General features: G+C 43.4%; 8 protein-coding genes and 1 non-coding gene across 13 annotated transcripts; 4 read left to right on the top strand and 5 right to left on the bottom strand.

Annotated features, from left to right (window-relative positions):
- Window positions 1-16,638: 16,638 nt before the first annotated feature.
- Window positions 16,639-26,931, top strand: st3gal2 (ST3 beta-galactoside alpha-2,3-sialyltransferase 2). The gene is made up of 6 exons (XM_052465704.1): window positions 16,639-17,096; window positions 19,760-19,953; window positions 21,296-21,475; window positions 21,920-21,965; window positions 23,491-23,610; window positions 23,844-26,931. The coding sequence occupies exons 1-6, from the start codon at window positions 16,752-16,754 to the stop codon at window positions 24,015-24,017; spliced, it is 1,059 nt and encodes a 352-aa protein (XP_052321664.1). The 5' UTR covers window positions 16,639-16,751; the 3' UTR covers window positions 24,018-26,931.
- Window positions 26,932-27,399: 468 nt separating this feature from the next.
- Window positions 27,400-41,927, bottom strand: aars1 (alanyl-tRNA synthetase 1). Its single transcript, XM_035790960.2, has 21 exons — window positions 41,775-41,927; window positions 39,366-39,519; window positions 38,684-38,872; window positions 38,378-38,523; window positions 37,667-37,858; window positions 32,897-33,041; window positions 32,661-32,806; window positions 32,452-32,560; window positions 32,023-32,173; window positions 31,793-31,917; window positions 31,185-31,329; window positions 30,876-31,054; window positions 30,505-30,618; window positions 30,183-30,389; window positions 29,688-29,872; window positions 29,445-29,553; window positions 29,150-29,263; window positions 28,945-29,064; window positions 28,622-28,708; window positions 28,354-28,467; window positions 27,400-28,227 (listed from the first exon to the last, which is right to left on the bottom strand). Exons 2-21 carry the CDS (start codon window positions 39,507-39,509, stop codon window positions 28,045-28,047), a joined length of 2,904 nt encoding a protein of 967 aa, XP_035646853.1. The 5' UTR covers window positions 39,510-39,519; window positions 41,775-41,927; the 3' UTR covers window positions 27,400-28,044.
- A 224-nt stretch (window positions 41,928-42,151) lies between these two features.
- exosc6 (exosome component 6) lies at window positions 42,152-43,737 on the top strand. The gene has a single exon (XM_035790964.2). The coding sequence runs from the start codon at window positions 42,358-42,360 to the stop codon at window positions 43,189-43,191; it is 834 nt and encodes a 277-aa protein (XP_035646857.1). The 5' UTR covers window positions 42,152-42,357; the 3' UTR covers window positions 43,192-43,737.
- On the bottom strand, window positions 43,705-57,185 carry LOC118396652 (protein-glutamine gamma-glutamyltransferase 2-like). 2 transcript variants are annotated; one of them, XM_035790962.1, is made up of 13 exons: window positions 56,958-57,185; window positions 55,747-55,917; window positions 55,349-55,579; window positions 54,845-54,963; window positions 54,201-54,329; window positions 51,834-52,011; window positions 51,517-51,655; window positions 51,305-51,408; window positions 50,931-51,173; window positions 50,466-50,732; window positions 50,075-50,235; window positions 49,736-49,872; window positions 43,705-44,542 (listed from the first exon to the last, which is right to left on the bottom strand). In XM_035790962.1, the coding sequence occupies exons 1-13, from the start codon at window positions 56,971-56,973 to the stop codon at window positions 44,383-44,385; spliced, it is 2,055 nt and encodes a 684-aa protein (XP_035646855.1). In that variant the 5' UTR covers window positions 56,974-57,185; the 3' UTR covers window positions 43,705-44,382. The 2 variants fall into 2 exon arrangements, with proteins under 2 accessions (XP_035646855.1, XP_035646856.1); XM_035790963.1 differs by lacking the exons at window positions 43,705-44,542; window positions 49,736-49,872 and having other exon boundaries at window positions 50,081-50,235; window positions 50,368-50,732.
- An 11,029-nt stretch (window positions 57,186-68,214) lies between these two features.
- trnal-cag (transfer RNA leucine (anticodon CAG)) lies at window positions 68,215-68,297 on the top strand. The gene has a single exon. It is a non-coding gene; the product is annotated as a tRNA-Leu (tRNA).
- A 2,528-nt stretch (window positions 68,298-70,825) lies between these two features.
- LOC118396655 (ADP-ribosylation factor-like protein 2-binding protein) lies at window positions 70,826-73,171 on the bottom strand. 2 transcript variants are annotated; one of them, XM_035790968.2, is made up of 7 exons: window positions 72,937-73,171; window positions 72,635-72,704; window positions 72,476-72,537; window positions 72,299-72,399; window positions 72,091-72,176; window positions 71,856-71,952; window positions 70,826-71,341 (listed from the first exon to the last, which is right to left on the bottom strand). In XM_035790968.2, exons 1-7 carry the CDS (start codon window positions 72,953-72,955, stop codon window positions 71,237-71,239), a joined length of 540 nt encoding a protein of 179 aa, XP_035646861.1. In that variant the 5' UTR covers window positions 72,956-73,171; the 3' UTR covers window positions 70,826-71,236. The 2 variants fall into 2 exon arrangements, with proteins under 2 accessions (XP_035646861.1, XP_035646860.1); XM_035790967.2 differs by having other exon boundaries at window positions 72,617-72,704.
- A 152-nt stretch (window positions 73,172-73,323) lies between these two features.
- Window positions 73,324-94,279, bottom strand: rspry1 (ring finger and SPRY domain containing 1). Of its 2 annotated transcripts, none has more exons than XM_035790965.2 (15): window positions 93,696-94,279; window positions 92,650-93,090; window positions 91,903-91,955; window positions 84,990-85,102; window positions 77,434-77,560; window positions 76,522-76,580; window positions 76,319-76,385; window positions 76,088-76,219; window positions 75,891-76,006; window positions 75,570-75,713; window positions 75,372-75,483; window positions 75,111-75,213; window positions 74,808-74,960; window positions 74,575-74,679; window positions 73,324-74,464 (listed from the first exon to the last, which is right to left on the bottom strand). In XM_035790965.2, exons 2-15 carry the CDS (start codon window positions 93,006-93,008, stop codon window positions 74,368-74,370), a joined length of 1,740 nt encoding a protein of 579 aa, XP_035646858.1. In that variant the 5' UTR covers window positions 93,009-93,090; window positions 93,696-94,279; the 3' UTR covers window positions 73,324-74,367. The 2 variants fall into 2 exon arrangements, with proteins under 2 accessions (XP_035646858.1, XP_035646859.1); XM_035790966.2 differs by having other exon boundaries at window positions 92,650-92,970; window positions 93,696-94,278.
- Window positions 94,280-101,229: 6,950 nt separating this feature from the next.
- psme3ip1 (proteasome activator subunit 3 interacting protein 1) lies at window positions 101,230-109,134 on the top strand. Its single transcript, XM_035790971.1, has 9 exons — window positions 101,230-101,328; window positions 102,605-102,653; window positions 103,581-103,714; window positions 103,856-103,954; window positions 104,495-104,616; window positions 107,233-107,366; window positions 107,543-107,616; window positions 107,756-107,908; window positions 108,253-109,134. The coding sequence occupies exons 1-9, from the start codon at window positions 101,250-101,252 to the stop codon at window positions 108,255-108,257; spliced, it is 849 nt and encodes a 282-aa protein (XP_035646864.1). The 5' UTR covers window positions 101,230-101,249; the 3' UTR covers window positions 108,258-109,134.
- A 2,355-nt stretch (window positions 109,135-111,489) lies between these two features.
- LOC118396656 (copine-2-like) lies at window positions 111,490-140,789 on the bottom strand. Of its 2 annotated transcripts, XM_035790969.2 has the most exons (16): window positions 140,440-140,786; window positions 133,349-133,551; window positions 131,707-131,886; window positions 131,494-131,568; window positions 131,224-131,295; window positions 130,945-131,028; window positions 130,663-130,752; window positions 130,391-130,489; window positions 127,659-127,745; window positions 127,102-127,161; window positions 120,023-120,156; window positions 119,661-119,715; window positions 118,473-118,524; window positions 118,124-118,257; window positions 112,777-113,013; window positions 111,490-111,983 (listed from the first exon to the last, which is right to left on the bottom strand). In XM_035790969.2, the coding sequence occupies exons 2-16, from the start codon at window positions 133,520-133,522 to the stop codon at window positions 111,876-111,878; spliced, it is 1,641 nt and encodes a 546-aa protein (XP_035646862.1). In that variant the 5' UTR covers window positions 133,523-133,551; window positions 140,440-140,786; the 3' UTR covers window positions 111,490-111,875. The 2 variants fall into 2 exon arrangements, with proteins under 2 accessions (XP_035646862.1, XP_035646863.1); XM_035790970.2 differs by lacking the exons at window positions 127,102-127,161; window positions 127,659-127,745 and having other exon boundaries at window positions 140,440-140,789.
- Window positions 140,790-143,046: the final 2,257 nt, after the last annotated feature.

Genomic DNA, 143,046 nt, shown 5'->3' on the forward strand with positions numbered 1-143,046 from the left:
ATTTGCCCAATTATTATTTTCAAAATTCTTCAAGCTCAGTCAAATTTTTTGTTGGTCATTGCTAGACAACCATTTTCAGGTTTTTGCCATAGATTTCAGTCAAAACTGTAACTTGGCCACTCAGGATCATTCACTGTCTCTTCTTGGTATGCAACTCTAGCATATTTGCTTACCATATTTTCATACAGGCTTTCTTCCTTTCCCACAACTGAGTTAAGAAAGACATCTATATCGTTGTAGTGACTGGGTGTATTGATACACCATCCAAAGTTCAATTTAAAACTTCACCATTCTCAAAGGGATATTCAATGTCTGCTTTACCAATATGTGCCCTTTGTGAGGCATTGGAAAACCTCCCTGGTCTTTGTGGTTGAATCTGTGTTTGAAATTCACTGCTTGACTGAGGGACTTTACAGATAATTCTATGTGTGGGGTACAGATGAGGTAGTAATTTAAAAAATAATGTTTAACACTGTTATTGCACACAGAGGCAGTCCATGCAGCTAATTATGTTACTTGTTAATGTAACGGCGTTCTTCGTTTGTTGAAAGAGAGTCGGACCGAAATGCAGCGTGGTGGTTACTCATGTCTTCAATGAAACAATCGCGATACATGAAATAACTTCTACAAATACAAAACAACAAACGGAACGTAAAATCTAATTACAGCCTATCTGGTGAACACTACACAGAGACAGGAACAATCACCCACGAAATACAAAGTGAAACCCAGGCTACCTAAATACGGTTCCCCATCAGAGACAACAAGAATCACCTGACTCTGATTGAGAACCGCCTCAGGCAGCCAAGCCTATACTAGACACACCCCTAATCAACCACAATCCCAATGCCTACAAAAACCCCAATACGACAATACAATAACCCCATGTCACACCCTGGCATGAACAAATAATAAAGAAAACACAAAATACTAAGACCAAGGCGTGACAGTTAAGCACATATTTACTCCTGAACTGATTTAGGCTTGCCATAACAAAGGGGGTTGAATACTTATTGACATTGTAGCATTTAATTTTTAATTCATTAGTAAAAATAACATATTGAAAAACGTTATTCCACTTTGACATTATGGGGTGTATTATTGTGTGTAAACCAGTAACAAATACTCTCAATTTAAAAATTCAGACTGTAACATAACAAAATGTCGAAAAAGTCGAGGGGTGTGACATTTATCTCAGGTGGGCTTAAAGGGTACAGTAGCACAAAAAGCATCCTCTCTATACAGAATGTAAATGTAAATAAATAAATATTGTTCAATATTGTCAATACTAACTTTGCATAATATTGTAGTCTATAGTGTATATTTATACCCCAAACCATTCGTTTCCAAATAAACTTATCAAAAAAAGAAACGTAAATATTTAAATATCTTCCACCAAGGCACCTGCAAGTTCCCGGACATTTCTGGGGGGAATGGCCCCAGCCCTCACCCTCCGATCCAACAGGTCCCAGACTTGATTAATGGGATTGAGATCCGGGCTCTTCGCTGGCCATGGCAGAACACTGGCATTCCTGTCTTGCAGGAAATCACTCACAGAATGAGCAGTATGCCTGGTGGCATTGTCATGCTGGAGGGTCATGTCAAGATGAGCCTGCAGGAAGGGTACCACATGAGGGAGGAAGATGTCTTCCCTGTAACGCACAGCGTTGAGATTGCCTGCAATGACAACAAGCTCAGTCCGATGATGTTGTGACACACCGCCACAGACCATGACAGACCCTCCACCTGCAAATGGATCCCGCTTTAGGGCACAGGCCTCGGTGTAACGCATCATTCCTTCGACAATAAACGATAATCCGACCATCGTCCCTGGTGAGACAAAACCTTGACTCGTCAGTGAAGAACACTTTTTGCCAGTCCTGTCTGGTCCAGCGACGGTGGGTTTGTGCCCATAAGCGAAATTGTTGCCGGTGATGTCTAGTGAGGACCTGCCTTACAACAGGCCTACAAGCCCTCAGTCCAGCCTCTCTCAGCCGATTGCGGACAGTCTGAGCACTGATGGAGGGATTGTGCATTCCTGGTGTAACTCGGTCAGTTGTTGTTGCCATCCTGTACCTGTCCCGCAGGTGTGATACTCGGATGTACTGATCAAATCAAATCAAATCAAATTTATTTATATAGCCCTTCGTACATCAGCTGATATCTCAAAGTGCTGTACAGAAACCCAGCCTAAAACCCCAAACAGCAAACAATGCAGGTGTAAAAGCACGGTGGCTAGGAAAAACTCCCTAGAAAGGCCAAAACCTAGGAAGAAACCTAGAGAGGAACCGGGCTATGTGGGGTGGCCAGTCCTCTTCTGGCTGTGCCGGGTAGAGATTATAACAGAACATGACCAAGATGTTCAAATGTTCATAAATGACCAGCATGGTCGAATAATAATAAGGCAGAACAGTTGAAACTGGAGCAGCAGCACAGTCAGGTGGACTGGGGACAGCAAGGAGCCTTCATGTCAGGTAGTCCTGGGGCACGGTCCTAGGGCTCAGGTCAGTTGAAACTGGAGCAGGAGCATGGCCAGGTGGACTGGGGACAGCAAGGAGTCCTCATGTCAGGTAGTCCTGGGACATGGTCCTAGGGCTCAGGTCCTCCGAGAGAGAGAAAGAAAGAGAGAAGGAGAGAATTAGAGAACGCACACTTAGATTCACACAGGACACCGAATAGGACAGGAGAAGTACTCCAGATATAACAAACTGACCCTAGCCCCCCGACACATAAACTACTGCAGCATAAATACTGGAGGCTGAGGTGTTATTACACGTGGTCTGCCACTGCGAGGACGATCAGCTGTCCGTCCTGTCTCCCTGTAGTGCTGTCTTAGGCGTCTCACAGTACGGACATTGCAATTTATTGTCCTGGCCACATCTACAGTCCTCATGCCTCCTTGCAGCATGCCTAAGGCACGTTCACGCAGATGAGCAGGGACCCTGGGAATCTTTCTTTTTGTGTTTTTCAGAGTCCGTAAAAAGGCCTCTTTAGTGTCCTAAGTTTTCATAACTGTGACCTTAATTGCCTACCGTCTGAAAGCTGTTAGTGTCTTAACGACCGTTCCACAGGTGCATGTTCATTAATTGTTTATGGTTCATTGAACAAGCATGGGAAACAGTGTTTAAACCCTTTACAATGAAGATCTATGAAGTTATTTTAATTTTTACTAATTATCTTTGAAAGACAGGGTCCTGAAAAAGGGACGTTTCTTTTTTTTTGCTGAGTTTATTTTATGAGTAGACTTTCCTATTCTGTATTTTTCACCATAAATCACTGTTGTTACAATTAGGCCCAGTATACTCCTTTTAAGCCCAGTATGCTCCTATTAGGCCCAGTATGCTCCTATTAAGCCCAGTATGCTCCTATGAGGCCCAGTATGCTCCTATTAGGCCCAGTATGCTCCTTTTAGTTCCTTTATGCTCTTATTAGGCCCAGTATGCTCCTATTAGTTCCAGTATGCTCCTATTAAGCCCAGTATGCTCCTATGAGGCCCAGTATGCTCCTATTAGGCCCAGTATGCTCCTATTAGGCCCAGTATGCTCCTATGAGGCCCAGTATGCTCCTATTAGGCCCAGTATGCTCCTTTTAGTTCCAGTATGCTCCTATTAGGCCCAGTATGCTCCTATTAAGCCTAGTTTGTATTGAAACACATGGGGATAGGGTGTTGATATCCCTAATATTCAATAAACCTGAGCATAAATGTTTTTTCTTCAGATTTAAATAGAATAAAATACCATGCATCTATTCATGGTGCCTTTGCCAAGATAAATTAATTGTTGTCTTTATGTAGTGTTGTGGTGTCTCTCTTGTCGTGATGTGTGTTTTGTCCTATATATTGTATTTAATTTGTATTTTTAATCCCATCCCCCGTCCTTCAGGAGGCCTTTTGCCTTTTGGTAGGCTGTCATTGTAATTAAGAATTTGTTCTTAACTGACCTGCCTCGTTAAATTAAGGTTCAATAAAAATATAAAAATGAAGAACAATTAAAAGCCTCTGTACTCTCTCTAAGACGATTGATGCAGGGAGAGAAGAATAAGATCAGCATGAAGGATATCAGGGATAAAAGACCTACAAGTAGTGGAGCAAAATGGAAACAAGGGACAAGAAGATGACTATTGGATGCAGTTAAGGCCGTGGCATTGTCATATTGTTGTCCCTAATTCATCCAGGTGTTTCTATTTTTTGGTTCACCACATGTACCTTTGTCGTACAACAGTAGAGAGGGAGACTAGAAACTGTCTTCAGACAGGCTTTAGGAAGACCAGTTGAACTAATTCATAAGAATAGCAGTACAGCAAATGTGAATCAGCTTTCAGATAATTTATTGAAAGTTGGGTGTGTTATTGTTTTTGTTGCATGGCTTCTTATCCACAGAGGGCCATTGTGGGTTCAGGTTTGTGTTCTAACCAAGCAATAGCACACCTGATTCAACTAATGGAAGTCTATGATTAGTTGATTAGTTGAATCAGGTGTGTACTGATCGGCAAGAACAAAACCCTGAGCCCAAATTGATCTTGGAGGATACGATTAACACACCCCCTGTTACGAATGCTTCTTCCATGATGAATAGTAAGGATCAATTGATTTTAATATGTTTAGGGGAGATGATTATAATTTAAGCTTACATAAGACTGTTTGTACTTTTTTAACATTTGGAAATTAATTAAAATGGATTATTGAAGAGGTGGGCTTTAGGAACCCCCATGGGCTTAAAGGGAACATTCACTACCCATTTAGCCCAGACTGGACTTTTCACGTTTGATCAAATATTTTTATCTCACAGGAAAGAAATGGTGTAAGCAAAGTCATAAGACTTCACATGAGAGATGAATATGTTTTATGAAAATGAGGTCTGTATACGTTAGAAATGTCTAAATAGGTGCACTTATCCTACCGGCAGCCCTAATTGCACATAGCCTTAATAGCCATAGGTGTTGTGGCAGATGAAGTATAGCTTAGTGAATTGGATTTCCACTTAACACTCTAAGAATGTATGTATAGCCTAAACATTCCGTGAGGAGCTTTGAAATACAAATCCCTGTCGCAAAATTCTTCGAATGTCAGAGCGTAGGCTCACGGGCATCCGGCTCAATGGTCCAGATTGTGTCAATCATTGGCTATTTGCCATACCCTGTTTACTATATTTGGTATTGTCACTGTTTCATTTCAGTAGTTTTTTAACTCACTCAAATAATGTTTACATCAAATAACAGTTATGTTGTAATTAGCACACACACACATAATTAAAAAACATAGTAGCAGTAAGCTGTGTGTAGGAATGTGTTATTGAGATGTGAATAATTGTTGATTTTATCAAACATGCATTTTCTTCAGCCTAATTAATTATGGGACCGACAGAATTTAGGAGTCATTCAGCCCATGGTTTGTTGGAATAGATAAGAGACTAAATGAGTCAGTTCGAGCCTGTGCTCATTGACCCATATGGTGCTGAGGTCTCGACTCAAATTCAATATCCAGTTCTGGGACTACACTGTCAGTGATACTGCCCAGGACCTATAGAGCATTCAGCTAACTTACCATAAAGGACTACTAACTGTGCAGCCATGTATAAACCTTATTTGACAAGCACCAAAATGACAATCACACAATTTAATCATACTGTAACTATTTGTTGTTTAGCTTTATTTAACTAGGCAAGTCAGTTAAGAACAAATTCTTATTTTCAATGATGGCCTTGGAACAGTGGGTTAACTGCCTGTTCAGGGGCAGAAGGATAGATTTGTACCTTGTCAGCTCAGGGGTTTGAACTTGCAACCTTCAGGTTACTCGTCCAACACTCTAACCACTAGGCTACCCTGCCGCCCCTTGGGATTTATAAATTACACTGAACAAACATATAAACGTAACATGTAAACTGTTGGTCCCATGTTTCATAAGCTGAAATAAAAGATCCCAGAAATGTTCCATACGCACAAAAATATTATTTCTCTCAAATGTTATGCACAAATTTGTTTACCTCCCTGTTAGTGAACATTTCTCCTTTGGCGAGATAATCCATCCACCTGACAGGTGTGGCATATCAAGAAGCTGATTAAACAGCATGATCATTACACAGGTGCACCTTGTGCTGGGGACAAATAAAGGCCACTCTAAAATGTGCACTCTTGTAACACAACACAATGCCACAGATGCCTCAGGTTTTGAGGGAGTGTGCAATTGGCATGCAGACTGCAGGAATGTCCACCAGAGCTGTTGCCAGAGAATTTTATGTTAATTATCTACCATAAGCCGCATCCAACATTGCTTTAGAGAATTTGGCAGTATGTCCAATCGGCCTCACAACCGCAGACCACGTGTATGGCGTCGTGTGTGCAAGCGGTTTGCTGATATCAACATTGTGAACAGAGTGCCCCATGGTGGCGGTGGGGTTATGGTATGGGCAGGCATAAGCTATGGACAACAAATACAATTGCATTTTATCGATGGTAATTTGAATGCACAGGGATACTGTGACGAAATCCTGAGGCCCATTGTCGTGCCATTCATCCGCCTCCATCACCTCATGTTTCAGCATGATAATGCACAGCCCGTGTCGCAAGGATCTGTACATAATTCCTAGAAGCTGAAATATTTAGCATGTTTGGGATGCTCTGGATCAAAATGTATGACAGCTTGTTCCAGTTCTGGCTAATATCCGGCAACTTTCGACCAGCCATTGAAGAGGAGTGGGACAACATTTCACAGGCCGCAGTCAACAGCCATGATCAACTCTATGAGAAAGAGATGTGTCACACTGCATGAGGCAAATAGTGGTCACACCAGATACTGACTGGCTTTCTGATCCACACCCCTACCTTTATTTTAAGGCCAATCTGTATTCCCTGTCATGTGAAATCCATAGATTAAGGTCTAATGAATTTATTTCAATTGAATGATTTCCTTAAAATAACTGTAACTCAGTAAAATCTTTGAAATTGTTGCATGTTATGTTTTTATATTTTTGTGCAGTATATATATATTAACTAATATTTAGCTCACTATAATAAACCTCTTTACAATCCCCTTAAATTGTACCTTAATTAAAGTGTTACCTCACTGGGCAAAAACTGGTTGAATCAACATTTCCACGTCATGTGGAAACGTTGATTCATGTGATGACGTTGAATGAACATGGAAAACTGAATTGCATTTTTAAAAAGTCATCAAAGTAAGGGAATTTCATATTTTTTTCACCCAAATTTGAACCTAAATCAATATGACATGGTGAATGTTTGGGAGGATTTCACGTTAGTTGACAACTCGACCAAATGTAAATCAAAACTAGACGTTGAACTGACGCCTGGGCCCAGTGGGACAGGATTTTCTGTTGCACCGTTGAGGATTAAAAAAAAAACATTTTTGTACATGTAGACTTATATAGTCCACTCTGAAGTATTTTCCAATTGAGCTCAACAGCATTCATCAATTTGATCTTTTACTAGGTTAATAATATGCTACCCAGGGAATTGAAAGTGCCAGCAGAAGTCCTATAGACACAGCTGTAACTAGGTTACTCACTTCTGAGGCCATACAGAGTGCTGTTAAAATGTGTCCTGTGAGAGTTCTAAGTAGGTTACTGTACGGAGCATCCTCCATCACAACCTAAAATAGGTTATTCACACAATGATTCAATTGCGAAGTAACCTACTGTAACATCTTTGTGCACAAGGACCTCTGTAAGTGTGCTGTAAATAGGCAGGTTGTCATGCAGACTGATGTCCAATAGAGAGGTAGATATGTTGACGTCGGGCTCATTGAGACAACATGCAGTGCAAGGCAATCCGGGTTGCATAGCTATCTGTAACAACACGTAGTTGGACTAGGACATCCCTCCTTATTCCACTTTAGGAAACCCCTTTTTGAAGCAGAAAGTGGCAAACTGTATTTTTTTTATACCCATGCCCGTCTTTAAAAAACATAATGCTTCCAATGTGTGTGTGTGTGTGTGTGTGTGTGTGTGTGTGTGTGTGTGTTTTCACGCTCAGCTACTGCCGTAACTGGCTCTGGATTCCTAACAGATGGGATAGTCTCCTTGCAGAGACAGCCATCACATCAGCTTACAGAAAATGTGATGGCTTTGTGCAGTCAGGCTTTTGATCCTGTCAGTAACAAGTGTGTCCTCACCTGGGAAATTTGATGTGTGCTCAAGCCTGGCAGGAGTAGAGACGCTTCATGCATCTAATATCCCATTTCTCCCACACACACACCTTTTATTTACAGGGGAACTTCAGACCTTGATATCCTATCCACCCCATCTTGTAGCCTCCCACTGTTTTCCTTTTCATTGGGTAATTGTACATGTTTAGTCTCTTGGGTTTTACAATATTCATTGCATTTGCATATACCTCCCGTTTTAGGCTAATCCAGTATAACTGAGCTTTTTTCAGGTAGGCCATGCTCATAACATGCCCACTGTATCCTAAGTGGCAGTGAGTGAGCCAGCTAGGGGTTAACTGTGTCAGACCAGCCCAGACTAGCTGAGGCTGCGTTCCAGGACTCTGTCACCCCTGTTTTCCACTGGATGGATGGGCTCTGCGGCGGGCCCTGGCAACGGGCCCCAGACCTGGGAGTCTGTGAGAACCTTCAATGGTCACAAACTGGCAGGAAGAGAGGCAGAGGGAGAGAGCGATGAAGGAGCAATATTAGATTGCTGTATTGAGTAATGAAGATAGAAAGGAATTGAATATGGCAAAGGGACAGAATGTGACACAGTGAAATGATTGAGAAATGTGATATGGAGTGAGGATCGACAATGAGAAGGTTAAAGGGGCCACTCGGTTGAGAGAGAGAGAGAGAGAGAGTTAGGAGGGACGATGTGGGAGGAGGGACAGGACAGCAAGGGAGGGAGGGGTACTTGACCTTTAAGAGCCCTCTGTGTAAAGCCTCAATTTATTCTCTATTCATCCTCTATTCAGCTGTGCTTTATTGCCACGCATTTGTTTCTGCAATTTTGTCAAGGCCAGCTAAAAATATCACAACCCTAATTCAACAACAATGAAATACCAATGATCCTTAACAATGGAACGTCTGCCTTGCATTATTGCTCATCGAGCACCCGCAGTCACCATTGGTTGAATTTGATAAAATGATGATAATACGTGGAGAATATGGAAATGAAGTAGGTAATTTTACATTGTTGGTATTTAATAAAGTGAGTCAGTACACTGGCTATCTGGTGGTATCCATTGTCCTGCTAAGTTGCCTCTCCTCAGACAGTAGCCAGGCTGCATTACAGTGTTATGGCCTTGAACAGAGCAGGGAGCTGAGCTGACTCACACACTCAGCAGTAGCTGGTCAGTCCTCAGAGAACAGACCTCCAAGCTAGGACTTATTGAACAGTAAGCACTGTGGAGGGAAGAGGAGAGGACATCAGGGCTACAGGGAACATTTATAGAGTTTAAAAATCTGAAGTCTAAAGTCAGTTTTAAGTGGTATGAAATATAGCATATCCATGATAAAACAGCTAATTATGAAATATGCCTACTGTGCCATATTCCACAAATAAGAACTCATGTATACACAGACAAATTATATTTCTTCTCACTATCTCACATACTGTCTCATCTACTTTGTATTATCTGAGCACTGTTACTGCTTCATACAGTTGAGCTGGTGGTTTGTGATAGAGGACAGCAGTATTCTGACAGCAGAGGGTCTCTGAATCAGCACGGAGGCTCCGTAACAATGCCATAGCAAGGGTCATACAAAAACCTAAGAGACAGCACAATATTCCTCTGGAGCTCTCACTGTGGCTAGGTCTGTCACTGTGGCTAGGTCTGTCACCGTGGCTAGGTCTGTCACTGTGGCTAGGTCTGTCACCGTGGCTAGGTCTGTCACCGTGGCTAGGTCTGTCACTGTGGCTAGGTCTGTCACCGTGGCTAGGTCTGTCACTGTGGCTAGGTCTGTCACCGTGGCTAGGTCTGTCACCGTGACTAGGTCCGTCCCCGTGGCTAGGTCCGTCACTGTGGCTAGGTCCGTCACCGTGACTAGGTCCGTCACCGTGTCTAGGTCCGTCACCGTGGCTAGGTCCGTCACCGTGGCTAGATCCGTCACCGTGACTAGGTCTGTCACCGTGGCTAGGTCTGTCACCGTGACTAGGTCTGTCACCGTGGCTAGGTCTGTCACCGTGGCTAGGTCTGTCACCGTGGCTAGGTCTGTCACCGTGACTAGGTCTGTCACCGTGGCTAGGTCTGTCACCGTGGCTAGGTCTGTCACCGTGGCTAGGTCCGTCACCGTGACTAGGTCCGTCCCCGTGGCTAGGTCCGTCACTGTGGCTAGGTCCGTCACCGTGACTAGGTCTGTCACCGTGGCTAGGTCTGTCACCGTGGCTAGGTCTGTCACCGTGACTAGGTCTGTCACCGTGGCTAGGTCTGTCACCGTGACTAGGTCTGTCACCGTGGCTAGGTCTGTCACCGTGGCTAGGTCTGTCACCGTGGCTAGGTCCGTCACCGTGACAGGTCCGTCCCCGTGGCTAGGTCCGTCACCGTCTAGGTCCGTCACCGTGTGGTCCGTCACCGTGTCAGGTCCGTCACCGTGGCTGGTCCTAGGTCCGTCACCGTCAGGTCCGTCACCGTGGCTAGGTCTGTCACCGTGGCTAGGTCTGTCACCGTGGCTAGGTCTGTCACCGTGGCTAGGTCTGTCACCGTGGCTAGGTCTGTCACCGTGGCTAGGTCTGTCACCGTGACTAGGTCTGTCACCGTGGCTAGGTCTGTCACCGTGACTAGGTCTGTCACCGTGACTAGGTCCGTCACCGTGGCTAGGTCCGTCACCGTGTCTAGGTCCGTCACCGTGGCTAGGTCCGTCACCGTGGCTAGATCCGTCACCGTGACTAGGTCTGTCACCGTGGCTAGGTCTGTCACCGTGACTAGGTCTGTCACCGTGGCTAGGTCTGTCACCGTGGCTAGGTCTGTCACCGTGGCTAGGTCTGTCACCGTGGCTAGGTCTGTCACCGTGACTAGGTCTGTCACCGTGGCTAGGTCTGTCACCGTGGCTAGGTCTGTCACCGTGGCTAGGTCCGTCACCGTGACTAGGTCCGTCCCCGTGGCTAGGTCCGTCACTGTGGCTAGGTCCGTCACCGTGACTAGGTCTGTCACCGTGGCTAGGTCTGTCACCGTGGCTAGGTCTGTCACCGTGACTAGGTCTGTCACCGTGGCTAGGTCTGTCACCGTGACTAGGTCTGTCACCGTGGCTAGGTCTGTCACCGTGGCTAGGTCTGTCACCGTGGCTAGGTCCGTCCCCGTGGCTAGGTCCGTCACCGTGACTAGGTCTGTCACCGTGACTAGGTCCGTCACCGTGGCTAGGTCCGTCACCGTGACTAGGTCCGTCACCGTGGCTAGGTCCGTCACCGTGGCTAGGTCTGTCACCGTGGCTAGGTCCGTCCCCGTGGCTAGGTCCGTCACCGTGACTAGGTCTGTCACCGTGGCTAGGTCTGTCACCGTGACTAGGTCTGTCACCGTGGCTAGGTCTGTCACCGTGGCTAGGTCTGTCCCTGTGGCTAGGTCCGTCCCCGTGGCTAGGTCTGTCACCGTGGCTAGGTCCGTCACCGTGGCTAGGTCCGTCACCGTGACTAGGTCCGTCACCGTGGCTAGGTCCGTCACCGTGGCTAGGTCTGTCACTGTGGCTAGGTCGTCACCGTGGCTAGGTCCGTCACCGTGGCTAGGTCCGTCACCGTGGCTAGGTCTGTCACCGTGGCTAGGTCTGTCACCGTGACTAGGTCTGTCACCGTGGCTAGGTCTGTCACCGTGGCTAGGTCTGTCACCGTGGCTAGGTCTGTCACCGTGGCTAGGTCTGTCACCGTGGCTAGGTCTGTCACTGTGGCTAGGTCTGTCACCGTGGCTAGGTCTGTCACCGTGACTAGGTCTGTCACCGTGGCTAGGTCTGTCACCGTGGCTAGGTCTGTCACTGTGGCTAGGTCTGTCACCGTGACTAGATCTGTCACTGTGGCTAGGTCTGTCACTGTGGCTAGGTCTGTCACCGTGACTAGGTCTGTCACTGTGGCTAGGTCTGTCACTGTGGCTAGGTCTGTCACTGTGGCTAGGTCTGTCATTCTCTTGCCTATTCCTTTTGGATTAATAAACTTTGTAAGACTCCAACCATTTGCCTCCTTTGTCTGCATCTGGGCCTCGCCTTGTGTCATGATACAACGTCTACTGTTGAAGTATTTTTTTCATCACTTCTTTTTGCTACAATGCCATGGCAGCCAGCTGTGAGTCAATGTTTCCAGGGCAACAGAGGCACCTCACACCCCCAGATCCCCACAACCCCATGTACCAAATCAGGACAGAGATGGAACAAAGAGTCTTACTTTGTGTGTGTGCGCATGCACTATGTGGGTTAACGGAAGAGACGACTGAGGGTGCGGTCACTCGCGGACTTGACATGCACCATGACCACTGCATCATACAGGAGCAGTGAGTGAGACCAGAGCCAAGCCTGTGGTTGTTTCTTGTGCTGTATCTTCCTGTCACATGAAGATAGATATAGCGTATCTCACTACAGGTAGCAATCACTCAAGTCTCAATCCTCTCTCCTGAATCTCCCTCCAACTTCCACGCTCCTTTCAATCTCTCTCCCTCTCCTTCTCTCTTTCTTGCTCTTTTTGATGTCCCTGTTCTCAAGGATCCTTAAGTAGGCTCCACAGCTTTAAGGAACAAATGCAATGCTTGCTGGTGAATATGTAATCTAAGATATATATTTTTTCTAATTGCGAACAATGCAAGGCATGCATTATTGGAGCTTTTAGCACTACGCCCACATGGAATGACAGTGCCTATAATTGAATCTGAAGCTGAGGCAGCAGTACCCAGCAGCCTGCCATAGCCACCTGTTTAGTTCAGTGGAGCTAGGCTGTTCCACTGCCAGTGTGTACTTTACTGATCTCTTCTTCCTGAGTATTAGTGTGTGCTGTATTGTTTTGGGAAGCATTTTGGTAAGCCCAGGCTGGCCCACTTGTAAACTATGAAGTGTTTGTTGCTCATAAGTCCTTTCTGTCTCTTAGTCTTTCCTTGTCTTTCTGTAAATTTGATTCAGTGAGCGTTATACACATCTCTGCTGACCGCACAAAGAAGCTGTCCAGTCTATTATTCTGGTAGTCATGGAAACCTGGAGTCTCCTCTTTGGTGAAAGCCATAGTGCCATGTTAACAGAGAACAGAGTACAGACACTGATACACCTTTTACCAATAGCTCAAACATTGTAATTACAACAGGTGTTACTGCACAACCATATGTCTATGTAAGGGGGTAAATCCATTTGAAATCAATCACTATTTGACAGCATCCCGTTTGATTTAAACAAAACCTGCCATACATGTTTGCCCATGGAAGAAGTGGTCCGAAAGTTGACCCATTTGTCATACCCCGCCATACCATGAGACATGCATGTCTTCATCACTGGAAAATATAAAAGGTTGAGTTTGATGTCATTTAAACACTTACAAACAGGGTTGTCAAGCTGTTGTATAATTATTTTTTAAAACTTTAAACGTAAATGATCTAAAAACGCGTAGACTCTACTATACTGAGGTGTTGTGTTGTGCCGCCATCAGTTCAGACACAACGTACTCTGGAGTACAGGGTTGGTGTCAATTCAATCATAGAAATATAATTAATAGAATGGACCTATCCCTTCAGACCACTACAATTTAGTTGGTACACCATTCAAATTCAATTTACATTTTACTTATAATTACTACCAAAAAGATGGCTGCCGGTTCACCCACCTTTGAATGTCAACTTAAACGGTCATGTCTATTCTATTATCTATATTTCTATGATTTCAATAGGTCTCCTATGGTCCTGTGTAGCTCAGTTGGTAGATCATGGTGCTTGCAACTCCAGGGTTGTGGATTTGATTCCCACAGGGGACCAGTGTGAAAATGTATGCACTCACTACTGTAAGTCACTCTGGATAAAAGTGTCTGCTAAATGACTCAAATTTAAGCAAGTTGTGGGGGAAAATATGATTTTCACCAATTCATATAAATTTTTTTGTGTTGCTTGTATCTAAACCAAAGGAGGTCATTTAAAAATTATACCCTTCATTTGGGGTCTCTATAAGCTTGAATATGAGTTCCTAAACCTAGCAAGAAGGTGCATCCTTGTAGCTGTGTGGGCTGATATAGTCAAATGTTTGCCTTGGGGTAAGTTGAGCCAATGGCAAGTTGAGCAAATAGATGTGTTTTCCTCCCAGATGTAATGCATGGCATTATCACTGGGATATAAGCTAACAACAAGGTCAACAATAAATAATAATAGTAAAGTACTAAGTATTTGTTTGGTGTTAAGCTTGTGTTAAAGGACGCTTCAATTTTTTAAAGACAAAAAAGTGATTGTGATTGTGTTGAATTGTGTTTGGGAAATAAACTGTCATGTTTACATGAATTCTGATTATTTCCAAGGATACACAAAATCTTGAAATATATGTAGATATCTTTGATAGAAAGAATACTTTATTTCCCTTGACGGAGTGATGCTGAATGTAAAAAATGGCTCAATTGACCCTACTATGGAACATTTAGTTCAAATCAAAAAGGGATTGAATTCAAATGGATTTGCCCAAGAGCTTGTTGCTCTCTGTGAGCTCTGTATTGTATTGTGGTTGCATAATTGCCAGCATATTATGGTCGAGTCACTGTGGAACATTATTTGGTGATTGTCTCTTTCTTTCTACATGTCATCTCTGGTCTTTGGCAGCAGAGTGCCTCAGCCATACTGTAGAGACATTCTCTTTTCATCTATAAGCTCCTAGGAGAGGCCCAAAGATAGAAGCACATCCTCTGTTCTGTCCTCAGAGACAAGCCTGAGAATGAGAGGGAAATGAGGTGTTTGGGAGGAAAGAGGAAGTCAAAGAGCATAAGCAGTAGAGATGGAAAGCGGTTTTAGGCTGAAACAGGGGAATATGGGAGATGGAGAATCTGCTATACTGTGAGGACAAATTCTACTTCTGTTTTGTGTATTTGTGTATAAAGACCAAGGGAAAGAGTAAAGGCCGAGAGGGGCTCAGACGTGGCTTTCTTCACAGCAGACACAATACCTTGAACGACACAAAAGCTTTAAAATCAAATACTGTCATAAAGTCAAATACCAAGGTAAATGTCAGTATCTATATTCCTGGGAATCACCACAATGCCTGTGTGTTATAAATGCACTATTGATTCACACCCTCACTTATTTTATCTCCTCTCTCCAGGGGTCTACTGCTTCCTGAACAACAGGGTGTTGGTGTCTCAGGGGGACAGGGATCTGGAAACAAGTAGATAGGGAGCAGGAGATATAGGAGCTACAGGGGCCACGGTGTCTATCTGGTCCTCTGTTTCCCTGTGAGGCTGTCTTTGTGTCAGGGATCGAGAGGTGGACACACATACAGCCAAGGACTGGCTAACAGCAGGACTAAACCACTCTGAAGGGCACTGGAGGGCCACTGGGCAGAAGGTTGGCATCTGGCTGGAAGAGAGCGGGCACTGTGGTGGGCAGGCGACCGCAGCATCGAGATTACAGATTAGGCAGAACAGCAGGTCAGGGCACATTATCCTGACACAATCTGTACTTCCACCAACACCACACCGCAGAATTCAATTAAACCCTACTGCTCCTGCTACTGGCAGGCAGTGGCCCAGCCTCACACACATACACATATACACAAATAATCTCCACTGCTGGACAGCTACTGAGCCCCCTCACTTCCCTGCTGTCCTGTTTGACGATCAGTGCCAGATGGAGTGATGGGATTTTTTGATTTTGATTGGTTTATCTTTTTTTCAATCCAGTCACTCATTGCCTCACGGTTCCTTGGAGATCATTAATTGGTAAGCTGTTTTAAGGTCACCATATCTACTTTTCTTAAGATTCTGGGTCAGTCCCCTTTGTTATTATGGTCAGAATGCTTTGATTACTTTCGGGGTTTTACTGTATTACTGTATTCTGAAAACCACTGGAATTTAGACAGAGAACCTGGACCCAGGGCATTAGAAGGGCTGGTAGATGCTCAGTCTGCCAACACAGGGACACACACCACTCACAGCCTCAATGAGAACTAGACTACAGGGCTCCAGACCCTATGTTTCAGAGCTGAACCCAAGGTCCTGAGTAGCTCTGCTACTCTGAGATGACACTAATGACTCAGTACCTGACTTTTACCATGGATATCACTGTAGGTGGATACGACTGCTAACCAAGGTTAACGGAGCGTGATAGGCTCTGACAGGTTCTCAGACTAACAGTGTACAATTTGTGTTGAGTTCGTCAGTTTTTTATGTGCAGACACTCTGCTGGAGCTCCCATCCAGGACTTGAGCAGTGCTGTGTGTGGAAAGTCGGGGCTGGGTGGAAGGTGTGAAGAGCGGCAGCAACGTGTGGAGAGACAGAGAGTGAAGGGAGCAACACACAACTCTGGGAGAAACTGTTTAGTGTGAGACACTGGGAGACACACTGTGGTGCAGCGGCTCTCCCTCTCTCTGTTTGACGGACTGGAAGAGTGTTCTCTCTGAGCCAGCGTGAGCCAGCCTGCACGCTGAGTGGAGCTGAGGCCAGTAGGGTGGGGACAGTGGCAGGGAGCGGTGCATGGCAGTGGGGGGCCGGGTGCCGTCTGTCACCCAGCACCGGGAGGGGCGCTGGGGTTGGGGCTGGGTGTGGGGCGGCCCTGGGGGGGCGAGGGGCCAGAGGTCAGGGAAGCTGAGGCCCTGGTTGACAGGCGGGGCCAGCGTGGAGCGGGGGTGTCGGCCGGGGTCTAGCGACGGTGGAGCAGGGGGCATGCGGTGCTCACTGAGGGTGTGGGTGCTGCTGGGCTCCCTGGGCCTGGTCTTTCTCACCTCCCTGTTCTTCTCCATCTCCCTGAGGGGGGGCGTCGGCCTGCCCTACCTGGACCCACCCGGATGGGAGGAGTCTCGCCGAGTTAAACTAGTGCCCAACTACGCTGGTGCCCACCAGCTAAGCCCTCTTGAGGGCACCCAGCAGGAGAAGACATGTGCCTGCCCCCGCTGTGTGGGAGACCCTGGGGTGTCGGACTGGTTTGATGAGAACTACGACCCGGACATTTCCCCCGTGTGGACACGGGACAACATCCAGCTGCCTTCAGATGTCTACTATTGGTGGGTGGTAAGTGATCCAGTTGAACACCACCTATTTTTACTCCATTTTACCCATCCTCTTTCATTCTCCTGGTCTCCATGGAAAGAATGAGAGCAGCTCTGCCAATCATATTAAAAGAAGACAGAGTAAATGTAAATGTCCTTGGAAGTTCTGTTTGAATTACTGTCAGGAAATCAAGCCTATGTGATCACTTGGATAAAAGAGGTTGTTATTTCTAACACTAACGTCGAGGAGGTGGGAGTTCAGAGGTTTAGCCTATTTAGTGTCACGTCCTTGAGCTGCTGGCTTTATATATATCCCACTGGATAATTAGGTGAGATTGTAAACAGAAGTAGACCGGCCAGTGCCGAAACAGTGTAAAGTAAACGAGGTTAGAGAGAGGAGGAACTAATGAGGTAGGGAAAGGTGAAGGAGTGCATAGATTAGGATTAATGCATCTCCGGACAAATGAAAGTCTGCAATTTTGAGTTGGTTAGAATATATTGTTTTAGGAACATATCTCTTATGGAATTGGCTAGTCTTTGAGCAGAGTGCTGGCCCCTTACACTCTCAAAAAAAGGGTACAATTAGAGTACAGTATTGTTCTCGGGGGTACAAAAATATAAAAATACACATAATGTACCTTCAGACATACACATATAATCTCTATTCGGTGCCTTTTAGGGTACATGTGTTGATAATCTAGTATAATGGTCCACTTTTCTACCCAATATTTGGGATATAAAGGTACAGTACAATCAGCACAAACTCGCAAAAACCTTGACCATCTGTCATATTTCCCAACATGCTCTATTGTGGGTATTTAAAATAAATGGTTTGTTTCAATGTGTTCTTTGCATGCACATTGATTGATTGATCTTATTCTACACAAAGGTAAATAACATACACTACAGTTCAATAATTGGGGTCACTTAGAAATGTCCTTGTTTTTGAAAGAAAAGCAAATTTTTTGTCCATTTTTGTCCATCATCAAATTGATCAGAAATACAGTGTAGACGTTGTCAATGTTTGGGGCGGCAGCGTAGCCTAGTGGTTAGAGCGTTGGACTAGTAACCGGAAGGTTGCGAGTTCAAACCCCCGAGCTGACAAGGTACAAATCTGTCGTTCTGCCCCTGAACACTGTTCCTAGGCCGTCCATGAAAATAAGAATATGTTCTTAACTGACTTGCCTGGTTAAATGAAGGTAAAAAAATATGTTCTAAATGACTATTGTAGCTGGAAACAGCAGATTTTTTTAATGGAATATCTACATAGGCGTACAGAGGCCCATTATCAGCAACCATCGCTTAGCTAATCCAAGTTTATAATTTAAAAGGCTAATTGATCATTAGAAAACCATTTTGCAATTATGTTAGCACAGCTGAAAACTGTTGTTAAAGAAGCAATAAATCTGACCTTCTTTCGTCTAGTTTAGTATCTGGAGCATCAGCATTTGTGGGTTCGATTACAGGCTCAAAATGGCCAGAAACAAATAACTTTCTTTTGAAACTCGTCAGTCTATTCTTGTTCTGAGAAATTAAGGCTATTCCGTGCGAGAAATTGCCAAGAAACTGAATATCTCGTACAACGCTGTTTACTACTCCCTTCACAGAACAGCGCAAACTGGCACTAACCAGAATAGAAAGAGGAGTGGGAGGCCCCGGTGCACAACTGAGCAAGAGGACAAGTACATTAGATTGTCTAGTTTGAGAAACAGACACCTCACAATTCCTCAAATGGCAGCTTCATTAAATAGTATTCGCAAAACACCAGTCTCAATGTCAACCGTGAAGAGGCGATTCCAGGATGCTGGCCTTCTAGACAGTGATACAGCCTGTGATACAGCCTGGATTCAAACCAGGGACTGGCCTTAGACCGCTGCGCCACTCAGTGTATATACCTGGTATAAGGGAGAGGTGCATTGAAGAGTATAGTCATAGTTTCTCTACAATGAAGCCTGAGAGGAGCAGAGCAGGAGCAGAGCATGAAAGACACTGTCTGACAGCAGCAGTGCCCACTAAACATCTGCCAAGAATTAGTGACCCTGCAGAAATCCGCTGTGCAGTGCCAGGCGTTGGCATCGAGGAGAGGGAGAGAGATGAGAGAGGGAGCAAGAGAGATAGAGGAAAGGATAGAGGGGGAGCAATGGGGGTGAGGAAAAGAGAGAGACAGTGAGAGGGTCATGTATGGGAAACTGAGAATTGGGGAGGAGGTGGCAGGGGGGAGCAGCTGTGCGAGAGAGAGAAACAGGGTTGCTGGTGGGAGAGGGAGAGGTATTTGAAGGAGGTGCCAATAGTCTGATGGAACTATTCTGTTTCTTTGTTGGGAGGCGCTCAGATAGCCAGGTGTTGAACAACAGCCTCTCATTTTCACCTTCAGTGTTTACACATAGATGTCCTCTCTCATCCAATTCCCCCCAAAACATCTCACCTCTTTTCACGTTCATTTAAATATTCAGTTTCCTATTCTTTTTTTCATGAATCACTACTACACCCTCCCCATCTGCCCTATTTTGACATCCTGGTGGAGGAAAGAGTGTCCTTTTCTGCCCTCAGAACCACCTCTTCTTCTCCCATCCCATCCCCCTCTCCTCAGCCAGTCTCAGTGGCCTGTCCTCCCATATGAGTCTATGGTACTGCCCCTGCCTGCTCTCCTGACCGTGCTGCCTCTCTGTCGCCCCCTGCATGTAGATGCTGCAGCCTCAGTTCAAGCCCCACACTATCCAGCAGGTGTTGCTGCGGCTGTTCCAGGTGATCCCAGGCCGCTCCCCCTACGGCTCTTGGGACCCCGCCCGCTGCCTGCGCTGTGCAGTGGTGGGGAACTCAGGCAACATGCGTGGGGCTGGGTATGGGCCCACCATAGACGGCCACAACTACATCATGAGGTGAGGAAGGGAAGGAGAGGGAGTGGGAGAGAAAGAGGATGCTTGTTTTCTAAATCTGTTTATTAGCTGTTAATTAAGTTGTATTATACCGTGTATAATACTACGATTGTAAGCTTTCGTATCTCTACAGAACATTGTGTACCCTTATGGTGGGTGGGGAGGGGGCGTAGGGTGTCCTCAACAATGGGTTCTGCTGATGTCTTGAGTCTGATTATGTTTGATGAAATCTTCCCTCCTCATTGGCTGGATAATTGGTCATGTGACCAGCAGCTCTCCCTCGGCTGCAGCTTTGTGTCTTAAGAAGATAAAGGCAGCAAAACATATAGATTATAACGGTAATGCACTAAATCCTACTGAGCTAATCCCTCTCCCTGTCTGTCTGCAAACACACACAGACCGACAGACACATACATAGCATATACTCACACAAACATTACACATGCACAGCCATGCATACAGTCCACTATACAATTGCACACACACATAACATATATGCAATCCATGGACAGGGATGGAGACAATCAGTGACAATATCTAAGCATGGCAGTGGGTTTGCATATGAGAGAGGGGAAAGAGAGAGTGTTTTTAATGACAGTAGAATGTGTGTGGGTGGATAAATAACAGAAATGAAACTCAGCACAGCATCCAGGGATCAGCAGCCATTTGCTACCTTCTGAAGCCTGCCTGCGTGGGCCCAACCAGCTACTAGTCAGTCAGTCAGTCAGTCAGTCAGTCAGTCAGTCAGTCAGTCAGTCAGTCAGTCAGTCAGTCAGTCAGTCAGTCAGTCAGTCAGTCAGTCAGTCAGTCAGTCAGTCAGTCAGTCAGTCAGTCAGTCAGTCAGTCAGTCAGTCAGTCAGTCAGTCAGTCAGTCAGTCTGTCAGTCAGTCAGTCAGTCAGTCAGTCAGTCAGTCAGTCAGTCAGTCAGTCAGTCAGTCAGTCAGTCAGTCAGTCAGTCAGTCAGTCAGTCAGTCAGTCTGTCAGTCTGTCTGTCTGTCTGTCTGTCTGTCTGTCTGTCTGTCTGTCTGTCTGTCTGTCTGTCTGTCTGTCTGTCTGTCTGTCTGTCTGTCTGTCTGTCTGTCTGTCTGTCTGTCTGTCTGTCTGTCTGTCTGTCTGTCTGTCTGTCTGTCTGTCTGTCTGTCTGTCTGTCTGTCTGTCTGTCTGTCTGTCTGTCTGTCTGTCTGTCTGTCTGTCTGTCTGTCTGTCTGTCTGTCTGTCTGTCTGTCTGTCTGTCTGTCTGTCTGTCTGTCTGTCTGTCTGTCTGTCTGTCTGTCTGTCTGTCTGTCTGTCGAGTTACTTCCAGCATGGTCTAATTCCCTGTGTCTGTCCTGTCTGTGTCCTTCAGGATCAACCTGGCTCCCACGGTGGGCTATGAGGAGGATGCAGGCAGCCACACCACTCACCACTTCATGTACCCAGAGAGTGCCAAGAACCTGGCAGCCAATGTCAGCTTCGTCCTGGTGCCCTTCAAGACCCTGGACCTGCTGTGGATCACCAGCGCACTCTCCACTGGACAGATCCGCTTGTAAGAACAATGCTCACACACACACACACACACACACACACACACACACACTCACACTCACACACACACACACACACACACACACACACACACACACACACACACACACACACTCACACTCACACTCACACACACACAGTGCTACACATTCAAACTCAATCCAGCTCCATTTATATTGCTTTAACACACACATGTTTTCACACTAGCAGATTTTGTTCACATGTTCAAAGTGACCTGCTGCTTCACACCTTCACAAGCACAGTGCCACTCTCTCTCTCGCTCTCTCTTCGCTCTCTCCTCCCAGTCCAGGTCAGAGCACATCATCAACAGAGCACTCTCTCTGTGGAAACACGGGAACGTGCCATCTGTGAATGATCACTTAAAAGCAATTTAGAAAGTAAAGGATAAAAGAGTGTTTCATCTCACTCTCTCTCTCTCTCTCAGTACCTACGCCCCTGTGAAGCAGTTTCTACGGGTGGACAAAGACAAGGTACTACGTCTATCATCAGAATCTCTCCGATCTCTTATATGTATCAGTCAATGGTACTTTTCAACAGAACATAATTGTAGCTGAAGAACCCTTTTAGGTGCTAGATAGCACATTTTATTCTAAGAGTGTAGCTGTGCTGTTGAGGAACTAGAGCAAGCACACTTGTAGTTGTTTCGTTTGGAACACAGCCCTGCATCCCTGATATCTATCACACATGCAATCCAAAAGCGGTCGATTATAAATCGAAATCTGGGTCCGGTGGCCATAATTTAAAAGCTTATTCTATTAGCCAGAACGACTAGCTAAGTTATACAATACGATAGATAGGCTTTCACAATGCAATTCATGGAAACGGATCATAATTTGCATACAGGTGCGTGTGTCGCGCCAATTTTCTTCAACGTAGATAAGCAGGCTCATTCTGTTCAGAATAACCTAAGGGATGACGCTATGTCATCTTATAAGTTTACAAACATAATGATCATAAACGTTGACGCTGTATATGACATGACTCTTATGATATGGAAATGTGAAGTGCACGTTTGGACGGGTGTTTGGCTTGCTTGCATGACATCAAAGCAGTATTTACAATCCTCAACGTCTCATCTTTCACAATACATCGAGTCCTCATAATTTACAGCATTTCCCTCACTCAGTCAACCAAAAATGTGCAAAAGTCTTAATATCCTAATGTTTCTTTAGACCTGCCTAAACGAAGGAAGAAAATGGCTCTGTTAAAATGTAGCTGCCCCAAGGCTGAGTCATTGCCAGCTATTTTTATTAATCGAGGCCCGGCTATTTCAGTGTTAAACGGCCATATGGCACTGCACATATGCTTTTGGGTCAAGTGCAAGTTGCCGATGGTTGATGATCACTTGTGATTTATCAGGTCTTTGTTAATTGCTGCAGTTGTGAACCTTAGGAAATATATAACTGAAATTGTTCAAGGAAGAAATGAATGCGATTCTGTAGATGCTCTGTTTTTAATTTAAATAGATGTTCTACCTTGTATTGCATACTTTTTATTTGATATTTGACCATATCATGTTTTAGGTTATTTCTAGCCGTTGGTGGAGCTTTAGGTATTGTCTACTAATGTAGCCAGCTTTTGGGGAGTAACAAGAAATATATAAATGTTTATAAAGTATATATAGTTACTAAATGTTTCTTAAGGCTCTACATTAATCAACAACTGAAGAATTAAGTGTATGTAATGACATTTACAAATGCATTCATTTCACAATTTATAAATATCCCATTCATGATATATATAAATACCTTATAAATAATCTTATGAATTGACAATAACTACTTTATAACTGGTACATTATTAGAACATTATTAATAATTGTGGACATACTATGATCAAACACCTTATTCATTATCATATAAATCATGAATAAATAATTACAAATGTTTAAATGTGTAAATGGCTATTTAGTGATTTCTTATTGACATTTACAAATGTAGGAAGAATTATTAATAAATGGTAAGTCAACTCTTTACAAACTGTTTACCTCCACAGGTTCAGATTTTTAACCCAGCCTTCTTCAAGTACATCCATGACCGCTGGACCAGGCACCACGGACGCTATCCCTCCACAGGCATGCTGGTTCTGTTCTTCGCTCTGCACGTGTGTGACGAAGTGAGGCACTCACACACACACACACACACACACACACACACACACACACACACACACACACACACACACACACACACACACACACACACACACACACACACACACACACACACACACACACACACACACACACACACACACACACACACACGTCTCTCGGTCTGTTAGGTTTGACATGAACAGGATTTGTTGGTCTATCTGTAATGTTTGAAAACCTTGGTCTTGTTTTCCAGGTGAATGTTTTTGGCTTTGGCGCTGACAGTCGAGGCAACTGGCACCATTATTGGGAGCAGAACCGCTACTCTGGAGAGTTCCGGAAAACAGGGGTACATGATGCAGACTACGAGGCCCAGATCATTGATTCGCTGGCGAAGGCCGGAAAGATCACAGTTTTTCCAGGAAAGTGAAGGCTGGAGGTGTGGTGGGCTGGCTTACAGGAACACTAGAGTAACCATCACCACCATCTTTATGTGCTTAGTTATCTGTTTCTTTGGGATTTGCGTAGAGAGGGTTCCATAACACTAGATCATACATTGCCTGATGACCCTGTTCCCATTGTGCAGGAGGGTAAGATGCTGATGGTTGTGAGTGGAACTACATGTGACTACACACTCTGCCCCCAACAGGCCTACCTCCATAGCCCTCAGCCCTGAGGAGAAATGAACGGTCAGAACTATAGGAATAATGTAGTGGGGGTGGAGAAGTCTGGCCCTAGCCACTATATGGACCTGTGAACCGGTCCCATCCACAATCCCACCTCCTGCTCATCCACAAGGGGTTGAGTCATCACACGCCTTAGGGGTCTCACACCCAGAGACTCATCCCCCCTCCCACTCTGTAGCCACCACCCTAAATGTCATGGCAACAAGTGACGGACACTGATCTACCCCTGCCGTGTTCACACCCACCTGTATAGCTGCTGTTAAAGCCCCCTTGCCCCTCGGAGCTGGGAGTACTAGGTAGTTGAAGTTTACGTGGTTGGAAGCCCAGAGGCTTACTGTTGTAATTATATGACTATCATGTTGAAGGTATGTACGGCCCACAGGGATTTGACCACATATACAGTATTAACCGTTTGATTTGTTTTAACCATTTTAAGTGACTAATCATCCTGCTAATTAGGTGGATCGGGGAGAGGCTTACACATGGTCAACAACAACACAAGCAGACATATAAGACTAACACTACTCACTCATTAACATACACACACACTCTTCCACACATACACTGTTCACACAATGTTCTTGGTCATTTAGAGCTAATACCACTAAGTATAGGACTGAGTACAAAGAGCTCACACTAAAATGACCTGCTGCCTCCTGCTGCCTATTAAGGGATACTGCATCACTCTGAGGCCCATACATTATATGTACATAGGACAAACTGAAGGCTGCCTCCTCTGTGTCTAATGATGGCCACTTGATAATGGAAAGTAATATGGCACAACATAACTAACCCGACTGCTATTAAAAAATGCCACTATATTTTCAGATCAGAGTTTAGGAACTCTAAAAAGGTAGGTAGCTTAGCGGGTAGTCTAGGCAGGTAGTCTAGCAATTAAGAGTGTCGGCCAGTAACTGAAAGGTTGCTGGTTCAAATCCCTGAGCTGACTCGGTTAGAAATCTGTCTGTGCTCTTGAGCAACACACTTAACCCTATTGCTTTTGTAAGTAGCTCTGGATAAGGGCGTGTGCTAGTTTAGTTAAATGTAAAAACTGTTTTTAGTCCTGGCTGCAGTAGTTATTAGCCAGTTTGGCAATGTGACATTCAGTTAAGGATTTCTGCTGTTGTGTAATCCTATGATGATATCATAAATATGGTATATACCATTATGTACTGTATGATATACTTGTATTATATCTATCCTTTGCACATCATGGAGTTCTTATCTGACACTCTGACATTGAGTTGGGCAGATCACTGTAACTGATTCCTATACATACTCATTTCTGTGTGGAATTTTTGTTTTGTTTCAGGTATGTGTCTCTACCTGACACACATACTTTAAGGATATCTACGGAGTGCCAGTGAGTTTTTATCAGCCCTCACTCCTTACTAGTGTGTGTGAGAGAGAGTGCTGTAAACAAAATTGTGTGATTTACTTAGTGTTGTCAAAGTGAGATTTTCAGTTAGACCCCTCTCATAACAAAATAGACACATATCAGAAATGTACAGCAATGTGACAACACACACACACACACATCCAACACACACACACATCCATGCTTGCGTGCCTTGTCCCAGTGTTGGACATACCTTTCCTGCAGTGCACCATAAACCTCAGTACACGTGTGCTACCTTAAGCTTGATTTAGTCTGCACTGGACATTCACACAAACCCAAAGCCCCTTCTACTATGGGTACTGCTATTGTGATCATAACAGCGTGTCAGCCATGTCTCTTACACACATACACATATTCTGAGGGCTTCAAATGTCTTCTCTGACTTAGACGATACACCTTATATTATACCCACCCCCTCTGGTCTCGCCTGGCTGAGAGCTGTGCCTTCTGGACCCATATGATTCACTCTGCCTTTCTCTTGGAGCCACGTAGAGAGGCTTCCTTTATGCGGTTGCTTTTTAAACAACTCATTATCTAGAGATGAAAGAAAATCAACTCTTATCTGTGACTAGAAATGGGTAAAGTTGATGATTATGGTTGTATTCATTTGCTCTTCTCAAGCAGTGTTTTGCTATTGTGTCTGTGATTCGTATCTGCTGTCGTATCGTGTTCAAGATGACAGCCGATGGCATTGTGTCTAGTGGTTAAAACATGTCTCCACCTTATGTCTGTGTTTTACATGGAATGTTTCTTAGTAAGTATACCCAACACTTTCCTGGGTGAACCTACTGACTACGCCAGAAATAAAATGTGCAATACATACTCAAAGAGAATCAAACACAATGGACATTGTTCTAATGATTGGACATAACTTTAATTCCGTTACTCCGAATTACTTTTGTAATAACTGTTTATACAACAGGACAATACCCATATCTACTGTATCAATAAAGCTAGCACATTGAAGCTGAACGCCACATTTTAGCTCAAAGTGCATAAGGATACAGTATGTTCCCCAATATGTTGTTTGATTGCTGGGTACACTGTGGGAAACTGACTGTGTAAAAGGTGAGAAATCCCTTTCAACTCTGCTGTCCCTGATAGTATTATTCCGTAATGGATAGTTTTGAATGTATTTGAGTTCATCGGGTCTGGCTTGAGTGGCTTCTAGTGATAACTGAATGGTCTCTTATGAAGCATCTATGCTGTTGCAGTGTTTTTATGGTTTCATCTCCAGCTCTTCATTAGAGGTCTCTTGTGCACAACAACAATATATACTGACAGACTGATGGTACCATCAGTGTTACTATCATTATTACCAATAGTATCCTCATTAGTATTATGACTGTCATTGGTTGTAAGCACTCTCTCCTTACTACTTAAAACCTCAGTGTGTGTGATGGACTGTTTTTAATCACATGCTGTTGTGAAAATAAAAGCAACATGAAAAAATTGTGGTTTTCTGCATCTTTTCTACAGTGGGGCAGTAAGAGCACTTACAACACGTCAGCCCCTGTACTAGCGCTGGACATCGTTACCTAGCATCAGACTGACCAGATAAATAGGTCATCTGATCATCACCTATGAACTACAGGAGAATACAGATTTAAATACTAGTAGGAGGAGAAATTAAGAAATCAAGTGTTATCAGTATTTTTCTTCCACAACATGGAATTCATGAATGCATTGTGACGTTCATAAGTGGCAATAACATGCATTTCACAGAATTGACGATGTCATGTCACCCATTTATTTAAATTCATTATTAATTGACTACATTAATATTGAGATGACAGACAATAAAACTGTTACACAGCTGGTGGCGCTGACAGGTGCCACCGTTGCTGTTGTGAATGTACATTACAACTGGCAGGAAAGACAGTCTGCAGAGAACACATCTCCCCACAGTCCGGGAGGGGAAGTGGAGGCCAATGAAATAGAGAGAAACAAGCAATGAACTGAAGCAGTTTAACGTTAAGTATTTTCATCATTAGTTAAAGTGGGAGGAGGATGGAAGGAGGACTAATACTATCTACCTCAGGACAGATCAGGTAGGATACGTTGGGGGTAGCATCTTCGTACACCTATCAATCATTTGATCACCTAATCCTTTGACCACAGATCTTGCAGGGAGCCATCAAATTGTGCATGGATCAAAACCATGTTATCCTCCTTAAAATTGCAGATGCATCTTTCAGAGAAAGGTGGCTCTTGTATCCGCTTCCCTTTCTAACCTTTGGATGGGTGAATGTTTCTATACAATTTTCTGGAACGTCCAGTTCAGAGTCACAGAGAACAGAGCTGGAACATTCCAGTGGGTTTGGATCGAGGGATCTTTCCCCATAATCATTCACCACACCCCAGCCTCCTCTCTATTTGTTTTCACTCAGTTTAAGTTGGGCAAACTGGTTGGCCATCTGCAAAGCCTCCTCTATGCAGTGTGTGTTCCTGCCAGTTGCCTGGGCAGACATATCCTTGCCACCACCTTTGCCATCCATCAGAGGGCAGAGCTCCTGCACCCATTCACTGGCCTTCAGACCCCGGTTGGCCACATCCTGGTAGAGGAGAAAGTCAACAGATAAGATACTGTCCCAACAAAAATGTAAGGTCATTGCATTAAGCACACATAAGGAGCTAATCTGTGAATGGATGTAAACACACAGGTTGAGCACATGGCTTACCTGGGGCACCTGGCATAAACAGATGATCTTTCCAGCATCGTTGTCTACGGTGAATAGCATAGCAGCAGTCTGGGGGGACTGGGTCTTCAGCAGCTTCAGAGACTCATTCAGAGCCTGGGACACAAAAACACACAGCGAAAGGGTTAGAAAATAGAAGTGGAATTAGAAAAATGTCTGATTTGAATTTAGGGATAATCTGTGCCGTGGTGTGTTGTAATTCTCCAGAGTGGTAGGGTTGGCTGTAGAGGAGAGAAAATGATGCTGTTACCTTGGCAGAGGCTCCGCTTTCCATCTCCATGACTACCAGCAGCTGGTTAGGGCTGCTGTCAATCATCTCCTTGGTCTTTTCAAGAACCTGGGGGAGGAGAGGCAGAGAGAATATAGCAATTAAAGACCAGCTGAACCAGAGAACATGAGGAAATCACCATTCATATAGAATGACCTGCATACTCCCCAACTACACAGCCTACATAGTATATCAGTTTCTATGAAATGTAGTATACCTAAAAAAAAAAGAAATCTCCACCAACCCCCCTAAACCCCCATGCGCCCCCCCCCCCTAAACCCCCATGTCTGGACCCTCTCTCGTACCCTTTTCTGGACATCAGCCTTGCTGGCGCGGTCCAGGTCATCCATGGTCTTCTTCAAGCCCTTCAGGGCTTCCCTCATCTTATCCTTCTGCCACTGGGAAATCACTGCCATGCCCAGAAACTGCAACACAGAACAGAGACATAGTAAGTAAACACACAGACGGACACGGCTCATTAAGGGCTGGATGTTCTGCGACAGCCCTCACCTCTGTCATGTCAGCGATTTCCTTCTGCACGTCTTTATTGGGGGCGGTCTGAATCTTCACCTTGTCCCCCAGAGCAGACAGAGACTGTCTCAGAGCATCTGCTTTCCTGTGTGCCTGAACAGAGCAGGGTGGGGACGGGATTCAAGTTAGTCAGTTACCGTTGAGTAAATAGCGGTTATGAAAGAGTGATACCTATACCATCATCACCCAGTGATTTGACTAAGAACCTGTAGTATAATGTAGAACATGAATGTCAAGCATCCACTAATGGTTGGGAACCTTTCTGTCCTCTCACCTTCTGTGCTTCTGCTCCTGTCACTGCGACGATACGGCGGATTCCCTTGGCGATGGCCTCCTCTGACACGATGACAAAAGGTGCAGCATGGCCAGAGTTCCGCAAGTGCCTGAAGTTACAGATAGAATGTACAGAATACAACCGAGCAACAGTCTCACAGTAAATTCTCAAACAACATCTCTGTATTTCTGAATCCTGAGGTATAATTATGTAAAGCAACGGCAAGGGGAGCTGTGTACTCACGTTCCTCCGCAGAACTCGATGGAGGTGCAGGAGCCGGCAGTGCTGCTGGGGTCAGCCAGAAGGTCAGCCACGGGGGTGCCAATGGACACCACGCGCACCGGGTCAGGGTAGGTCTCATCAAACACAGCACGCAGACCCTGGATGGCTTTAGCTGCTGCCAGGGGGGTATCCATGGCATAGACAGGCTGTAGAGAGACAGAAGGAGCTGATGTCGTGACTTGGTAATACACGCTTGAAAACAGTGCATTCTGTGAGGAGGAGAAAAGGATGACAAGAGCCTTGGGGTGGCAGTGTATAAAAGAAAACAGGAGACGATACAGAATTTTATGGTGCAATAAGGCAAGGAAACAGTCAAGGAATACTCAAATAGAACAATAGACAACAGGCCCTAGATCAATAACACCAGCAACCAAAGAGCTGTGTAAAAACAACACTTGATCAAACAGAAATTAACATACCCCCTACTCATACTTTCAGTGACCTATGACCTCTCACCTTTGCATCGCGGATCATTGTGCAGGCAATCTCCTCTGTGCGTCGCACCTCTTCTGTGCTCAGAGCACCTTTGGCGGTGAAGTCAAAGCGCAGGCGGTCAGGAGCCACCAGGGAGCCACGCTGGTCAGCCTCTCCCAGGACCTCCCTCAGGGCAAAGTTCAGGATGTGGGTGGCAGTGTGGTTACTCATGATGGGCCTACGACGAGCCTGGGGAGGAGGGGGGTTTGGACAAGTAGAGATGTAATAACTTTTCAATATCAAGGCAGTTAAGAAAATATCATGAAATTGAGTCATTAAAATGTACTTTTGAGTGATGCATTACCTCATCCACATGCAGAATGACGTTATCTCCAACCTTCAGAGTGCCGTAAACCGTTCCTACATGCAGCACGTATCCACCCCGAACTTGAGTGTTCTTCACTGTGAACTCCATCCTCTGAGGAAGGGATGTGGTGTGAGAGGGAGACAGAGAATTACATTACAGTCATTGAGCAGAGGGACATAGAGGAGCAATTAGGATTAAGTGCCTTGCTCAAGGGCACGTTGACAGACATTCCACCGAGTGGGGATTTGAACCAGCGACCTTCCACCTACTGGCCTTAACGCTCTTAACCGCTAGGCTACCTGCTGCCAACATTCATGTCTAATATGGCTTTTACAACTGGCCGGTCTGTCCTCTCTGTAGGTCCTTACATCATCTACAGAGTCGTCCTCCCTCAGCATGTAGCCCTCGTCGAAGCTTTGTCCTCCCTGCTCCGCATAGAACGAAGTCTTGTCCAGCAGAACCCCACACTCCTGCCCTGTTGTCACCTCATCCACAAAGGCACGCTCCCTCCTCAGAGCCAGCACCGTGCTCACAGCCTGCTCAAACACTGGGACAACCACAGAGAAATATACAGGGATTAAAACAGACAAGCAAGAAAGCGATTTGAATAAATACCAAGCAAACCATCTTTCTGAGTTGGTTAATAAAACTGAGCTGATTTTATTTGCATGTCTCACCATATTTGCCACTGTCGTCAGCACTGTAGCTGTACTTGAGTACGTCGTCAGTAGCAGCGATGCCTTTGTTGCGAAGGTCCTCGATGGCATAGATGTCCAGCATGATGTGGTCCTCATCCCCAGAGCCCTTCCCCTGGGACTTAACCTGAATGGGAGGGACATGGATGAGACAGCCCAATCCCCGTTCTATTTACATTGAATAAACGTTCAACTAACTTTACACCAATGATGAATCAGTCATTCATTATGTGGAAACATCATACTCATTATTTAGATAGGGCTAAACATGCCATTTGGCTTTCTGATATCATATGACCTTATTGAATTGATTTGGCCCTTCACTCAACATGGAATGGAACTTTAACACTGCAAGTAATGGAGCTGTAATGTATTGTAAATATTTATTTATCTAATAAGCAGAACAAGGCACTTGTCACTTACAGTGCAATACTGACTGAGAAATGCTGACAGAGGAAAGCATTCATGTCTGTAGACATTCACAAAGCAGTACATTTCCCACCTCCACAGGCAAATTCAAAAATCCACATCAACTCCATGCCAATCCAAGGCTCCATCTTTTCTACTGGTCACCATTTCTCTACTCTCACCTGGGCAGCCTTCTTCTCCTCCTCAAAAGCAGCAACATCCACCATCATCCCCCTCTCTTCAGCAATTAGGGCAGTGAGATCCAGGGGGAAACCGTATGTGTCATACAGCAACCAGGCGGTGTCACCTTCACAAGGAGAGAAGAGAAAAAGGGTTTTAAAAGAGCATTTTGTTTTGACAACAAGGTAAATGTTTCTAATTAATCCAATTTGCTAATGTAGCCCTTCAGTACCAGGGATGGTCTTGCTGTCTCCCAGACTCTGGATCTTTCTGTCCAGGATCTTTCGCCCCCTGCTGAGTGTCTTGAGGAACTGCTCCTCTTCCTCGTTGATGATGTCCTTTACCATGTCTGGGTCTTTCTTCAACTCAGGGAAGGCATCGCCCTGGAGAGGGAAAGGGGATACCTAGTCAGATGCACAACTGAAATGCATCTTCCACATTTAACCCAACCCATTTAACCCAACCCAATTAGGTTGGTGCGGGTTGCTGCTCTAAATCACCGTCAACCGCCCTGGGAGCAGTTGTTGTTGGGAGTTAACTGCCTTGCTCAAGGCCAGAATGAAAGATTTTTCCACCTTCAAGGAGACAGCAGAGTAAAACAGGAAAGGACGAAGACAGAAGGAGAGATGGTGAATAACATGAAGTGGGATGATGTTCTTACCAGGGACTCTACCACCACGTCAACTAGGGTAGCAAAGAAGCCTTTTTGAGCACCCAGCTTCTCGTGAGAGTACCTCACAGCACGACGCAGGATCCTCCTCAACACATATCTGAACACACAGAGGGAGAAGGTTAAAATGTGCACATTAAGAGATTGATGTTCACACAAACATAGGCCAAAGAGTCAGCCAGACAGTTAAAAGGACTCACCCTCTTCCTGTGTTGTCTGGCCTGCCCCCGTCAGAGAGGGCGATGGTGATGGTGCGGGCATGGTCAGCCAGGACACGGTAGGCCATGTCAATGCCATCTACGTCCTCAACACCAACCTTTCCTGTGTAGTCCCTGGCTCCTGTACCCTGTTCAGAACAACCACAATGGTACTGTCAGACAGGTCATTCAGAGCACCCAGAGAGTAATGGTAAATAGTGTTTGGTAGTGGTGCTTGCCTTCTGGATGGCCTGGAAGTAGGGGATGAAAAGGTCTGTGTCGTAGTTGGACATCTTATTCTGCAGCACAGAGACCAGACGCTCCAGACCCATGCCTGTATCAATGCTCTTCTTAGGTAGGGGCTTCAGCTCTGTCTCAGACTCCCTGGTGGGGGAGGAACAGGTTCAGCCAGATCCTTCATCTACGCACATGTGCATTACACAGGACTTGAATTAAACACAATATTCTTATTTGTTTCAGAAAACTAGGCGTGTCACTACTTTACAGGACATACATTTGAACGTAAAAAGATTCATCAAAATGTATGGCAGAAATGCCTTCTGGAACATGGGAACTTTCATGTGCCTAAAAAAATGTGCCATCTTAAATACGAATACAATTGTAAAATTCGATGCCTAGTTGGTTTTGCCTTGGGGAAAAAAAACACCTGTCTCGGGATTACATCTTCAAACTAAGGGCAACCATGGAATCTGTGACAGAGAGGGAGACGCGTACATCCATGTATACAGGTAAGAGAGTCTAGCTACATTTTGATATATTATGCTTCTCATTTTGTCAAAAGTTGTTTTAATTTCAAGTTAAAGCGTACTGTTAGCTAGATAGCTAATGTTAGCTGGCTGCTCGCTAGCTAACATTACGTCTATGATCTATGTAGTAATATTATTCGTATTGCTAGTTATAGCCTAATTTTAAGCTACCTGTAGATTCATAAAGTTTGGATTATGGTTCATTGTTTAGCTAGCTACATGTCTCAACCATAAAGACTCCACTATGCAAGTAACCATTTCACTGTACGGTTTACAGCTTCTGTATCCTGTGCATGGGACAAAAAAAGAACGACCTGCACCAAAGTCAAATTAGGATATAACGTTAGGCCAACGAGTGTCAAAAGGTTTTTTTTTTATTCTCAGGGAGAATGACCTGCTTTTATTTTGTCACACTCTCAACCGTAAGCTATTTTGTGTAATTAGCTTACAAATGAACTTGTAAATAATGATCGTTGGGTGAGTAGAGGTCGACCGAGTTTTCATAAAAATCGGAAATCATTTTTTGGGGGAGCCGATTTAAAAAAAATAAAAATAAATCCACCTTTATTTAACTAGGCAAGTCAGTTAAGAACAAATTCTTATTTTCAATGACGGCCTAGGAACGGTGGGCTATCTGCCTTGTTCAGGGGCAGAACGACAGATTTTACGCGAATACAGTAAGCCAAGGTAAGTTGCTAGCTAGTATTAAACGTACCTTATAAAAAACAATCAAACGACTGTCGTTATTCCAATGTGTACTTAACCATAAACATCAATGCCTTTCTTAAAATCAATACACAAGTATATATTTTAAATCTGCATATTTAGCTAAAAGAAATCCAGGTTAGCAGGCAATATTAACCAGGGGAAATTGTGTCACCTCTTGCTTTCATTGCACGCAGAGTCAGGGTAAATGCAACACTTTGGGCAGCCTGGCTCATTGCGAACTAATTTGCCAGAATTTTACATAATTATGACATAACATTGAAGGTTGTGCAATGTAACTGGAATATTTAAACTCATGGATGCCATCCGTTAGATAAAATACGGAACGGAATAAACGTTTTGTTTTCGAGGTGATAGTTTCCGGATTTGACCCAAGGCTCGTATTTCTGTGTGTTTATTATAGTTAAGTCTATGATTTGATAGAGCAGTCTGGCTGAGGGGTGGTAGGCAGCAGCAGGCTCGTAATAGTCAAAGGTATATGGTTTAGAGATAAGTAGTCGACGCGTTATAAATCCTGTAATAACTTGCGGCTGAACTTGAAAGGGGTTCCTTCGTTATTTTACCTTTCATGTCTTCCATAGAGAATGTCTTGATCTACTTCAAATAAGGTCTGTGTATCGTGCATACTTAAACCGCCTCGGCGTTTTGATATCCGTGTAAATCTCACGAGGATAAGGTAACATTTGTCAACATATTTTCATAATTCCACTCCACAAAAACAATTGCTTATATTTAGTCAATATTGATCAGAGTTACCTTGTCCTATGGATATCTACACAGTTATAAAATTAGCAAGGTGGTGTAAGCCTACACGAAACAGACCTTATTTTAAGTGAATCTAAAAATATCCTGAATGAAGGAACCGCTTTTCAGATTTTGCTAGAAGGTAGTCAATTCTTACCATGCCCATTATTAAAATAGGATTTTCTGCATATAGAAATTACAGTTTTTGTTTTCAACATGCATCACAGGTAACTTTATCTATTTTTATTCAAACAGTTGAGAGTATGTCTCCTAAGCAGACTCTTCAGTATCATTGTCACTTCAGAGCTGTATGTGTGTGTGTTTTACAGATGGCAGAGAAAGGCAGAGCACCAGTGTGGGACTATTACATGGAATTGGCACCAGGGAAAGCAAGGTGACTTATTTGTGATAAAGATGAAAGAATGGGGACAGCAACAGCTAAATAAAAAAAATACCAACCTGGGGAATCACCTTAACACCTATAATATGCATTATACTAAGTTAAAATAAGTGTTCATTCAGTATTGTTGCAATTGTCATTATTACAAAAATGTGTGTGTGTGTGTGTGTGTACTGTATATATAGGCCAATTAATCGGTATCGGCTTTTTTTGTCCTCCACTAATCGTTATCGGCGTTGAAAAATCATAATCGGTCGACCTCTAGTTGGGAGTTCATTTTCCTGTAAAGTTAAGACGTTGTCAGCTATAGGATATGGTCATTATTAGAACTGGCTAGTCAACTAACTTAACGTTACTAGCTAGCTTACAAGCTAGAAACTACCAAATATATTGTTCAGAAAGTTGCCTGGTTTGCTAGATTGACATACAGTGCATTCGGAAAGTATTCAGACCCAGTAACTTCCACATTTTGTTACGTTACAGCCTTATTCTAAAATGTATTTTTTATTAAAAATAATTCCCTCAATCTCCACACAACTCCCCATAATGACGAAGTGAAAACAGGTTGTTATAATTTTTCAAGTGTATAAAAATCTAAAACATTACATTTACATAAGTATTCAGACCCTTCACTCAGTACTTTGTTGAAGAACCTTTGGCTGCGATTATAACCTTGAGTGTTCTTTGGCACAATCTTGGCACACCTGTATTTAGGGAGTTACTCCCATTCTTCTCAAGCTTTGACAGGTTGGATGGGGAGTGTCGCTGCACAGCTATTTTCAGGTCTCTCCAGAGATGTTCGATCGGGTTCAAGTCCGGGATCTGGCTGGGCCACTCAAGGACATTCAGAGTCCCGAAGCCACTCCTGCGTTGCCTTGGCTGTGTGCTTCGGGTCGTTGTCCTGTTGGAAGATGAACCTTCATCCCAGTCCGAAGTCCTGAGTGCTCTGGAGCAGGTTTTCATCCAGGATCTCTCTGTTCTTTGCTCCATTCATCTTTCCCTCGATCCTGACTAGTCTACCACTCCCTGCCGCTGAGGAGTGGCTTCTGTCTGTCCACTCTACCATAAAGGCCTGATTGGAGTGCTACGGAGATGGATATCCTTCTGGAAGGTTCTCCCATTTCCACAGAGGAACTCTGGAGCTCTGTCAGAGTGACCATCGGGCTCTAGGCCACCTCCCAGACCAAGGCCCTTCTCCCCTGATTGCTCAGTTTGGACGGGCGGCCAGCTCTAGGAAGGGTCTTGGTGGTTCCAAACTTATTCCATTTAAAAATAACGGAAGCCACTATGTTCTTGGGGACCTTCAATGCTGCAGATATTTTTTAGTACCCTTCCCCAGATATGTGCCTCTACACAATCCTGTCTCGAAGCTCTACGGACAATTCATCAAACCTCGTGGCTTGGTTTTTGCTCTGACATGCACGGTCAACAAAGGGACCTTTATATAGACAGGTGTGTGCCTTTTCAAATTAAGTCCAATCAATTGAATTTACCACAGGTTGACTCCAATCAAGTTGTAGAAACATCAAGGATAATCAATGGAAACAGGATGCACCAGAGCTCAATTTTGAGTCTCATAGCAGAGGGCCTGAACATGTTAGTAAAGAAGGTATGTTATTTTAACAAATTTGCAAAACAAATCTAAAAACCGGTTCACTTTTTTATTATGGTGTGTGTAGATTTGAGATGTTTTTATTTATTTAATCCATTTTAGAATAAGGCTGTAATTAAACAAAATGTGGAAAAAGTCAAGTGGTCTGAATACTTTCCCAAATTCACTGTACACTAAATTCCTTTTTAAACAGATGGGTTTATTGGCTTTAAAATACACCAGTTAAGCTATTTTGGACCACCAGGCTGCTGATGTCATGTAGACTGTCGTTTTGATGTTTATACTTTTTCATAACGACAAGTTTGTAGTTGGATGACAATAGAATGTTCATGATGTCACTGCGACAACTGTATACAGACAGATGTGTCGATAGATGTAGTATAAACCAGTGTTTAGTCTTGAAATCTTTGGTTGTACACTACAGTACTCACTGTTTAGCACATGGACTCACAAGTGAATCCTTAAAGAGATTGGTGAGGCTTAAGCTGGAATGTTGCTAAATAGGTGTAGACAAAGAGCTCTCCAGTAGGTGAACCAAAACATTCAAGGACAATTTTCTCAAAAGTAAAGTAACAAGTTTATCAACTTTCAAAACAGAATTACTTTCCCATTGTTCCTCAACTATAGTGTGTGATATACCATTTTCTAGCTCTGAGTCTACTTTTATCCAATGTAAAAAACACCATTCAAATTTTGCTACATGACCCAATCAAGTCAGTCGGTCGGTCACATATTTTACAGCTATTTATAAATTAATTACCTGTTGTACTGGATGAACACCAGGTTCCAAATCTCCAGCACATTGGGGTCGTCCATATTGACCAGGTGGGCTGCATCTCTCCCCCCGATGCGGTCAAAATGGATCTCACTGCAGGGCCCACAAGGACCTGTGTCCCCCATCTCCCAGAAGTTATCCTTCATGCTGCCGGGTATAATACGAGCCTCGTCCATTCTGTCACCCAGGGAGGAGACACAGGTAAAACAGGGGTGTATTCATTAGTCATATTCCCTTAAAAAATATTTTTCAACAAAAACGAAAGGTTCTATTGGATAAATTCATGTAAGGTCCCTCCCATTTTGGTACCGTTTGCTTCAATTTGGTTCCTAAAGTAAACGCTAAATGGTTTCCATTGCACATTACGAAACGTTTTGCAATGGAATCCAACTAATAAATCCTTCCCAGGTGAGACTCAGAAGAGAGAGGTTACAGTAGGAGCAGGTTGGGAGGGAACACGAGCACAGAGCGAGAACATGACTGTTCTCACAAGACTGTTTTTGTAACCAGCAAAGTGGCGTCTAGAGGTTCGAAAAGGGAACAGTACCCTGAGAGAATTATCACCCAACACAGTGTTACTGACCACAATAACAAGAATAGAAAGAGTGCAGCCTATTTCTATCATTCAGGTAGATTTGGATATATAATGGCCTTATTCGATCTGCCAAGAATTTCCTACTCCTGAAACTCACTTACCCGAGGTCCAGCCATATCTGTTTACACTCCAGATCTGGATCCAGCCCAGCTTCTTCATGACCACCGAAGTAGGTTACGTACAGACGCTCGATGGGAATCCCAAATTCCTTAGTCAGCAGCTCCAGGGCCATCGTACAAGCAAGGTGCTGCAGGGAGAGGAGTCAGCAGGAAAGGAAATAAGAGATATATAATCAATTAATCTTCCCAACACGCAAACACTATCTTGAGAGACTTGTTAAAATGTTGCAACGTCATTACAGATGAGATGACTACTACCGTATCTAACATCCGGTCTCCATGACTTACTTTAAAGTAGTCTCCGAAGGACCAGGAGCCCAGCATCTCAAAGAAGGTGTGGTGGTACACATCCTTGCCCACATCATCCAGGTCATTGTGCTTGCCCCCAGCGCGGATGCACTTCTGTGTGTTAGCTGCACGCTTGAGTCTGGCCATGGGGTGGGACGGATCAATGGTGTTCAGGAAGATAGGTTTGAACTGGAAGGGGAGGTTGGATAGGTGGACAAAGAGAGAGGATGGGTAAGAAAGATAGCGTTCAATTGGGATGAGTATACGTCAGTCTATTCTATTCTAAAAGCTTCAAATATGGACAGAATGTATGAGTTCAGGAGACATCTTTTTAAGAACAATACACTTCCAGAGGGTATTATTCCACTGTGCTAAGACACATCCACTGAGTTGAGGCTTTAATTAGCCAATAGAGCCACACTCTCTACATAACTGCAGGGGAGAAGTATGGGGAAAGGGATAGTATTGCTGCATACCTGGTTCATGCCAGGGGAGAAGTATGGGGAAGGGACAGTATTGCTGCATACCTGGTTCATGCCAGGGGAGAAGTATGGGGGAAGGGACAGTATTGCTGCGTACCTGGTTCATGCCAGGGGAGAAGTATGGGGAAGGCATAGTATTGCTGCGTACCTGGTTCATGCCAGGGGAGAAGTATGGGGGAAGGGACAGTATTGCTGCGTACCTGGTTCATGCCAGCATTAGCGAAGAGCAGTGTGGGGTCATCCAAAGGTATGGTGGCGGATGAATGGACATACTGGTGTTCATGGCAACGGAAGAAGTCGATGAACTTCTCACGGATCTGAGCAGCAGGCAGCAAAGAGTCCATTCTGAAAGGACTGACGATCACACAAACAGTTCAAAAACAGTTAGGAACAAACACATGAAATGCCGGTGAGGGAGAAGGTATGGGTAGGCAGGCCCGAATACTGTAGGTAACAAACTAAAGTTGCAATTAAATTATTATGTGTCCTTGCTTCCACTGGAATAGCAAGCAAATGGAAACATGGGTTTTGCTTCTTTTTTTGGGGGAAAACTGAATATCAGCTTCAACCAAATTCATGTGAAAACCATGTTTACTTTAGAGCACATCCCTGACTGGACCTATAAAACACTAATTGCAGCTGCCTTCCACATCCTTGGATAGGCATATGCAGCATGTTTATGACAAGTTTGGCCCCAGGGTCTGTCTAGGCCTTAGACCCATTATCTTCACCAATGTTGAAGCTTCATAGCAGGCCTGGCTGGAAGGCAGGAGAAGATCCCACATGAACACAACACTCTTTGTATGACTACCTTTAAAGCAACTTCCTGAACCTCCTCTGAGGTAGGATTTTCATTTTGCTGTATACAGTAATTCTAATTTACATTTGCCAGTCAATCTTAAACTTTCAAAGATTACTTGATTACTTAGCTAGCCCTTACTTTAAAGTAAAACCAAGTCATGTGTGGACATATAGCCTATGTCACAGCTTAATTAAAAGGTAACAGAGGTCCTATTTCCTGAGGTGGAATCCTTGATAATCCAGGAAACTCCACTGTGTAAATTACCTTCCATGTGTCTCCTCTGGGGGTTAACAGCCAATGGCATGTACTGGTCTAGCCCTTGATCATGACTCTCAGTTCCATTACATATAAGAGTAATTGGATGAAATACTCTTCTGTATGGGGGAGTTCTGTTCAGAGCCCCAAAGCATAAGGACCTTCTCTTTCATATCAGCCAGAAATAAAATTATAAAATAAAAAAAAAAGGTTAAATTGATTCCCATAATGCCATCCATGTTACAGTGCTTGTTTAGAGAAAACAGATGGAAGCCAAGAGGTGACCAACTGTGCTAATTAGCTATCTTACATGCTCCTAACACCTGTGTGTAAAGACTGGTGGACACTACATGACTTTCAAAATCCTAACATCGCTAAGCCTCTTACATTAAACGACCGTCTTTCCAGTAGTTTTTGTGTGTGTGGCCAACATAGCGGTGCGCACACTAAACGCTGTGGCACCGCTGGTGGTCACATACTACAAGATTTTTCACATGGTCGAAGCCACGCCCTCCCGCGAAATAATGACGTGATTCGATTGGACGCAGCTACAAACTGTCGCTCAAAGCAACCTTAAACGTTCAGTAAGACTTTAAAAATATATTACACAAATAAATAACATTAAACCTGTTTAAAATATAGGGACGTCTGACTGCTCAAAGACGAGAACCATAGCCCTCAGATTGCGTATTGGACTCGATTACATTAAAAGACTGTCAATGACGGCCGCCAACTACATCGGTATTTTGTCTTCGATCTCAAGTGTCTGGGACAGCTAAATCGTGGCCAAAATCTTGTAGTGTACACCGGCTTTAAGTCGAGAAGTGTATAGCGGAAGTTTCGTCAGATGGAGGCATCCATATTGACCTGTGCAAAACTGCTGCAGTATGTTTATCTTTTTTTAATTGAATGATTACTTATTGACGATGAAAGGGCCATATGCTTCGAAAGCTGTCTCATTGGCGATGATTGACAATACTAAACCTTAACGTAGCGTCGGGTTGTATAGTTCATACCAGCCAGTCGTGGGCAAAGCTAATGCTGAAAAATGTAGGGAGAAGACAAAACGCCGCCGAGTGTTTGAGCTTCGTACCGGTCCTGACAACCGAGTTAACGACAGCCCGCACGGTCTTGTTTATTTTTTTTTTTACAGCAAGCTCATCCTGCAATTGTAACCTGCCCTGACCGATGCTAAAATGAGGCGGTTACATTGAGTCATTCCACGTCTCCCTTTGCAAATTCGTTGACTAGCAATACATTCGTTCTTAATGGTTAGCTAGCTAGCCAGCCCATATAGGTAACTAGCTAAATAGAGTTAGCTAATGGGAATAACTTTAAACCCAGCTAGTTAATACCATAGTAAGGCATAATCCAACGGTGTATGAATAATTGCCATTCTCCTTTCTCAAGTCATTCATGAAAACGTCAGCTATACGCGACATTCGAACGAATTAAGTAGGTATATTAGACATAAATCCGCTGTTTTAACCATTTTAACAATGACAGGCACCATTAACTGTACTCCTATCAATTAAACATTTCCCATACTCACAAAGTGTATCTTTATTTTATTTCTGTCACCGCTCGCACTGACACCCCACGCTGGCACAATCAAAGTGAAATGCAGTGTTCCCGCATTTACACTGCCACTATTGGTTTGACAGGATAGTCACTGCATTGGTACTCAGTTTCTATTGGCTATAATTTACTGTCAATCATTGCCAAACCAGCGACCGCACTTGCGCGAACTGCTATCGATGGCTGATGCAATAGAAATGTCTATTTATTTTCTCTTATAGAGCAATATGTAGATTGGAAATAAATAATGTATATTTCCTGATATATTATTAGAATGCATGTACTGTATTCTATGCGCTGTGGAATTTATTTTTGTTTAATTTCTGTACTCCAGTCCAGCAAGTGACAGGTGAGTAGATGTGTGAGGAGGAACTACAAGCACAATGTGATGGCCGGGGAAGATATTTGGTGATGCACACACGGTACCATGTGATCTAATCGAGCATACAGTCATCGAGCAACCGGAACAGAAAAAGCAGTTAGCAATAACTAGTATTTGGACAAATACAGCACGCGGCCCAAGTAAGTAACATTTTTGGAAGAACTATTCCCCGACCATGCCGACTGATACAAAAAGGGTACGTGGTCCAGAAGTGTCTCAAAGTCCGTCTCTCTTTCTGTGTAAAAACGCGGTAAAGAAGTCCACCGCTTCCAACGACGCCAGGGTAGATGGCAGGCAGCGTGGTCAAGTGGATGTCCGTTCAGTTTTTGTCCGATGTGGGCTGATAAGTCAAGCCAAAGGTTCAGCTTACATTGAAGCTGGGAACACGAAGCTCATCTGCTGTGTGTATGGACCCAGAGAGACTGAGCGCAAGGATGAGACCGATATGAAATCCGGAAGACTTATTACTGACATGAGATTTGCCCCATTCTCTTGTCGAGAGAGAGGCTCGTGGATTCAAGGTAGTGATGAAAAGGATCTGTCACTGATGCTGTTGGAGAGCCTGAGGCCAGGAGTGTGCTTGCAGAAGTATCCTCGCTCTCAGATTGAAGTAAATGTAATGGTCCTTGAAAACGACGGCGCCGTCCTGGCACATGCAGTCACCTGTGCGTCAATGGCGCTGGTGGACGCAGGTATAGAGATGTACGATCTGGTTCTTGGATGCTCAATCCGTCAGGAAGGTGCCACATACCTTATCGACCCTACCTTTCTGGAGGAAAATGGATACAACTTGGCCTCAGGATCCAGGGAGAATTTGGGAAGCCTGACAGTTGCATTTCTGCCCAGTCTGAACCAGATTTCTGGACTACAATCGGATGGCGAGATGGGCGAGGACACCCTGACTGGGGATGTGCGCACATGCATTGAGGGGTGTTTCAAACTCTACCCTGTCATTCAGCAAGCACTGTCCAAGGCAGTACGAAGAAAAGCACCACCATCAGAGAGCTGAGGGACTGAAATGTGTTGCATGATGATCTCTAGTTCAGGCAGCTGATCGTCTAGGCTTGATGTGCATTCCTGGTAATACACCTGTGTCCCCTGTGGACTGTCTCGTACATAAAGCATCCTCCATTCAGGCTGTGAAGGCATATTTTTTCTCAACCAGCTTTAATGGCGACAAGGCCTTTTACCACAACCATTTTCTGATTATTGGACAAATTACAGTTTAGTTTCATAAAGAAAGAACGCATATATTTCCCCCATTTTTTTGATCCACTTCTCACCATTAAAGCTAGTTAAGGAGGAAAATGATGCCTTTGCAGCCTGGAGGATGCTTTATGTATGAGCAGGTCCATGGGGGACACGAGTGTATTACTGGGAATGCACATCAAGCCATGATAGTGTGCTAGAACTGCACTATCGACTGCCTAGGTTAGATGAAAAAATATGTTTTGTAAAAATAAGAAAAGTCAGTCATAACATTTGTCAATTTTTACTGTTTTGACATGTCAGACTCCATGCATAGATTTAAAAAATAAATCATTTATTAAGGTAAGACATGTTTCACAAGTATGAAATTATTAAGAACAGAATGCATATCTAAGCCAAAGTGGTGTACAATATCATCAAATCAAGCCTTATCTATATGGCACATTCCAGACATTGAATGCAACGCAATATGCTTTACAGGATAAAAAAATAAAAAATGTAACTATGAAAATAAACACTGAAATATTTACTACACAACAAACAAGTTTTAAAAAAACCAAAGGAATGACAAACTAAAAAGCACCCTAAGGCAAAGCAAAAAATATGTTTTATGATCTCTTTAAAATATATGTCCACAGTTTTGGCCCCCTCGGGTTCTCTGGCAGGCTATTCCAGAGGCTGGGGGCATAATAACTAAAGGCTGCCTCCATGCTCCTTGGTCCTAGGCAATATGTGCTTCTAAATAGTGTGCTATATCCTGTAAATACTGTAAGAGTACAGTTTTTTTCTCACAAATAGTCTTCGGACTCTAACAATAGTTTTGGATTTAGAGGCCCACCTTTCTTTGCTAATCTTAACTACTTTGGACAAGGTAAAAAAAAAAAAGAGAATAATATGAAAAACCATCCTGTTATTTTGCACCTCACTTTTATATTGCATTCACAGGGATATGTTTACATATAAAAAATATACCTATGAAATATATACGTTCTTAATTCACAGTTAATCTGTCTCGCACAATCAAAGTGGCAATCCCCTTAACATCCCTCAGTCTGTCTGCATCAAAGTCAACCATCAGTTTTCTCAGGCCAGCACGGGTGGGCTTGAAGGACAACTTAACCTTCACATCTTCACCTGGGCCAATGTTGCCTCTGTAGGAGAAAATAAAGCATGGTTCTCTTAACTCCACCTTGGTATGATCCTCAAATGTAAATTGTGGTTCAAATCAAACTATTTTCTACATGCACTGAATACAACGAGTACAGATTTTTCAGTGAAATGATTACTTACAAGCCCTTAACCAACAGTGCAGTTCAAGAATAAGAAAGTATTTACCAAGTAGACTAAAATAAAAAGTAATAAGTAACACAATAACGAGACTATATACAGGGGGCACCAGTACGGAGTCAGGGTACAGGCTAGTTGAGGTAATCTGTACATGTAGGTGGGGGCGAAGTGACTATGCATAGGTAACAAACAAACAAAGTATTTTTTATTTTATTTAACCAGGTAGGCCATTTACAACTGCGACCTGGCCAAGATAAAGCAAAGCAGTGCGACACAAACAACACAGTTACACATGGAATAAACAAACGTACAGTCAATAACAATAGAAAAAGTCTATATACAGTGTGCAAATGGCGAGAGGAGGTAAGGCAATAAATAGGCCATAGTGGCAAAGTAATAACAATTTAGCAAATGAACACTGGAGTGATAGATGTGCAGATGATGATGTGCAAGTAGAAATACTGGTGTGCAAAAAAGTAAATAAAAACAATATGGGGATGAGGTAGGTAGATTGGATGGGCTATTTACAGATGGGCTGTGTACAGCTGCAGCGATCGGTTAGCTTCTCAGATAGCTGATGTTTAATGTTAGTGAGGGAGATAAGTCTCCAACTGCAGTGATTTTTGCAAATAGTTCCAGTCATTGGCAGCAGAGAACTGGAAGGAACGGTGGCCAAAGGATTCGCAAGGGTCAATGATCTGTTTATTAACTTGGCTTTCAAAGACTTTAGAAAGGATGGCAGGGCAGGATGGATATTGGTCTGTAACAGTTTGGGTCTAGAGTGTCACCCAATTTGAAGAGAGGTATGACCGCGGCAGCTTTCCAATCTTTAGGGATCTCGAACGATATGAAAGAGAGGTTGAACAGACTGGTAATGGGGGTTGCAACAATGGCGGCGGATAATTTTAGAAAGAGAGGGTCCAGATTGTGAAGCCCAGCTGATTTGTCCAGGTTTTGCAGCTCTTTTAGGACATCTGCTATCTGGATTTGGGTGAAGGAGAAGCTGGAGAGGCTTGGGCAAGTAGCTGCGGGGGTGCAGAGCTGTTGGCCGGGGTTGGGGTAGCCAGGAGGAAAGCATGGCCAGCCGTAGAGAAATGCTTATTGAAATTCTCGATTATTGTGGATTTCTCGGTGGTGACAGTGTTTCCTAGGCTCAGTGCAGTGGGCATCTGTGAGGAGGTGCTATTGTTCTCCATGGACTTTACAGTGTCCCAAAACTTGGAGTTAGAGCTACAGGATGCAAATTTCTGTTTGAAAAAATTTAGCCTTTGCTTTCCTGACTGACTGCATGTATTGGTTCCTGACTTCCTTGAAAAGTTGCATATTGTGGGGACTATTCGATGCTAATGCAGACCACCACAGGATGTTTTTGTGCTGGTCGAGGGCAGTCAGGTCTGGAGTGAACCAAGGGCTATATCTGTTCCTAGTTCTACATTTTTTTAAAGGGACATGCTTATTTAAGATGGTGAGGAAATTACTTTTAGTAGCAGCAGTGGTGGGGGGGGGGGTCAATGTAAATCATCCGGTGGCGATTTTTATGAATTTGTTCAGCAGTCTAATGGCTTGGGGGTAGAAGCTGTTGACTTGGCACTCCGGTACCACTTGCCATGCGGTATCAGAGAAAACAAACTATAACTTGGGTGACTGGAGCCTTGGGTGACTGGAGTCTGACAAGTGTCTTCAGACTCTGTAATAGCAACGTTTTTGCAGTGTATTTCTGGGAAAGACCAAACACACAGTAAATAGTTCAATCTGGTTTGCTGCCAGAAATGACAAAGTTGTGACCATGTGCTGCTATGTGCTACTACAGTATGTACTGCTATGTGCTGCTACAGTATGTGTTACTACAGTATGTGCTGCTATTTGCTGCTATAGTATGTGCTACTATGTGCTGCTCTGTGATACTACAGTATGTGCTGCTATTTGCTGCTATAGTATGTGCTACTATGTGCTGCTCTGTGATACTACAGTATGTGCTGCTATGTGCTACTACAGTATGTGCTGCGTTGTGCTGCTACAGTATGTGTTACTATGTGCTACTACAGTATGTGCTGCAATGTGCTACTACACTGTGTGTTACTATGTGCTGCTATGTGCTACTACACTATGTGTTACTATGTGCTGCTACACTATGTGTTACTATGTGCTGCTACACTATGTGTTACTGTGCTGCTATGTGCTACTACACTATGTGCTACTACAGTATGTGTTACTATGTGCTGCTATACTATGTGCTACTATGTGCTACTACACTGTGTGTTACTACAATATGTGTTACTATGTGCTGCTATGTGCTACTACACTATGTGTTACTATGTGCTGCTACACTATGTGTTACTATGTGCTGCTACACTATGTGTTACTGTGCTGCTATGTGCTACTACAGTATGTGTTACTATGTGCTGCTACACTATGTGTTACTGTGCTGCTATGTGCTACTACACTATGTGCTACTACACTGTGTTACTATGTGCTGCTATACTATGTGCTACTATGTGCTACTGCACTGTGTGTTACTATGTGCTACTTTGTGCTCCTACACTATGTGTTACTACACTGTGCTGCTATTTGCTACTACAGTATGTGTTTCTATGTGCTGCTACACTATGTGCTGCTACACTATGTGCTGCTACACTATGCGCTGCTATGTGCTTCTACACTATGTGCTGCTACACTGTGCTGCTACACTGTGCTGCTACACTATGTGCTGCTACACCCTGTGCTGCTACACTATGTGCTGCTATGCGCTGCTACACTATGTGCTGCTACACTATGTGCTGCTACACTATGTGCTGCTACACCCTGTGCTGCTACACTATGTGCTGCTATGCGCTGCTACACTATGTGCTGCTACACTATGTGCTGCTACACCCTGTGCTGCTACACTATGTGCTGCTATGCGCTGCTACACTATGTGCTGCTACACTATGTGCTGCTACACTATGTGCTGCTATGCGCTGCTACACTATGTGCTGCTACACTATGTGCTGCCAAGTGCTGCTATGCGCTGCTACACTATGCGCTGCTACACTATGCGCTGCTACACTATGTGCTGCTATACTATGTGCTGCTACACTATGTGCTGCTACACTATGCGCTGCTACACTATGTGCTGCTATGCGCTGCTACACTATGTGCTGCTATGCGCTGCTACACTATGTGCTGCTGTGCGCTGCTACACTATGTGCTGCTACACTATGTGCTGCTATGCGCTGCTACACTATGTGCTGCTACACTATGTGCTGCTATGTGCTGCTATACTATGTGCTACTATGTGCTACTACACTGTGTGTTACTATGTGCTACTTTGTGCTCCTACACTATGTGCTATTATGTGTTACTATAGTATGTGCGACTACAGTATGTGTTATACTATGTGCTACTACAGTATGTACTGCTATGTGCTCCTACACTATGTGTTACTATGTGCTGCTACACTATGTTACTACACTATGTGTTACTATGTGCTGCTACACTATGTTACTACACTATGTGTTACTATGTGCTGCTACACTATGTTACTACACTATGTGTTACTATGTGCTGCTACACTATGTTACTACACTATGTGTTACTATGTGCTGCTACACTATGTTACTACACTATGTGTTACTATGTGCTGCTACACTATGTTACTACACTATGTGTTACTATGTGCTGCTACACTATGTTACTACACTATGTGTTACTATGTGCTGCTACACTATGTTACTACACTATGTGTTACTATGTGCTGCTACACTATGTTACTACACTATGTGTTACTATGTGCTGCTACACTATGTTACTACACTATGTGTTACTATGTGCTGCTACACTGTGTTACTACACTATTTGCTCCTACACTATGTGTTACTATGTGCTGCTACACTGTGTTACTACACTGTGCTGCTACAGTATGTGCTGCTATGTGCTGTTACACTATGTGCTACTACAGTATGTTCTACTACACTATGTGGTACAACACTGTGTTACTACACCATGTGCTGATATGTGCTACTACACTATGTGCTGCTATGTGCTGCTATGACAGTGTGCCATAGCATGTTTTTTAAAATCACACTTGAACAATATGAGATGACTGACCAAAAGATGAGGTAGGCTAGGTTCATCCAGCAAGAATTATGTTTTTTGTTAGGTTCTTTCTTAGCAAAACAGTCTGGATCATGATTTAATAATAAATCACAGTCTGAACATTCAAAGAATGTTCAATGTACCCCAGCCTCACGTCAATGACGGGCAGAGAAATAATCCTGTGTTTAGTCTGAGGGTTTATGTTTACATTGGCGTCTCCTGTTGGAGGTTATGTGTGGTAACATTTGGCTTGTGGTCCGGGAGAGCCATGTTGGGCTGGTAGGTTAGTTGTCTTTGGCCTGGCAAAAGGAGGGTATGTCTGGCTCTCTCTCTTTGTCTTTGGGGGCGGTGGAGTGAGAGAAAAGCACATCTTGTTCTTTATAGTCTGACCACATTGCAAGAGTATATCCTTGCTGAGGAATTTACCATGGCAGCAGCAGCTAAGAGCTCTCTGAGCTGCTGTCCTAAATCTGCTGCTGCACAGGGTGTGGGATCTTTAAAGAGCCCTTGGCTTTAAAGAGTTTCAGGTCTACATATAGTAAGTAGACCATTGTTCAAACTCATTCTGCCATGTCTCACTCATTGCTCATGGATAAACCCACAATCATAGCTATTTAAGCAAAACCTTAGATGAGTCAACTTCTATTTTTTATTTTTTTACTTTTATTTAACTAGGCAAGTCATTTTCAATGACGGCCTAGGAACAGCGGGTTAACTGCCTGTTCAGGGGCAGAACGACAGATTTGTACCTTGTCAGCTCGGGGATTCGATCTTGCAACCTTTCGGTTACTAGTCCAACGCTCTAACCACTAGGCTACCCTGCCGCCCCTCTATGCTTAAATAGCACTTTACACCTCTATACTTACAGTAATAACATGGCTGTAATACTGATGTAACATTCTCTCTGAACACACTTATTGGCAAACATGCTGACAGTCAATGAAGAATGTGTCCCCTCACATACAACACACAGAGATACTTACGGTGCTTGGAGCTCCCGTGGTGCAGTCAGACCTGCCCCCTCCACTGTGAACACTCCCCCTCTCAGGGTGATAGGCAGGGGATTGGTGAAGCTGATGTGTGCAATTAATTTCCGAGATACAACTGCATCTCCCACTACCTGAAGCAAGAAAATGGACACTGCAGGCATCATCAGAGGATTATTTCAGTATATCTAAAACAAGCCCCTACAGCATATTTCAACTGCTTTCCCTGCAGAAATGACCAAACTTGACAATTGTGCAAAGTGCAAACAGTAGCACGCAATTCATCAAGCAATTATTCACCAGCTATTTACAGTTATTTACAGTATAGCCTAGTACCTTGACATGGAGCTGTGGCATGCTTAGTGTGATGTTGACCTCTTGCAGAATGACATCGGGCTGGCTGCTGGCCTGGAGCAGTGCTGTGACCCTGATCAGGTTATGCTCAGACACACAGGCCCCATAGTGATCGTACCGTAGACGCATCACTTCCTTATGAGCTGTGAGCATAATAGGGATGAGAGGAAAAAGTATGTTATTGTATTCTTTTCACTTCGGTGTGGTATTTTTTGCTCTGTTTACTCGGTTCCTAAAAATACAAGAAACCCAGGGATGTTGTAGGTCAGACTCACCCAGTGCAAGTAAAAAAACAAATCTAACACAGGGACTGACACCAGTTCTGAGTCTTGATTCCTCTCGCCTATGGTGTATGTGACAAGCGGAGGCCCACCTTTCTGGGCTGGCACGGTCAGGCTGGCTGTCCTCCTCTGGCACTCCCCCCGGTGAAGGCTGTTGTAGGTGACTGCGTTGGAGGTCACAGTGAGCTGGGCCGGGGTGTCCTCACCACCCACGTTGTGCACTTCCACTATCACATCAAAGTCTGTCCCCAGGATGGCCTGGGCATGTTTGATCTTCAGCTCCAGCTGCCCTGGTGCCCCATTCAGCTGCGTTATCCGACGTCCTGCCTTCTCATACACCTCACGCTCCTTCACTGAACCTGGTAGAAAGAAAGGAGGATGTCATACTGTTATATAACATGTGTTTTTATGTTATGCGTGTGTATATAGTAACCCCGTTCCCTTGAGGTATTTGTTGTGTATAACGGTACTGTACTCTGAACTTTCTGTTCGGTTCCCATCAGTGCTAATATTTAAGCAGGTGTGAATATTTGTGCTTAATGAAAGGAAGTGAATACCTTCGGGGTATTTGTAATGTTTAGTGATGTCCTCTCTGTAGTCTCCATACACACTCTTGGTGCTGATGTTTCGGCCCACAGTTTTCTGGTTGAGGGAAACCTGTGAGCGTTGGCCATCTGGGTGGACGATCCAGGTGACCAGGTCTGCGTTCACCTCAGAGAACACGAAGGCTGCATCATACTTCATCCCCACATCACCGTCCCTCACCGCCTTGACTGGACAGGGCCCACAACAGTACACCCCTAAGAGACAAAGGAACGATAGTGGGGGGATTTGAAGAGAGTGAGGTTATGAAGAACCCAATAACAGAGTTTTTTAAAGGAGCTTTTCCTTAGTGAGACAGACGTATCATGAATATCAAGTGGGGCCGTACCATCACTCCTCTCCTGTGGGGTGGGATCCAGGGCCTGCCACCCATCATAGCCTTTAGGAAGATCCTCCCTGTCCATCCAGGACTCCACCCAGCAATGGAAGTTCCTACACACACAAAGCATTTACAGTATTGATGTGAGGGAGGCCACTATAAAAAAAAACGGATGAATGTGCTGACTTTGTCGAGACAGAAATGTAGCTTTTGAGCTTTACCAGATCATGTCCTTCCTGCCTTCAGACACACTCTCCAGCTGCTCATCGTACAGATAGTCCACATTCAGGTTGCCGTCAGTGTCATGGGCAGAGGAGTAGTTTGTAACAGGGCGAGTAGGTATGCCCAGACAGCGAAGAACTGTGGGATGGGTGAACGGAAGGAGCAAATAGCATATAGTCTGTCAAGAATTACAGAGCGGAATATTACTGGAGCCCTAATGAAACGTCAAAGAAAATATAGAGCCAGGGAGTGTTGGAAATTTGTAGTTGAAAAGAAGAGAGCCATCCTGTCTCAGGGCGCTGTATGTGTGCCTCACCTGTGCAGGCTACACCTGAGAACACCCAGCACTGTCCGTATCTCACCCTCTGTGCCCCGGCCTCGCGCCATCGCCTGAGGATGGCCACACTGCCGGTCCAGCGTGTGGGGGACACCCCATCGTCATACTTCCCGTCCCAGCGACCCAACACCACGCCACGGTCATCATTAGCGTTCACCTGCACAGATGTAGAGGAAGTAAATTAATTACTGTGAGATTATTAACTAAATCAAATCAAATGTTATTAGTCACATAAACTGAATACAACAGGTGTAGACATCACAGTGAAATGCTTACTTACGAGCCCCTAACCAACAATGTAGTACAAATAAGAATAAAAAAATAAAAGTAACAAGTAATTAAAGAGCAGCAGTAAAATAACGATAGCGAGACTATATACAGGGGATTACCGGTACAGAGTCAATATGCGGGGGCACTGGTTAGATTGATTGAGGTAATTGAGGTAATATGTACATGTAGGTAGAGTTATTACAGTGACTATGCATAGATGATAACAACAGAGAGCAGCAGTGGTGTAAAAAGGGGGTGGGGGGCAATGCAAGTAGACTGGGTAGCCATTTGATTAGATATTCAGTAGTCTTATGGGTTGGGAGTAGAAGCTGTTTAGAAGCCTCTTGGACCTAGACTTGGCCCTCCGGAACCGCTTGCCGTGCGGTAGCAGAGAGAGCAGTCTATGACTAGGGTGGCTGGAGTCATTGGCATTTTTTAGAGCCTTCCTCTGACACCGCCTGGTATAGAGGTCTTGGCTTTGCCCCAGTGATGTACTGGGCAGTACGCACTACCCTCTGTAAACAGTTGCCATATCAGGCAGTGATGCAACCAGTCAGGATGCTCTTGATGGTGCAGCTCTAGAACCTGGTGTGCTTTGACCATGTTAGTTTGTTGGTGATGTGGACACCAAGGAACTTGAAGCTTTCAAACTGCTCCACTACAGCCCCGTCGATGAGAATGGGGGTGTGCTTGGTCCTCTTTCTCCTACAGTCCACAATCATCTCCTTAGTCTTGATCACGTTGAGGGAGAGTTTGTTGTCCTGGCACCACACGGCCAGGTCTCTGACCACCTCCCTATATGCTGTCTCGTCGTTGTCGGTGATCAGGCCTACCACTGTTGTGTCATCGGCAAACTTAATGATGGTGTTGTAGTCATGCCTGGCCGTGCAGTCTTGAGTGAATAGGGAGTACAGGAGGGGACTGAGCACACACCCCCGATGAGCCCCTGTGTTGAGGACCACCTGGGGGAAGCCCGTCAGGAAGTCCAGGATCCAGTTGCAAAGGAAGGTGTTTAGCTTAGTGATGAACTTTGAGGGCACTATGGTGTTGAATGCTGAGCTGTAGTCACGTATGGTCACTGTGGGGATGACGTCATCGATGCACTTATTGATGAAGCCAATGACTGATGTGGTGTACTCCTCAATGCCATCGGAGGAATCCCGGAACATATTCCAGTCCGTGCTAGCAAAACAGTCCTGTAGCTTAGCATCTGCTTCATCTGACCATTTTTTTTACTGATCGAGTCACTGGTGCTTCCTGCTTTAATTTTTGCTTGTAAGCAGGAATCAGGAGGATAGAATTATGGTAAGATTTGCCAAATGGAGGGCGGGGGAGAGCTTTGTGTGCGTCTCTGTGTGTGGAGTAAAGGTGGTCCAGAGTTTCTTTCCTTCTGGTTGCACATTTAACATGCTGATAGAAATTTGGTGAGTCCTATTTAAGTTTCCTTGCATTAAAGTCCCCAGCTACTAGGAGCGCCGCCTCTGGGTGAGGGTTTTCCTGTTTGCTTATGGCGGAATACAGCTCATTGAGTGCGCTCTTACTACCAGCCTCAGTCTGTGGTGGTATGTAGATAGCTACGAAAAATACAGAAAACTCTCTTGGTAAATATTGTGGTCAACAGCTTATGTATCTTTAGTCCGACACCCCTTGTCTTACCAGACGCCACTGTTCTATCCTGCTGATACAGAGTATAACCAGCCAGCTGTATGTTGATAATGTCGTCGTTCAGCCACGACTACGTGAAGCATAGGATATTGACGTTTTGAATGTCCCGTTCGTAGTTTAATCTTCTGCGTAGGTCATACATTTTATTTTCCAAAGATTGCAGTATACCATTCACGTCGGACTTGTTAAAGGAAAAAATGATTATGCCAGTTCATGGTGAGAAATCACAGTTCTGATAAGAGACGGTAGCAGAAATATAATGTACAAAATAAGTTAAAAAAATAAGTTAAAAACGCAAAAAAACTAACAAAAAACACAACTGGATAGGAACACGTAAAATGTCAGCCTTCTTCTCCGGCACCATCTATTCCCCTAGATGTAGAAAGAATTACTTTATATGGTGAACCTTACCATTGCAGTAATTGTCCTGCTCACATACACTGGATCTGCTCGGTTGGCTGTGTCAATCTCTGGGTTTTTCAGTGCAGCAGGTGAATTGTTCAGGATTTCAAAACAGATATCCACCACATCTGGTTCAAACTATGAAAAATGATATGTTAAAATATTACGAGAACACATTGAGCTCATTATGAGGTATGCACATCTCAAACCAGTGACTGTGAATATGTACTTTCCTCCTCACTAGATGGAGACAATCAGCCATGCAGGCTGTCTGTCCGTCTCTCAATGTCTATGTGACTATGTCTCTCTCTGAAATGAGACAAACCCTGGATTTTCACATAGCCAGGGTAGAAATGCCTTACATCCACCAAAGACATGTCTTCAGCCAGCTGAGGTACTGTGACAATTCACACAGGCCACCATCAAGCCATCAGACTCGCCAGAAACTACTGGCTGCCAACACCCTCCCACATGCCCTGTTGTTTATCTTTCTGTTTGAAAACGCCTCAGCTAGAACAGTGATTTAGGCAACACAACACTGAGTTCTTGTTCTCAGTGGATCGATGGGTTTGATCAAAAGATTTGCACTCTATATATCAATTTTGTCTCAGGTGGGTTAGCTGTCCATCCTTCAGAAGTGTGCTGTTTGCTACCTGTCCAAAGTTCCAGGGCAGTGAGGAGATCTGGTCCCAAGAGCCCTGGTAAAGGAGGCCATTTTCATTCAGGATGTATTCCTCTAGCAGCTCCTCATCAGGGAGGTACACAGAGTCAGCTGGGGGGGAGAAAAACAAAGACCCAGCAGAGGAAAGACTGAGTGAGAACATGGGGCAACAGCAATCATATTGATTTGATATTGTATCACATAACTGACAGCTTTCATATCAGAAATCTCTTCACCAACTTTGACATTAATCTATCCCTTTGAATAATTACATGTTGAGCTCAAACTTATTTAAAAGTAAACACAGGGAGAGACAGACTGAGACAAACACACAGAGGTAGAAGTTGAGTCCCCTGACTGACCTCCAAAGAGTGCAAAAGTAATGAATACCGATGACACCTTCCTGAGCCCTTATTGGTTCCCCTCACCAAAAGAGCAAATAAAACAGGGCCGTTTCAACTGATTCTACTAATTTGTGTTTTGTGTCGGAGCTCACCTTTGCACCAGGGATTGAAGAGCAGGTAGAACGTCTCTGATGTGGTCTGCTCCAGGATGTGTCCGTCAGGGGAGAGGAGCAGCAATGTCACGCTGTAGATTCCCACAGGGGTGTCTGCTGGGCTGTGGACCGTCAGCAGCACCTCATTCTGAGCCCTCTGCTGGCGGAACCACCACTTGTCACGGCCAGCATGGGCATCCAAAACCTTCACCACCACCTCACTCTCCTTACCTAAACACGCAAACAAACAAAAACTCATATACAATCAGTCAAAGCTATTTTACCAGACCATTTTCGTTTTCTATCTGTCAATCATAACTGACTCCTCCTCCCACTGTGCAATAGTGTCCAATCTATAGCTGACTCAAGCTTATGGTCCTTGGCATTGAGTTGCTCACCCAGATACAGGATCATGGCTAGTTTGTGTTTAGGGGGCAGGGGTGTGGAGCACTGCAGAGCGAGGGAGAAGGGCTGCCCCCTACGAACCAGCAGCCTTTCCAGGTCCATTTCCCCTGTACGATGGGCATGGTTGTTCACCTGGCAACGCAGGTCCATTCCCATGAATACACCTGGAACACAATAAAAGAAAGAACATAGGGCACAGTCACTTCTACTGTGTAGTTAGGAATAATGAGTTCATGAGGGAATCTTGGCGGTAACCAGGCCATACAGTAATACTCTAGTAGATATTCATATTTCTAGACAGATCTCTATTTTAGTAATATCAATCACAATGGTCCCATGTTGTACAGGTCAAACAACAGAAAGGTCAGACAAGTCATCAATTGGAGCCTGACTATCGTTATGAGTCACCAAGTCAAGGACCCCACTTCATATTTATAGAAGCTACTGTATGTAGGCAACTGCATTTAAGCATGATGTACTGTGTGAAAACATTAGAGATTGAGATTTTGTCAATCAATACGTTTTTTAACTTATTTTTTTACAGTGTCAGATGTACTCGTGGATACCATTTTTATGTAGCATACCCTAAGGTATCTGTAGACTTCCAGTCATTGCGCTGATGATACCCACTGGGCACAGACGTCAGTTCAACATGTAGTTTTGATTTACATTTGGTTGAGTTGTCAACTAACGTGAATTCAACGTGAAATCCACGAAACATTTCATCATGTTATTGGATTTAGGTTAAAAGTTGTGGGGAAAAAAATATGAAATGCCCTTAAGTTGATTACTTTTTGCTAATCTATTTTGGCAGGAAATCTTGTGTACCATGTACTTATAACACACACAGAGACAGACCAACCTTTTTCCACTAGGAGAAACACTGATCTACTGTATATTCGGTATAAATTTAGAAATGTATACATTTCAGGATAAACTTTCAGATAGCACATCTGCCCATCCTCATATTTTTATGAATAGTGCATACACGCCTATATTGGTCTCGTACTCTCCTGGTATGCATTGCTTAAATTAGAATGAGGGATCTCGACACACTGCTGTGAATTCATACGGCAGCACATTTTATTTATATGGTAGCACATTTTTCACAGATATGGAAACTCCAAGTAATATTTGTCTCCTCTACTTCAGAGAGCACTATCAATGGGTTGAAAAAGCAGTGTGATAATGATAAATCACTCACCGTTTTGGTCAGCCATTTTCCAGTCTATGTTGTGAATATCACCTCCTTTTCTTCTCTGCCGTGTTACCTCCTTTTATGATAAGTTTGACTCCTCTTGTGCCTTTTCAAACAGCCCTGAAGGTGTATGCCTCACTTTTCTACCACTGTCCCCACCAGGACCCCCGTATTTATACTGGAGAGGAATGGCCCCATTCCTGTGCTCCAACACACGCTCACACACACCTCCCATTCACTATCCTTCCTGACCTCACACTCTGTGGAGATCCAGAACAAAGGTGTGCTCACAGTCAGTCTCTATGTGTGTGTGTTCGTCATGCGCGCCCATGTGTGTCTCTGCCTACTTCAATATTTTAATTCAATACTGAAAAAAGGATGAGAGCCCAGGTATGTACTATAGTTTGTGTCAGCCGTCTGCTCCTCTGATGCAAGTTCAGACACTGGGTTTTTTGTTCAGCAGATGGGTTCAGGGAATAGGGCACACTTTGACTAATCCAGCAGTATTGCAGTAAATGTTTTGCATCATATACAATTTCCTGTTTCACAGTCTCTATGGCACGTACATGGGCACTTTTTTTCTTTCTGGATTGGGCCAGTCACAACTTAGAGAACAAACAAGTTGGATATGTTTACAGCATGATATACTACTTAAGAGGGAAAATATGATTTTGTTCCAGGGTTTTAATTCATATGTATTGGTGTCCAGGACATTGACTGGAGCTCGGTCCATTTTTCCTTGCACATGGTATAGCAATTTAATCAACATAATATATGCTTCATCATTTGTTGAGTCATCTAGACTGGAGACGCATCCCAATGTTGAAGAATACTAGTGAAAGCAGAAGGGGTATTTCTACTGAAATGTATGGTATTGAAATACACTTTATTTAACCAGGTAGGCCAGTTGAGAACAAGTTCTCATTAACAACTGCAACCTGGCCAAGATAAAGCAAAACGGAAAAAAACAACACAGAGTTACAACATGGGATAAACAAACGTACAGTTAATAACACAATAGAAAATCTGTATGCAGTGTGTGCAAATTAAGTAAGGAGGTAAGGCAATAAATAGGCCATAGTGGAAAAGTAATTACAATTGAGTGGAGTGATAGATGTGTGGAGTGGAGTGATAGATGTGTGGAGTGGAGTGATAGATGTGCAGATGAGGATGTGCAAGTAGAAATACTGGTGTGCAAAAGAGCAGAAAAAACAAATATGGGGAAAAGATAGGTAGTAGAATGGATGGGCTATTTACAGATGGGCTGTGTACAGCTGCAGCGATCGGTAAGCTGCTCTGACAGCCGATGCTTGAAGTTAGTGAGGGAGATATAAGTCTCCAACTTCAGCGATTTTTGCAATTTGTTCCAGTCATTGGCAGTAGATAACTGGAAGGAAGGCGGACAAAGTTGTTGTTGGCTTTGGGGATGACCAGTAAAATCTACCTACGGAGCGCGTGCTACTGGTGGGTGTTGCTATGGTGACCAGTAAGCTGAGATAAGGCGGAGCTTTACCTAGCAAAGACTTATAGATGACCTGGAGCCAGTGGGTTTGGCAGCGAATATGTAGCGAGGACCAGCCAACAAGAGCATACAGTTCGCAGTGGTGGGTGGTATATGGGGCTTTGGTGACAAAACAGATGGCACTGTGATAGACTGCATCCAATTTGCTGAGTAGAGTGTTGGAGGCTATTTTGTAAATAACATCGCCAAAGTCGAGGATCGGCAGGATAGTCAGTTTTACGAGGGTATGTTTAGCAGCATGAGTGAAGGAGGCTTTGTTGAGAAATAGGAAGTCGGTTCTAGATTTAATTTTGGATTGGAGATGTTTAATATGAGTCTGGAAGGAGAGTTTACAGTCTAGCCAGACACCTAGGTATTTTTAGTTGTTCACATATTCTAAGTCAGAAGCGTCCAGAGTAGTGATGCTAGTGGGTGCGGGCAGCGATCGGTTGAAGGGCATGCATTTAGTTTTACTAGCGTTTAAGAGCAGTTGGAGGCCATGGAAGGAGTGTTGTATGGCATTGAAGCTCATTTGAAATTTGTGAACACCGTGTCCAAAGAAGGGCCAGATGTATACAGAATGGTGTCGTCTGAGTAGAGGTGGATCAGGGAATCACCCGCAGCAAGCGCGACATCGTTGATATATACAAAGAAAAGAGTCGACCTGAGAATTGAACCCTGTGGCACCCCCATAGAGACTGCCAGAGGTCCGGACAACAGACCCTCTGATTTGAGACACTGAACTCTGTCTGAGAAGTAGTTAGTGAACCAGGCGAGGCAGTCATTAGAGAAACCAAGGCTGTTGAGTCTGCCGATAAGAATACTGTGATTGACAGAGTCGAAAGCCTTGGCCAGGTCGATGAAGACTGCTGCACAATAGTGTTTTTTGATGGTGGTGATGGTATCGTTTAGTACCTTGAGCGTGGCTGAGGTACACCCGCGACCAGCTCTGAAACCAGATTGCATAGCGGAGAAGGTACTGTGGGATTCGAGATGGTCATGATCTGTTTATTAACTTGGCTTTCAAAGACTTTAGAAAGGCAGGGCAGGATGGATATAGGTCTGTAACAGTTTGGGTCTAGAGTGTGAATCCCCCTTTGAAGAGGGGGATGACCGCGGCAGCTTTCCAATCTTTAGGAATCTCAGACGATACAAAAGAGAGGTGGAACAGACTGGTAAATAGGGGTTGCGACAATGGCGGCGGATTATTTTAGGAAGAGAGGGTCCAGATTGTGAGGGGGGGGGCCTTTCCAAAAAAGCCTTTCCAGAAGAGTGCAGGCTGTTATAGCAGCAGACGGGACCAACTCCGTATTAAGGCCCATGATTTTGGAATGAGATGTTTGACGAGCAGGTGTTCACATACTTTTGGTAATGTAGTGTATCATATCATCTGTCGAGACTGACTACTTCAATGACATGTCATGAGGGTCAACTCTCAAAGTTCAAGTCAAGTATCATGCTATAATATTTACATTACATTTAAGTCATTTAGCAGACGCTCTTATCCAGAGCGACTTACAAATTGGTGCATTCACCTTATGACATCCAGTGGAACAGCCACTTTACAATAGTGCATCTAAATCTTTTAAGGGGGGTGAGAAGGATTACTTTATCCTATCCTAGGTATTCCTTAAAGAGGTGGGGTTTCAGGTGTCTCCGGAAGGTGGTGATTGACTCCGCTGTCCTGGCGTCGTGAGGAGTTTATTCCACCATTGGGGGGCCAGATCAGCGAACAGTTTTGACTGGGCTGAGCGGGAACTGTACTTCCTCAGTGGTAGGGAGGCGAGCAGGCCAGAGGTGGATGAACGCAGTGCCCTTGTTTGGGTGTAGGGCCTGATCAGAGCCTGGAGGTACTGAGGTGCCGTTCCCCTCACAGCTCCGTAGGCAAGCACCATGGTCTTGTAGCGGATGCGAGCTTCAACTGGAAGCCAGTGGAGAGAGCGGAGGAGCGGGGTGACGTGAGAGAACTTGGGAAGGTTGAACACCAGACGGGCTGCGGCGTTCTGGATGAGTTGTAGGGGTTTAATGGCACAGGCAGGGAGCCCAGCCAACAGCGAGTTGCAGTAATCCAGACGGGAGATGACAAGTGCCTGGATTAGGACCTGCGCTGCTTCCTGTGTGAGGCAGGGTCGTACTCTGCGGATGTTGTAGAGCATGAACCTACAGGAACGGGCCACCGCCTTGATGTTAGTTGAGAACGACAGGGTGTTGTCCAGGATCACGCCAAGGTTCTTAGCGCTCTGGGAGGAGGACACAATGGAGTTGTCAACCGTGATGGCGAGATCATGGAACGGGCAGTCCTTCCACGGGAGGAGGAGCAGCTCCGTCTTGCCGAGGTTCAGCTTGAGGTGGTGATCCATCATCCACACTGATATGTCTGCCAGACATGCTTAGATGCGATTCGCCACCTGGTCATCAGAAGGGGGAAAGGAGAAGATTAATTGTGTGTCGTCTGCATAGCAATGATAGGAGAGACCATGTGAGGTTATGACAGAGCCAAGTGACTTGGTGTATAGCGAGAATAGGAGAGGGCCTAGAACAGAGCCCTGGGGGACACCAGTGGTGAGAGCGCGTGGTGAGGAGACAGATTCTCGCCACGCCACCTGGTAGGAGCGACCTGTCAGGTAGGACGCAATCCAAGCGTGGGCCGCGCCGGAGATGCCCAACTCGGAGAGGGTGGAGAGGAGGATCTGATGGTTCACAGTATCGAAGGCAGCCGATAGGTCTAGAAGGATGAGAGCAGAGGAGAGAGAGTTAGCTTTAGCAGTGCGGAGCGCCTCTGTGATACAGAGAAGAGCAGTCTCAGTTGAATGACTGGTCTTGAAACCTGACTGATTTGGATCAAGGTCATTCTGAGAGAGATAGCGGGAGAGCTGGCCAAGGACGGCACGTTCAAGAGTTTTGGAGAGAAAAGAAAGAAGGGATACTGGTCTGTAGTTGTTGACATCGGAGGGATCGAGTGTAGGTTTTTTGTGAGACTCGATTCAAATCCAAGTCATCGGATTCAAGTCCACAATTCTATTACTAATATAGCTACAATACAGTAATAGATCATACATACAAGTACTTTCTGAGTGTGTACATGCTCAACTATCAGCAGATATTAGGCTATGTGAAGTTACAATTTGTGAGAATTGGAATGATGAATGTGTAAGAGGTATGTGTGTTTGCCAGCCGGACCGTGTATAAAGTCATAATCCCACAGGGGAGTAAGGAGACACACCAAAAAGGATACAATATGAGGGATCTTTCTTCATCACCATGACATCATCATACCCTCTTGCTACAGTGTGTGACATATTTAGTTAACTCTCAGTGACTATAAATAATAAATGAGGCCTCTGGTATTTCCTGAGTGGAAAGAGGAAGGAACAATAACCTCTCAAATAATTTTGATGGCAGCAGATTATCACCATGCTGTTACATTGCTTGGGTGGTGCTTGCTTTCGCTGACACACAGAAGCCCCTCTGTCCAGCTTACACAGGGGGCAAACAAGTGTGTCAAACACTAAACTGAGGAATGCTGTGACAGTCAGGTTTCGGGAAAATGGCCCACAGGACTTCTTCCTCATAGCACCTATGTGACAAGGTTCTTGACAGTTGACCAGTATGACATGTCACACTATGTCTCTCTCTTCTTGGGAGCTCAGGGAGGATATGAGAACAAGATGACAGGCTGTAAAGGTCAAGTCTGGGGTAGAGTGATGATTTACAAGAAAATCTTTTTTATACACTTTTTCGTAACAGGTTAGGCGAACTTACGCAGCAGGTTAGCAGAATTAACGTAGCAGGTTAGGAGACTGAGGTTAAGGTTCGGAAAAGGGTTAGAGTTAGCGAAATTGCTATCCTCACCTGCTACGAAAATCACAGCGTATCGAAAGGGGAGTGAAAGTGTGTGTCCTGATGATATACAGTCAGCCAGAAGGCTGAGGTATCAGCCAAGTTTGAATAAAATAACCACTGATCCGAATGTCCACACAGGGAGAGTTACTCTCCACAGACTGCCACTGAAATAATAAGCAACTTTCATCCTCTTCTTCACGCTTGTGCCAATGCTGAGACATAAATACTCTTCTCCTGACAGAGCGGGTGCATTTTTGGAGCATAGCCAGTCCTACCTGGGGACTGAGGCAGCATTGCTGCATGTGGGCTGGCTATGTACTGTAAATCAAGTACAATTTTATTGGTCACATATACATATTTAGCAGAGGTTATTGCAGGTGTATAGACACAGCAGGGCAGGGACAGCCCAGATCAGGGGTCTCCAATCCTGCTCCTGGAGAGTTACAGTCCTGTAGGTTTTGGCTCCAAACCCAGTTGTAATTAACCTGGTACAGTTTATCAACCAGCTAAATATTAGAATCAGGCGTGCTAGATCAGAGTTGGAGTGAAAACCTACAATATAGTAGCTCTCCAGGAAAAGGGTTGTAGAGGCCTGGCCCAGATTGAGTGACTGGCCCAGATTTAAATTACATGAATCCCCTCTTTCAACACACCAGACAACGTAGAAGGACAGTGAGTCAGACACCTCAGTCAACATGTACACAGACTCTGAACAAGAGATTTAGAACTGTCTGTGGTCTTCAGGAGGTCTTGTTCTTGATCCTTTCTTCTCCTGCTGAGGCAGCTGTAACACTTGGTGTGCAGACATCTCCATCAACACAGGCTGAGCGTGTGCTGCAGTGATGCCAGGAGGAAGTCACAGAATGGAGACAGAAACTTCTGCCAAGTGCTCACCCCCTCCACAGTTAAAACACTGTCCTGGGCTTCCTTCCAGCATTCAGAACAGCAGTGTGTGTGTGGAGCGAGACACCCTCCCGAAGGACCTGCACCGAGAGAACCCATGCCAAAAGGACCTACACCCATACCCCAACCAGCTGAGACCACCCCATACAAACCCTGGCCACATCCTATATAGGCCCCCCCTTGATCAGACCTATGCCCCTTCTGCCACCCCCATGGCCTCTTCAGCAAGGACCTCAACATGACAGCCGCACATATGCCAGGCCGTGAGAAGAGCAAGAGAAGAGCAAGACCAAACCCCACTAATGCACCCCCCAAAGCCCCATCTTGCGACTTATGAGGTATGTATCAGATGCTCAACATGCTCTGCTCACACCTACTGTAATGGGCTGGGCCTAAACCACACAAAAACAACACTAGACACTATGGAACACAAAGCTTTTACTATGTCATCCTGGAATATACAAGGATGGAGGTCATCTGCCTTTGGCCTAAAGAGCAGGAACCCAGACATCATCAAAGAAATTGGAAATACAGACATTGTCATTCTATAAAAAGCATGGTATAGAGGAGACGGAACCACTGATGACCATCCAACAAACTACCAGGTGTGAAACAGGGAAGAGACTCAGGGGTATGTTAATTTGGTAGACGACCTAACCCACTCTATTAAATTAGGCAAGCCAGGAACATTTTACATCTGGCTAGAAATGAATAAGGAAATTATCCCAACAGAGGGAAATGTCCTCATGTGTGCTACCTATATCCCCACAATAGAATCTCCATACTTTAACAATGACAGCTTCTCCATCCTAGAGGGGGAGATCAACCATTTCCAGGCCCAGGGAATGTCCCAGTCTATGATGACCTAAATGCCAGAACTGGACAAGAACCTGACACACTCAGCACACGGGAGACAAACACCTACATGGAGGTGACAATATTCCCTCCCAAATATGCCCCCCTAGACACAACTATGACAAAACAACCAACAAAAATGGTTCACAACTCCTGCAGCTCTGTCACAAGCTGGGTCTGTACATAGTCAATGGTAGTCTTAGAGGAAACTCATATGGTAGGTACAACTACAGCTCATCCGTTGGCAGTAGTACTGTAGATTACTTTATCACTGACCTCAACCCAGAGTCTCTCAGATGGTTCACGGTCAGTCCACTAACACTCCTATCAGATCACAGCAAAATCACAGTCTACCTGAACAGAACAATAATCAATCATGAGGCATCAAAGCCCAAGGAAATGCACAATATTAAGAAATGCTGTAGATCAAATCAAATTGTATTTGTCACATGTGCCGAATACAACAGCAGTAGACCTTACAATGAAATGCTTACTTACAAGCCAACAATGCAGTTAAGAAAAATACATAAAAAAATAACAAATAAAGTAACAAATAATTCAAGAGCAGCTGTTACGGCTCTCGTTGGGAGAAGGAGACCAAGGTAGGCGTACATCGTAATTTTATTGATGACACCAAACAAAATAACAAATACAAAAAACGAAACCGCAGTTCTGTCTGGCTAAGACACTAAACAGAAAACAAGATCCCACAAAACCCAAACGGAAAATGACAACTTATATAGGATCCCCAATCAGAGACAACGATAGACAGCTGCCTCTGATTGGGAACCACACTCGGCCAATACAAAGAAATAGAAAACAGACTTTCCCACCCGAGTCACAACCTGACCTAACCAAACAAATAATAAGGATCTCTAAGGTCAGGGCGTGACAGCAGCAGTAAAATAACAATAGCGAGACTATATACAGGGGGTACCGGTACAGAGTCAATGTTCGGGGGCACCGGTTAGTCGAGGTAATATATACATGTGGGTAGAGTTATTAAAGTGACTATGCACAGATAATAACAGAGAGTATCAGGAGCATAAAAGAGGGGGGCAAAGCAAGTAGTCTGGGTAGCCATTTGTATAGATGTTCAGTAGTCTTATGGCTTGAGGGTAGAAGCTGTTTAGAAGCCTCTTGGACCTAGACTTGGCCCTCTGGTACCGCTTGCTGTGCTGTAGCAGAGAGAACAGTCTATGACTAGGGTGGCTGGAGTATTCAACAATTTTTAGGGCCTTCCTCTGACACCGCCTGGTATAGAGATTCTGAATGGCAGGAAGTTTGGCCCCAGCGATGTACTGGGCGGTACGCACTACCCTCTGTAGTGCCTTGCGGTCGGAGGCCAAGCAGTTGCAATAGCAGGCAGTGATGCAACCATGCTCTCGATGGTGCAGCTGTATAACCTTTTGAGGATCTGTGGACCCATGCCAAATCTTTTCAGTCTCCTGAGGGGGAATAGGTTTGGTGTGCCCTCTTCACAACTGTCTTGGAATGCTTGGACCATGTTAGTTTGTTGGCGATGTGGACGCCAAGGAAATTGAAGCTCTCAGCCTGCTCCACTAAAGCCCTGTCAATTAGAATGGTGGCATACTCGGTCCTCCCTTTCCTGCAGTTCACAATCATCTCCTTAGTCTTGATCACGTTGAGGGAGAGGTTGTTGTCCTGGCACCACACAGCTAGGTCTCTGACCTCCTCCTTATATGCTGTCTCGTCGTTGTTGGTGATCATTGGCAAACTTAACGATGGTTTTGGAGTCATGCCTGGCCATGCAGTCATGAGTGAACAGGGAATACAGGAGGGGACTGAGCACACACCCCTAAGGGGCCCCCGTGTTAAGGATCAGCGTGGTGGATGTGTTGTTACCTACCTTTACTACCTGGGGGTGGCCCGTCAGGAAGTCCAGGATCCAGTTTCAGAGGGTGGTGTTTAGTCTCAGGGTCCTTAATTTAGTGATGAGATTTGAGGGCACTATGGTGTTGAATGCTGAGCTGTAGTCAATGAATAGCATTCTCAAATAGGTTTTTATTTTGTCCAGGTGTGAAAGGGCAGTGTGGGGTGCAATAGAGATTGCATCATTTTTTGATCTGTTGAGGCGGTATGCAAATTGGAGGGAGTCTAGGGTTTCTGGGATAATGGTGTTGATGTGAGCCATGACCAGCCTTTCAAAGCACTTCATGGCTACAGATGTGAGTGCTATGGGTCGGTAGTCATTTAGGCAGGTTACCTTGGTGTACTTGGGCACAGGGACTATGGTGGTCTGCTTGAAACATATTGGTATTACAGACTCAGACAGGGAGAGTTTGAAAATGGTTGGATCCTGTGTTTTACATTATAGCCATTACCATATATATGATTGAATATTATCTGCTGTTGGCTTGTGTGGATGTATGTATGTGTTATGCAACGTAGCTGACTTGAAACATTGTTAAAAGCTTCAGGGCCATGGGCCTTTCTCATGATGGAAAAAAGACAGGAACTGTGCAATGAGTTAGGGGTGGCACATTCAGAGCGTGGTGTTGCGAGAACAAGCAATCTTTTGTTAGATAACAGGAGCCAGGTGCGAGATAACGGTAAGGAGCATGAGAGCCTTTGTAACGGATGTGAAACTGCTAGCTTAGTTAGCGGTGCGCGCTAAATAGCGTTTCAATCGGTTACGTCACTTGCTCTGAGACCTTGAAGTAGTAGTTCCCCCTGCTCTGCAAGGGCCGCGGCTTTTGTGGAGCGATGGGTGATGATGCTTCTAGGGTGACTGTTGTCGATGTGTGCAGAGGGTCCCTGGTTCGCGCCCGGGTATGGGCGAGGGGACGGACGTAAAGTTATACTGTTACACCTGGATGTTCTTCACATCTATCAACAGAAGCACCAAGAGGCGGGGACCCGCCTGAGCGCCTGCAATAGGCTGAGCAAGTTTAAACCACGCCCAGTCTCTACTGTGATAGGCCAACAGACGTGTTGGAACTGTCTATCACAGTATAAAGAATACTGTTTTACATACGTCTTGTCAGTTCTCTGTTCTGCCCTGCGTGGTATTACAGTGAGCCCGTATATACGAAAGTTGCATTTGCCATTTATTACTTAGCTAATAAAAAATACATAGTATAAATCGGTGACTCATTGTTATATTTATCCTGATACCAGATTCGAATTTACGCAACCCTAACAAAATGTGAAGACACTTGCCATTTGAACAGCGCATACTCGGGGTACACATTCTAGTAATCCCTCTGGCCCTGCGGCAGTGTGAATGTTGACCTGTTTAAAGGTCTTACTCACATCCACTGCGGACAGCGTGATCATACAGTCGTCCGGAACAGCTGGTGCTCTCATGCATGTTTCAGTGCTACTTGCCTCTAAGCGAGCCTAGAAGTCATTTAGAGATGAGAGCTGCATTGCTTGCTGTTTGGGGTTTTAGGCTGGGTTTCTGTACAAATACTTTGTGACATGTGCTTATGTGAAAAAGGCTTTCGAAATTGGATTGATTCATTAATGTCTAGCAGAGAGAGGGAGAAAGATCATAGAAAGTGAATCATAAACCCGGACGGGCCCAACACGAATAAACTCTTAAAATATTAGGCACGTTTTCAAATAACCTTTTTAGGGGGTAGGAGAATTACAGAGGCAATTTGAATTAACTCAATTTTTACGTGGCAAACAGTGAAAATAATGTTTCATGCCACGAGAGGTACCAAATCCTGGAAAATGGGTTAAGGAACGAAACAGTCCGAAACTGAGAGGTGCCTGATCCTGTTCCGGCAGAACCGGCTCAAATGAAGCAGTGCGACAAACGACTGACCAATGCTGATGGGAGAAATATTTCGCTTAACAAGTAGCCGTGCTACATTGTTATTTCCCAGTTCAACAAACAAATAAATGCTACGAGAATTGCACATAGCTTCCAAGGTGTCTCGCCTGACGGAGGACAAATTAAGAAGATCAAGCTTGCTAGTCACTTAATGTTATTCAAGAGTTTGAAACCACGTGCTAACGTTAGCTTGCTAGCTAATAATTATATGCTAGCTAGCTGCTAACGTTAATTTGCTTCATCTCTCGATGTTATCCTTGTTTCATTATTCGCCATACTATTGTTACAAAAGCAGCTCTATAATTTTCACTCGGGTGCATATGTTCATAACTGCTATCATAGTCAAGTAGAGTAACGTCAGGATGGCCGAGCGGTCTAAGGCGCTGCGTTCAGGTCGCAGTCTCCCCTGGAGGCGTGGGTTCGAATCCCACTTCTGACAATACTTTTTGGCTAGGTAATTTAATCGGTAGCCAGTAACTAACTAGGTAGGTAGCCACTCACTAACTATTTGTTATTTTTTCAATTAAACTAAATTATTGAATTGATCAATGAATGGTGTTCTAAAAGAAATAACGAAATAAATAAATAGCCTATGATGATTAAGCGGTGATAAAACAGGGAAACATTTTAAGCAATGTTATTGTGAATATTTGTATTTTGCAACTAAAAGCAAATTGATGTAGGCTAGGCCTCACTTGCATTATATAGGCTAGGGTTTGGACACGAGTTTGTAACAGGCACGAAACAAAAATCTATTGAGAGCCGATATAGACAACATCTTAATCCAGACAGTAGGCTAACAGTGCCTTTAGAAATGATTCATACCCCTTGATTTATGTCATAATTTGTGTTAACCTTAATTCAAAATAGTTTTAAATATATATATTTTTTGTCTCACCCATCTACACACAATACCGCATAACGACAATGTGAATTTATTGGAAATAAAATAGAGAAATATCTCATTTACATAAGTATTCCCTGAGTCAATACATGTTAGAATCATCATTGGCGGCGATTACAGCTGTACGTCTTTCTGAGTAAATCTCAAAAGAGCTTGCTTGCACACCTGGATTTCCACTTTCTCTTAAAAACTCTCCAAGCACTGTCAAATTGGTTGTTGATCATCCCGCTCCAGCTATTACCACGAGCCCGTCCTCCCCAATTAAGGTGCAACTAACCTGTGATTGTAATTCAATGGAAAATGGAACATTTAGGCTGTATGCTCATAGTTTTTTTTTCATCAACATCTGTTCTCTATATTGTAGGTGATGGTGTATAATACTGTGGCAACCGTTCTGTACCTCACAGCGTTTCTGGCCAATGCTGCATCAGTCACGCCTTACCAGTACGCATATACTACTACGGCGTTATGGCAGATGCTAAGGTAAGTCTAGAACAGAGCACCTGGTACAGACATACAAAGACACAAGCCGACATCGGATCGAAACATCGGCTGCATTTACACAGGCAGCCTAAATGTGATATTTAGGCTGCCTATTTGACCAATTAGATCAAGTCTGAAAAATATCTGACATGAAAAGATCTGATGTGATTGGTCAAAATACCAATTAGTGGAAAAAAGATCAAGTAGTAGGAGGGCCAGATACAAACTGTGTTTTCTATTCATTCTACCCATAACTGTATAGAATGTGGATATCCGCACTTCCGGTGAATGGTTTTCTGCTTGACAATGAAAAAAGAGTAAGTATTGATTGGAATGTATTCATACTCAGTCTAATTAGCCATCTGTAAGGGGAGTGCTTGTCTAAACAAGGGCTTCTCATCTGTTTCTGTCACTTATCAGTGGCTGCTTACCTATTGCAGATTCAGTCTTCCCAGCCTGGTGCAGGTCTAGAATTTTGTTTCTGGTGTCCTTTGACAGCTCTTTGGTCTTGGCCATAGTAGAGTTTGGAGTGTGACTGTTTGAAGTTGTGGACAGGTGTCTTTTATAATGATAACAAGTTCAAACAGGTGCCATTAATACAGGTAATGAGTGGAGGACAGAGGAGCCTCTTAAAGAAGTTACAGGTCTGTGAGAGCCAGAAATCTTGCTTGTTTGTAGGTGACCAAATACTTATTTTCCACCATAATTTGCAAATAAATTCATTAATCCTACAATGTGATTTTCTGGATTTTTTTTCTCTCATTTTGTCTGTCATAGTTGAAGTGTACCTATGATGGAAATTACAGGCCTCTCTCATCTTTTTAAGTGGGAGAACTTGCACAATTGGTGGCTGACTAAATACTTTTTTGTCTCACTGTATATGACAAGTACTGACAACCCACCTGCCTATACTTGACATTGCCAGTTAAGAAATCAGCTATATCAATTAACTGACAATCGAGAAATAATGAATGCAGGCATGTATTTTATGATAACATTCTGCTCTGTCTGATTTGGTCTTACTATGAGTTTCACTTGTTCTGTTTTTTTGGCATCGTACCAACATATACAGAGCCAGCGCCTTGTTTTACAACACGGCCTAGAAGTCGAATGGAGGTAATGCAGTCTGCAACTCTGGTCCTGCATAGGACTACTCTACTACTTATCCTGAGAAACCCTCTCCATACCACAGAGACTTGTACAGTGTGAACTGAACAGTGACAAGACAAGAAGCTAGACATCAATAGATTTGAGATGTCAAGATTATGACTGGAATGAACACCGGAAGCATTTTGCAGCCCCTTAGTATGTTGCTATGGTAACCCCACAACTATCAGCACACTCACTCATGATTCACATACTGTACGTGCTCCCATACATAACCACTATGATCATATACTCTAGGAAAGTGTCATGAATGATACACTATAATGTAATACTTGTAGATACACAGGCATCCCAATGGTCTGTGTGCAACACGCATTCAGAAATGTTTTTCATTCTGAAGACCAAGAGAATCATGTGATGTGTGCGTTGTGGTTTATCCACACCAGTACACTTTTTAAAAATAAAGTAGAATGTGATTTTACAGAATGTCTTTATTTGAAACCCTTATTTACAGACAATGGGACATAAGCAAATATGGACAAACCGGTGACATTCACTGAGTGCGTGACGTAATAAAAATACTGTTCGTTTTAGAACTTCAGACATGTGTACTGTTGTAAAAATCACACACACAACTCAAAATAATTGAGTTCACAATTTCAATTTTAAAAAACTTGTTCCATGAGGACAAAAGTATCCATCTTCATCAGAGAATGGCTAGATGTAAAATATACTTATAACATTCCCATTGCAAACCTGCAACAGTTCAAATACAAAAAGGTGAGCATGGGCAAGACATGAACACTTATGTTCGGTCACCAGCGGCACTACTCTATTTGACATGAATGTGCATGTTTGTAGGGTTGGGGATGATTGTTAATTAGTTATTTCAGTTCTGTTGTTCTGGAGGTGATGGGTTTAGAGGTTGCAGAGCTAAGAGATCTCACGACTAGGCCATCACCGAGGTCCAGCCCTCGGCCCTCCCTCTCCTGAAGACAGAAAGTATAGGTGCTGAGAATAGACATCACATCATGGTGTCTATGAGAGCACAAGCAGCACCATTGATGCCATCTCCATCTCCTCTCACTTTTATTTTTCTACTATTTCTATGAGTTGGCAAAGAAACTGAAAGGGTGCATAGTGCCACCTGTAATGTTCTGTTTGAACAGGTATAAAGCCAATGTTGATGATTTACTGCCACCTACAGTTATGAAATGTTTCATCACAAGTATAATTTATTGGCTGATTCTTCCTGGTGACCTGGATGGAATTATGAGATCCTTCCTTAACCCTTAGGAAGTCCCACACAGTTGACTACTTCAAAATGGTTAAAGTCCTCAATGGCACTGCCCATACTAAACTGGTTTTTGGGCACGAGAGTCCTCCACCTATCTCTATGTTTCTGACACACAACAACAGAGGAAACAATCCTCTCTAACAAATGATTAGTGCAGATCCTAAAATAAAAACATCCAATTGGAAACATTCTGGGTTGTTACTCACTGCTCTGTAGTCAATTAACATTTCCTTGAAGGCCATAAAATCTGTAAAGGTAAGCAACATGTCCAAGATGTCTCCTGACACCTCATCTTTGTGCTGCCTGAAACAAAACATTTTTTTTTGTGAAACAAGAACAAATACATGTTGCACTCTGCAGTGAGGTGTACTTGGTTTACAAGGGGCAATGTGCCACCTAGCGGCAGCATGTAAAGTTACTCCTGAGGGGAAATGTACTTACTTGAGTAAATGGTTAAATGTGCTCATGTTGAAACAGGGAATCCTCTCCATCAGCTGCTGCTCGAGGCGTTTCTCAAGCATCTGAATCTGAGGTTAAAGTAAACAACATGTATGATCGAGACATACTTTCAGTTGTTATTTTATGCACTCTACATTACATGACAGTTAGTTCAAATAAGGGAGGCAGATTAACATAAACACTGCTTTACATATTCGTTGAAGATGGGTGTGTAGGTGAGTTTGTTCTCCTCTGAGTCATTAAACTCCAGGTAGTGTTTCTCCATGAAGCTCTGTTGCAGGAAGCTATCCTCTAAGGTGGAAATTTAGTAATATTAGCAATTAATTTAACCTTTACACACTGAAACATGTCTAAGACCGCAATTTACCCATGATGATGTCTTCAATACTCCCAATGACAGCATCAAAGGCAGCATCAGCATCTGATGAGCTAGAGGTTAAAACATACCGTAGTCAGCAACCAAACAATATAAACCATCATTATCTTCTAACCTAGCTACCTCACTCACTTCCTCAGACACACATACTTTGAAACAGCAAAATTCTCTTCCTCTAAGTCCATCATTTCAACGATGTTCTCTGCACCACCCAGCAGATCTAAAAAAATAATAAGGCATTGCACAATAACATTAGATATGGCAAATAATTAGAAATGACAAAGGATCTCAATGAGGTAACATGTCAACACATTAGCTAGCTAGCCTAATGGAACATTAAATTAGCATGCAAACAAGTCACCACACTAAAGGCTAATAAGCTCAGCAGTAGATAAAAAATAAAGTCGGAAGGCAATGATTGCTATGATTTACAATTTGTCAAGTTTACTTACCTCGCTCTTTCACGTCCATTCTAAATCTAATTAGCTAGCTATCAAGCTAACGTGTCGGATTTTCGGTAATCGCTTCCAAGGCACCAAATTACCAAGGCAACGAAAAAAACGCTCCCTTCAGAAAATTAAATCCCTTGAGGAAACAGATCCCAGCGGATTAGTTCCGTAAATACAGTAGAGTACGGTACGGTCAGGTTCTCAACATCGGTTTAACTGAAATTAACCTTCAATGTTTAAGTGCGTTAATAGGTCCTTTATTGCAATCATGGACTACATTTATTTTCGTCCCATGATAATGCGGCGTGGCATACACATCATACATTTTGGCTGATGCGTTTAGTAGTGATGTAGCTAGCCTGCTAAATCTTGTCAATAAAATTGGCATCGTTGACAAGCAACACAATACATTTATTACAATTATCATAACCCAGAAAACAATGATTATTCAGTAAATCACATCTTTGTGACCCCTGGGGCTACTCCATTAAAAACAGATACAATTGAACGTTTAACTCTTCATTTCTTCCATGACTAACTCATTGTCAGGAATGGACTGGAGACAACTGGTCCTCCATATATACACACTGTGGCCAAATGTAGTCATTCGTATTGATTGAGATGTAGTACCTTCAGATTTTCCACAACCACTTCACATAACCCCATAATTAAAATGTGATTAGCTGTGATTTCAATAACCACAATTTCATTATATTTTGTTTGAATTGTAGATATATAATAATATTTTGAGTAACAGTTATTTCATAAAATGTTCAATCTCATTTATAACAGCATGGTTACTCAACCCAGAAATGCTTCAAGTAGAGGAGAGGGACAAATCTGTGCTAGTATTGTATGATCGAGCAGGGCCTTAACATCATTGGCACAGCCAACTGAGCCAACAAAGGCTGTCTCTTCGTTGTTGTGCCTTTACGTTTAGTCAGAATAAAACAAGAGAATCACAGATACATGTAAAACCTCTGAGCAGAGCTACACAGGACACATTGACCAGAGCCTAAGAGAGGGAACATTAGGCAGATCCATGTGCAGACACAGAGTTTATGACATTAAGATTGATGGGGTGATTCTGGAAATGCTGCTGCCTGGTAATGTCTCTATTTGTCTTCCTCCCACTGCCCCCTCACTCGCCAAGCACTTTTTTTTGCTCCCAGACGGGTTGTGGGGGCCCCATCTCCTCACAGAGAGAACACGCCATGGAGTGCAGAAGAAAGGGTTACCCCTCCTTGTCCTATCCCCCACACTGTATCTCTACTGGAGCTCTGTCAGGTCCCATTACTCCCTCCTCACATTAGGCCCAGGGTCCGATCAGGAACCCTGGCACAGCCTCACAGTCCTATTGGTCGGGTTGATTACTGGGATAAAGGTGATAGGAGGAGGGGAGGAGCGTTCATGTCCTGGTTTGAAGGTGATGTGTCAGGACACATGTGAGATGAGTCTGACACGGGTCAGGATGTCCTGGCGACACAACGGGCACGTCTCCAGCTGTAAGGCACACTCCATACACATCCCACTAAGGATACAAAACACACAGAGACCAGATAAGGATCCGTAACACACAGGCAAATGGCTAGATACTCAATACAGGTACAAGGTGTGAAACAGAGAGGGAAGTTGTTGTACCTGTGTCCGCAGGGTCTCAGCTCTGTATCGGCCATCTGGTCACAGCAGAGGGTGCAACAGTTGTCTCTGATGCTCACCTGCTTGAGCAGGGCCAGGCGCCGGTGTCTGAGGAACACACAAGCAGTCACTAAATGGTACATGGGAGTTCACATAATGTGCAGATGTCCTGTTCAACTAGAGTGATCATTTAAAGCCTAACCATTTTGCCCAAGGCTACATTAGCTCAGACTTACCTGGGAAGGATAATCTTCTCATCAGACGCCAGTGAGGCAAAGTCATTGAAGGTGCTGAACTTGACAGACGGGGGATGGCGGAAGGGCTTCGCCCCAAAGTTAAACTCACATTGTTGGTAGGACATGAAACTTGCTGCTGCAAAGAAGCCAGACCTGGAAAAAGAAAGGAAGTAGGAAGACTAATGAGGATATTGGACGTGGCAGTGAGTTACTGAAATGTACAGTATGTTAATACTTGTGTGGGGTGCACTTTGGATTATGGCCAGAAAATAGAGCAAGCAGGAGCAGGGTGTGTACACTCACGTTGCAGAGGAAAACACCTGCTTCTCTGAGGGGAGCTGATGTCCATTCAGGTAGAAAAGCATCTGCTTCTTACTGAGGTCCAGTAGGAAACCTATGGCATCTCCTACAGATCAAAGAAAGTGTAAGGCTTAAGCATATGCTTGTAAGGGACAGTAGTTTGGTAACAAATGTGTGTAAGCCGAGGTGTTGACAGACATCTCGCCATTACAGCCTGCCTCTGAGCTACAACATGAAACTGTATGGAGTTTGGGATGCACTTACCCTCTTTCCAGCAGGGGTGGGAGTGTGGTTTACTGCGAGCGTTGTACCAGATTAGCTGCCTGCAGCCATCATATGCACACGAGTATTCATCATCTCCTATCCCATAACCCTCCTGAAACACACACATTACGCCATTCAGTCTCTAGCAGAAATAAACACTGCTTGCAGTGTGTAGCAGTACAGCATGTAAGCACGTACATGGTTAAGGAACTTGCTGTCCTTGGTGGCCCAGCCAATCTGCATGACCCCGGAGGTGACCACTGTGACCTCATAGTACCACACGCCTGAGTCCACACAGAAGGTACAGCGGACACTCTCAAAGGAGGACGCGTCGCAGCGCGCCTTGGGAGAGTGGAGAAAAGGGCAGATCCATTATCTCTATGGAACAGGGTGATACTGATCAGTGTGATACTGGCATTTAGCATAACAAACCAAGTATAATAATTTATTGTGTGCGCAACAGGGATCATTCTAGTCACACTGCTCTGTCAGGCGTGTTACAGAGAGAGGCCCCCTCACCTCCAGTCCACTGGGAGAGATCTTGAGATACTCGCTGACGTCGTTGCTGTTCAGCATGGCGTTGATGTTGCTCAAGTTCACCTTCTCGTAGGTGAACTGACGGCCATCTTTCAGGACTGAGGAGAAAGGATGGAGAGAATATTAACAGTCAGTGGATGAGAACTGTCCTCCCTAACATGATGTACCCTACTACTCACAGAGGTTATCTAGGCTCCATTGGGAACAGAAGCCGACCTGGCGCTTCAGGTAGTCTGTGTGGTCAGCCCACGATTCCAGAACCCCCAGTCGTTCACTTATACACGACTCAGACACTGTTAGCTTGTTCTCACCTGCAACAGGGAAATATAACAGTTACTAGTCCGTTTTGTGGCCAATGGGATAGCATAGCAACCTTCAGAACGATGTGCAGGATAAGGGGACAAACTTACTGGTCTGTGAGAACTTCTCCAAGGCTATGAGGGCAAAGAGCATTACAGTAGGATGTGCCTCAGAACTCTGGGAACAGAGATGTTCAGATAAATTAGACAAGGTCTCAGCCTCATTCTACAGAAAAATGACATGTAACCCAAGTATATGACTATTGACAGAGCAACAGCATTTGTGTGGTTCTACATGTTTGTTGTGGTCTCACCAGGCTCTCCAGCAGGTACCCCAGTGTTCCAGGGCTCAGGAGTCCAATGCTGGCTGGACCTGAGACATGTGGAGTGGTCGTTAGGTGAATGAACAACACTAAGGGCCACAGTAAAGGGACAGGATTGGACTCCCAACAAAAATTATATATAATATGTTTCACATGCGCCGAATACAATGGGTGTAGACTTTACCGTGAAATGCTTGCTTACGAGCCCTTCCCAATGATAGAGTTAAAAAATAATAATACAAAGAAATAGTAACAACGCTTCCAGAGAAAAACTATGTGTAATTCAAAGTTTGGGGTGTAAACAGACAGGCATTGAATAGTAGAGGCAACCCCTGTTGGGTATGTCAGACAGACTGAGTTGTCTCACCCTGGCCACCCTCTCCCCAGCCCAGTGCTGAAGGCTCAGCAGAACTGTCAGAGCAAAGGCAGAGCATTTTGGCCGTGTCATGACAAGCATACAACTCAAACCTGCAGGATCAGCTGTTTCAGTTCACAATGACCATTTGGTATGCCAAATACTGGTTCGTCAACTAGGGTCAAATAACCTGTAGCACTTGAGAGCATTTTCATTTTTCACTGTTGATTATGTGAGTTCAAGAGTGTGTGTGTGTGTGTGTGTGTGTAAGATAAAGTGCTGTGTGGGGTTTACCATTCTTGTGGGGACCAGAATTCATCAAGTTTAGTAAAACAAGGAAAATTTGGACAAGTGGGGACATTTCGCCAGTCCTCACAAGGAATAATATTTTTTTAGGCTTAAGGGTTAGGTTTAGAGTAACAATTAGGGTAAAGTTAGGTTAAGAAAAATAGGATTTAGAATGGGAATCAATTGTCCCTACATGGATAGTAAAAAAAACGTGTGTGTGTGTAAGAGAATGAAGGAGATCAGGTTGCATCCACACTTACCAGCCAGTTTCTCAGCCAGGCAGCCCAGTACAGCAGTAGTGTTGCGGTGCTTAGAAGGGATCATGGCATCCTGGCGGGCCACAGTGGCACTCAAGCTCAGCATCTCAGACAACTTCTGTAGAGCATCCTGACAAAGGAGGGGAAACAAGCACTGTTTTGAAAGCCCAACGAAGGAAAACAATGTCTCTTGAAATCTATTGAAACGTCATATAGCCTTTTCTTTCATAATACAGTTTCTTCAGAAAGTATTCATACCCCTTGATTTATTCTACGTTTTGTTGTGTTACAGGCTGAATTCAAAGTGTATTATTTTTTCCCCACCCATCTACACACAATACAATTTTAGAAAGGTTTGCAAAATTTATTGAAAATGAAATAAAGAAAATCTATTTTACATAAGTAATCACCTTCGAGTCAACATTTTGTTGTGAGGCTTTCTGGGTAAGTCTAAGAGCTTTTTACACCTGTGCAGCATTTCCCCATTATTCTTTAAAATAATGATTCAAGCACTGTCAAATTAGTTTTTGGTCGTTGCTAGAGAACCATTTTCAGGCCTTGCCATAGTTGTAGATTTAAGTCAACTGTAACTCGGCCTCTCAGGAACTTTCACCGTCTTCTTGGAAAGTAACTTTAGTGTAGATTTGTTTGCAAATGTTGTCTTGCTGAAAGGTGAATTAATCTCCCAGTGTCTGGTGGAAAGCAGACAACCAAGCTTTTCTCTAGGATTTTGCCTGTGCTTAGCTCCATTACGTTTCTTTTTTTTTATCCATAAAAACTCTGTAGTCCTTAACAATTACAAGCATACCCATAACATGATGCAGCCACCACTGTTTGAAAATATGTAGAGTGGTACTCAGTTATGTTGTATTGGATTTGCCCCAAACATAACATTTTGTAGACAGGACAAAAAGTCAATTGCTTTGCCACATTTTTTTGCAGTATTACTTTAGTGTCTTGTTGGAAACAGGATGCATGTTTTGGAATATCTTTATTCTGTACAGGCTGTGTTCTTTTTACTCTGTCAATTAGGTTAGTATTGTGGATTAACTACAATGTTGTTGATCGAGCCGCAGTGTTCTCCGGTCACAGCTATCAACTCTAACTGTTTTAAAGTCACCATTGGCCTCGTGGTGAACTCCTTGAGCTTTTTCCTTCCTCTCTGGCAACTGAGTTAGTAAGGACAACTGTATCTTTGTAGTGACTGGAAGTATTGGTACACCATCCTAAATATAATTAATAACTGCACCATGATCAAAGGGATATTCAATGTCTGATTTTTGTATTTTTTTATCTACCATTAGGTGCCGGTCTTTGAAAGGCATTGGATATTCTCCCTGGCCTCTGTGGTTGAATCAGTGTTCACTGCTCAACTGAGGGACCTTACAATTATCTGTATGTGTGGGGGACAGAGACATGGTTGTCATTCAAAAATCATGTTAAACACTATTATTGCACACAGAGCGATTACGTGACTTGTTACGAAATATTCTACCCCTGAACTTATTCATGCTTGCGATAACAAAAGGGTTGAATATGTATTGTGTCAAGACATTTCAGCCTTTCAATTTTAATTTATTATTTTTATTACATAAATCCACATTGACATTAAGGGGTATTGTGTGTAGGCCAGTGACAAAAAATATATATTTAATCAACTTTAATATCAGGCTGTAACGCAACATGTGGGGAAAAATCTAAGGGTGTGAATAGGTTTTGAAGGCACAGTACACACAGTGTACAAAACATTAGGGACACCTTCCTAATATTGAGTTGCACCCCATTTTGCCCTCAGAACAGCCTCAATTAAATCGGGCCATGGATACTACAAAAGGTGTGGAAACATTCCACAGGGATGCTGGCCCATGTGGATTCCAATGTTTCCCACAGTTGTGTCAAGTTGGCTGGATGTCCTTTGAGTGGTGGACCATTCTTGATACACACAGGAATCGATCGGGCGTGAAAAGCCTAGCAGCATTGCAGTTCTTGACACACTCAAAGCAGTGTGCCTGGCACCTACCAACATACCCCATTCAAAAGTACTTAAAATATTTTTTCTTGCCCATTCACCCTCTGAATGGCACACATACACAATCCATGTCTCAATTGTATCAAGGCTTAAAAATCCTTTAAACCGAAAATCCTATGCATGGAAGTAACTGAATATTTTTCATTAGCTTTGAAAAAAAGTGACTATGGCAAGTCTATCCTCTCATATTAAACATGCAACTATTGTAATGAAGCAGAGAATGTAATAAATACATCATTTACAAACATTTCCTAAATTACAATGTGGGAAAACACGGTTCGAAAAGATGCACCTGATGAGAGCCGTTTCATGTGACAGAGTGATGAACGTCTCCGTTAGAAACTGAGAAAGAGGGAAAACGTAAATATGCAACATATAAGATGGGTTGTTAATATGAGTAGGATTGTGCCTTTGGCTTCTGGACAATTAAAAAAAGTAGATATGAACAGTAGAGAAATGTTGTGAAACTTTGGTTGCTGGCACAGCTCTTCTTAGCTGCTCGTGCTGCTCCTCCCTGCAGCCTGATTCGGAGTTGCATAGCAACGAGTCTCCGTTCTAGCTTGCTCGCGGATCACTGACGAGAGACAGCCATTAGAAAGTACCTTTCGTACGGCAACTACTTTAAAGTCACTGTACATTACTATTTTCAGCTAAATAATAATTCTGGTCAACCAAGACACTGCAAATTCACCTATAGACTGATAAGCATGACCGGTCAAATTAATTTTGGGCGGCTGAGCGATTAACATCCCTAATACCCTTTACTATTTAAGCAGCAGTTTCTCCCTCCAGTCTTAATTATTTTTGTTGGTGAATGTTTGGGGTGGCCAACTTTTCCATTCCATGTTGTGCGTGACTGAAAGTGAGTACTTTGCATTATTGTACAGTACCAGTCAAAAGTTTGGACCCCTATTCATTCAAGTTTTTTTTTTTTTTGTTGTTTTAAAAAAAAACTATTTTCTGTATTGTAGAATAATAGGGGAGACATCAACTATGAAATAACATATGGAATCATGTAGTAACCGATTTTTTAAAATCAAAATATATTTGAGATTCTTCAAAGTATTCACCCTTTGCCTTGATGACAGCTTTGCACACTCTTGGCATTCTCTCAACCAGCTTCACCTGGAATGCATTTCCAACAACCTTGAAGGAGTTCCCACATATGCTGAGCACTTGTTGGCTACTTTTCCTTCACTCTGTGGTCAACTCATTCCAAACCATCTCAAATAGGTTGAGGTCAGATGATTGTGGAGGCCAGGTCATCTGATGCAGCACTCCATCACTCTCCTTCTTGGTCAAATACCCCCGACACAGCTTGGAGGTGTGTTTTGGGTCATTGTCCTGTTGAAAAACAAATGATAGTCCCAAACCAGATGGGATGGTGTATCACTGCAGAATGCTATGGTAGCCATCCTGGTTAACTGTGCCTTGAATTCTAAATAAAATCAGTGTTTACCAGCAAAGCATCCCCACACCATAACACCACCTCCTCCATGCTTCGCAGTGGGAACCACACATGCGGCGATCATCTGTTCACCTACTCTGCGTCTCACGGTTGGAACCAAAAATCTCAAATTTGAACTCATCAGACCAAAGGACAGATTTCCACCGGTCTAATGTCCATTGCTCCGGTTTCTTGGCCCAAGCAAGTCTCTGCTTCTTACTGGTGTCCTTTGGTAGTGGTTTCTTTGTAGCAATTTGACCATGGAGGCCTGATTCATGAAGTCTCTTCTGAACAGTTGATGTTGAGATCAGAGGTCGACCGATTAGTTTTCATATCGGTAATCAGCATTTTTAGACACTGATTATGGCCAATTACATTGCACTCCAGGAGGAGACTGCGTGGCAGGCTGATTACCTGTTACGCGAGTGCAGCAAGGAGTCAAGGTAAGTTGCTAGCTAGTATTAAACTTACCTTGTAAAAGAAATCAATCAAAACATAATCACTAGTTAACTACACATGGTTAATGATATTACTAGTTGATCTAGCTTGTCCTGCATTGGATAATCAATGCGGTGCCTGTTAATTTATCATCGAATTACAACCTACTTCGCCAAATCTGAAGTTCAGTTAACTCTAATGACCTTACCCTCTATAGCAGAGGTAACACTGGGTCTTCCTTTCCTGTGGCGGGCCTCATGAGAGCCAGTTTCATCATAGCGCTTGAAGAAACGTTCAAAGTTCTTGAAATTTTCCAGATTGACTGCCCTTCATGTCTTAAAGTGATGATGGACTGTCATTTCTCTTTGCTTATTTGAGCTGTTCTTGCTAGAATATGGACTTGATCTTTTACCAAATAGAGCCATCTTCTGTATACCACACCTACCTTGTCGGCACAAATGCATTAAGGAAGGAAAGAAAGAAATTGCACAAAATAAGGTACACCGGTTAATTGAAATGCATTCCAGGTGACTACCTCATGAAGCTGGTTGAGATATTGCCAACAATGTGCAAAGCTGTCATCAAGGCAAGGGGTGACTACTTTGAAGAATCTCAAAAATAAAATATAATTAGATTTGTTTAACCCTTTTTTGGTCACTACATGATTCCATGTGTTATTTTATAGTTTCCTTTTGGAATTGAAATATATGTACAATTTGTTTATGATAATGAAATGAAACAAGGAAAATATATTTTATTATTTTATCTAAGAACATGTATAAATAAGAATTTTTAGTTGAAGTTTATATAATGCTGCCAAATTACTTGTCACTTCAGTAAAATTACGTGTCACTTCAGCATGTTAGAAACACTACATTACCAAAAGTATGTGGACACCTGCTCGCCGAACATCTCATTCCAAAATCATGGGCATTAATATGGAGTTGGTCCCCTTTGCTGCTGTAACAGCCTCCACTCTTCTGGGAAAGCTTTCCACTAGAGGTTAGAACATTGCTGCGTGAACTTCCTGCCATTAAGCCTCAAGAGCATTAGTGAGGTTGGGCGATTAGGCCTGGCTCGCAGTCAGCATTCCAATTTATCCCAAAAAGGTGAGGTCAGGGCTCTGTGCAGGCCAGTCAAGTTCTTCCACACCGATCTCAACAAACCATTTCTGTATGGACCTCGCTTTGCGCCCAGGGGCATTGTCTTGCTAAAACAGGAAAGGGCCTCTTCCCCAACCTGCTGCCAAACAGTTGGAAGCACAGAATCTAGAATGTCAATGTAGGCTGTAGCGTTAAGATTTCCCTTCACTGGGACTAAGGGGCCAAGCCCGAACCATGAAAGAACAGCCCCAGACCATTATTCCTCCTCCACCGAACTTCACAGTTGGCACTATGCATTGTGGCAGGTAGTGTTCTCCTGGCATCCGCCAAACCCAGATTCGTCCGTCGGTTTGCCACATGGGGGAGTGTGATTCATCACTCCAGTGAATGCATTTCCACTGCTCCAGAGCCCAATGGCGGCAAGCATTACACCATTAGGGGTGACGCTTGGCACTGCGCATGGTGATCTTAGGCTTGTGTGCGGCATCTCGGCCATTGAAACCCATTTCATGAAGCTCCCGATGAAGAGTCCTTGTGCTGACGTTGCTTCCAGAAGCAGTTTGGAAGTCAGTAGTGAGTGTTGCAACCGAGATACAATTTTAACGTGCTTCAGCACTCGGCGGTCTCGTTTTGTGAGCTTGTGTGGCCTACCACTTCAAAATAACAGCATTTACAGTTGACCGGGGCAGCTCTAGCAGGGAAGAAATTTGACAAACTGACTTGTTGGAAAAGTGCCATCCTATGACGGTGGCACGTTGAAAGTCACTGAACTCTTAAGGCCATTCTACCGCCAATGTTTGTCAATGAAGATTGCATGGCTGTGTGCTCGATTTTATACACCTGTCAGCAACGGGTATGGCTGAAATATCCAAATCCACTCATTGAAGGGGTGTCCACATACCTTCGTATATACAGGTCCTTCAGAAAGTATTCAGACCCTTGACTTTTTCCACATTGTAATGTAACAGTCTCAATCTAAAATGGATTAAATAAAAAAATATCAGCAATCTACACACAATACCCCATAATGACAATGCGAAAACAGGCCTATATCAAAAACCAAGCCATGAGTTCGGTGGAATTGTCTGTAGAACTCAGAGACAGAATCAGGGGAAAAGGGCCTTGGTCAGTGAGGTGACCAACAACCCGATGGTCACTCTGATAGAGCTCCAGAGGTCCTCTATGGAGATGGGAGAACCTTGTAGAAGGACAACCATCTCTGCAGCACTCTACCAATCAGGCCTTTATGGTAGAGTGGCCAGACTGAAGCCACTCCTCAGTAAAAGGCACGACAGCCCACTTGGAGTTTACCAAAAAGGCATCTAAAGGACTCTGACCATGAGAAACAAGATACTCTGGTCTGATGAAACAAAAAATAAACTCTTTGGCCTGAATGCCAAGCGTCACGTCTGGAGGAAACCTGGTACCATCCAACGGAGAAGCATGATGGTGGCAGCATCATGCTGTGGGGATGTTTTTCAGCTGCAGGGACTGTGAGACTTGTAAAGTACAGTAAAGTACAGAAAGATCCTTGATGAAAACCTGCTCCAGTCCCAACAACCCTAAGCACACAGCCAAGACAACGCAGGAGTGGCTTCGGGACAAGTCTCTGAATGTCCTTGAGTGGCTCAACCAGAGCCCGGACTTGATCCCGATCGAACATCTCAGGAGAGACCTGAAAATTGCTGTGCAGCAACGCTACCCATCCAACCTGACAGAGCTTGAGAGGATTTGCAGAGAAGCAGGTGTGCCAAGCTTGTAGCATTATACCAAAGAAGACTCAAGGATGTTATAAAATAGAGATACTAACTGCCAAAAGATGCTTCACCAAAGCACAGAGTAAAGGGTAAGAATACTTTTTATTTCATTTTTCTAATTTAGCAAAAATGTATTTAAAAACTGTTTGCTTTGTCGTTATGGGATATTGTGTGTAGATTGATGAGGGGGGACTATTTAATCCATTTTAGAATAAGGCTGTAACCTTACAAAATGTGGAAAAGGTAAAGGGGTCTGAATACTTTCCAAAGGCACTGTACATCCTCAGTTTGTTTGCTACTTTCAATTTCTTATCCTTTTGAACTTGTCAGTCATGATTGTATGTTAACATCTCAATTTTATAACCCCCAGAACTACAACCTCATATCATAACTTGTATCACAAACTTACCTACTGGCCTTACAAGCCATCAAATCTACATCCTAACCCCATGTGCTCCAATGTCCCTGTACTGTACTTTTTAGTTAGTTAATAAGTACCCTGAACTGGAAACCTTGTCTCCAACCATCTTACAGATGCACTGTAGTGGCAACATCACTCCTCAACCCTAGTTATTTTTTTAGTAACTATCAATCCCACACCCCCATCCCTACTGGAACATGAGCTTGGTGTGTTGTAATCAGCTGCTATCAATGAGTGTCTAAGAGTGGATGGCCATGCTTTGGGAAGTTGAGCTTTGAATTTGAGTTTTGTGTAGGCATTAGGCAAGGAAGATGGATCTTGGAGGCATTACACAGACGAGACCCAGGTGGTAACTAATACTCACTTTGGTGGGCAGTGGGCACTCGTCAAGCAGCAGGGTAATCACAGCTGGTCCCAGTGGGTCGTCCAGCGGTATGACTCGGATCAGAGACTGGACCACCTCCAACCAGCCGTCATCTTAGGGTGGCACAGGGGGTAGGGTAGGGGGAAAAGGTGGAGGTTAGCAGGGGATAGCAAAACTGGTTAATTAACAGCCTATTTGTAGTTGTCACACTAGATGCAGATATGTGCGGTCTGAGGTTTAATGTCTAAGCACGTCTGCTTTGAGGCGTATTGTGCATCACTCAACTGGCCAGAAACTGAAACTCAATTACTGTTGAATTTGGTGGAAAGTGAGGTATTATTTTGGCTTCTCTTCCCCCTAGCCACCCTTAATTCAATATAATTGAATAATTTCTAACCTTTCCCTGCGTTAAACTATGTAACTCAATTTTAACTTCTGTGGCAACAGCAGCACAAGGCAGATGGATGTCTTTTGGACATTTCCATGTAAAAGGACCCATGAAGAGCAACAGCTCATAGGAGTATATGAAATTGAGTGTCAAATGAAAGCTAAGCATCAATATTGAGAAATGAACCCATATACATATCCATTTTACATCCTAAAAACGAGGAAGAAGCAAAGGCGTTGATTTCTGGTCAAAAAGATAGAAAAGGGCTCTTAGAAAATGTCGACCAGATTAAGTCTTGATTAAGACAATATTGAAGTGAAGACCCCTGCAAACTACACTGAACAAAAACAAATTCAACATGCATCAATTTCTAAGATTTCACTGAGTTAGTTCATATAAGGAAATCAGACAATTGAAATACATTCATTCGGCCTTAATCTATGCATTTCACATGACTGGGAATACAGATATGCATCCGTTGGTCACAGATATTGTACCTTAAAAAAAGTAGGGGCGTGGATCAGAAAACCAGTCAGTATCTGGTGTGACCACCATTTGCCTCATGCAGCACAACACATCTCCTACGCATAGAGTTGATCAGGCTCCACTTCAATGGCTGTGCGAAGTTGCTGGATATTGTCGGGAACTGGAGCACGCTGTCGTACACGTTGATCCAGAGCATCCCAAAGAGAGTCAATGGGTTACATGTCTGGTGAGTATGCAGACACATTTTTAGCTTCCAGGAATTGTGTACAGATCCTTGCATCATGGGTCTGTGCCTCATCATGCTGAAACATGAGGCGATTGCGGCGGATGAATGGCACGACAATGGGCCTCAGAATCTCGTCACGGTAACTCTGTGCATCCAAATTGCCATCGATAAAATGCAATTGTGTTCGTTGTCTGCATCTTATGCCTGCCCATGCCATAACGCCACAGCCACCATGGAGAACTCTGTTGACATCTGCAAACCGCTCGCCCACATGACACCATACACGCCTTCTGCCCGGTACAGTTAAAACCGCACACATTTGTTTTTTAGTCCTTTTTCTCCCCGATTCCAAATTGGTATTTAGTCTTGTTCCATCGCTGCAACTCCCCTACGGACTTGGGAGGCGAAGGTCGAGAGCCATGCTACCGCTGAAACACATTTTTTATATAAATATGCTTTATTGTTTTGCCGTGGTATAATTCTGGCATTGAGTATCATGATGCTAAACCTGGTATCGAAGTAAATTCTGGTATCGTGACAACACTACACAGTACAGTGTACTGTATGAGTACAGTATAATGTACTGTATTGTACTATACTGAGCTCTACTGTGCTGTACTTTGATGTCCAAACTTGTGAAACAGACCTCTATAATTGGTTCAGGTTTGGTCCTAACCAACCAAATGAGGTGTTTTTTGGAGGGCAGAGCTCATTAAAATAATAGCCAGTGTGAGGAATAGAAGTATGCAATATCCTTCTTACTTTTGTGTACCTATTCTAGAGCCCTATAAAAAGGGATGGACAACTTTGATAGGGTGGGGGACCGCAGTTGCTCGTCAGGGGGCCGCGGTTGCTCGTCGGTCTGTGTACCCACATTCATACCCATGCATGCAGTCAGAGCTGGCTCTAGCCTTTTGGGGTCCCCAAGCGAAATTATGTTGGATCCCACCATGTCAAACAAACAAATTATCTGTTGGCATTTATCAAATTGTACCGAAACTGTGTTTCCATCACAGCTGTCGTGATTTTTTTATACAGTATGACTTCACTTGCATAAACGCTGTGGATGTAAATATGGTTAGTGACTGACAGAGAGAGAAATTGATGATGCACAACATTTCGAAATTGCACATTGTGCATTCTACTATTCTAACGCTCAACAGTAAGTTGAGACTGACTGAGTTCATAAAATACAAAAATGTAGACGCGGTCCACAAAAAGGGAGGCCATCAGGCCATCAGTTGCCTATCCCTGTACTACTACATCAGTTTATTTTTAATCCTAATTATGCTTTCTCCTGGGCTTCTTCCCAGGTTTCGTTTCTTCTCCATTTTTTTGCTCTCAAAATCATACTGTAATAGAAAAACAAAAACTGTGATGTTGTAAGTCCGCAACAATGCTTACACCCCATCAGGACACCACAGGGTCTGAAATTTTGTTGTTGTTGTGTTGATACCCTAATTCAACTGCCCACCAGCAAGATACTTATTGATGCAAATAATCATAATATCAGGCTACTTTGCAGTTAACATTTAATTGAGAGGGTTTTCGAGAATGCCTTTCCATCTACCAGATGACATATCGCGGCAGGGTAGCCTAGTGGTTAGAGTGTTGGACTAGTAATCGGAAGGTTGCAAGTTCAAACCCCCGAGCTGACAAGGTACAAATCTGTCGTTCTGCCCCTGAACAGGCAGTTAACCCACTGTTCCTAGGCCGTCATTGAAAATAAGAATTTGTTCTTAACTGACTTGCCTAGATAAATAAAGGTAAAATAAAAAAAATCACTAACAACTACACAAAGTAGTAGAAATGTACCCACAAAGACAGGGGCATTACTGCATTTCCTCTTCAGAAAGTTTAAGGAAAATAGGAATCACTGATGCATTTTGTTCATGGCTTATGATCATTTTAGGCATATTAATAAATGTTTTAATAAATTCAATACATTTAATTGATTTCCTACTAAAAATATTGTTGAATTCCATTTAAAAAATGTCTGGATTACATGATTCTGTCCACATTCACAGCGACGCAGATTTTATAGGGCCCTACAATTCAGACTATATCGTCATGAAGAGAATGACATTCATATCCATTATTATGCATTTCTGGAAAGTAGAGATCAGGGACCGGTGATGTAATTATGGTAACGGCTGTAAATCCACTTTACTTACTGTAGTTGAATAAGTCAAGGTGTCATTTCATAGCTGACACCCCATTCCTTCTGCAGACATCTTTGAATCTTAATTCGGAGCAAATATTTAAAGTTTTTGGTAAACGTGGTACATAAAAAAGCGGAGGGAGATTTTACAGAAATTCTGTTAACAAATGTGTTTTTGTAAAATGTTCAGTGTAATTTGTTAAATGTATGTGGACACCTGCTCATCAAACATCTCATTCCAAAATCATGGGCATTAACATGGAGTTGGTCCCCCCTTTGCTGCAAAACAGCCTCCACTCTTCTGGGAAGGCTTTCCACTAGATGTTGGAACATTGCTGCGGGGACATGCTTCCATTCAGCCACAAGAGCATTATTGGCACTGATGGCTTGTAGTCGGCATTCCAATTCATCCCAAAGGTGTTCGATGGGGTTGAGGTCAAGGCTCTGTGCAGGCCAGTTAAGTTCTTCTACACTGACCTTGACAAACCATTTCTGTTTTGCCCTCACTTTATACACAGGGGCATTGTCATGCTGAAAAATGGCTTACCCCAAACTGTTGGCACAAAGTTGGATACACAGAATGATCTAGAATGTTATTGTATGCTGTAGCGTTAAGATTTCCCTCCACTGGAACTAAGGGGCCTAGCCCAAACCATGAAAAACAGCCCCAGATCATTATTCCTCCTCCAACAAACTTTACAGTTGGCACTATGCATTGGGGCAGGTAGAGTTCTCCTGGCATCAGCCAAACCCAGATTCGTCCTTTGGACTGACAGATGGTGAAGTGTGATTCATCACTCCAGAGAACGTGTTTTCACTGCTCCAGAGTCCAAAGCCGGCAAGCTTTACACCACTCCAGCTGACGCTTGGCATTGCGCATGTCGATCTTAGGCTTGTGTGCCGCTGCTCTGCTATGGAAACCCATTTCATGAAGTTGCTGACTAACAGTTCTTGTGCTGACGTTGCTTCCAAAAGCAGTTTGGAACTCAGTAGTGAGTGTTGCAACAGAGGACAGATTATTTTTTACACATTACACGCTTCAGCACTCAGCGGTCCAGTTCTGTGAGCTTGTCTACCACTTTGCGGCTGAGCCATTGTTGCTCCTAGACGTTTCCACTTCACAATAACAGCACTTACTGTTGACCGGAGCAGCTCTAGCAGGGCAGAAATGTGACGAATTGACATGTTAGAAAGGTGGCATCCTATGACGGTGCCACTTTGAAAGTCACTGAGTCCTCAATGTATACACCTGTCAGCAACAGGTGTGGCTGAAATATCCAAATCCACTAATGTAAAGTGTCCACATACTTTTGGCCATGTAGTGTAGATGGATGGTTTGTTCAACTTTGTTTGGCATACATTTTAAAGTGAAAAATCAGTGTGTCTCAGCGCAATTCCGTTCACGGGGAATTACCCTTTTACAGATATCCAAAACATCAGTGTGTAACATTAGAAAAATCCCACTCCTATTTCCGATAACAGGCCCAAAAATAACTCCATTCTACCCTTCCCAGTCGCAGTGACTCAACACCTGACTGCCCAACTCCAAAGCTACCAGTCTCTCTCAACCATTAAAACAACAGATGCACTTATAAATAAAGTAAACCGTACACAGCTGTGGCAACAAGTCCCCCCAGGATTCTGCAATTGCAAAATTCAATGCAAAATCAAAACAATCAATATTATGCGAAAGCTCACAATTTTGACCAATCCCCGCCCTTTTAGTGCATTAAAGCGGGTTCCTAGTTTTGACCAATTACCGTGGAAAATGGTCCAATCCAACCACACGTCAGCAAAGTTTTCCCCCCACGGCCTGTCAGTGTTTTCACGTGCGAAGATGGCTGATTGTTGATGGCTGACAGCCACAGTACAATGAACAGAAATCAATCATTTGCCATCAAAAAATAACAGCTAAAGTGCGAAACAATTTCCAAATGTTTTACATGAAAGTGGTGGGAAATTGTTTTGCACACCTTGTAACGTTGTGCTGGAACACAAGAGAAAGTCGACAATCAACAGTCACTTCGAATCAGCAAAGCATATGAGAATGTGAGAACAGTTCCCACAGCAGCGGCAGATCACCATGACTGAAGTGGTAGCAGGAAAGACTGTGGCAAGCGCTGAAAGAATCAAGGTGAGTGGCATTTTACTCAAACTTTTACTCCGCTAACCTTGGCTTTAGTAGGGTGGTTGGCATTCTGCTCTCCCCACGATGTCTATGAGTGCAATTTGTCAGATTTTCCGTTTTAAACTCTGTAAAACTTAATACGGATCACGAAAGTACAATCTTCCTGGAATTTTTTATAAACGGTAATACTGTTTTAAAAGTACATATCAACCACAATACTCTATTTTTACATTTTCTGTTGTTTATCTCCCTTACGACCTTTTCAGGAAAAATAAATAAATAATCACAATCAAGTATTTTGAAGACAACTTATGCGAAATAAATATTGATCCTCAAATTGAAAGCGATTGATCAGCTTTGAATCCATTTGTTTTTTTGAGAGAGTGTGGGTGGGAATGGGAGGTTCATCTCGTGTTTATAGCATGCCCCAAGCCTGATGGAGACGAGAGGTGTGTGTGAGTGGATTATGAATGACACACGGATATATATTTTATCTAATTAATTGGTGCAATTGTTATTTTTCACCTCTCATTATGTTCAGAAAAAGAGCTGCGTTTCTTCAAAAAAAGAAACAGCACTTTGTCTCAAGTTGACCTTGAGATATAATAGGTCTTAAATGCAGCTTGGACCCCAAGTGTTTCTTTTATCCTAGTTTAATCTTTTTTAGTACCTACAGATTATGGGGGAATGCATTTTTTAAATGTTGAAAATAAACCAAATTGAGCACTTTAAATGCTTCAATTTTTGGGGGTATTATGTATTCTGCTTAAAAATCGTCCTAAAACAGAGCACATTACTTTTTATTGCTTTATTTGAAATTAACATGAAAAAAAAACATTGCAAAATGTAGCTCAGAATTTCTGAAAAGATGCCACTAAATCAAGCATTTTTGGCCGCTGAAATCACAAAAAAGTCACAAAATCCTAGTGGGACTGGGCAACGAGAGGAGAGACAAGCTGGCGGGCTGGATACATATGTTAAGACTGTTAGGCCCCACTAGATCCACCTCTGAAACCAGCTAAAGAGAGGCTCAGACCTGCCACTGACTGTCCACAAGAACTAGCACCATGCTCTGGCACTATGGGTCTGGTTCTCAAAAACAATCTGCATTAATAGGGAATAGTAAAAGTCTCAATGTAAAATGAACACAATCTTGCTGTGGGATCAGGTGAGATTGTCATGACTAATAGGCAGGCACAAAGGCATTTCATTATTGCCTTAGAGACTGAATGGGAAGCCTGCATTAGTATCATTGTGTAGGCTAGAAGAGCCTTTAACAGAGGGTAATGACTGGCAAAGCCTGGGAAACCTTATGATCCACTCTATCGATATCCAGAGGTTACAGCTACGAAGAGGACACACTAATTACTTAATTTGACACAGGAGACAGCCACAGAGGACAGAGCTCCTCTTACTGTTCTATCTGATACTGAAGAAAATGAATAATCTTTCTTGAGAAACTTATGAAATCCATGTATTACATCAATGCTCATGTACAGTACCATATAAGGACATTTGTCTTACCCGTTTCAGCCATCTCATGCAGCGTGATCATGGAGTAGGGGGGCTCTTGGTCGCTAAAAACAAAAGTGATTGTGAACAGAGAATCTTGTGACAGTGACGCTCAATAATCATCACATGTAATGTGTGGGTGCATTGTTAAGTCTCTTGCTCTAAGTAGTTATGAAATTCAGATGACAAGCTAGAGGCAGAGCAGAACAGTGCGATGGATGGCTGTAACTGTTGAGGATGTTGTTTTGTCTGATAGAGGCTGGCACATTGGCCTCCCTCATCCTGTCTGTAAATCTGACCAATGACAGCAGACCTAATGCTCCCTTGAGAACTCCTCCTGGAGGATAATCCCAGAGAAGAATCTGTCTCTGCTCACAGGTTCAAGTCCTTCATCATTAGAGCGTAAAATCATACCCCGACCTCTATAGCTCTGAGGAAGCATTCAGTCAGCCTAAACACTATTGACAGGGTTCTGAGGGAGCAGAGGAGGCTGTCTGGAGGATAACACCTCAATGGCCAACAAGCTTGTACCAAGATGTAAGCCTATCCCGAGTGAGAGTTTACACACCCCTCAAACATCTTAAGACCCCAGAGGTGTGTGCTGTGAATGTCTGAAGTGCCAACAAAGAGCCTGCACAATCTGAACAAACTGTACTACAGTCCAGACACATAACACGACCTGTGAAGGGAAGCAAAGTTTATTATGCATGCCATGTCCACTAGCTTGGTTGGGAATTAGACTACATTTCAAACACTTACTTGTCAACTAGAGTCCTGATCACAGCTAGTGTGTCCAGCACCAACCCATCCACGTTTTGTTTCTTCCGGCGGGGTTCATGGGGTCCCCGGCCACGCCGTGGGGGTCTGACAGGGTCCCGGGGCCGACTGCTTCGTGCCTCAGGGGGATCGGCAGCGGGATGATCAACTCGCCTGAGTTGCCTGCGAGTTGCGGATCCATCCTCCACATCACTTTCTTCTCTACAAACGCAGCTGTTTCCCATAGTCCCGGATGTCTCAAGGCTTTCCCAAAACCGTAGCGATAACTGCTCCAATGAGAGCAGCAGAACCTGCACAAGACTCCTGCTGGCACAGAATGCAATCCAGCTAGCTACTATCATATCATTTGGAGCCCTGGTGGAGGCGTCTCATGATGATTCGGATGGGGACGTCAGTCATCCTGCTGCTGCGGATGGCAGATAGCTAGGAGGGAGTAGCACAGATCAGCAGTGCTACCTACAGTGAGCAAAAACCATTCTAGCGGGTGGAAGTCCACGTGCACTTCCCAAACTCTAACCTGTGTAAAATAACATGTATAGAAAGAATAGCTAGCTACATGTTGAAGAAAAACAAAATACTCTTCGAAATTAACTTATGTAGCTAACGTTAGCTAGTAATGTTAATCAGCAACTCCGGCTAACATTATAGACGGTTGTTTGGCAGTTATATTTCAGGGAAATGTAGCTGACTAGCAAGCTAACTAACGTTAGTTTGCTATGACCAATTTACACCAAGGATCAATTGACTGGCTGTAACAGCCATGTTAAAATTGCTAATGAGTTACCTGTACTGTAGTTAACTATATCTGACTGAGAACTTTTATTAAACTAGCTAGCTATAATTAGATTTCCAAATTATAACCTTAACGTTAGCTTACTATCTGGCATCAACAGGTTAACATAAATAGTTCAAAGCCATTTCCCACACGATACCTAGAAATAGGTATAGGCTACGCTGCCAATGTTGGCTCTCGTGAGATGCTTGTTGGTCCTAGTACAGCAACGAAAAATGGCTCGCAAGTTACTTACCTCGCAAATGAGCTGGTTGTGTCCTCGGTTAACGAACTATAAAATAAAGTGTCAGGATGAACAGGCCTCAAAAGCTTTAGGGGAAAAGCGTTTACGTTTGGCTGGCTAGCTAACGTGTAGCCTACCTTCCTAGATAACACGGTAGCTATAAAAAAAAATAAGCTAACAAGCTAGTTAACATTCATATTTAATCCACTCTTTCTTGATTCAATCGTGTAAAACATTTACTTCCTCACACCCCTTTGTCTGATTTCGTTGACGGCTGTACGGATAGCTAGTTCCGTAGTGTCGGCTATCCCCCATCTGATCAGCTGTCACCAGGACCAGAGTAGCTTGATGCGGTAGCACGAGTTTCTAAACAGCTTTAGTTCATTTTTTTGTTTCTTAACGAGTGTCTTTGGTACTATGGACGAGGGAGTTCAGAGACCTAACCTCAAGTGATTTTAGATGTATATGTAATTTGGAGTGGAAGCTATTGAACATTTGATCTGTACGTAAATGAATAACCACAGCTGTAATATAATACATATTTGTAGAAAATCAACAGGGAGGAATTTTGAAAAAATAAAAGATGTCCATTTGATAAGAGAGATCACGAAACCACCGCAATTGGCTGTAGATCTGCAGCTCATATGGAGAGTGAGCTATTGAAAATTAGACCCATCACAGAAAATATTCATATAAAATCTGTTAAATAAAAAAATTGCAATTATAATGGGTGTACAATGGAGGGAGGTCAAGTGGTTTTAGATGTATTTGTCATTTGGACTGGAAGCTATTGATTATTATAAGATATGTAGGACTACGTGAATGAATAACCAGGATAAATATTTGTAAAAATCAAATGGAGGGCATTTTGAAAAAGTTACTTGCTTTGATAATAGAGGTCAAGGAACACACCACACTTGTCTGTAAAAAACAAACACCAGATAGGTGCAGTGAGATGTGTTGTTTTAGGGTCTGCCATAGTAGTACTACACCCCTGGAGCAAGGAGCAAATGTAGATCTCTGGCACATTCAAGTTCAAGTTGTTACTGATAACCTACATTGCAGGCGAAGACACTGAAATACATGGATATTACAATACATACACAATTACAACACATTCAAGTTTAAATCACAAGTGAAATTCATGATAATATGTACACTACCGGTCAAAGGTTTTATAGCGAAGACATCAAAACTAAACTCAGCAAAAAAAGAAAAGTCCTTTTTTCAGGACCTTGTCTTTAATAGATAATTTTTTTAAAATCCAAATAACTTCACAGGTCTTCATTGTAAAGGGTTTAAACACGGTTTCCCATGCTTGTTCAATGAACCATAAACAATTAATGACCATGCACCTGTGGAACGGTCGTTAAGACACTAACAGCTTACAGATGGTAGGCAATTAAGGTCACAGTTATGAACACTTAAGACACTAAGAGGCCTTTCTACTGACTCTGAAATACATGAAAAGAAAGATGCCCAGGGTCCCTGCTCATTTGTGTGAATGTGCCTTAGGCATGCTGCAAGGAGGCAGCAGATGTGGCCAGGGCAATAAATTGCAATGCCCGTACTGTGAGACGAATAAGACAGCGCTGCAGGGAGACGGGACGGACAGCTGAACGTCCTCGCAGTGGTAGACCACATTTAACAACACCTGCACAGGATTGGTACATCCGAACATCACACCTGTGGGACAGGTACAGGATGGCAACAACAACTGCCCGAGTTACACCAGGAATGCACAATCCCTCCATCAGTGCTCAGACTGTCCGCAATAGGCTGAGAGAGGCTGGACTGAGGGCTTGTAGGCTTGTTGTAAGGCAGGTCCTGAACAGACATCACCGGCAACAACGTTGCCTATGGGCACAAACACACCATCGCTGGAACAGACAGGACTGGCAGAAAGTGCTCTTCACTGAAGAGTCGCAGTTTTGTTTCATCAGGGGTGATGGTCGGATTCGCGTTTATCGTCTAAGGAATGAGTGTTACACCGAGGCCTGTACTCGGAAGCGGGATCGATTTGGAGGTGGAGTGTCCGTCATGCTCTGGGGTGGTGTGTCACAGCATCATCGGACTGAGTTTTTTGTCATTGCAGGCAGTCTCAATGCTGTGCGTTACAGGGAAGACATGCTCCCCCCTCATGTGGTACCCTTCCTGCAGGCTCATCCTGACATGACCCTCCAGCATGACAATGCCACCAGCCGTACTGCTCGTTCTGTGCGTGATTTCCTGTAAGACAGGAATGCCAGTGTTCTGCCATGGCCAGCGAAGAGCACGGATCTCAATCCCACGTCTGGGACCTGTTGGATCGGAGGGTGAGGGCTAGGGCCATTCCCCCAGAAATGTCCGGAAACTTGCAGGTGCCTTGATGGAAGAGTGGGGTAACATCTCACAGCAAGAACTGGTCAATCTGGTGCAGTCCATGAGGAGGAGATGCACTGCAATACTTAATGCAGCTGGAATGTATTTCAATTAACAGGTGTGCCTTCTTAAAAGTTAATTTGTGGAATTTTATTCCTTCTAAATGCGTTTGAGCCAATCAGTTGTGTTGTGACAAGGTAGGAGTGGTATACAGAAGATATCCCTATTTGGTAAAAGACCAAGTCCATATTATGGCAAAAACAGCTCAAATAAGCAAAGATAAACGAAAGTCCATCATTACTTTAAGACATGAAGGTCAGTAAATACGCAACATTTCAAGAACTTTGAAAGTTTCAAATGAAGTCGCAAAAACAATCAAACGCCATGATGACACTGGCTTTCATGAGGACCACCACAGGGATGAAAGACTCAGTTACCTCTGCTGCAGAGGATACGTTCATTAGAGTTACCAGCCTCAGAAATTGGAGCCCAAATAAATGCTTCACAGAGTTCAAGTAACAGACACATCTCAACATCAACTGTTCAGAGGAGACTGTGTCAGGCAGTCATGGTCAAATTGCTGCAAAGAAACCACTACTAAAGGACACCAATAAGAAGAAGAGACTTGCTTGGGCCAAGAAACTCAAACAATGGACATTAGACCGGTGAAAATTTGTCCTTTGGTCTGAAGTCCAAATTGGAGATTTTTGGTTCCAACCGCTGTGTCTTTGTGAGACGCGGTGTGGGTGAACAGATGATCTCTGCATGTGTGGCTCCCACAATAAAGCATGGAGGAGGAGGTGTTATGGTGTGGGGGTGCTTTGCTGGTGACACTGTCTGTGATTTATTTAGAATTCAAAGCACACTTAACCAGCATGGCTACCACAGCATTCTGCAGCGACACAGCATCCCATCTGGTTTGGGCTTAGTGGGACTATCATTTGTTTTTCAACAGGACAATGACCCAACACACCTCCAGGCTGCATAAAGGCTATTTTACCAAGAAGGAGAGTGGTGGAGTGCTGCATCAGATGACCTGGCCTCCACAATACCCTGACCTTAACCAAATTGAGATGGTTTGGGATGAGTCGGACTGCAGAGTGAAGGAAAAGCAGCCAACAAGGGCTCAGCATATGTGGGAACTCCTTCAAGACTGTTGGAAAAGCATTCCAGGTGAAGCTGGTTGAGAGAATGCCAAGCGTGTGCAAAGCTGCCATCAAGACAAAGGGTGGCTACTTTGAAGAAACTCAAATCTCAAATATATTTTGATTTGTTTAACACTTTTTTTGGTTACTACATGATTCCATATGTGTTATTTCATAGTTTTGATGTCTTCACTACTGTTCTACAATGTAAAAAATTGTCAAATAAAGAAAAACCCTTGAATGAGTAGGTGTTCTAAAACTTTGGACTGGTAAATCAAATAAAATTTTATTTGTCACATACACATGGTTAGCAGATGTTAATGCGAGTGTAGCGAAATGCTTGTGCTTCTAGTTCCGACAATGCAGTGATAACCAACAAGTAATCTAACTAACAATTCCAAAACTACTGTCTTATACACAGTGTAAGGGGATAAAGAATATGTACATAAGGATATATGAATGAGTGATGGTACAGAGCAGCATACAGTAGATGGTATCGAGTACAGTATATACATATGAGATGAGTATGTAGACAAAGTAAACAAAGTGGCATAGTTAAAGTGGCTAGTGATACATGTATTACATAAGGATGCAGTCGATGATGTCGAGTACAGTATATACGTATGCATATGAGATGAATAATGTAGGGTAAGTAACATTATATAAGGTAGCATTGTTTAAAGTGGCTAGTGATATATTTACATCATTTCCCATCAATTCCCATTATTAAAGTGGCTGGAGTTGGGTCAGTGTCAATGACAGTGTGTTGGCAGCAGCCACTCAATGTTAGTGGTGGCTGTTTAACAGTCTGTTGGCCTTGAGATAGAAGCTGTTTTTCAGTCTCTCGGTCCCAGCTTTGATGCACCTGTACTGACCTCGCCTTCTGGATGATAGCGGGGTGAACAGGCAGTGGTTCGGGTGGTTGATGTCCTTGATGATCTTTATGGCCTTCCTGTAACATCGGGTGGTGTAGGTGTCCTGGAGGGCAGGTAGTTTGCCCCCGGTGATGCGTTGTGCAGACCTCACTACCCTCTGGAGAGCCTTACGGTTGAGGGCGGAGCAGTTGCCGTACCAGGCGGTGATACAGCCCGCCAGGATGCTCTCGATTGTGCATCTGTAGAAGTTTGTGAGTGCTTTTGGTGACAAGCCAAATTTCTTCAGCCTCCTGAGGTTGAAGAGGCACTGCTGCGCCTTCTTCACGACGCTGTCAGTGTGAGTGGACCAATTCAGTTTGTCTGTGATGTATGCCGAGGAACTTAAAACTTGCTACCCTCTCCACTACTGTTCCATCGATGTGGATAGGGGGTGTTCCCTCTGCTGTTTCCTGAAGTCCACAATCATCTCCTTAGTTTTGTTGACGTTGAGTGTGAGGTTATTTTCCTGACACCACACTCCGAGGGCCCTCACCTCCTCCCTGTAGGCCGTCTCGTCGTTGTTGGTAATCAAGCCTACCACTGTTGTGTCGTCCGCAAACTTGATGATTGAGTTGGAGGCGTGCGTGGCCACGCAGTCGTGGGTGATCAGGGAGTACAGGAGAGGGCTCAGAACGCACCCTTGTGGGGCTCCCGTGTTGAGGATCAGCGGGGAGGAGATGTTGTTGCCTACCCTCACCACCTGGGTCGGCCCGTCAGGAAGTCCAGTACCCAGTTGCACAGGGCGGGGTCGAGACCCAGGGTCTCGAGCTTGATGACGAGCTTGGAGGGTACTATGGTGTTGAATGCCGATGTACATTCAGGAGTGTTGTGTATTCATTTGTAGCAGGCAGATTTTTCTGTCTCACTGTTCAAGTGCCCCTTCAGAGACTGGTTACCTGCCTGCCGAGGCCAAGTGTCAAGCAGATCCTACGGCAGTACACACCTGCTCGTAATTCCACAGGCCAGGAGTCCTTGGCCTGTAAATAAGAATGTATTCTTAACTAACTTGCCTAGTTAAATAAAGGTTAAATAAATAAATCAAATAAAAATGTGCATAGGTAGGGAATAGGCAACTTTTGTTTATATCTCTCAGACATGAACTCCTGGGCTGCAGAATTGAGAGCAGATGTGTACTGTGGCAGAATCTGCTTGACACTTGTCCTCGGCAGGCAGGTAACCAGTCTCTGAAGGGGAACTTGATCAGTGAGACAGAAAAGTCTGCCTGCTACAAGCTCTCAAAGTTTCACATCAGAATTAGACGTTCATCCATGTTTCTCAAACGTCACATTTCGACATGGATGGAAGTCAAATACTGACTTGTATCACAGGTGACCTGCCTGGAAGTCAAGGCACAGTTTCCCTCTTCATTAAGTGAGGGCAATGATAGTGAAGTTAGAGCATTGTTGTATCCAGGACATTCCATGCCGAGGATGATTCAGCAAGCACGCTTCTGGATGCCCTCAAATTGGTCAGAAAGGGCTTGAGTTAAATGGGCCCAATAATGGACTTAAAGCCTAACCTTACTCCTTACATGATCTGTTTAGAGGCAAATTGGCTCTGGCAACCAAAACGGCCAAATACTCCATCTAAATGTGAATTGATTCTCAATTGCTGTACGGTTCTAGAAACATAAAGCCCTCTATTTTCATATCACATCAAAACAATCAAAAAAAGCTAAATATACTGTACACTGTTTTAACCGGTTTAAACAGTTGCAGCCAACAGTATTTTTCAGTGACAACACGTTTGTGGCGTCCGTCTTCCGTTTACACAGTTGTTCGGAGACGCAAATAGCTAATTAGCACAGGTACTCCTCTGTCCTTTGTCTGTTTTCTGTGAACAAGCGCTGTAACATGGAAGTGTGGCTGTGTGGGAACCCTATAAAGGTGTGTCGTAATTCAACTTTTTTTTTTACTATTTCTCTCTGATATAAAAGATACCTTCCTTATGTTTCCAAAACCGTACCACAAGCGATGCGGTTTAACGTTCGGAAAACAAGTGTCGGGGCTCTTAACAAAACTCCCCCGGTCCGAAGATACTATCGCCAATAGCCGCTAAAAGGTAGTTAGCGTCTATGAATGGGTTAGAGTTAAGTGGATCTGAAAATATAAAACATTTCAAATGGGAATTCTAATGGGTGTATCATGGATAAGGCATATCTGCGACTTTGCTACACGTGATTTTAGCTCTGTTATGTAAGTAGGCTACATATACTAGGTTGCATAAGACTGAGAATTTTTAAAAACATTTATTTTACTAGGCAAGTCAGTTAAGAACACATTCTTATTTTCAATGACAGCCTAGGAACAGTGGGCTAACTGCCTGTTTAGGGGCAGAATGACAGATTTGTAACTTGTCAGCTCAGGGATATGAACTTGCAACTTTTCAGTTACTAGTTCAACACTCTAACCACTAGGCTACCCTGTGGTATTTTAGGCCTATTCATGTTTTTTTATATACATAAAATCCATAAAAAATATATATAAATGTCCAAATGTAATTGTCGTGGGGAACAAACACATTTGGTTTAAGATCTCTAGATTTCTCATTTGAAATAAAAAAAAACGTAGGCTTTCTGAAAACACCAGTTTCTGCTGATTGCACTTTTAAGACGGTCCCTTAGCCGCAAACGCGTAATATTCACCCATTGAAAACAACATAAAGTCACTTTTTGAAACCGAGTTGATTAAATAAACGGTTTACCTTGTTCTCTATCGTCATTTTATTCTGGATCTATCACTCTAATCATCATAAAACTTTCCGTTGAAGAGACCGAATCCGAATATCTAAACTGAATTCAAAAATATGGCGGTAATTGGATGGAGTGATGTCTATGGAAGTTTTCTCAATCATCCAGAATCGTTCTGCAACCAGTAAATTATACATTTATAATTTAGGATTTCTAATCTGCAGTTGCAAATTAGATTGTTATACAGTTAGCCGATTTTTAAAAAATAAAGTATGTGCGAGAATTCAACCAGAGCCATTCAGATGTAGCTCAGTATACACGCAGAGTTATTGACTGATAATGTATAACATTATGGCTCGATTACTGGATTTACAAAAATAATCTTCCATACAATCTTGAAGACACAGTGGAAGTTTATACGTATTTATTTACATAGATTGCTACATTATTCAGGCCGATGCACAAGTGGGAACTATATTGTTTCTTCATAAACTATGCGGAACCTATTTACTGGGACACGTGGCTCCGTGGATTAGGTAAAAGTGTCCTAGCTTGCTGTGTTGTTGTTAAATATTACATTTGTAATCCAAAATGTACGATCATTGATTCATTTATGAATAATTGTAATCATTTTCTAACGCAGATATATATTTTACATTATAGACGCAGTATTGAACCATTATTTTGCAACGAGCTGCGTGCAGTATGTGTTGGCAATGAACTAGTTTCCTAGCGAGACGGCTCGCAGCTACACAATGTATTTAGCAAGATAGCTGTCTTAGCTAGCTAAGGTTATCCTCTACATTTCTATTCGAAATCCGTTCTTATTGGTTAGCTAATCAATTTTATGAGCCCGTAGCTAATAAACTGATCAGTTATGAGAGTATGGAGCCGATTTAAACTCAACGCCAAGATTTACGATGGAGTTATAAAAAAACCCAGACTGATTTCAGCACCCAAAAAAGGGTCCAGTTACACACGACATTGTTCTGTGTAATTGCGTGCTATTCGCTGGATGCTGAAATCAGTCGTTTTTGATAACTTAAAGTTGTGACGTAGGATCACTAGTCCGCCCACATCTTAAATCGTTGAGTTTTGTTGGATAAAAGAAACCTAGTCGGCAATAATATGTAGGCCTAACTAATAGTTTAGTAGGTTCCCCCATAGATAGCAGCTACCTATATTGAAACGGAAGTTACAAAAATAGAATATCAACCTTAAAGACAACCCTTACTTCACTTGGTCGACGCTAGCTCAAATATAATGACAGCTAGCGTGCAGTTGACCAGGGTTTCCCTAACTATGCACGTTTTGGTTTTTGCCCTAGTACTACACAGCTGGTTAAAATAATCAACTCTTTACGACGAGTTAGTTATTTGAATCAGCTGTGTAGTACTAGGGCAAAAACCAAAATGTCCACCCAGGGGGCCCTAGGACCGAGTTTGGGAAACCATACAGTAAATGGCTACACTACACATTTCTTGAGTCGACCACTAGAGGGAGGCGTAGCCTCATAAATTATAAATAGGTGATAACCAATGACTGTTACGAACTGTGGTAACAGACTTGATCCTAGGACCCCCTGGGTGGACATTTTGTTTTTTGCCCTAGTACTACACAGCTGATTCAAATAACTAACTCATCGTCAAGCTTTGATTATTTGAACCAGCTGTGTAGTGCTAGGGCAAAAACCAAAACATGCACTGAGTTTGAGAAACCCAGGTCTACTCTATGTACTCTAATTGTTCATCTTATGTCTAAATTTCTCCTTTAAGCACACTGTCCTGAATTATTTTATTATCTATCCAACAGATGATTTCTTGACTTGGTGTCTGGTCTACTTCGAGTTGAGGCAAGCAAAGTAAGTTCTCAATGTCTCTATTTTGATGGATCCAAAAAGCATCAGTTTGATGAACTTTAGAAGGGAAATCTGCAGTTGTTACATTTTTTTGACTCATCATTTAATGACATGTACCCATTAATTCTTGAAGAATATAACTTATAAATGCCTCGTGCTTCGTTCAACTGTCTTAACCCATCAGAATCCAGTGGTGGTACCACCCTGCATCCCACTGCTACCTTGCCTCTAAAGCTAAGCAGTGTTGGTCCTGGTCAGTCCATGGATGGAGACCAGATGCTGCTGGAAGTGGTGTTGGAAGGCCAGTAGGCACTCTTTCCTCTGGTCTAAAATCAAATATTCCCATGCCCCAGGGCAGTGACGGGGGACATTGCCCTGTGTAGGGTGCCGTCTTTTGGGTGCGACGTTAAACGGGTTTCCTGACTGCGGTCAGTGAAGATCCCATGGCACTTATTGTAAGAATAGGGGTGTTAACTGCAGTGTTCTGGCTAAATTCCCAATCTGATTATCATGGCCACCTAATCATTGCTAGCTTCCAATTGGGTCATTCATCTCCCCTGTAACTATTCCCCAGGTAGTTTCTGTAAATTAGAATGTGTTCTCAGTCAACTTACCTGGTAAAATAAAGAACCCGAAATATAACCAGGTTTGTAAATGCAAACAAACACCATATAGCCTCAAAACATGTTTAAAGCTATAATTTTGATATCATGGATGTCAGTGCAACCATAGCTCGGTCTATGAATTTGAGTGGTTGCATTTCTCCAGCCCTCAGCTTTTTGCTGAAACGGGCCTGGAATGCTTTTATCATTTAAACTGCTGATTTCCCCTCTAACAACTTTGCTCTTACAGGTATATAACGTGTTTTTCTGTTAGTCTATTGTGGATGCTACTGTTTGAGCTCAGGTTTGTGCATGTACCCTTTTCAAGGTGTGAGATGGCAGTGCCAGCGGCCGGGGGTGTCGACCTCAGTCGGAAATTTGTGTCAGAGACCGAGATCGAGGAGAAAAGGAAGCAAAGACAGGAAGAATGGGAAAAAGTTAGGCAGCCAGAGGACCCAGAGAGTAAGCCATCTGCCACTCCACTCTACCTCCCAGAATGTACACATACACAAGCAATATCTTTCATCATGCCTGTGCACTTGTCTCCTCTAAGCATCTGCATAGCTTTGGTTTCTGTGTGATTGTGCTGTCTCCCTAACACAGAGGCTCCCGAGGAAGAGTATGATGGGCGTTCACTGTTTGAGCGGCTACAGGAGCAGAAGGACAAGAAGCAAGAGGAATACGATGAGCAGTTTAAATTCAGTAAGGGTCCCGCTCTCATTTATTTTAGTCCCTCTCCACTTTCCCTGCAACAGACCCTATCACATTCTGGGACTTCACATTGGATAGCTCAGATTAAACTCTTGCATCAATGGAATGGATAGTCATACTCTGGACCTGTTGAGTACAAAGTATTTCTTACTCTGGAAGTGTGTACATTTTTATATTATGAACCTGTTTGTGTGAACAGATGGAACTATGTAATGTATCAGAAGAGGAGCAGGAGGAGATTATGACCTTGTCTTGGGAATGAGGGGAGCCTTCTGCCTGGCATAGCAGCTTTTCTGTTTCTCTGTTGACCAGCCTACAATTAGCAGTCACCCTGGTGGCCATATGTGTCTTGTAAAGCTATATGCTCTTTCAGCAAGGATATTTAAGGAAAATAGATAGCGTGTTGTTTTGTGTATGTAATAACCCTTCTCCAAATCCCATGGCCTTAAGTTGAAATGATCAGATAGTAATATTGTATTGGTACTACAGTTCTTAGACATGTTTTCCATGGAAATTGTCTTCTCACCACAGAGAACATGGTCAAAGGCCTGGATGAGGATGAGTCTCACTTCTTGGATGAGGTCTCCAGGCAACAGAGCCTGGTGGAAAAGCAACGCAGAGACGAGGAGCTGCATGAACTAAAAGAATACAGAATATCCTTTCAGTTTCGGCTGTATACTCCCTCCCCATAATTCTAAGCTTCTCTCTTTAACACACACACATACACACAGAGAGCAAAAACACGGTGTATCCATTTTCATTTCATTTTATTGCTGTTTTTTTTTCTGTCAGTACGGTAACATTCAGTAGACATGAGTCACACAAATAATGGATCTATGTGTCAGAGCCGAATGTGAGAGCTAACTACTCTCATACTCCCTGTGTTTCTCGCTCTTTTTCTCTGTCACAATATTTTGGTGGGGTTGAGTTTTTTGCTCTCTTGACAGTAGATTAGGCACGTCTTACCCCTTTACTACCACTCTCATCTGATGGACAGGAAGAGGCAGTCAGTCTACAGGCTTCAGGTCAGTACCAGAGCATGCAAGTGGAGTTGAGTGGTTGGAAATCCTGCTCACCGCTTCGGCACTCCACGTCCTTTCCAACCTCTCCGCTAAAAACTGCTCTGCGCTCACAGAAAATAAACTGCTGCTCCAAATTCACTCCATTCATTAAAATCACAATTTAACCAGCCATCTATTGTTGTGACTACCTGGACCGACCATTTGGTTTTGATGTTTTGAAACCAAACCATATGATATGAGTAAACATGAAAAGGTGAATGTAATGTAAAAATGGCTTCATGTCATATTAAACTGCATATAAACACTAAATAGTTCAGGAGCCAGACAGTGCCCAAGAAGTAACGAAAAGGAATGATTTAGTCTATATTATTTCAAGGCTGTAGCCTACAAAGAAATTCACATTTATAAATGTATTTAATCATTATATTCTATCAACGGTGCATATAGGCTGTGCCTTACTTAGAATTACATTTAAATTTAGTGCCCTTGAATACATTTTTAGAAACACAATTTTTCTGTAGGTAGGCCTAAAGGTTTTTAGGCAAAATAACCCAATCAAAATGGAAAGCTCCTTGAGCGTGGGAATATGCCCGGCCTATTCGGCCAAATCAATTATAGCCTATTGTATAGCTAATAGAACAAAAATGAACGAAACATTTTAAAAAATCAGGTTTTTAGTTTATAAATAATTTGCTACAATGACACTCTTATCTAAACACCACGTTCAATTATTTTCGTATGTGCACGTAGTAAGTACAACCATCATGCTTTAGGGATACGTGTCTTTTCAGATTCCACAATGATAGTTTAGTTGTGGACACTAGATCACCACACTCCCTCTCTTGCTCTTGGTCCTCATCTTTGTAAGTCACCTTGATTTTTCACCTGTGTGTTTTGTTTCTTTATTAAAATATTTAGCGACGGCATGCCCTGAGCTTGTGGAGTGAGTGCTACTGGAGCGAAATTGGAGCAGGCGAGAAGGCCGACGCTCCACGCTACAGTAAAATTGGGCTCGCTCCGCTCACGTACTCTGGTCACAACGAGTGCTCTTCCACCTTGTTAGTGCTCCTACTCTCAAACATGACATACTGTACAGCCTCAAACGCAGAGAACCACATTCTACATGCCGAGAAACCATTAGATCAAAAAATGTATGGGTAAGATTACAGTTTAAGGGTGCGTAGACGGTGACGGGCAGGTAATTAGTGATGACTTGATTTGGCATATAATCATGATAACCTCACAGTGAAGAGACGATTAGCCATTCCTGCTCTGACACTGTTCCTTGCCGACCTTTCCAACCCGAACGTTAATGGTTTGATCCTCAGCACGAACACTTTTACCACGCAATTTTATGAATGAAAAAAGCATGATCTCTTTTCTCTTAACATGTAGTGGTTTTAATTGATCTATTTTAAAGTGTGCTGTATGCTTTGTATGTCCACTTAACTGATATGAACGTATGTTAATGAATGCAATGCTGCTCTCACGCCACATATCTCTGCACTGCTCAGAGCCACGGTCCTGTGGTGATTCATTCTAAATTCAGCCATAGTTTATAAAGTGACTGACTTGATAGCCTGCATTTCTCTTAATCTTTCTCAATCAGGCTGTCATGTACAATCATGATGCATGGAGCAAATCAGACAAATATGCTATTGTGTAAGGGGGAAGATAAATGTTCCCTCTTTCTACTGACGACCAGGTTTGTCTGCAGATGGAAGAGGATGCATTGTCATGGCAACCAAATCCTACTGAGGGCTGGCTTTTACGCTGATGGGAGACAGTTTGAAGTTCTTACTGCAGAGAACCATCAACCAGATCCTATTGTAATATTTTGATTTAGCCTAGTTACGCTAGTTTTCGCACCTTGTCACAGGGTTGTTTTTAACTTCAGAGTGTGTCACTTTTTCAGGGCGTTGGTGGAGGCCCACAGACTAGTAAGTGGAAAGAACAGGCTGGATTTATGAGGACACACCTGGACTGTGGCTAGATCAACCCCGAATGCGATTCGAGTGTGTACCACTTATTTTCCTGTATTCACGCAGTCAAACATTGTTGGAAAATCTATTCTGACAGTCAGTGCTAGCCCAGTGGGCAATTCCCTGCTCAGAAGTGATTGTGAGATGTGAATTAATTGTGAGTCACCTGGTGGCCCCATCACTCCTATCAGCAGTTAATTATCACATCTAGGATCTGCACGTCTGAGTTATTTTCCATTTCCTCTCCTTAACTCCGGGATCTCACAGTGCTCTGAAAAAACTGGCATCTAGTGAGATTCGGAAGGAGCCCGAGAGGAGGGCGGGTCCTAAACCAGCAGAGGTCAAGACTAGTCACCTGTCCCAGGCACACCTGTTGGCTGGGGCGTTCAAGCGACGCAGGTGAGGCCAGTGGCCACAGTACTTTTAGACCTAGGTCACAGTTTTCAAATAATATGGATATAGTGTTGGAGGATTTAACACAATTATAGGGGAGTGGTGGAGTTGGTTGAGAGTGGGGGAAAAAGTGAATTAATCTGCATGTCTCTAGTCTTTCTGTTGACTCCTTTCTCCTGCAGCTCTTCACAGTCCTCAGACAATAGCAAGAAACAGAAGGTTGAGGAGTCTGCAGCAGGGAATGGGGGCCGGACAGGTGGGCTGAGACCTTCTTATAGTGTAGCAGCTGCTCGTCATTTCACAATTGAGTGCTCTTATAACACATACTCTTCTATCTCACACGTATGACTTCACCGACATCGGTAAGTGTGACTGGCAGTGTGTTGTGCTCTCAGAGCAGGAGGCGGGCAGAGGTGTGGTTGAGCAGGGCTCCACAGTAAAGACCGGTGTTCTCCACCTTCCATCGGCCGCCGTGTGTGTGGGCATTCTGCCGGGCATGGGAGCCTACTCCGGCAGCAGCGACTCGGAGTCCAGCAGCGACAGCGAAGGTAGCGTGGACAGGAGCATCTTTCCCATAAAGACATAGAGTCTGCAGATAGACACACACCAATATGCAGACACACTCATACGCTTACACACACACACACTCATTCACACAGACGGGCTGCCGACACCATTGCTTTCACAGCTGTATGAGTTACTGTTATTCTAAGTCATTAGCAGCGTTTCCATCAAGTTTTTTCCAGCCCAGAGTGGTATAGTTTAGGATTTCTTCATAATCACTAAATATTAATTAAAACCTGTTAAATGAACTTCAATGGCATTGTGATTTAGGTGTTGTGCATTCAAACATGACACCTCCCCCTTCCTCCCAATATGACATCTCACACAGTTTAAATCCCTGGCAGCCTAACCTGATGACATCCCCCTGTGGCTGCAGCTCTGCTATTGGCCAAGGAAACAGTGACTGACAGCTGTGGATCAAGGACAAGACTGCTAGACTGTCACGTCACATTCATACCTTAGACAACATCAAGAAAGCGAGCCAGAGCTTAGTCTCACACGCAATGTATATGGAAATGCTTTTCCTTTTAGTTTTTTTTGTTTGTGTCAGTGCGAATAATGCTGGATTTTAATGGATTTCTTTCTCTCCATGAAAATGTGGCTTTCATCATGGGATGATCAAGGCTTGGGTAGAAGAAAATAAAACGTTTTTCTGTTTTCTTTGTTTATTTGGTGTAAAGAGTCAGCCTGGTCTCCTAGACATAGTAACATAGTAAACTAAAATCTGCGACACTCAAATTAGTATATGTTACATTTGATGTGGTTAAATAAGACAAACTAAAGGAGGGTGGATGAGTGGGTGTATAATGTCAATGTCTAGCAACCCAAAGGTTGCCTGTTCGAATCTCATCACGGACAACTTGAGCATTTTAGGTAATTTACAACTACTTTTTTTCTAATTCCTAACCTTAACCCCTACCCTAGCTGATGTTAGCCACCTAGCTAACATTAACCACATCAAATTGGAATTTGTAACATTGTACAAATTGCAATTCGAAACCTATCACAGATTGTAATTCGGAACATATCATACGAGATGGATGATGGATATCCACAAATGAATACATACCTAACATACTAATTTGAGTGTCCCGGATGTTTGTTTACTATGTTACGTCTACCCCTGAGTACAGGTTGAAAGAGTTGGTGTATGTGAGTGCATGAATGAAGATAACTGGAACGAAATACAGTTTGAGTAAATTGGAATTGACTTCTGTGTCTGTTTGTACTCATTCACTTGTAACCGATTAGTTGTGAAAAATGAAAAATAAGTGGTGCTAAGAAATCTAAGTGTAGGGCTATATTTCTCAGGGCACTCTGAAAGAAGCCTTGTTTGTACAGCATACACATTCAATTTGATAAAGTTGAAATGAATTTAATCTGGCACATCCAGGGTTAAATGTATACTGATTGTTCCAAACTTTCTAACATTTTCGGCTCTGGGTTTTCTGGTGAAGCAGAGGTTGAGTTCCTGCCTGTCTACATTGCAGATGCATGCCAGATCTTACAATGCATGGATAGGTACAGTATGTTATATCTGCTAACCAGGCACGCAACCATTTGGCGCATTCAACGTTGCAGTTGACTTTAAAGTCGAGACAGGTCACGTTCCCCTGCTCAGACTTGCATGCATCAACCAAGCGCGCCACATCATTGACTGCTGTTGGGCACCAGAGTGCATAACATATAGGGCGTGTTTCTGTACTTAGACATTGCTGACGCCTGACAGATCTTACAACGCCTGGACAGGTATGATAAGTATTAGCTAATGGTGCTGGGAACTCTGAAAAAATCAAGATCAAATCATGAAGTCAGTAATCTTCAGTTTGGAAACTCGGAGTTTCCGAGTTGGATGACGTTCGATTTCTCCCAGTTGGAGCTTGTTTTTTTCCCCCCATTTCCAATTCTTGAACACATTGAAGTCGGAAGTCAGAGAGTTCCCAGTTATTTTGAATCTGCCATAACCACATATGTTATAGAACTTTGTCAGTCGATGACACAGTTGTTGACATGACAGGCAACCATTGGTTGTTGCGTCACCTTAGCTGTGGAGCCCCCCTATGATGTGGTTAGCTGATACAAAAATCCCTAACCCCTGGGCAGAGGGAACGTGCCCTGACTTCTACAAATCACCTGGCCAGGTTTTAGACTAGAGCATCAAAATTGTGATGAATCATGGGAAAATTGTGACTGACGGACTGATCTACAAATAACACTGAGTAGTTATAATGCAGGTGATTTGTAAATCAGTCAGTCTCGACTCGCATTTAAAGTTTGCTCTAATGTTGAATGTGCCTGGATCAATTTTGTCTAGTCCTTTCAAAGTGTGTTGCATTATGGGTAAAACATTGTCAGACTTGCGCTTACATGTCAACTGCATGAACTTTACAAAAAACATGATCAAAGGTCAACCAGTTTCTGATAAAAATCACCTTCAAGTTGCTGCAGTTGCTTCTCACCAACTGCACCATGCATTCATCGCCTGCATTGTGGGAGGCACTATTTGTCAACCAATCATTAGGGTGTTTTTGGTTAACCCACGCAAATATGACCAAAGACTTGACTGAACAGGAACCAACTTTGCAGCAATTCTAAAGCTACAAGGGAATACAATTGAAATTGATATTTGAGACCGCTCTCGAACCAATTAATTGTACACACGTTATGGTTTCACTTTGTGAGCGTGTGCTATGGGGGTACAGAAACATTTATTTTGACATTTATAAAGACAAAAAAGCAAGGCTCAGATCAACACTGATCTGTTGGAAAACCACTAAAGTGTCGAGACTTTCGACTGTCGCAGATGGACCTCGCTGAATTACGTCTACAGTCACCTTCATTAGCCTTACTGCTCGAACACACCCAATATTTGTAGATCAGTCAGTCACAATTTACCCATGATTCATCACGGTTTTGATGCTCTTGAATATGCCATTGGTTGATGCAACTCAACACCTGCGCATCTAATCGGGCAGGAACTAGACCAGAATGTATTCATTCGTAGACTTCGAAAGACATCGCATCATTGTGTGTGTCCCTTTATGGCGTCTATGAGAGCATGGGCAGCGTTATTGAGGCCATCTCTATTTTTGAAATAGTCAATTTTCTCTACTACTTCTATGAGTTGGCAAAGAAACTGAAAGAGTGCATAGTGCCACCTGTAATGTTCCGTTTGAACAGGTATAAAGCCAATGTTGATGATTTACTGCCACCTGCAGTTATGGAATGTTTCCTCACAAGTATAATTTATTATCTGATCCTTCCTGATGATGAGGATGGTATCATTTGATCCTTCTTTAACCCATAGTCCCATCCAGTTGACTACTTCAAAATGGTGAATGTCCTCAATGGTGCTGCCCATTCTAAAACTGGCTCTTTTTTTGGCCACTAAAGTCCTCTATCTTTAAAGATGAATCAAGGCTGAATAATCGACAAATAACCTTGCATCATAAATAACTACTACTATTATTTGTAGATTAGTCAGTCACATATTACAATTTCTCTGGAACATGGCCATTATGTTGGCTCGACATTATGTTCCAGTCAAACACAGTGCACTGCACAGTGACATTTATGTAAGTTTATTTACCTGAGTGGTAACATAAATACATGGTGAACTTTATAAAATCAATTACAACACCTTCAAGGTACAAGTACAACAAATTACAATTCTATGCATAAAAATTACATAAGAACTTTTCATAAACATTTCCTTTTCAAAACATAGAATATTGTATAAATTTACATTCAGTATACAGTATAGACATTTCTAAAATTCCCTTTCCTTTCAGGGGACTGCAAAGTAGTGTTCTTTGACACATTTTCCTCCTCCACAAAGTCTTACTTTAAGATGTAAATACATATGAAAAAAAAAACTTTTCATGCACATTGTTTTTTGTAAACAGTGAGTAGATATTTGCAACATGCATGATTAACCAAGGCCTTGGGCTTTCACTCCAATGCTGTGTTGGTAGGCGACAGGTTCCTCTGTTTGAAATACTGTGTGACCTGTTGCGGCAGCTCAGCCAATACTGATTTGGCTAAAGTTTCCTTTGGAGCCTGTGAGAACATGACAGGAAAATAAAAGTCACATTAGAGATCTCTAAATGTCAATGATTTTAAAATAATAATGCATTCGAATCAACTTTCATCCAGTAAACGTTTTGGGAAGTAAACCTTTTTACTGGATCATTCCATATACTCTGTCTGTATTAAAGATTTTTTCATTTCCTGCAGATGGACTGAAGCTACAGATTGCCCACTCCCACACCCACTCCCAATGTTGTTTACATGTGTGATTGAAATAAATCCATTACAGCAAGCATCATCTCTAATTTGTCTAGCAACAACAACCTGTCGTGGTTTTAACATAGGGATATAACAGTCCTTTTTTTCCTGATCTTGTCCACATTCTGATTGTACCCACATTTTTAGACAAGTCTAGACAATTAAAAGATTGTATGTGATCTGATTGGGATCAGGTCTTCCTGACCACCTCCGGAATAGTCAGACACGCAGATGTCTGGATAGCTTACAAGTGTAGACAGATCTGGACAGTTTCACCATTTAAATGACGATTATCCCACCATCTAACAATCATTGACAGGTGATGCCATTGACATATGGCATCAATATGTGTCTTTAAATAAATATTATTTTGAAAGAATATCTGTCAAATACTTTTCATACAGGGAGGGACCAGAATAACTGGTCACAATGCGGACAGAGTGGACAGATAAGAGACCTTTTTAACTACCATGTGGTGAAGCACGGCTACACTGTGGGTACAGTCAGAATGTGGGAATTTATACAATCCTTTAGTTTCACCCTATTAAACATGTGAGACACTCACATTTCGGAAGTCCCTGAAGGGAACAAACTGCACGATGTCTCTGACTGCCTCCTCTCCTGTGTAAGAGCGTAACACGCTGCTGTCCCCATCCAGAAACTCCATGGCAGCAAAGTCTGCATTGCCCACTCCAATAATGATGATTGACATGGGGAGTTTGGCTGCCTGAACAATGGCGTGGCGGGTCTCATCCATGTCACTGATCACCCCATCTGTGATGATCAGCAGAGTGAAGTATTGCTGCAGGGGGAGAAAGAGAGAGATGGGTGGAGAGAAGGGGTGATTCATAGACAAATCGACTCAAAACATATTTTTTGATTTATTTTATTTTATTAGTCTACTGTTGGTACAGTCCCATAATGTTTTGCATGTCAGCAGTCAAGTTTTCAAGATATGGGATTTTCAAGAAGCAAAGTGTCACTTGCCACATCATGAAAACTTGACTGCTGACATGCAAAACATTCTGGGACTTTATTATCTGTGCTGCGGCTTTTGTGGAGCGATGGGTAACGATGCTTCGTGGGTGACTGTTGTTGATGTGTGCAGAGGGTCCCTGGTTCGCACCCGGGTATGGGTGAGGGGACGGTCTAAAGTTATACTGTTACATGTGGACTAATGAAAAAAATATATAGATATAGTTTTTTGTGGATTTTTCTTTTAAGCTTCGGGGATGATGCGAAGGAGACTTGAAGGTGAATATAATCATGTAGGGACAGAGCAGAAAAGTTTGTTTAGACAGAAATTACATTTAGCCAAAATATATTAAATCAGTATGATGGCTACTGTATAACCACATCTCCGAAGTGACACTGGTGCTGGAATAACAAATTAGGGCTAGATTCAATAGTTATCCCAGGAGTATGGCAGAAGATCCTCGTTATAACTCGATTGAAGTCTTTCGCGTAGACTGCATGCACAGTAAATGCTGCAAATGTCGGCTCAATCGAAAATGACCTTCAAATATGTATGCAGATCGTCCGCGATACGGATTGAATCATGCCCTTAATATTAAGGCAATTAATGTCAAAGCTCCATGTCCTCATTTTAGACACACATGTATTTAAAAGCTTTTGATGTACATGAACTCAAAACACCTTAGAAGAACACAGGCAGATTACTGATGATTGCATTACATGGTGGAGAAATTGTTGTACACAGGGAGAGGGAAGATGAGAGACAAGATGAGAAGGAGAAAGCAGGAGCTTTAATACTATCCCATTCCGCTCCTGCAAAACAGGAGGGTGGGGGAAAGAGGATTTATATAGTCACGCAATCCCTGTCTCCTGTTCTTTTTGCTGCAGTTTGCTGATAGTCATATTTAGCATGGAGATTTACATTTGCTCAGTGTGGCATCATAATGAAATCTTCTTCCAGCTGTATGGCTGGTTAGAGAGCAGACAGCAGCACAGTCACACTGAATTATCACACACGACCTGGAGAATTAACTGACTGGAGCCCAAAAAGACCCACTCCCACAAGCACAAATGTCAAAGGCTGTTCTGGTCTTAAGGGATCAACAGATTTCTTAATCATACCGCAGCGCGCAACCAAAAGCAGTAACAGCATGTCTGTCACGCCCTGACCTTAGAGAGCCTTTTTATTTCTCTATTTGGTTAGGTCAGGGTGTGATTTGGGTGGGCATTCTAGTTTGTCTATTTCTTTGTTGGCCGGGTATGGTTCCCAATCAGAGGCAGCTGTCTATCGTTGTTTCTGATTGGGGATCATACTTAGGCAGCCCTTTTTCCCACCTTCAGTTATGGGATCTTGTCTTTGTATAGTTGTTGTTTAGCGCTACAGAGCTTTATGATCGTTGCGTGTTTTGTTGTTTTTTGGTGTCATTTGAAAATAAAGAAAAAATGTATGCCTACCACGCTGCACCATGGTCTCCTTCTAGCAACGGACGCAACAATGTCTGTCTGATTGTCTAGTGTGAGTCAGTGAGTCAGTGTACAGCTATGGTCTATTTCGTCCCGTGGGTTTATTATGGCCAGGTCGGAGAGAGCAGCACTTGTGCAGGATGAGAGGGCCTCAAGCTGCTTCTCCAAACACAACCTACTGACGCAAGACCCTCAGCAGTTCCCACGTTCCATGCTCATCTCTATGTAGAGCACTTCAAACATGCCCCCCCCCCGACTGTGCCTCTCTCTTCCAACCCACTGCGGCTTTCTGTTCTCAAAAGGAAACAAAGAAATCTGACTGACATCAAATGCCCTGGTAATCATCCAAATGGGAGGGCTAGACCTATGTTAATAAAATAATGTTGTTTTTTTTTTCCGTCTCTGGTCATTGTCAGTGTCCAGTGCGCTAACTAACAGACCACGCAAACATGTCCCTCTGGGTGAGAAAAGCTCCATTACTGCTTGGCTAGGTTTTGCTTTAAGTGTGGAATAAAGACATTGAGGCATAAAGTGTGGAATACACACATTCGGAGGCCAGGATTAACTCTCCTGGCCTTCTGGCATGGTTGATGTGATGCTGAGACATCAAGCCCTGCGGGCCAATGTGTCACAGCACCCCAACGTCCTCACACTTAGCAGGGGCTAAGAAGAGAGCTGGGGCTGACTTATTTTCATCCTCTTCTCTCTCTCTCTCACACGCACGCACGCACGCACGCACGCGTGCGTGCACACACACACTCTACATTCATACAGAAGCACACTCATGCACACATTCGCTGTTTCAATCACACTCAACATGCACAAAAATATGTGTGCTTTTACTCACTCAGAGACATACAGACAGGTATAAGTTGACAAGTTCACAAACACAGCAACACACACACGGCTTGGCTGTTGTCTTTACTAACTGCTCTCCAGTAATCTCTGTAGTCTTGTCAGTAGCTTCCTCCCACACAAACACAGTCCCTCAGATATGCTAGCTGTTGTGACCCCTTGCTTTTGCCTGCTTCTCGTCAGATGGGCCACCAGAGCTGACCTGTGTTTGATAAAAGCACCCTCTCCCCTGCTGTGGACACTGTGAAGTCTGCTCATTTAATGTACTTTAACAGGCCTGCTCATTAGCACATCATTACCTAAGGGACAGAGACAGACACAGCTACCTCAGCCGATTTCTACACACACACACACCCACAATCATTTTCCAAGCCCATGGACAGACATCTACAGTGCCTAGCAGGTGATTTGTGAGTGCATACGAGCACACACATCAAGGTATTTATCTCTTCCATTTCCTAAACCTTGTGAAGTAATATAATAATAATATATGCCATTTAGCAGACGCTTTTAACCAAAGCGACTTACAGTCATGTGTGCATACATTCTACGTATGGGTGGTCCCGGGAATCGAACCCACTACCCTGGCGTTACAAGCGCCATGCTCTACCAACTGAGCTACAGAAGTGAACACAATAACTAATTTGTCTTGTTTTTTTACAGTAAATATACCAGCAAATTGCAGTAAAATGATCCTTGGTCTCTCTCTAGTTCTCTCTTGTTTCACTCATATTCTCTGGGGTGACAGGGTGCAATTAGGGACAAAAAGCTTACAGGAGCCTAAAGAATAATTAATAATAAGTTATTACTTCCTCCCTCCAAACCCACATGATGTGTACATCTGAATGTGAAGCCAGGAAACAGAAGGTCCAAAGAGAGGTCTGGACTGTATTTTCACTATTTTCAGGGCATAAGAATGTTATCTATATTTTTAATTGGGACATTCTGTCCTGGTCTGTCTTCCTTCCCTGGAGGAAAATACTTGTTAACTGTCTCATTCTAGGCTGTTCACACACTTAGAAAAAAGGGTTCCAAAATGGTTCTGCGGCTATCCTCATAGGAGAACCCTTTTTGGTTCCAGGTAGAATTAATTTGGGTTCCATGTAGAATGCTCTGTGGAAAGGGTTCTACGTGGAGCCCAAATGGGTAATATCTGGAACCAAAAGGGGTTCCTCAAATGGTTCTCCTATCGGGGCAGCCCAAAAGTGCTTTTTGATTCTAGATAGCACCTTTTTTTGTGTAGAGTTGCTGACACATCATTGCGGTCACATTATCCAGTGCTGCATCTCTCTCAAGAGTCAGATCCCTCTCCTGTCACAGAGCAGAGACAGAGAGACCATTCTGTTGGACTGCAAAGAAAAAAGACCTCTAGGCCACGCCTCATTAGTCATTAAAACCAATGAACAACAGGTGAAAAGAGGGAGCATTTGTTCACTGAATCACCTTCTATAAATAACTACAGATATAGGATCTTAATTTGAGCCAGTTTGCTACAGCAGGAAAATAATCCTGCAGCAACAGGAATTGTGAATTATTATGTGGATTATAATTAATGGACATTTTTGTAGGGGTTGATCCATTTTTCAAAAATCAAGTGTGAAATTTCAAAGTGGAAATTCAAGTGGAAATTACAAACTTCAGAAGCCTTTTTAAACTTTAACTCTCCATCTTACATACCCTGAGTCCAAAACACACACACACACACACACACACACACACACACACACACACACACACACACACACACACACACACACACACACACACACACACACACACACACACACACACACACACACACACACACACACACACACACAAAACACACATACACAGCTTGCTGATAGGCCCATGAGAAAAGCAGTAAGGGGACTCATTATTTTCTGATTACAGCATGCTGAGCAGCTCTGAGAGGAACAGACCAGTCTGAGAGACACAGGAAAGAATTGTTCTTAAAGGGAAAGCTGTCCAACGGGCTGAATTATTTTCATTGTAACTGTGATGACTCCACCAATAAGCTGGAGTCTGTAATGTCTCATTATGCATGAGCGGTAGAGTACAGAGCACTACTGTTGTAAAAACAGGGATGAGTGAAAAGTGTTTGAATAGGGTGCGTGTAGAGTAGATTATGTAGTAAATACTCCAGCTATTTTCCATATTGTTAGATATGGCTTTTGAGTTGTGGTGAGGGTATGTTTTCCATGGAAATGTAATCTTTCTATAAAAACCTCTAACCCGGATCAAGAAGATATCATGTAAGAACTTAGTGGTAATACCTTTCCAACCGTGTGAATGTTTAACGGTTCTGGGACTTCAGGAGCTCTGGGTTACAGTTGGAAACCTATCACATGGTCAGCCTGTGTGCTACCATAACTGGCCACTCTGGCAGTGGAACAGTGCTCGTGTTTACTACAAAGTGCACCAACCTCTAAAGTAAATAAGTATTGGTAATGTGTGTGGATTTACATGTCATTTAGAACTGGTAATGTTGACTCATACTAATGACATGAGTTTGGATGGCCATCTTAAACAGCACAATGACACATTCAATAGAATGAAAATGGATAAACAATGAAACAATGAAAGTAGTGGTCCTAATAGTGCTAACGAGCACTTACCGCAGCAGTCTCCTGTTGCAGGGCCTGGGTGGCGAAGCGGGCCACATGGGTGATGATGGGGGAGAAGTTGGTTGGGCCGTAGAAGCGGATATGAGGCAGGCAGGCAGAGTAGGCCTGGGCAATCCCCTCCACACCTGGCCACAGGGAACAGGAAACCCACATGGAAACCATGTCATGGAAAATGCTTGACAGCAAACTCAGACTCTACGCAGAGGATTTTAGTATGGTACTTCTCTAATACATTAGACAGAAGTCCAACTCCATTGAAAAAGCAAGAAACCAACTCTGGTAAGTACAGCCTGTAGTAAGATTTTAAATAGGAGTTACAGATAACATGGTAGTTGCTCACCTTGGCAGAATGGATTGGTCGGGTCAAAGTTGATGGCAAATTCATGAGACACCTGCAGGTTCAGGAGACAAAGAAACTCAGGGGCAGAAATGGAAAATTCAGAATGTCCAATGGCTGTGAGAGGAACAGTAGAGGAATGCGGGTGCAGTAGAAATATGAATTTGCATTGTTTAATTGTAACTGGTGGTAAAAGTAATGAATTGTGTATGTGATCAAATTGTATAATTATCCCCTCCCCCAACCCTGTTTCTGTCACTTTATCTATTCTATTTAGCTTTCCATCTTGACAATTCCATTACATACATTCCCATCCCTGCAGTGCCCGTTCATTCCCATCCCTGCAGTGCCCTTTCATTCCCATCCCTGCAGTGCCCTTTCATTCCCATCCCTGCAGTGCCCTTTCATTCCCATCCCTGCAGTGCCCTTTCATTCCCATCACTGCAGTGCCCTTTCATTCCCATCCCTGCAGTGCCCTTTCATTCCCATCCCTGCAGTGCCCTTTCATTCCCATCCCTGCAGTGCCCTTTCATTCCCATCCCTGCAGTGCCCTTTCATTCCCATCACTGCAGTGCCCTTTCATTCCCATCCCTGCAGTGCCCTTTCATTCCCATCCCTGCAGTGCCCTTTCATTCCCATCCCTGCAGTGCCCTTTCATTCCCATCCCTGCAGTGCCCTTTCATTCCCATCCCTGCAGTGCCCTTTCATTCCCATCCCTGCAGTGCCCTTTCATTCCCATCCCTGCAGTCCCCTTTCATTCCCATCCCTGCAGTGCCCTTCATTCCCATCCCTGCAGTGCCCTTTCATTCCCATCCCTGCAGTGCCCTTCATTCACATTTTTTCAACCTCTTGCTCTCTCCTTCCTCTCGTTTTCTCAGACCACAGATGGGTTAAACCTCCCTAAATGCTTCCCATACAGTATCTGATAGCAGGGCTAAATATTCTGTCTATTTCTGTTGCTCATCCTCCTCTTCCCTTTGTCCTTTACATCAGTGCAGTGCCATGGCAACCCAGATGGGACGACAGTTGTATAATCATTGGATTATGCATGTATTATACATACTCTTCATCTCCGTGATAGCACTGTCTTCCAGTCGCCCTCTTCTCTTTAACACTCCTTTGGCTCTACTTCTATCATATGTAGTGTGCTGTGAAGACACACACTCGCATACAGACAGTACATACACTTACCTTCCAGTCTGGAGGGAGTTGAGCCCCAAATCCCAGAGCAGGAAACATTTTGTCACTGAGGAAGTATTGCAACAGATTGGCAGTGTTGAGCTACTTCATCAAAATTCAACATACAATTTTGCATTATGGAATGTTGCAATACACTTGGGTTGGTACTTTATCATAAACAATTAAACCTACCCACACAATCTGATATTTTGAAGTGACATAAAGAATATGACTGAGGAGACACATAATTAGAAGAGTTGAAGGGACCTTTTTGTGACTTAAGACTGAGGTATTGTGAAAACTCTGATACTCTATGTATCTGTGATATGATCATATTGAGTCCTGTCATTCGTGTTTACTATAACGGGACTCACGTGTCATAGTCCTGGATGATCTGGCCCACAGCCAGGATGGCGGACAGGTACTCGTTGCTGCCCAGAGGATTGATGTAGTGAAGAGAGGAGGGCTCCCGAGGGTTCCCATTAGATGCTGTGAAGTCAATGCCAACCTGCAGGAATAGCAAGACAGGAGACAGACATGCTCACAAACACAAACAAAGCCTATAAATCGGTTCAAAATATGAAAGGATGTGGAAAGTATAAATAGATTCCGGCCTTATTTCAGGATCCTGTCCTCAGGAAAAGTGACTTTATTCAGAAGGGTACAATATAAACATGCTAATTTGCTCAGAGATGACAACTGACAAGCCCTCCCTGAAGCGGCGAGTACAAGCGTTCACGTACAAACAAGCCCACATCCTCATGCAGTCCATGCTACTGCCTTTAACCCACAATCACATCAAGGTGCATGGTTGCTACTCAGATCTCCTCCAGCTCCTACCAAACCTGTGGCTGACAACTGGACAGCTTCCCTTGTTCAATAGATGGACAGAAAGATAATGAGAGAGAGAGAGGGTGAGAGAGAGAGAGAGAGAGAGAGAGAGAGAGAGAGAGAGAGAGAGAGAGAGAGAGAGAGAGAGAGAGAGAGAGAGAGAGAGAGAGAGAGAGAGAGAGAGAGAGAGAGAGAGAGAGAGAGAGAGAGAGAGAGAGAGAGAGAGAGAGAGAGAGAGAGAGAGAGAGAGAGAGAGAGAGAGAGAGAGAGAGAGAGAGAGAGAGAGAGAGAGAGAGAGAGAGAGAGAGAGAGAGAGAGCATTCCCTCCCACATATGCCCACCTAGGCACAACTATGACAACATAACCAACAAAAACGGGTCACAACTCCTGCAGCTCTGTTGCACGCTGGGTATGTACATAGTCAATGGTAGGCTTCAAGGGGACTCCTATGGTAGGTACACCTATAGCTCATCTCTTGGCAGTAGGACTGTAGACTACTTTATCACTGACCTCAACCCAGAGTCTGTCAGAGCGTTCACAGTCAGCCCACTGACACCCCTATCAGACCACAGCAAAATCACAGTCTACTTAAACAGAGCAATACTCAATCATGAGGCATCAAAGCCAAAGGAACTGAGTAAAATGAAGAAATGCTATAGATGGAAGGAATGCAGTTTGGAAACCTATCAAAAAACAATTAGGCAACAACAAATTCAATCCCTTTTAAACAATTTCCTGGGTAAAACGTTCCACTGTAATAGTGAAGGTGTAAACTTGGCAGTAGAAAATCTTAACAGTATATTTGACCTCTCAGCTTCCCTATCAAATCTAAAAATCTCAAATAGAAAACCGAAGAAAATTAACAATAATGACAAATGGTTTGATGAAGAATGCAAAAATCTAAGAAAGAAATTGAGAAACCTGTCCAACCAAAAACATAGAGACCTGGAAAACCTGAGTCTACGCCTTGACTATGGTGAATCACTAAAACAATACAGAAATACACTACAGAAAAAGAAGGAACAGCATGTCAGAAATCAGCTCAATGTAATTGAAGAATCCATAGACTCTAACCACTTCTGGGAAAATTGGAAAACACTAAACAAACAACAACACGAAGAATTATCTATCCAAAATGAAGATGTATGGGTAAACCACTTCTCCAATCTTTTTGGCTCTATAACAAAGAATAAAGAGCAAAAACATATCCATGATCAAATACAGATCTTAGAATCAACTATTAAAGACTACCAGAACCCACTGGATTCTCCAATTACATTGAATGAGTTACAGGACAAAATAAAAAACCCTCCAACCCAAAAGGCCTGTGGTGTTGATGGTTTCAACAATGTACTGAGCAAATGTCAAATTGGCTTTTTTACCAAATTACCGTACAACAGACCATGTATTCACCCTGCACACCCTAATTGACAACCAAACAAACCAAAACAAAGGCTAAATCTTCTCATGCTTGGTTGATTTCAAAAAAGCCTTTGACTCAATTTGGCATGAGGGTCTGCTATACAAACTGATGGAAAGTGGTGTTGGGGGTAAAACATACGACATTATAAAATCCATGCACACAAACAACAAATGTGCGGTTAAAATTGGCAAAAAACACACATTTCTTCACACAGGGTCGTGGGGTGAGACAGGGATGCAGCTTAAGCCCCACCCTCTTCAACATATATATCAACGAATTGGCGCGGACACTAGAAAAGTCTGCAGCACCCGGCCTCACCCTACTAGAATCCGAAGTCAAATGTCTGCTGTTTACTGATGATCTGGTGCTTCTGTCACCAACCAAGGAGGGCCTACAGCAGCACCTAGATATTCTGCACAGATTCTGTCAGACCTGGGCCCTGACAGTAAATGTAAGACCAAAATAATGGTGTTCCAAAAAAGGTCCAGTCGCCAGGACCACAAATACAAATTCCATCTAGACACTGTTGCCCTAGAGCACACAACAAACTATACATACCTTGGCCTAAACATCAGCGCCATAGGTAACTTCCACAAAGCTGTTAACGATCTGAGAGACAAGGCGAGAAGGGCATTATATGCCATCAAAAGGAACATACATTTCAACATACCAATTAGAATCTGGCAAAAAATACTTGAATCAGTCATAGAGCTCATTGCCCTTTATGGTTGTGAGGTCTGGGGTCGCTCACCAACTAAGATTTCACAAAATGGGACAAACACCAAATTAAGACTCTACATGCAGAATACTGCAAAAATATCCTCCGTGTACAACGTAGAACACCAAATAATGCATGCAGAGCAGAATTAGGCCCATACCCACTAATTATCAAAATCCAGAAAAGAGACATTAAATTCTACAACCACCTAAAAGTAAGCGATTCCCAAACCTTCCATAACAAAGCCATCACCTACAGAGAGATGAACCTGGAGAAGAGTCCCCTAAGCAAGCTGGTCCTGGGGCTCTGTTCACAAACACAAACACACCCCACAGAGCCCCAGGACAGCAGCACAATTAGACCCAATCAAATTATGAGAAAACAAAAAGATAATTACTTGACATATTGGAAAGAATTAACAAAAAAAACAGAGCAAACTAGAATGCTATTTGGCCCTAAACAGAGAGTACACAGTGGCAGAATACCTGACCACTGTGACTGACCCAAACTTAAGGAAAACTTTGACTATGTACAGACTCAGTGAGCATAGCCTTGCTATTGAGAAAGGCTGCCGTAGGCAGACATGGCTCTCAAGTGAAGACAGGCTATGTGCACACTGCCCACAAAATGAGGTGGAAACTGAGCTGCACTTCCTAACCTTCTGTCCAATGTATGACCATATTAGAGACACATATTTCCCTCAGATTACACAGATCCACAAAGAATTAAAAAACAAACCCAATTCTGATAAACTCCCATATCTACTGGGTGAAATACCACAGTGTGCAATCACAGCAGCAAGATTTGTGACCTGTTGCCACAAGAAAATGGCAACCAGTGAAGAACAAACACCATTGTAAATACATATACATATATTTATGCTTATTTATTTTTCCTTGTGTACCCTTAACCATTTGTACATCGTTACAACACTGTATATATACGTAATATGACATTTGTAATGTCTTTGTTTTTCTTCTGTATGTTTACTGTTAATTTTTATTGTTTATTTCACTTTTGTATATTATCTACCTCACTTGCTTTGGCAATGTTAACATATGTTTCCCATGCCAATAAAGCCCCTTGAATTGAATTGAATAGATAGATAGATCAGCTTTTTTCTTCAGCTTTAACTCCCTTTAGTACAGATGAAATACCACACTGTTTCTTAAACATATCTCTAACCCTTTGTTACACTCTTAGAAAAAAAGGTAATATCCAGAACCTAAAAGGGTTCTCCTATGGGGACAGCTGAAGAACCCTTTTGGAACTCTTTTCTTCTAAAAGTGTAGGGCTTCCAAAATAACTGGTGGTGAGGTAACAAGCTAATGTACAATCAGATGACCTCATAGATGAACACTGTTCTACTGAGAACTGTTCCCCACAGCAGGCCTGACCTTTAGGCTGGTTTGACCAGTGTTGTAATGCTGCTTTTATTATAATGTTATAAATATTGTGCTATATAGTCAAGAAGGTTTTTCCTGCAACTACCACAAACACTGTTTTCTTCAGTTCCAGTCAATATAAACAGTGCTCCTCATCTGCATCTCTGTAGAGACGATTTCCCCTCGAACAGATTAGATGCATGCTAAGTATAATTGAATTCCGTGGAACAGAGAGAGAGAGCCCTGGGTCTCTCACAAAAGAAAACAGATTAAGAGAACTGCAGCAAGCACCGTTGAGGATTTAGATTCCTTCCCAAACACCAATCATTCCTTCCCAAACACCAATCTCAACTGAATTATAACATGCAGGTATAATATCCACGAAGCACACATGCGTGAACTATTTAAATATTTGAATTATAGTAGCGGATTAAGGTAATGGTGTTATAATCTTACTGGGGGTTTGAACACATTTAAAAAAAATAAGGATATACATCATTTGACCCAGTAGAAATAGGAGTATCTCCTCTTTTAAAATCAGATACATTTAATAAAACTGTCAGGAATCATTGCACATTTCCTAGGTTTTAGAAAATGTAAACTCAAAAACAAAATCTTATGGATACAGTACAAACACAAATTCCATTGGTCTCTCAAGTGTGTCCTATAAGATGTAGCCACCTAAAGCCAAACCATCAAGTTGTGTCTTTCCAGTCATACCCCTATATTGTTTTTTGTCTCTCTCTCTCTTTCATTCTTGCAAAGACAGTCTCCTCTGGCACAAAACACAGTAACTATGGAAACACAAATGTTATATTTGCGTATAAAAAAAAATCTGACAATAACATTGGGATAAAATAATTGGTTGAAAAGGACCTCACATAAACCTGCTCATCAGAACAATGTCTGTGGTCCACAACCACATAAATAAACACAACTAGTCACATACAGGTAACTAAATAGTTGTGGCAAGATGGAAGAAGTTAATATTGCCATTCAGGGAATAATAAAAAACAGGTAGAGTTATTTTGTGGCTACAAAGTATCTACAGAATATGGGCATAAAAGTCTACATTCTCTCTTGGTATGTAGTAAAGTATTTACAGTATGCAACAACATGTCATCATGGTGGTAACAGTTGTTTTTACACGTTTCTAAACCCTGGGTGCTGAGAACATAGATAAAACACAGACTTTTGCAGAACAAAGGGCACAGTTCCTCTGAGTATTCCACAGTAGCACGGATATGTAAGTAGTGGAGGTGTAAAGTGTTTCAGCACCATTGGAGATAAATACCCTGGCTGGCCAATAACGGAGCACTGACACAAAGGTGTGACATCACCAGGGACGCACAATGTTTCACCCATTAGCCTGAGCCAAAAATAGACCAATGATGATTTTATCCTACAACAGAGAATTCTGAACCTACCATGTTTCCAAAGATGTACAGTACTGTAAGGTGCATTTAATGAATGAAGTAGCATATGGAAGTGGTTTATGTTCAAATAAAAAAATAAACGTTAAGTTATTAAAATATACACCACCAATTTTTAAATAAAATTACATTTTTTGTCCATTATTATCTCTCTCTCTCTCTCTCTCTCTCTCTCTCTCTCTCTCCCTCTCTCTCTCTACCTCTCTCTCTCTCTCTCTCTCTCTAATAATAATAATAATATATGCCATTTAGCAGACGCTTTTATCCAAAGCGACTTACAGTCATGTGTGCATACATTCTACGTATGGGTGGTCCCGGGGATCGAACCCACTACCCTGGCGTTACAAGCGCCATGCTCTACCAACTGAGCTACAGAAGGACTCTCTCTCTCTCTCTCTCTCTCTCTCTCTCTCTCTCTCTCTCTCTCTCTCTCTCTCTCTCTCTCTCTCTCTCTCTCTCTCTCTCTCTCTCTCTCTCTCTCTCTCTCTCTCTCTCTTCCTCTCTCTTCTCTCTCTCTCTCTCTCTCTCTTCTCTCTCTCTCTCTCTTCTCTCTCTCTCTTCTCTCTCTTCTCTCTCTCTCTCTCTCTCTCTCTCTCTCTCTCTCTCTCTCTCTCTCTCTCTTCCTCTCTCTCTCTGCTCTCTCTCTTCCTCTCTCTCTCTCTCTTCCTCTCTCTCTCTCTCTTCCTCTCTCTCTCTCTCTCTCTCTCTCTCTCTCTCTCTCTCTCTCTCTGTCTCTCTCTTCCTCTCTCTGTCTCTCTCTTCCTCTCTCTCTCTCTCTTCCTCTCTCTCTCTCTCTCTCTCTCTCTCTCTCTCTCTCTCTCTCTCTCTCTCTCTCTCTCTCTCTCTCTCTCTCTCTCTCTCTCTCTCTCTCTCTCTTCCTCTCTCTCTCTCTCTCTCTCTCTCTCTCTCTCTCTCTCTCTCTCTCTCTCTCTCTCTCTCTCTCTCTCTCTCTCTCTCTCTCTCTCTCTGTCTCTCTCTGTCTCTCTCTGTCTCTCTCTCTCTCTCTCTCTCTCTCTGCTGTTCTGTGAAGGGAGTAGTACACAGCGTTCATGTCAGCCTTCATTTCTCAGAACAATAATAGACTGACGAGTTTCAGAAGAAGGTTCTTAGTTTCTGGCCATTTTGAGCCTGTAATCAAACCCACAAATGCTTATGCTCCAGACACTCAACTAGTCTAAAGAAGGCCAGTTTTATTGCTTCTTTAATAAGGACAACAGTTTTCAGCTGTGCTAGCATAATTGTGCCATTGGAACACAGGAGCGATGGTGACTGATAATGGGCCTCTGTACACCTATGTAGATATTCCATAAAAAATCTGCCATTTCCAGCTACAATTGTCATTTACAACATGAATAATGTTTACACTGTATTTACAATGTATTTCTGATCAATTTGATGTTATTGTAACGGACAAAACATGTCATTTTCTTTAAAAAAAATAAGACATTTCTAAGTGACCCCAAACTAACAAAGGTATTTGTTAGTATGTGTGCGTACATACAGTTATGTGTAATTTTACATATTGGAGTTCATTGCCCGGGGTAGGTGGATGTCTGAGTTACTGTAGGTGGGTGGCAGAGATGGTTGAGAGTAGGAGTAAAGGGTCAGAGTTTTCAGGTAGAGTGGGAGACACACTGAGTTGAGTGATGACCTCATACTCACAGTGAACATGATCTGGCATCCACCTAAAATATAGTCCAGGAAGGTATAGTCCCTTTCAACCTGAGGAGACATTATTCAAACATGATTCACACTCTGTTCATACTATTCCATACTCAAGCAAGTTCAAATTGTTTTTCCTATGGATAAATAATTGGAGGAGGCGCGGCAGTGGCACTTTGATAGGACTGAGTCATCTCCATATTCAGTAATTGGCTGCCTGAACAAAGGTGATTACTGCAGGCAGAACCGTGGTGGACTGTGTGAGACTGACAGGTGTTTGGTGCTGATATTAATACATGAATTTAATAGGGATTCGGAGCCATTACTCTAAACCCTGCCTGAAGCAAAGCCATATTACAGGCATTTTGTTTCTTAATAAAAAATACTATTATGAACGAAAACACATTAGCTGTGTGCATAACGCTTTATTGTGGATTCATAATACATTTAAAGCTGTTTCCTTTTAGACTTAATACGCCTTTTTGTGATTTCCATAATGGATTGACTAATTAAGAGGCATACTGTATATCTATTAGTCTCTGTGTGTCTTGGTTCACCTTGCATGACTTCAGAATGATGATTCCAGAGTTTTTGTAGCTCTTTTTCTTCTTCTGTTTTTTCGGATTAATGCATTCAAATTCGACCTGGTGGAAAGGAACACTAAGTGAAGAATTACAACTAAGACCCATCTGCACACCCACACAATTTACACTCATTCTCACACCAGCTCTATTTGCATTTTTGCCATTAGCAAATGACACAAGGTTTTCAGGAAGAAGTTGGCAGGCAAAAACTGAAGTAAAATGTAACTTCCTACTTCTCTCACCAGGTGTTACCAAGCTGTAAAATAAAGTGTTACCCAACATCCCTTAGTGAGGTTAAAACAGGCAGTAGATTGAATTGGTGTTAGTAAATAAACACCTGCGAATATCCAAATGAACGGGCATCCTCCATTCAGAAATGGTGAGCTGTATTAGGTGCATTGAGACTGTAGTGTCTTAAGTGAGTCATTCACTCACAGTGAGGAGTGCGTTGCGATTGGAGACATTTGTCACGCCCTGACCGTAGAGATCCTTTAAATTCTTTATTTGGTAGGTCAGGGTGTGACTAGGGTGGGAAATCTATGTTTATATTTCTATGTTGGCCGAGTATGGTTCCCAATCAGAGGCAGCTGTCTTTCGTTGTCTCTCATTGGGGATCATACTTAGGCAGCCCTTTTTCCCACCTTCTGTTGTGGGATCTTGTCTTTGTGTGTTGCATGTGTTTGCACTCCTAGCTTTATGTTCATTGAGTTGTTTATTGTTTTTGGTGGAACATTTGATAATTAAAGGAAATGTATGCCTACCACACTGCACCTTGGTCTTTATTTAACGACGGACGTTACAGAAGATCCCACCACCAACGGACCAAGCAGCGTGGTGAGGAGGACTGGACCTGGGAGGAAATCCTGGAGGGAGCAGGACCCTGGACGCAGGCCAGGGAGTATCGCCGTCCGAATGAGCAGATGGAGGCAGCGACGTTACGTCAACGTTACGAGGAGTAAAGCGAGCACGAGAGGCAGCCCCAATTTTTTTGGGGGGGAAACACATTTTTTTGGGGGGGGCACAAGGGGAGATTGGCAGAGTCAGGGTTCAGACCTGAGCCAACTCCCCGTGCTTACCGTGGCGAGCGAGTGACTGGTCAAGCACCGTGTTATCCGTTTCTGCGCACCATGCCTTCAGTGCGCATCCACAGCCCGGTGCGCTCTGTGCAAGCTCCCCGTAGTTGCCGTGCTAGAGTGGGCATTCAGCCAGGACGGATTGGCACGAAGCCTCCAGTGATAATCCATGGCCTGGAGCCTGTAGTGATGATCCATGGCCCGGAACCTCCAGTGATGATCCATGGCCCGGAGCCTCCAGTGATGATCCATGGCACAAAGCTTCCAGTGATGATCCTGGCCTCCGGTGCGTATCTTCGGCCCAGGATATCCTGCGCCAGTTCTACGCACTGTATTCCCAGTTCGCCAGCACAACCCAGTGTGGCCTGTGCCAGCTCCCCGAACTTGCCTTGCTACAGATTCAGCCAGGACGCGTTGTGCCAGCTCTATGCTCCAGACCTCCAGTGCGCCTCCACGGCCCAGCATATCCTGCGCCGGCTCTATGCACTATGCCTCCAGTGCGCCTTCATAGCCCAGTGTGTCCTGTGCCAGCTCTCCACACTCACCAATCTAAAGTGGGTATCCAGTAGGACGCGTTGTGGCAGCTCCCCGCACCAGGCTTCCAGTACGTCTCCTCAGTACGATGAGACCTGTTCCGGCTCCACGTACGAAGCCTCCAGTGATGATCCATGGCTCGAAGCCTCCAGTGATGATCCATGGCCCGGAGCCTGTAGTGATGATCTATGGCACGGAGCCTCCAGTGATAATCCATGGCCCGGTGCCTCGAGTGATAATCCATGGCACGAAGCCTCCAGTTATGATCCATGGCCCGGAGCCTACAGTGATGATCCATGGCACAAAGCCTCCAGTGATGATCCATGGCCCGGAGCCTGTATTGATGATCCATGGCAAGGAGCCTCCAGCGACGGTCCGCAGTCCGGAGTCTCCGGCGACGATCCGCAGTCCGGAGCCTCCGACGACGATCTGCAGTTCGGAGCCTCCGGCGATGATCCGCGGTCCGGTTCCTCCGGCAACGATTCATGGTCCGGAGTCTCCAGCGACGATCCACGGTCCGGTTCCACAGAAGCGGAGGCATCAGCAGCGGTGGCTACGTCCAGAACCGGAGCCGCCACCGAGGGTAGATGCCCACCCGGAGCCTCCCCTATAGGTTAAGGTTTGCGGCCGGGAGACCGCACCTTAGGGGGGGGTGGGGGTACTGTCACGCCCTGACCGTAGAGATACTTTAAATTCTCTATTTGGTAGGTCAGGGTGTGACTAGAGTGGGAAATTTATGTTTATACTTATTTGTTGGCCGAGTATGGTTCCCAATCAGAGGCAGCTGTCTATCATTGTCTCTGATTGGGGATCATACTTAGGCAGCCCTTTTTCCCACCTTCTGTTGTGGGATCTTGTCTTTGTGTGTTGCATGTGTTGCACTCCTAGCTTTACGTTCGTTGAGTTGTTTATTGTTTTTTGGTGGAACATTTAAAATTAAAGAAAATGTACGCCTACCACGCTGCACCTTGGTCTTCATTTAATGATGGATGTTACAACAATGTGAAAATGGTCTTAGATCCACATCAAAGCATGACTAACCCATACAGAACAAACTCCCATAGATAAACAGGAACAGATCTAAAATACACCCCTCACCTCCAGTGAATTCTGGGCTTCACTCATCTTCGTGACAGTGGTCTGAAACTCTCCAATGAAGTCATGACTTCCGTCGTTGTCGTAATCATAGCACAGTACCTGCAATATGAGACAACCCACAGGAAGGACAAAAAATCAGAACATTCTGTAATACCACAAGAAATCACTTAAAATGTATTTGGCTTTTTTACATATATTAAAGGGGATTCCCTCACTAACATTTTCATGCCATCGTCCTCATATTAATGCACATGTTGGTAAACCTCACTTACCTTGATGCTCCTGTCTATGTCCCCATCACAGAGGGAGATGAGTGGTACTGTGAAGGGCTTCCACACCGGGTCCAGAGTGTTCTTTATCACCTGCAGCCCAAAAACAGCTACAGAGATACAACTTCTTCCATCTCATTTGGAACTCAGAAGCTAGGTCAATCCAGTTAACGTATTACCAGGTGGTAATACACCTTGTTTAGCGATATAATACACTTAGTTCTACAGTGATGACATTCAAATAGTCTAAACAGCCACCCCTAACCAACTACCAAGCCAACTCACCTCTGTCCTGTGGACCAACATCCATTTCCCATCATCTCCTTGCTTGTGGAACTCTAGGTACGGGTCTGATTTACCAAAGAAATCCTGCAAAACAAAGCAATCTTGTTTGACAATGACCCACATAGCTGCCGGCATACCACGATGAAGACTTGGAGAGGGCATTGTTGCTGTTTCATGAGCATTGTCTTGATTGACAAAATCATATTGTTGTTCCAAATATTACGTAAGAACTTCTTAACAGTGATGATAATATGGTACTACGTGGGCAGTGACTCTTACCTTCTTGTCAAGCTTTCTCCCATACAAGGTCAGTGTGATTACTCTATTGTCTGACAGCTCCAACGCAGTTATCTGTACACAAGAGAAACCGTTACTGTATTGTATCCAGTGTAAAACTGTACCATGTTCCAGAACGTACGTACGTACGTACGCACGTGCGTGCGTGCGTGCGTGCGTGCGTGCGTGCGTGCGTGTGTGTGTGTGTGTGGACATGTCTTTATTTCTTGGACCGCTCTGTGGGCATGAGTTGTGCAAGCATGATGTTCTCACTGTGATGGTTCCTTTCCCAGCTGGCTTGGCATTGGCCAAGGTCAGTGACCGGTGAAGTTTCTTATTGGACACAATCTAAAGGTAACAGACCAGAGAGAGAAGTGAGTGAGGGGTGAAAATGCCCACCTGCAAATAAACATAACAAACAGGTGATAAACAGACGCAGAAAGGGGTCACAGACAGACTCTAAGAACAGTGTGACAGGTAGCATACCACCCCCAGTGTACAGATGTACTCTCCCAGGAAGTCATGCTCATACAGCTGGCTGCTGCACTTGTCCTCATCAAACAGGGCAAACTTGAGCTTCTGGACCTCCTCAAAATGGTAGTCCACCTTAAACTTCACCCCAAACACTGGATTCAGGTTATTTACCGCAGTCTCTGTTCGACCAATCTGAAAATGATATACACAGGAATATGGTTTTGTCTAACAGGCAAAGTATTCATACACACAGACGTGCCAACACCGAGTACACAGAGTGGAGCACAAGAGGTTGGTGGCACCTCAATTGGGGCGGACCGGCTCGTGGTAATGACTGGAGCGGAATTGGTGGAATGGTGTCAAATCATCAATCACATGGGTTCCATGTGTTTGATGCCATTCCATTTACTCCGTTTCAGCCATTATTATGAGCCGTCCTCCCCTCAGCAGCCTCGACTGGATTGGAGGTGGACATGTGGGGGGGGGGGTGTAAGGTTGAAAAGGCCTTATTCATGTGAAAGATAAACCTAGCTGGTGGTGACTAACACAGTTTATGTGTGACTCACTGATAGAATTTTCACATAGTCCTCGACCCCTATTGTGCTCTCATCTCTGAGGCTAAACTGGCATTCCAACAAACTGTACATTCCAACGCTGCTCTGTCTGTTTCACTGGAACCCCTCGCCTCTGTCTCTCCCAGCATTTTCTCTGACTGTTACCTCCCTCCCCTTTCTGTGCTATCACACTTCCCTCTTTACCCCCACAGCACAGATGGCTCCTCCACCCAGAGTGAACCCTTCTCTCATGCCGAGACAGACAGGAAGCCCTTCCCTTTAAAAACCCTTCACTCCTCTATTTCTTCTCTGTGTTTTGTTTCATATAGCTTTGGAATGTTTGTGTATAGTTGTGTGTTTCATGTGCTGAAGCTTTCATAATGATCCAAAGAGAAACCATTGTCAGGATGACTACATGCTCAGTGAGTTTTAAGAGATTAAATGTTACACCTCTGGAACAGCAGACATCCTCCGACGTGCTTTTTACATATAGGCTCTCCGTTTTCAAATCCCACTGGGTATTTTCCATGTCCCTTCCCTGTTTGCCTGTAAGTTCCATTCCTCATGACTCTTTCCACTCTCTTTCCACGCATCAAGAACATCATGACTCCTTTGTTTCCATCCAAATTTCCATGGTAACTGCAGCAACCGCTTTGCTGGTTTCATGTTGGAGCCTGCCCTGTTGACCGACAGCCCAAGCCTGCAGCGATCACACTTAGCCTGCTTCAACACAACAGTACCCAGGCAGGCATGTCTTTCCCTGGCAACGAGAGGGCATCCGGAGCACACACAGATCCACACTCCTCAAGACACCACGGCTTCCATGGATTGATGTTTCTCCCTTGTACATTGATAACACTGTGTGTTATTGCGAACTTGGCGAGCATCAATCGATAAAACATTGAGAGCAATCAACAGTCAGAGCATATTTATTAATGATTATTTCACCCTTTCAAGTGGTTTACCTCACCACTTTATTCAACCCCTACAACCCTTCATTCCTTCCACTTTTCCAACAGTCATTTCTCCTTTTCTCTTCCTTTATAATGGATCCCCTCGACCTTTCCCAGACTTGCCCATCCCTCCTCTCCCCTCCTCACCTCAACCCAGTTGCTGTCCACCTCGTGGAAGAGCACTAAGAAGGGGTCAGACTTGGAGGCCACGTCTCTGTCCAGCAGGTTGCCACAGCACACGGACAGCTCCACCCTAGTGACGCAATTCTGGGGACCCATGGCTGGCCCAGAGTCAAGCCCCGTGCCAAGCGTGTAGGCCATGCTCGCAGCAGTGTCAGCCCTCCCACAGCCTAGGAACACACACAGCACAGAGAAACACCACTATGAATGACATTACTGTAGCATGGAGCATTCTGTAGAGACTCACAGGTTCAAAATAAGATAGAGAGATACACAAAAACATGAGGATGTTTAATGCAGGGCGGTTAATGACAGAGAATTTGGGACCTATCATAAATTTTCACATTCCAAATTCAATAGAACATAAAACACATATTTGATCCATGTGCAGTATTCAGAGAGTTGAATGAATCAATTCAACTGCATGAAGAACAAAGGTCAGGGTCGCATGCAGAATAAGTGATCTACAGGGGTCCTTCATGTGTCATATGAGAGAATAAAAGCTGTACTCTGTCAAACATTCATACACATGTAAGGACATGAGGAGTGTGGTAAGGGCTCTTGTTGCTAAGATACTGATTTGCCATTGTGTAAGACCCTCCCTCCACTGCTGGTGCTAGTGGAACCAGGGTATAGGAAATGGAGTATACTACCAACAGATCACAGATGTAGGACTGCATACAGTGCATTTGGGAAGTATTCAGACCCTTTGACTTTTTCCACATTTTGTTACGTGTCTTATTCTATAATGGATTCAATTGTTTTTTCCCTCATCATCTACACAGAATACCCCATAATGACAAAGCAAATTGTACATTTTATTTTTTTTAAACCCCCAGAAATATCACATTAACATACTTTAAGTACTTAGACCCTTTACTCAGTACTTTGTTGAAGCACCTTTGGCACCAATTACAGCCTCGAGTCTTCTTGGGTAGGACGCTATAAGCTTGGCACACCTGTATATGAGGAGTTTCTCCCATTATTCTCTGCAGATCCTCTCAAGTTCTGTCAGGTTAGATGGGGAGCGTCGCTGCACAGCTATTTTCAGGTCTCTCCAGAGATGTTTGATCAGGTTCAAGTCCGGGCTCTGGCTGGGCCACTCAAGGACATTCAGAGACTTGTCCCGAAGCCACTCCTGCGTTGTCTTGGCTGTGTACTTAGGGTCGTTGTCCTTTTGTAAGGTGAACCTTCGCCCCCAGTCTGAGGTCCTGAGTGCTCATCAAGGATCGCTCTGTACTTTGCTCCGTTCATCTTTCCCTCCATCCTGACTAGTCTCACAGTCCCTGCAGCTGAAAAACATCCCCACATGGTTTCCTCCAGAAGTGACGCTTGGCATTCATGCCATCTTGGTTTCATCAGACCAGAGAATCTTGTTTCTCATGGTCCGAGAGTCCTTTAGGTACCTTTTGGCAAACTCCAAGCGAGCTGTCATGTGTCTTTTACTGAGGAGTGGCTTCGGTCTGGTCACTCCACCATAAAGGCCTGATTGGTGGAGTGCTGCAGAGATGGTTGTCCTTCTGGAAGGTTCTCCCATCTCCATAGAGCAACTCTGGAGCTCTGTCAGAGTGACCATCGGGTTCTTGGTCACCTCCCTGACCAAGACCCTTCTCCCCCGATTTCTCAGTGTTGCCGGGCGGCCAGCTCTAGGAAGAGTCTTGGTGTTTCCAAACTTCTTCCATTTAAGAATGACGGAGGCCACTGTGTTGTTGGGGACCTTCAATGCTGCAGACATTTTTTGGTCCCATTCCCCAGATCTGTGCCTCGAAATAATCCTGTCTCAAAGCTCTACAGACATTTCCTTTGACCTCATGGCTTAGTTTTTGCTCTGACGGGCACTGTCAACTGTGGGACCTTATATAGACAGGTGTGTGCCTTTCCAAATCATGCCCAATCAATTAAGTTGATGAAACATCTCAAGGATGAGCAATGGAAACAGGATGCACCTGAGCTCAATTTTGAGTTTCATAGCAAAGCGTCTGAATACTTATGTAAATAAGGTATTTCTGTTTTTATTTTTAATAAATTTGCACAAATATCAAAAAAACTGTTTTCACTTTGTCATTATGGGGTATTGCGTGTAGATTGACAAGAACATTTTTTTCCATTGTAGAATAAGGCTGTAACATAATAAAATGTGGAAAAAGTGAAGGGGTCTGCATACTTTCCAAATGCACTGTATGTTATACTATAAGTAATGAACTGAAGTAATGCATTGTAAGATTATAATGAACACTGAAAATAAAAAAATTAAACCAAAATGCTATTTTTTCTACATTGTAATTTTCTGATATGGTTAATATGTAGGCGCCGTATATGGGGCTCTCTATGACGCTCGTTTCATCTAAAGGTCATATATGGGGCTCTCGATGACACTCGTTCCATCTAAAGGTCATATATGGGGCTCTCTATGACGCTCGTTCCATCTAAAGGTCATATATGGGGCTCTCGATGATGCTCGTTCCATCTAAAGGTCATATATGGGGCTCTCTATGACGCTCGTTCCATCTAAAGGTCATATATGGGGCTCTTTATGACACTCGTTTCATCTAAAGGTCATATATGGGGCTCTCTATGACGCTCGTTCCATCTAAAGGTCATATATGGGGCTCTCGATGACACTCGTTCCATCTAAAGGTCATATATGGGGCTCTCTATGACGCTCGTTCCATCTAAAGGTCATATATGGGGCTCTCGATGATGCTCGTTCCATCTAAAGGTCATATATGGGGCTCTTTATGACACTCGTTCCATCTAAAGGTCATATATGGGGCTCTCTATGACGCTCGTTCCATCTAAAGGTCATATATGGGGCTCTCGATGACGCTCGTTCCATCTAAAGGTCATATATGGGGCTCTCGATGACGCTCGTTCCATCTAAAGGTCATATATGGGGCTCTTTATGACGCTCGTTCCATCTAAAGGTCGTATATGGGGCTCTCTATGATGCTCGTTCCATCTAAAGGTCGTATATGGGGCTCTCTATGATGCTCGTTCCATCTAAAGGTCATATATGGGGCTCTCTATGACACTCGTTCCATCTAAAGGTCGTATATGGGGCTCTCTATGACGCTCGTTCCATCTAAAGGTCGTATATGGGGCTCTCTATGATGCTCGTTCCATCTAAAGGTCATATATGGGGCTCTCTATGACACTCGTTCCATCTAAAGGTCGTATATGGGGCTCTCTATGACACTCGTTCCATCTAAAGGTCGTATATGGGGCTCTCTATGATGCTCGTTCCATCTAAAGGTCATATATGGGGCTCTCTATGACACTCGTTCCATCTAAAGGTCATATATGGGGCTCTCTATGACACTCGTTCCATCTAAAGGTCGTATATGGGGCTCTCTATGACGCTCGTTCCATCTAAAGGTCGTATGTGGGGCTCTCTATGATGCTTGTTTCATCTAAAGGTCATATATGGGGCTCTCTATGACGCTCGTTCCATCTAAAGGTCATATATGGGGCTCTCTATGACGCTCGTTCCATCTAAAGGTCATATATGGGGCTCTCTATGACGCTCGTTCCATCTAAAGGTCATATATGGGGCTCTCTATGACGCTCGTTCCATCTAAAGGTCGTATATGGGGCTCTTTATGACGCTCGTTCCATCTAAAGGTCATATATGGGGCTCTCTATGACGCTCGTTCCATCTAAAGGTCATATATGGGGCTCTCTATGACGCTCGTTCCATCTAAAGGTCGTGTATGGGGCTCTTTATGACGCTCGTTCCATCTAAAGGTCGTATATGGGGCTCTTTATGACGCTCGTTCCATCTAAAGGTCATATATGGGGCACTTTATGACGCTCGTTCTGTCTAAAGGTCATATATGGGGCTCTTTATGACACTCGTTCCATCTAAAGGTCGTATATGGGGCTCTTTATGACGCTCGTTCCATCTAAAGGTCATATATGGGGCTCTTTATGACACTCGTTCCATCTAAAGGTCATATATGGGGCACTTTATGACGCTCGTTCTGTCTAAAGGTCATATATGGGGCTCTTTATGACACTCGTTCCATCTAAAGGTCTTATATGGGGCTCTTTATGACACTCGTTCCATCTAAAGGTCGTATATGGGGCTCTCTATGACGCTCGTTCCATCTAAAGGTCATATATGGGGCTCTTTATGACGCTCGTTCCATCTAAAGGTCATATATGGGGCTCTTTATGACACTCGTTCCATCTAAAGGTCATATGGGGCTCTCTATGATGCTCGTTCTGTCTAAAGGTCGTATATGGGGCTCTTTATGACGCTCGTTCCATCTAAAGGTCATATATGGGGCTCTCTATGATGCTCGTTCTGTCTAAAGGTCGTATATGGGGCTCTTTATGACACTCGTTCCATCTAAAGGTCATATATGGGGCTCTCTATGACGCTCGTTCCATCTAAAGGTCATATATGGGGCTCTTTATGACGCTCGTTCTGTCTAAAGGTCATATATGGGGCTCTTTATGACGCTCGTTCTGTCTAAAGGTCATATATGGGGCTCTCTATGACGCTCGTTCTGTCTAAAGGTCATATATGGGGCTCTCTATGACGCTCGTTCCATCTAAAGGTCATATATGGGGCTCTTTATGACACTCGTTCCATCTAAAGGTCATATATGGGGCTCTCTATGATGCTCGTTCTGTCTAAAGGTCGTATATGGGGCTCTTTATGACGCTCGTTCCATCTAAAGGTCATATATGGGGCTCTCTATGATGCTCGTTCTGTCTAAAGGTCGTATATGGGGCTCTTTATGACACTCGTTCCATCTAAAGGTCATATATGGGGCTCTCTATGACGCTCGTTCCATCTAAAGGTCATATATGGGGCTCTTTATGACGCTCGTTCTGTCTAAAGGTCATATATGGGGCTCTTTATGACGCTCGTTCTGTCTAAAGGTCATATATGGGGCTCTCTATGACGCTCGTTCTGTCTAAAGGTCATATATGGGGCTCTCTATGACGCTCGTTCCATCTAAAGGTCATATATGGGGCTCTTTATGACGCTCGTTCTGTCTAAAGGTCATATATGGGGCTCTTTATGACACTCGTTCCATCTAAAGGTCGTATATGGGGCTCTCTATGATGCTCGTTCTGTCTAAAGGTCATATATGGGGCTCTTTATGACGCTCGTTCCATCTAAAGGTCATATATGGGGCTCTTTATGACGCTAGTTCCATCTAAAGGTCGTATATGGGGCTCTTTATGACGCTCGTTCCATCTAAAGGTCATATATGGGGCTCTTTATGACGCTCGTTCCATCTAAAGGTCGTATATGGGGCTCTTTATGACGCTCGTTCCATCGAAAGGTTCAACCAAAGCAAAAGTGTACAATGGGAGCATACTGAAGTGTACAGCATCATAAACACATCACACACTTCCAACCAAATCATAAGCATCTTCATGGATGGATGGATTCGCAAGGAAGTGTACAAAAGTAAAGTATCATATTCTCAATTGCTTGTATAATGTAAACAGTTAAATGTTGTTTTGGTATCAGCAAAAATATTATACAGAAGACATCAGCATAGTCTTGCTCACATACCAAAAATAATGAGGATGATAACCCACTCCATATCCCCAAACAGCCCCTCAGGCTCAGTCCATCCAACATTACAGTCACTGGAGTTAACACATTCTTCACACCTAAGGCAAAGCTCTGGGCAAAGTACGATACGCATATTTGTGGGGTAGCAGGAAATGGGGAAAGACTACAGGATCTGAATTAGTGACTAGAATCTAACTGTCTCAGTGACTTGAATTCTAAAATAAATAATGCCACACACTGTAGGCATATTGAAGTTCAAATAAAATCTTTGATACTTTAACCTATTAGTTTACATTTTGCCATGTGCGTCGCTGAAGCGTCGCTGAATATTCCATTATATAATCACACACTGAAAACTGATTTGAGCACAGTAGGCTACCTAAAAGAGTTACAGACCCAAGTCACCATCCTCAGTATCATGTTGTTCTCCTCTCTGTGTTCAGTGTGGTGGAAGGAAGTGACCTCACAGATAAATACAGGTCTGGTTTTCTGCAAACATAAAGGGCCCCTCAGATGCCCCCTGTGCTGTTCTAATCAGCAGGAAAACTTTTCTCAGACCATTTATTCAGATGGTAAAAATATTAAAATGGGTATTGGGCCAGTAACTAGGGACTTTATCTTGGGTAGCCTAGTGGTTAGAGCGTTGGACTAGTAACTGAAAGATTGCAAGTTCAAATCCCTGAGCTGACAAGGTACAAATCTGTCGTTCTGCCCCGTCATTGAAAATAAGAATTTGTTCTTAACTGACTTGCCTAGTAAAATTAAATTTAAAAAAATAAAATGTTGGTCAAATGGTTCAGGCTAAATCAACACATATAGATCTATCGAGATGACTATCAATCAAGACAATTGTCAAATCAAGCTGAAAATTGCATTCCCATTTTCACTATTCTCAGTGCTGAAGGAGGAGACTGACTGCATCATCTCATCTACTGTGAGAGCAAATGTCACTTGAGAATACTTATGGGGGTGGGTGAGAATTTTGATGGTTGCGTACAATGGAAGTTCAAACCATTTCAGAATAGATTTGAACTACCAACAAAAGGGATGAGCACAGGTTAAATCCAGAGGAAGATGGAGCAAAGATAGATACAGAAAGAGAGAGTACATGTCCCTTTTTAATAGACAGATAAGAGTGAACCAGAGAAGTAAAGACACGAGTCTCAGAGGAGACCGACATTTCTACTTTAGAACTAGTGACAACTGACTCGGTTTCCTCTTGTGGTTGACAGCTTGAGCTTTGTGCTTTCTTTTCACATTAACATTTGACATATCCTGTGTGCCACCATAAACATTTGCATCAGTTTGCAATTTCAGGAAGCAGTACATTGAACATTAAAATTACAATCAATCAATATCCCAAATACACTGACAATATTTCAGTCAGCACACATTGGAACACATTGCATTTTTTATTAAAAGAGACATTTACTTAATTGACATGTTTCGAGACATAATATATGAATATCGTTAAATCGCATAGGATAAAAAATACACAAGTGTCCCAATATTCACTTACCTTGGTAAATGTGATTTTTTACTAATACTCTTCTCTGAAGAACGCTTCCTCTTGATAACTTTAACACTTTTCTTTCTATGCACAAATTGACGTTATTTTCATGATGTCCAAAACATATAATCAATGGAATACAAATTGTTGTGGTTGGCCGCGAAGGGAGGTCATTCTGGTCTGTGACAGTCTCTCGCCGAGTGGCGTAGTGGAGCAATTGAAGTGGTCGCGCATTGCAACTCCACCCGACTCAATCACACGCTCTCCCCTATTTTCAGTTGATAATTGCCTTCAGCGAAATGAGAACATAAATGCTCTGGTTCAGGAATAGCTACATATTTTTCTTAACATAGACTATTATTGTGTAATCATTCATCAGGGCCGAATGTTATAGCCCAATGCGTTTGACACATAAGTACAGTATATTAGGGTACATGACTGTTTTCATTAAAGTTAACCCTAAAAGCCCCAACATATATTTATCTTTAAAATATGTCAAGCACAAGCAGTAACAGATTTTCTTTCCTTAACACTTTGTAACACACGTTTTTGTTTTTAATTCCCCAAAATAAGCATATATTACATTTGTTTTACACATTTACACTCAAATGTATGCACTGGCGATACAAAACATGCTCTTTCCATGAAATATACTGACCAGGTGAATCCAGGTGAAAGCTATGGTCCCTTATAGATGTCACTTGTTAAATCCTCTTCAATCTGTATAGATGAAGGGGGGAGAAAGGTTAAAGAAAGATTTCTAAACCTTGTGACAATTGAGACATGGATTGTGCCATTCAGAGGGTGAACGGGCAAGTGCTTTTGAATGGGATATGGAAGTAGGTGCCTGGCGGTGTGTCAAGAACGGCAACGCTGCAGGGTATTTCACGCTCAACAGTTTCCCTTGTGTATTCAGAATGCTCCACCACCCAAAGGACATCCAGCCGATTTGACACAACTGCGGGAAGCATTGGAATCAACATGGGCCAGCATCCCTGTGGAACGCGTTGGACAACTTGTTGAGTCCATGAACCGACGAATTGAATTGAGGCTGTTCTGAGGGAAAATGGGGGTGGGTGGAGGTGCAACTCAATATGTTTGGTACACTCGGTGTACGTTTTTTGCAACTTGTGGTTAGGGTTAGTGTTTTGATTCTGATAAATAGACGATTTTGCTTTTTTGATGTAACGATACGACCTAAGATAGTCTGGGCGTTATAGGCGCCAGTGCCATCAGACTATGTCTGACTGAAGAGTTTAGTTCCAAAACGCTATAATGTATCCATTTTCAGAAATGTTGGTAAATGAGCTTTTATTGATTAAAGAACTTATGGAAGATATTCTTTTTTCACTATCTAATCATTGGCATGTTCAATGACAGTATTTGTTTAAAATCTATCACTTTATGGTTTCATTTCAGAGACAAATGTTTTTTTGCAAAAAGCTAAAAATGTCACACCCTGATCCGTTTCACCCTTCTTGTGCTTGTCTCCACCCCCCACCAGGTGTCGCCCATTTCTCCCAATATCCCCTGTGCATGTATACCTGTGTTTTCTGTGTCTATTGCTAGTTCGTCTTGTAAAGCCTACCAGCGTCCCTTGACCAGTCGTTCGCCTGCCCCGTTTTGTGATAATCATCTGGGATTCGAACTGTCTGCATCTGGGTCTTATCCGGAGTCCTGATAATATATATCAATCTCACTCACAGATAAATTAGTACTGCTAGGTTTTACACAGTCAAATGTAACAAAAAAACGATGTTTTTAATAAAGAACTGCATAAATGATTCATTTGTGACATATTTTATAATTCAACACCGTAATATGGGATCTGTATGTAAAACATTTAGCAGATGTTCTTATCTAGAGCAACTTAGTTGGTGCATTCATCTTAAGGCAGCTACAGTCAATTGTCCAGGTCCAAAAATCTAACTTTTCTATTGGGTCAGGTCGTTTGATTGTCATCAAGTCCTAGGTTTATGTACCTACAGCTGATAGAACTGAGTGGACCCGGCTCTGCATAGCCTATAGCATATTTATTTCACACTAATAATGTGAACTTATTGACTTTATAGAAGGCTTAGCCAACATATAAAGAGTTGAACTACATTACATTACATTTTTACATTTAAGTCATTTAGCAGACGCTCTTATCCAGAGCGACTTACAAATTGGGGCATACACCTTAAGACATCCAGTGGAACAGCCACTTTACAATAGTGCATCTAAATCTTTTAGGGGGTGAGAAGGATTACTTACCCTATCCTAGGTATTCCTTGAAGAGGTGGGGTTTCAGGTGTCTCCGGAAGGTGGTGATTGACTCCGCTGTCCTGGCGTCGTGAGGGAGTTTGTTCCACCATTGGGGGGCCAGAGCAGCGAACAGTTTTGACTGGGCTGAGCGGGAACTGTACTTCCTCAGTGGTAGGGAGGCGAGCAGGCCAGAGGTGGATGAACGCAGTGCCCTTGTTTGGGTGTAGGGCCTGATCAGAGCCTGGAGGTACTGAGGTGCCGGTTAACTATTCGTTAACCAGAAGAGCAACTTGGCTGATAGAAAAATTGTTTTGTCACTCGGGTCCAGTCTGGTCTAGGATATGGGTCGGGTCCAGTTGTCATTGGGTC

This window comes from Oncorhynchus keta, chromosome 17 (assembly GCF_023373465.1).
Source record: "Oncorhynchus keta strain PuntledgeMale-10-30-2019 chromosome 17, Oket_V2, whole genome shotgun sequence".
Classification (NCBI taxonomy): Eukaryota; Metazoa; Chordata; class Actinopteri; order Salmoniformes; family Salmonidae; genus Oncorhynchus; species Oncorhynchus keta.

Coding starts and splice junctions, on each gene's coding strand:
- st3gal2 (XM_052465704.1), top strand. CDS start 16,752: ATGCGGTGCTCACTGAGGGTGTGGGTGCTGCTGGGCTCCCTGGGCCTG. Junction 19,954..21,295: donor GGCCACAACTACATCATGAG/GTGAGGAAGGGA, acceptor TGTGTCCTTCAG/GATCAACCTGGCTCCCACGG. Junction 21,476..21,919: donor TCCACTGGACAGATCCGCTT/GTAAGAACAATG, acceptor TCTCTCTCTCAG/TACCTACGCCCCTGTGAAGC.
- aars1 (XM_035790960.2), bottom strand. CDS start 39,509: ATGGACTCTTTGCTGCCTGCTGCTCAGATCCGTGAGAAGTTCATCGAC. Junction 32,174..32,451: donor ACGTGGTGGTAGAGTCCCTG/GTAAGAACATCA, acceptor TTCCCTCTCCAG/GGCGATGCCTTCCCTGAGTT. Junction 28,709..28,944: donor AGGCTGATGTCCAGAAAAGG/GTACGAGAGAGG, acceptor CTCCTCCCCCAG/GTTCTTGAAAAGACCAAGGA.
- exosc6 (XM_035790964.2), top strand. CDS start 42,358: ATGCCGACTGATACAAAAAGGGTACGTGGTCCAGAAGTGTCTCAAAGT.
- LOC118396652 (XM_035790962.1), bottom strand. Junction 52,012..54,200: donor GCAGGACAATTACTGCAATG/GTAAGGTTCACC, acceptor ACATCTGTGCAG/GTGAACGCTAATGATGACCG. Junction 51,409..51,516: donor GGCAGGAAGGACATGATCTG/GTAAAGCTCAAA, acceptor TTGTGTGTGTAG/GAACTTCCATTGCTGGGTGG.
- LOC118396655 (XM_035790967.2), bottom strand. Junction 72,538..72,616: donor AAGTATGTGTGTCTGAGGAA/GTGAGTGAGGTA, acceptor TTTAACCTCTAG/CTCATCAGATGCTGATGCTG. Junction 71,342..71,855: donor TGTTAATTGACTACAGAGCA/GTGAGTAACAAC, acceptor TTCTGTCTTCAG/GAGAGGGAGGGCCGAGGGCT.
- rspry1 (XM_035790965.2), bottom strand. CDS start 93,008: ATGATAGTAGCTAGCTGGATTGCATTCTGTGCCAGCAGGAGTCTTGTG. Junction 76,220..76,318: donor GGAGAAGTTCTCACAGACCA/GTAAGTTTGTCC, acceptor TCCCTGTTGCAG/GTGAGAACAAGCTAACAGTG. Junction 75,484..75,569: donor ACAGCAAGTTCCTTAACCAT/GTACGTGCTTAC, acceptor TGTGTGTTTCAG/GAGGGTTATGGGATAGGAGA.
- psme3ip1 (XM_035790971.1), top strand. CDS start 101,250: ATGCACAAGTGGGAACTATATTGTTTCTTCATAAACTATGCGGAACCT. Junction 103,715..103,855: donor GCAGCCAGAGGACCCAGAGA/GTAAGCCATCTG, acceptor TCCCTAACACAG/AGGCTCCCGAGGAAGAGTAT. Junction 107,617..107,755: donor AGGGAATGGGGGCCGGACAG/GTGGGCTGAGAC, acceptor TTGTGCTCTCAG/AGCAGGAGGCGGGCAGAGGT.
- LOC118396656 (XM_035790969.2), bottom strand. CDS start 133,522: ATGGCCTACACGCTTGGCACGGGGCTTGACTCTGGGCCAGCCATGGGT. Junction 131,296..131,493: donor CTGGGAAAGGAACCATCACA/GTGAGAACATCA, acceptor TCTTGTGTACAG/ATAACTGCGTTGGAGCTGTC. Junction 118,258..118,472: donor GACCAATCCATTCTGCCAAG/GTGAGCAACTAC, acceptor CCCTGTGGCCAG/GTGTGGAGGGGATTGCCCAG.